This window comes from Lineus longissimus, chromosome 17 (genome assembly GCF_910592395.1).
Source record: "Lineus longissimus chromosome 17, tnLinLong1.2, whole genome shotgun sequence".
Lineage (NCBI taxonomy): Eukaryota > Metazoa > Nemertea > Pilidiophora > Heteronemertea > Lineidae > Lineus > Lineus longissimus.
Genome location: NC_088324.1, coordinates 7,822,880 through 7,944,174, shown reverse-complemented (window position 1 = coordinate 7,944,174; position 121,295 = coordinate 7,822,880). Strand labels below are relative to the sequence as shown.

General features: G+C 43.2%; 4 protein-coding genes and 1 long non-coding RNA gene across 6 annotated transcripts; 2 read left to right on the top strand and 3 right to left on the bottom strand.

The window, feature by feature from the left end:
- Positions 1 to 1,670: 1,670 nt before the first annotated feature.
- On the bottom strand, positions 1,671 to 61,876 carry LOC135501800 (hemicentin-1-like). 2 transcript variants are annotated; one of them, XM_064794119.1, is made up of 56 exons: positions 61,698 to 61,876; positions 60,780 to 60,871; positions 60,300 to 60,569; positions 58,584 to 58,708; positions 56,880 to 57,021; positions 56,076 to 56,255; positions 55,653 to 55,748; positions 55,003 to 55,275; positions 53,563 to 53,841; positions 52,608 to 52,880; positions 51,664 to 51,951; positions 50,829 to 51,101; positions 50,190 to 50,492; positions 48,313 to 48,876; positions 47,692 to 47,976; positions 45,212 to 45,499; positions 44,183 to 44,467; positions 43,599 to 43,874; positions 42,653 to 42,931; positions 41,411 to 41,695; positions 40,827 to 40,944; positions 39,602 to 39,768; positions 38,718 to 39,002; positions 37,245 to 37,517; positions 36,747 to 36,890; positions 36,233 to 36,361; positions 35,056 to 35,245; positions 33,750 to 33,832; positions 32,301 to 32,573; positions 29,987 to 30,118; positions 29,032 to 29,163; positions 28,294 to 28,481; positions 27,618 to 27,699; positions 27,019 to 27,190; positions 26,636 to 26,733; positions 25,601 to 25,771; positions 24,882 to 25,052; positions 24,135 to 24,305; positions 23,509 to 23,679; positions 23,071 to 23,241; positions 22,512 to 22,676; positions 21,619 to 21,765; positions 20,678 to 20,815; positions 20,352 to 20,507; positions 19,853 to 20,056; positions 19,146 to 19,331; positions 18,593 to 18,727; positions 17,855 to 17,974; positions 17,445 to 17,561; positions 16,802 to 16,933; positions 15,806 to 15,934; positions 12,073 to 12,195; positions 8,661 to 11,423; positions 6,369 to 6,488; positions 5,766 to 5,892; positions 1,671 to 5,454 (listed from the first exon to the last, which is right to left on the bottom strand). In XM_064794119.1, the coding sequence occupies exons 1-56, from the start codon at positions 61,787 to 61,789 to the stop codon at positions 5,067 to 5,069; spliced, it is 13,419 nt and encodes a 4,472-aa protein (XP_064650189.1). In that variant the 5' UTR covers positions 61,790 to 61,876; the 3' UTR covers positions 1,671 to 5,066. The 2 variants fall into 2 exon arrangements, with proteins under 2 accessions (XP_064650189.1, XP_064650190.1); XM_064794120.1 differs by lacking the exons at positions 8,661 to 11,423; positions 12,073 to 12,195.
- Positions 61,877 to 62,389: 513 nt separating this feature from the next.
- On the bottom strand, positions 62,390 to 85,985 carry LOC135500996 (hemicentin-1-like). The gene is made up of 8 exons (XM_064792714.1): positions 85,307 to 85,985; positions 71,304 to 71,533; positions 70,095 to 70,217; positions 65,434 to 65,605; positions 64,407 to 64,631; positions 63,480 to 63,667; positions 62,868 to 63,085; positions 62,390 to 62,519 (listed from the first exon to the last, which is right to left on the bottom strand). Exons 1-8 carry the CDS (start codon positions 85,638 to 85,640, stop codon positions 62,390 to 62,392), a joined length of 1,620 nt encoding a protein of 539 aa, XP_064648784.1. The 5' UTR covers positions 85,641 to 85,985.
- A 4,770-nt stretch (positions 85,986 to 90,755) lies between these two features.
- On the top strand, positions 90,756 to 98,027 carry LOC135501537 (uncharacterized). The gene is made up of 7 exons (XR_010449606.1): positions 90,756 to 90,934; positions 91,332 to 91,463; positions 92,451 to 92,543; positions 93,502 to 93,643; positions 94,423 to 94,575; positions 95,317 to 95,522; positions 96,447 to 98,027. It is a non-coding gene; the product is annotated as an uncharacterized LOC135501537 (long non-coding RNA).
- A 10,537-nt stretch (positions 98,028 to 108,564) lies between these two features.
- Positions 108,565 to 116,853, bottom strand: LOC135500950 (uncharacterized). The gene is made up of 11 exons (XM_064792666.1): positions 115,893 to 116,853; positions 115,123 to 115,336; positions 114,794 to 114,906; positions 114,273 to 114,306; positions 113,624 to 113,710; positions 112,784 to 112,863; positions 112,271 to 112,420; positions 111,417 to 111,600; positions 110,752 to 110,905; positions 110,531 to 110,622; positions 108,565 to 110,075 (listed from the first exon to the last, which is right to left on the bottom strand). The coding sequence occupies exons 1-11, from the start codon at positions 116,174 to 116,176 to the stop codon at positions 110,004 to 110,006; spliced, it is 1,464 nt and encodes a 487-aa protein (XP_064648736.1). The 5' UTR covers positions 116,177 to 116,853; the 3' UTR covers positions 108,565 to 110,003.
- Positions 116,706 to 120,521, top strand: LOC135500951 (calcium channel flower-like). Its single transcript, XM_064792667.1, has 5 exons — positions 116,706 to 116,835; positions 117,917 to 117,989; positions 118,276 to 118,401; positions 118,825 to 118,932; positions 119,282 to 120,521. Exons 1-5 carry the CDS (start codon positions 116,730 to 116,732, stop codon positions 119,391 to 119,393), a joined length of 525 nt encoding a protein of 174 aa, XP_064648737.1. The 5' UTR covers positions 116,706 to 116,729; the 3' UTR covers positions 119,394 to 120,521.
- Positions 120,522 to 121,295: the final 774 nt, after the last annotated feature.

Below are 121,295 nucleotides of genomic sequence, written 5' to 3'. Positions count from 1 at the left end.
ATCCCCTTGGGTTTGGTTTTTCAACTTTCAATAATCCTTTTGCAGCTTCATCTCCCTTAATAGATCAGATACAGAGGTCCGTCTAGTGCAGATGCTGCGCTACATCAAGGTACACATTCTCATGCAGTCGGGGTCTCGATCGGTTACATAACAAGTTAGTAAATGAGATTTTCGTGATACACACAATAAGCAGTATGCCCCTTCAGTACTAAGTTGTAAAGATCCATTCCACTCTGAAATAAAAATATCCTGCAGATCGCCATTTCCACAAAAAACGTGTATCCTCCAAAGAATCGTTTTGATTCTATGTGCTGGAAACGCACAGTTGAGTAAAAAAAAAAATTTTCATCTTCAACAGGTCAAGAAGTAAATCTATCCCAAACCGAATCTTAGCCAATAGGCCGAGAAGCTGAGATGGATAAGGACTGAACATCCAAATTTTTCTGCAAGCTTTCTTACTTTGTATTGTAGTTTAAGTGAATCTCTCCCATGGGTTTGATTCTCAATTTTCAATTATCTATTTGCAGCTTCATCTCCCTTAGTAGATCAGATATAGATGATTCGTATAATGGAGACCCTGCGCTAGTTACCATTACAGATTCTCGTAGTCAGATATCAATTTTGGTGATATCAAGTCATAAAGTGAGATTGGTGTTAAACTGAATAATTCTGCAGTATGGGGCAAACCCTATACTTTATATTGTTAGTGTGTATGTTCAGCTCTGAAATAAAACATTTCCTTTTCCATCAAATGTAGTATTCTGAATGATTTCATTTTCAATTGTACTGTTCATTGCAACAGATATCAAAATGTTCTCTCCTTCAACTGACCTTGGGGCCAAAAGAAGAAAACCCTACTGAATCTTAGCCAATAGGCCGAGAATGCAGCAGTCTACTCCATGTATGGTCCAACTGAATCTTAGCCAATAGGCCGAGAAGGCAGCAGACATGATTCTTAGCCAATAGGCCGAGAATGCAACAGAGATGACAAATCCATGTCCACACCAAATCTTAGCCAATAGGCCGAGACACTGAGATGGGACGGTCAATGCACACCCACCCTAACTTAAAAAATTTCTTACATTCTATTATAAGTCATGTGAAACTCCTTTGTGGTTTGTGTTCCAATCGACCAATTTTTTTCTGGCAGCTTTATCTCAGCTGAATTATTGCATAATCAAAAATTGTTCAGTGGGATAATCACCCAATGTACCAAAGAATATTCTGATACGGTCAGTTTCCAATTTTGATGACATATCAGTATTTTAAATAAGATTTTTGATATTTTAATGCATTTTGCTGTACAAGACCGACTCCTATGTTGGCTGGAACCATGTCCCAGAACCGTCTTGAGATAGCTTCAAATACGGCGGAGGCATGTAGAGTTGTAGTTGTAGACTTGTCCTTGAAAGATGGAGTATGACACAGTACTGCTCGAGTACTATCCTCCAGTGGCACTCGAGTTGTACTTGAATACAGTACTTGAGTAGCGTGGTACTTTAGAACCATACTTAAGAACAGTACTCGATTAGTACTTTAGTGCAGTACTCTAGTGGTACATTAGTAGAGTACTTAGTATGATCATCATCTGAGTTAAATCAAGAGATCCTCAGGAACCACAGGTGGCCCCAAATCACAACTCTGACGAAGAAATGAACAACACGTATATATATTTAATCCATATTACTTTTTTAATCATAATCGGCAAAGATTGGCTGCTGTAGTCGGATACTTCATATTCTGGGTTTGAGATGTGCAGTGTGAAATCAGTCGAACCCCTCTATAGTGAACATACCTGCACTGACAAAACCTGTCATTAACAAAGGGGTGTCCAGATTACAGAGGCGAGTAAGAAGGCAACTGGTCTACTGTTTAACCAGGAAGTCATTTACAGTTTGGAACCGATCTATTGACTGTTGCAAAAATACATCATTTACAGTTTGGAACCGATCGATTGACTGTTTCAGCGATACATCAATTACAGTTGGGAACCGATCTATTGACTGTTTCAGCGATACATCAATAACAGTTGGGAACCGATCTATTGACTGTTGCAAAAATACATCATTTACAGTTTGGAACCGATCTACTGACTGTTTCAACGATACATCAATTACAGTTGGGAACCGATCTATTGACTGTTTCAGTGATACATCGATTACAGTTGGGAACCGATCTATTGACTGTTTCAACGATACATCAATAACAGTTGGGAACCGATCTATTGACTGTTGCAAAAATACATCATTTACAGTTTGGAACCGATCTACTGACCGTTTCAACGATACATCAATTACAGTTGGGAACTGATCTATTGACTGTTTCAATGATACATCATTTACAGTTTGGAACCGATCTATTGACTGTTTCAACGATACATCAATAACAGTTGGGAACCGATCTATTGACTGTTTCAGTGATACATCAATAACAGTTGGGAACCGATCTATTGACTGTTTCAGTGATACATCAATTACAGTTGGGAACCGATCTATTGACTGTTTCAGTGATACATCATTTACAGTTTGGAACCGATCTACTGACTGTTTCAACAATACATCAATTACAGTTGGAACCGATCTATTGACTGTTTCAGCGATACATCAATTAAAGTTGGGAACCGATCTATTGACTGTTTCAACAGTTAGGAACCGCTCTAAGTTCATAAAATACAACACAGCTTATCTCTTGCAAACCATTCATCCTCCTCCTCATCATCATCATCATCATCATCATCATCATCATTGTGTTAACTTTGGCAACCCTTTTGGCCGGTGCTCTTTCTAATTCTAACTTACTACATGTCTGGGTGAAATAATTGAAAACAATTAGCTGCTAACAGCTAACCCGTTTGAAAGTGAAAAGATCCGGATGAGACAGTGCAATAAAACGACTAAAACAAATATCATTCATGATTAAGAAAATTAATCTGCACCTAGTATACTATATAGCACCAAACTATTTTTAACTCGCACCATTCAAATCTTCAAATTAACTGAAGTGTCTTAATTAAAGTTGATATATAAAATTGTTTATTCATGATTAAAGCAATTAATATACATCTGGTATAATACAACACCAAACATGCCAAACTAAATTTAAAGTGCATCATTCGTTCGAAGAAATTGTCAAAAACAAACTTGCAATGAAATCAAAAATACAAACACATATAAAGAGTGTTCCAAAAAGAATGTTCAACTAGATCTGAAGAAAGCGAAGTTTTAGGCATTGATTGGATCCCTTGATCATCTACAACCTAAAATATATCTTATTTCTAGGTTCTTGCTTAGTATCAGTACTGTTGGTATTAACCCTTCACTGAGCAAATTCTGATAGCTTAAACCGACTTTGATATGACGGACTGCTTTGCGTAATTTCTTTGTCAAAAATAACACTCAACAGGAGCTCTGACTATGAATTGACACAATGCCACATTGCATTTATTGAGTTGTGACATCACAGGACCACATCTACTGTCTATCAATGCATTAAAGAAATTGTCACTTAAATGCTGAGTAGCGAAGTAAAGTTTAATTCAACATTCCTTTTGAGTCACCCTGTACAACAATACAACAGCAAAAAAGGTTATCGATCCCACACTACATATTTCAGTGTTGATAGAAGCCTGTTTACTAATACAGAAAGATATTATGCAACCACTGAAGGGGTGAAAGCACACAGGACATAAGTGCACTTTTAACAAAATTTATTTGCTGACGAGAGCACAAATTGATTTGCTGACAAAAGCAAACCTTGAGTTGCTGACAAGAGCCAAACTTAAGTTGCTGAGGAGAGCAAACTTGAGTTGCTGACGAGTGCCAAACTTGAGTTGCTGACAAGAGCCAAAAATGTGGTTGCTGACAAGAGCAAAATGGGGTTGCTGACAAGAGCAAAATTTGAGTTGCTGACAGTGTCGCTGTAAACTATAAGAACCATGTATTACTAGTGTGCACTAAGCCCTTGAAATACACTAATCTAATCTAATGCATAGTTCTTAACTGTCTGTTTACACTTGTCAACTAATTCACTTATTTCCTGTGTGTTATAACCTCTTCGTTTATACATCATGATTTATAAGCGGACTAGAAACGTCTGATCATGGTTATCCAGCCATGATGAGCGATATATCTTAGATGGGGTATTATCATGCTTATATACACAACAACATCATGCCCATGTCTGTTCATTAAAGGAGTACACTGTCCGTCCGTACTTACTGGTGGTCCAGGTAAACAGAAATGCAGTTATACACAATGCCACAGTGCAGTTATTATGTGTACGATTTGGCTGAAACTTGGTATATATAATATTTGTATATCTGTCGACACTTTGGCCTTGTTAAGACCGACATTTAGTATGTATTTACCCACTTTAAAATTTTCAAATCCAATTTCAAATTTGAGATTTTTAAGGAGCAGTGTACCCCTTTAAGGTGTTCCCCTCGCATGTCACACAACACTGTCCTAGAATGATGGTTCTGCGAGTGCTACACGACGTAAAGTGCTTATGTGGAGGATGACCTTTTGACCGCGTTCAACATAATCTATGTTTCAGGTCCTATAGCCATCGTATGCATCCCGCAAACTAGAAATGTTTGTTGCCGCGACATACGATCATGCGACCGGACACGGTTTATACCGGGTGCGGTTGCGAAAGAGTTAGTAGATTAAGAAATCCTTCAAAATGGATGCATAATTCATCCCTTTTGAGACCAACTATTGTTATTGCGGAGAAAAGTTTTGGTGGCTTTGCAAATTTAATTATACTTTTTTTGGTCTCCTAGCCTATCAACAGCGCTCCTCACAAATCGTTTGCCATTAAATATCTTTATCAAAATGTACTTACAGGTAGCATTATCCACTCCATAAACTACATCGACAGGCCAACATCCATTTTAGATACAAGCACTCCATACGACCAAGTAACAATAAAGACTAGTCTTTACTCAGTCTCGACACAACTCAATTTCACACAACTTCTTCCCGTTGATGACGTCGTGATGATGACATCACACCATCTTGAACTATTTATATCCTAGTTACAACGTTTCGGTGAAAAATTCATAACTAATAAGGGAAAGCCGACACAGATATATGTAAAATGAAAGTGGTCTGATAACGAAGTCCGGTAGTTTCTTGGTGATCGAACGAGCGTGCTCGGACAGTGATAGTGTAAGTCTTTCTATGTTCCAAAGGCTCAAGCGTATAAACTATTCCCTTTCCATCCTGTATTCGAATCCCGAACGGGACCTCGTCATGATTTTCGATAATCGTAAACGTCGTGCGCGGAAGGTGGACGTCGAATTGGTTATAGGCGATTAGACGAATTAAATCCTGATATGCCGGTATGCCGTTGGGCAGCGACACCTCCTTGAAGTCGAGGATGTCGGCGTACCTCGATCCTACTGGACACTCGAAGCCAGGGGGCGCTTTGTCACATTCCAAGACGCAGAACCTGTAAAGATGATATGAAATCTGATGATCAAATAGCAATGAAAAAATTTCGATTTTCCAAACCAAACCTTTGTACGTCTAACCCTTGTTACGAATTTGAGCCTCCCCTTTCACTACAGTGCATTTTCCTTTATATGTGATGCAATTCATGCGTGAAGTACCTTACAACCAGATGAACACACTGTTATTTTGTTGGAAGACTCCAACAACACAGTTTTTCACCATTCCCACTGAGGACAGGCCTGCTCGGCAAGTTGGATGGCCTGACCAGTTCTCGACAAGTTGGGGAATGAATCATAAACTATTACTTACCCGGATACTGGGTCTCGGTCGTAATTTTTGGGGCAAGAATGATCGACACATTCAAAATCACCGCCGACATTGTTACATTTCTTATCTGGTCCGCAGTTAAAGTTTAATTCTTCACACTCGTCAATATCTGAAAGGGTTGAAAGAACATTGTCACAAAATGCGCCATTTTGCCAAAATATCTTTTTTTCAATCATGGTACTGATTTTATAGTCACAATTTTCAAAGTCGCACTTTGAATCTTCTGACAAGTTGGTGATATCACACTGTGAACAATAGTATTACTAGAGAAGAAAAAAAGATTGAGCTGCAGACCAAAACTTTGGCATTTCTTAGGATTTCTTGTTTTCGAGCTTCCTTAAAATCTGCATTGCCCAGGGCTGAGTTGTAATTGGCATTTCTAAGGATTTATTGTTTTCGAGCTTCCTTAAAATCTGCATTGCCCAGGGCTGAGTTGTAATTGGCATTTCTTAGGATTTCTTGTTTTCGAGCTTCCTTAAAATCTGCATTGCCCAGGGCCGAGTTGTAATTCATTTGATATTTTGCAAACACTTGCTAGTTGGGCAACTGCTCAAGTTTTTCAAAATTTTGAATCCCAACCCTTACCGTCGCAGTGGCGGCCATTGGCATTCAACCTGTACCCAGGCGGACATGTGCAGACGTAACTACCCCGCGTGTTTCGACACTGATGCTGACACGGATTCGGACCTTGGCATTCGTCGTAATCTGGAGAAGAGAGGACAGAAGATACATGTAGATGTGAATAATCGTTTTATTGGGGGGGGGGGGGCAGATGCATCCAGCTATAGATAAGGGAGAGGGAAATGTACAGGGCAGGTACAGGCAGCTGTCGTGAAGTAAAATGGTAGACATTGCTGAAATGAATGCAGACAATTCACTTTAAAGTATTAATTTAGCAAAGGAATTTGTTGATTTACTAGTAATGTGAAGGACAGGTGTGCCATATCTCACTAAGTATTACTGATTGTCTTACACCTGATTGACAGAGATAATGGGAAATTCATTGTTGAAGTCGACAAGGACATGCACAGATGTGAGCATTTTCAGAGGGCTGGAGGCATGCGGCGGACATTTTTATAGCAAATTCTTCATCATACACAATTCACTGGACACAAACATGAGGAAATAGACACCCGACTGACATGATAATGGGGAAATAGACTCAGCATTTCACTGGACAGGAGAATGGGGAATAAGACATACCAATTCACGGAACTTGTGAATGGGGACATAGACAAACCAATTCACTGGACAGGAGAATGGGGAATTAGACATACCAATTCACGGAACATGTGAATGGGGACATAGACAAACCAATTCACTGGACATGAGAATGGGGAATTAGACATACTAATTCACGGAACATGTGAATGGGGACATAGACAAACCAATTCACTGGACATGAGAATGGGGAATTAGACATACTAATTCACGGAACATGTGAATGGGGACATAGACAAACCAATTCACTGGACAGGAGAACGAGAAAATACACACCAATTCACTGGATATGAGAATGAGAAAATAGACACCCCAATTCACTGTATGACTATAAGAGTGGGGAAAATAGACACACCAAATCACCGGATAGCTGCAACAAGAATGGGGAAATTGACACACCTATTCACAGGGCAAGACAATGGGAAAATCATCAGTTTCCGATAGAGAGATTATAGTTATGATATGATACACCCTAAGCACAAAATCGAAAACAAAATGGAGCTGAAGATGCAGAAAGCGTTCGTGCTGTAACAAGAAATATGCAGAGAAATATACAAGCAGGGGGGACAATATTAATTCATGTTTGCAGGGGGATTCCAGAATTCTGAATTGACAGGGGGGGGGGGGGGCACATGCAGCGTAGCCTGTGCTGACAGTGCCATCAGCGCAAACATCAACAGGGAATCAGATCAGCGATAGACAGGGAGACCAGGCTTGGATCCAAGAGGAGTGTGCAAGATCCCCCCCCCTCCATTCATGAAAATCTTTGAAATTGACCATGAAATTTTGGAAAACACCAGGAATTTTGATGAGAAATGCATTGCACGCCCCCTCTCTTTCTGGCTCCTGGAGACAGCAATGTCGTATCAAGTGATACTAATTTTGACTCTGACTTTTCGAAAGATGTAAGAAAACAAAATCTCTCCGTCTGGCATTAGATAAATTAGTTTATTTCAAGGCTATGCTGTTATTGACAAGCTTTGTGCAAATCGCATGCTCGACGAGGAGACAGGACAGATCATGCAGAAGGGGTCAGGGGTCATTCTGAGGCTCAAGACCATCATGCCAAGTATAAATTCTGACCAGCGTTTTCCCTGGGGCAGACACAACCAATGTTTTTTCAAATATTATTCAAGAAGCCATGAGCATCCGAGTAGGTTTCAAAATCAAATCTATGATTGGTTCAAAATCAAAATTTTCAACATCACCAATGCACTTACTCCTAAATTTACAGAAAATAACTCCAAAAGTATTTTGTATTCCATTTCAAATTTACAGTAAGGTAAAGTGATACAATTATAGATACTACAGTGAAGAAAACATCTGGCTGTACACATAAAATGCTATAATTGTACTTGGGCTATAACTGTACCACCTTACCTTAGCTATCTCAGGACAGTATTTCAGGCCAAGCCAACTTAAAGCTGAACTGCCAGAAATTCATACACGTTTTTTTAAAGCACTGATGCTGTATGTACTGGTGCCAAGTGTGTTATACTTGACTCCTCATAAACAATCTTTGAAACAAAAATACACTAAAAAGTGTGGGCCAAAATGTTTTACAAATGATCGTTTGGCCTTATTTACTAACTAGAAGTATCTGCCCGCCATTGTCACAGACCAGGGAAAACCTGTCACGTCAGATTTATAATCTACCTAAACATCTGCCAAACTTAAACTCATATCCATCCGGACACTCGACCTCCGGCAGTTCCGCTCCCAGCATCATCCGCAGGATGCAGCGACCGTTCATGTACTTGTACCCGGGCCCGCATTTCTCATTCGACTCGTTGGAATCATCCGGAATCGGGCCGTCCTTGCCCATGCGGACGCACCGGTTCTTGATATAGGCGTAACCGTGTGGGCAAGGGTTATTAACCATCATGCATTGTCCGTCTTTAAACTCGTAACCAACCGGACACTGTTTTTTATATTTGACGCATTTCCCGTCCTTCCGTTTGAACCCTTGCCCACATTTCTTAACGCACTTCCCGCTGACCAAGTCGAAGCCGGGATCGCACTTTTTAACAATCTGAACACACGAGTCGTTCTTTAACTCGTAGCCCGCACCACAAGTTTTGATTTTAGGGACGCAGGTTCCGTCTTTTTTAACGTAACCCTCCGCGCACTTGCGGACTTCTTCCTTGAGGCATTTCCATTCCCGGAAAATATACCCCCTCGCACAAGGTGCGGGCGTCGTCACGACCTTGACCGTCAAGACGCACGTCCCGTCTAGCAACGCGAACCCCTTCCTGCACCGAGTTGGCACAAGGTCCGACGGCAAACATTTGCCATTCCTGTAAAGGAACCCTGGTTGACAGATTACAGCAGCGGGGGCGCTCTCCAAGGCCGATGTCCTCTCAACGCAGTCCCCATCCCTCATGTCATATCCCTCTGGACATTGCTCCTCTGACTTCGGTTCAAACTGTACTTTTTTTTTCTCGATTTTTCTCGATTTCTGCATCCAAAATCGAACTTTTCGCCGTCGTCCTTTCGGTGTTCTTATTGTCTTTACACGTTCTGTCGGAGAAATTTGTGTTGTCAATTTAGGAGTGTTCACCTCTGTTGTGGTTGTACTCTGTGTTGTAACACCACTGATGTCCTCTGCTTGAGTTCTTGGTGTATTCACTTTAGGAGTGTTCACCTCTGTTGTGGTTGTACTCTGTGTTGTAACACCACTGATGTCCTCTGCTTGAGTTCTTGGTGTATTCACTTTAGGAGTGTTCACCTCTGTTGTGGTTGTACTCTGTGTTTTAACACCACTGATGTCCTCTGCTTGAGTTTTTGGTGTATTCACTTTAGGAGTGTTCACCTCTGTTGTGGTTGTACTCTTTGTTGTAACACCACTGATGTCCTCTGCTTGAGTTCTTGGTGTATTCACTTTAGGAGTGTTAGCCTCATTTTCATCTGTCGTAGATTCTGGAGTTTTATGGAAGACCTCTGTTGGAGTCATTGGTGTTCCCTGTTTAGCAGTGTTTGCATCAGTCAACATTGTTTTCGTACTCAGTGTCCTAGTTGCATCGAATTCCTCTGTTGGAGTCCTTGGTGTTCTCACTTTAGTGGTGTTTTCCTTAGATTCTTTTTTTGGTGTTCTCCGCGTCCTTACTCTGTCCACGGCCTCTGTTGGAGTAATTGGTGTTTTCACTTGAGGAGTGTTTACTTCAGTAGGTTTTGTGGTTGTGATTGGTGTGGAAACTTTATCGAGGCCCTCCGTTGGAGTCATCAGTGTTCCCACTCCAGCAGTGTTTGTTTCCACTTGTTCAGTGACTGTCTTTCCCTTACTGAGGTCATCAGTTGGAGTTATTAGTGTCTTTGCTTTAGGAGTGTTTGCCTCAGTTAGTCTTGTCGTTCTCATTGGTGTACTAACACTATCAATGTCCCCTCCTGGTGTCTGCGGTGTTCCTAATTTCTCAGTGTTTTCCTCAGTTGATGCCTTCTCAATACCTTGACTTCCCCAGAGCGAATTTTCTTTAATTTTCTCTTTCGATTGTGATTCCCCTTCTTCCTCAGTGTGAATCTCGCTCTCTCTTTGACGCAGCTCACTTTCCTGTCCTCCAGCCTTCGTTACTCCCTCTCCCTGTCCCGGATCATCTGTCGTTAAATCTGTAATAATGTCTGTCGGCCTATCCTCTGAACTCTTCCCCCTAAATTTAGACACTTCTTCGCTCCGTTCCACTGCTTCTGAACTGCCCTGCCCTGACACGTCAACGGGTGGCTGTCCAAACACATCTTTGATAGATAACTTCCCAGAGCGGCTTGGTTGTGCCCTTCTGCCAAACACTTGGTTGCCAGGATAATTCTTAGTGCGACCTTGAGAACGACCTTGACCTGTTCCAAAACGACCTTGACCTTGACCTGTTCCAGAGCGACCCTGACCTCGACCTGTTCCAAAACGACCTTGACCTGTTCCAGAGCGACCTTGAGATTGACCTTGACCTGTTCCAAAGCGCCCTTGACCTGTTCCAAACCTTTGCGGCTCTTCCCCTACCTCCGATTCTTCTCCACCCGGCAAACATTTTCCCAACTGGAACCAGTATCCTCCCGGGCAGAGCACGTCCAAATCACGTCGGCTTATCTTCATGCAGCGGCCCAACCGCAATTGCTGATTCGGTGGACACCTCAGATTCGATATCCTCAGGAGCAAACTCCTCGCGACGCACCGGCCATTTTTAAACGAGTACCCCCTGGCGCAGAGAGTATGAGCGCCGTTATTGATATCCATTTTTCGGACGCAGCGCCCGTTCACCCTGTGCCGACCCGATGGGCACGTCATTATTCTCGGCGCCTGATCCATAATGAGGCTGGAGAATCTCCGCGTGCATCTTTGGGTGTTATAGTTATAGACGTATCCTCCAGGACATTTTGGTTGCGCTTCCGAGTTGACCCTGTCTACTTGCGCCGGTCCGATGAATGTCAGACCTAGGACGGAACAAAAAGGTGTTGCAGATCGTGGAAACAAATTTGTCATTTGCAGTGGTACACAAAGTCCATGCACATGTCAATAATTCCACGCTTTTGTGGGCTAAAAAGGATTCCTTTACATTGTACACACAGTACACTGGCGGATTGCCTTTTACACAATTACAAGAGTTTACAAGATCTCAAGCTAACGATTTTTACATGACGTGTGAAATTTATAGAATTGTCACTGAATAACTGTTGTTTTGCCAAAATTACTTGTTAAAAAGTTATTTGACTTTAAAACTGGACAACAGTTTTTTTAAACACCCAGTATGATTTTCTTACTTTATTGTTCAACTATAGCTGACGCATGCAATTTGCCCAAAGAAAGAATACATTCTCGAGTAACGGTTTGACTTCATATTTATTTCATTTTTGTGTTTTGCGAAAATTTCTTTCAAAAATTCTCATTTTTAATTTGCCGAAATAAGAAACTTCTTTCAGTTTTTCCAATCAAGATTATTTTTTATTGCGTTTATCAAAGTTATTCGTGAAACCGAGAAAAAAAAAATTTGGCGTTTACCATATCAGAAAAGACGACTATTCTCTGTCGCTTTCAATGGGCAAAGATAATAATGAATAAATGAATAAATGAATAGATGCTAACCCGCACAAGATTTCTTGTCGGAAAGTAGTTTTTGTCCTGGTGGACACAGGCACTCGTACGAGCCATCGAGGTTACGGCAGCGATATGCACAGGGACTTGGAGTCAACGAACACTCGTCGATGTCTGTGTGGAGTAAGAAAGTTAAACAGTGTAGAACCTCTCCTAGTGGACACCTCTATAAGGAGTACACCTTGTCTCTTGAGGACACTGATTCCGGTCTTAAATTGGTCATTTTCATTCAAGTTGACCTCTGTAATCATGACACCTCTCTATAAAGGACAGCTATTCTAAGTCCCAAGGGTGTCCTTAAATAGAGAGGTTCTAATCTAATGGACGGTAGATCCATTTTTTACCCAATTGGTTCACGTGACCCGATTTTTAGTTTGTTCAATCAAAATGGCGTCCTTACATAGAGAGGTTCTAATCTAATCTAATCTAACTGTAGATCCATTTTTTACCCAATTGGTTCACATGACCCGATTTTCAGTTTGCTCAATCAAAATGGTGTCAAGGATTCTCCTTTAATGATACTAAGCTTTCCGCTCAATAGGCCTGCCAACGGGAAACGAATTGATGAAATTAGAACAGTGAAAAAAGATGTGCAGAGCTACAGTAGACAGTGCAATACAAACCTATCTAAAAGCAGAAAGCAAGTCATCTCTCAAGTGCGATGGAACAACAGGGCAAGACTCCTCGCAGGAACCGAGCCAGATGTTTACATTCCCAAAAACGTGCAGCACACCAGCCGCCAACTCTGACTACAAGAGCAGTCCCCAGTGTGCGGACACATAAGTCAAGAGTTGGCAGCTGGCTGCTACTGGCCATCAGATATTAAACTGGTTTGATTTTGAACTCAAAGTAACGTCTGAAGCAGCCTTGTTTTCTACCGATTCAGCCAGAATTTGAGTTGGCGGCAAGGCTGTGGCCAATCAGCTGGCGTTTTGGGGTCACATGATTAGAAACTTGGACAAGGATGGGTCGAAGGGGCAGAAAAATATGCCACAGTCTGTGCAGGTGTTGGATCCTCTTGCCACCAACTCTGGCAGTGAGAGGCATTCAGGCGAACTCCTCTGGATGCCAGAGTCGGGGGCCAGAGTGCTGCAAGCTTTTAAGTTTCATCCACAAATATGGCCACAGTTTACTTGCATTTTTTCCACATTTCAATATATGGCTTTTCAAGTAAAGGTGATATATGATGATCTATTTTCTTTAATTTGCATGTCTCCTGAATGCTGATTGAAATATAACATGTGATTCCCACCTTGGAGTCAAATTGTCAAAATAAATGGGATACCAATAAACTTCCCCTCGTTCAAAACTTGGCTCAGTCCCTCTCTACAAACAACATAGAACGATGAAAGATAAAAATAAGTCATACAAAGTGTATCAAACTAAATGTGCAGTGTTGATTGAACAATGCAGTATCATGATGCAAGTTTAGTAGCAATCATCTACATGTAGCTAAAACAGACAACACTGACAATAGACAAGTTTCATTCGACTACTTAATTCAGTAGTCCTGAATTCTGTGTCAGTAGTCCTTAATTGACGACTGACACAGCATGGGACTAGGTCTTCATCTGACTCTATTTGACACAGCTGCATAATACTTCAGACTCTAATATCATTGGCAAAACTGTAACCACATGATCTCGTCGTCACAAGAGAGGTATAAGGGCGCTTATTGACATTTTCGATGTAAACAAGATTGTGGCATGAGAGCAGACAACTGCACATGAAATGTGGATTGTAGACAATATAGAGTGGATTGGGATGCTGTGGAGATGAACCACCATACAGATTATTAACCATAGACAGCAGACTATGACGTCATGGACAAGAAATATGGACGACAAATGACAACAGTGGATCATGATGCTTTGGACATGATGGACAACTAAATGATGCATCTGAGTGATATGGTTGAGCTACAGCGGGGGACCTCATACTCTCTGCGTTCAGATGGAGCCGCCCTGCTGATTGTTCCGCGCACCAAATGCAAGACATTTGGTGACCGAGCATTCTGCAGGGCTGCTACATACCTCTGGAATCAACTCCCTACGTCCATCCGCAAGGCGGATTCAGTGGTATCTTTCAAGGCCGTTCTAAAAACTCACTTATTCAGGCATGCTTTTTTCAACAGCGCCTGAGAGTCGAGGAAATTGTTTCCTCGAATCAGGCGCTATATAAATATTTTAATTGATTGATTGATAGAGAGCAAAATATGATGCTATGGACAAGAAATATGGACGGCAAACGACAACAGTGGATCATGATGCTTTGGACATGAAATATGGATGACAACTGATAGACTATAGAAATGAAATATGGATAAATGATAGACAGCAGGTCATGATGACATAGACTTGAATCATGTACGATAAAGGATATATAGTGAAACATGATGCTATGGACATAAAACATGGTTGTTTTTGGACAGATAATGGGTAAGGATGCTATGGACATGAAATATGGATGATTAAGTACATATAGTGGGTCATGATGCTATTGACATGTCAAGTAAAACATAGGCACTTTTCCTTATGTTATATTGTTTAGACTCTGCTTGCCTCTTTGTTTTTTCACACCCTTTTAGTTTTCCTTTATTATGGTATTGTATTTGCTGTTGTATTGTCTTACTCCTGGTTTACTCCAGGACTTACCATTTACTCTGTATATGCCGTACTAGTAGTTTACTCTCGTGATAGTGCCTGAGGAAGGCCCTTATTTAGGGCCGAAAATTTGAACTTTTTGTATGACTTCATCTCAATACATCGAGTAAAACATCGATATATTGATGCTATTGACATGAAATATGGATGATAAATGACAGACAGCAGAATCTGGAAGCTATGCAACGAACATGAAATATGGATGATAGATGATAGACAATGGATCACGTTGCTATGGACACAAAATATGGTTGATAAACAATAGCCAGCAGATCATGATGCTATGGATACGAAATCATTACGGACAGACAGCATTTCTATGGACTTGAAGAAAGACATTTCAAAGACAGTTTGACCACTTTGACCACTATGCCACAGCTCTCGTGAAGAAGACAGAAAAGCAGGTGCGACCAGGTTATGTTAGGATCCACCAACCTCATGTCACAGTAATTTTGATTACAGTGGAACCTCCCTTAGCGGACACCTCTCTATCAAGGACAACCTCTCTATTAAGGACACTAGTTTTGGTCCCAAAGTGGTTGTTTCCATTCAATTAGACCTCTCTAATCAGGACACCTCTCTATTAAGGACAGCACTTGTCAGTCCCGAGGGTGTCCCTAATAGAGAGGTTGCAATGTACATTCTTTGTCAGTAAACAATAAGGAGTAGCTTGATCTATGAGGTTTTGATATGCATTCACTGCTTTCATGACAATTGACATGGCCACTGCACTTCTAAATTAGCCCCAGTTACGCGAAGGGTTAAACGAACATACAACGAATACACACAGGATGACATGAAATGCACATGAATATACAGTGTCCACATGTTTTAGCATGCAGACACTGCATACTGTGCTATACAGACAGGGCCTAGATCATGTATTATATAAATGAATTAAAAGGAAAACCAAATGAACATACAACGAATACACACAGGATGACATGAAATGCACATGAATATACAGTGTCCACATGTTTTAGCATGCAGACACTGCATACTGTGCTATACAGACAGGGCCTAGATCATGTATATATAAATGAATTAAGAGGAAAACTCACCAACACAGGGCTGTCCGGCCCCACTCGAGATGTAACCAATTGGACATTTACAATGGTACGAACCGACGGTGTTGACGCAGATCTGGTTGTAGAAACACTGGTTACGTGACAATGCACATTCGTCAATATCTGTTGGGAAAGGAGACAATCTATACTGTCAAAGATAAATCAGTAGAACGCGTGTTCAAACACACGTAAACCATCCCATTTTGTACCTCCTGAGCTACGTCACACTATCCAGACCCTCAATTAACAACACATGTGCCATTCTTTGCCCTTTTCAGTTCAGTAGGACACACTGTCGATACACGTGAAACTCCCATTTTGTTCCTACCCTCCTGGGGCAATTCACCTTATGCAGACCTTCACCTACAAATACACGTGCCATTCTTGCCCCTTTTCAGTCCAGTAGGACACATAATAACAAACATGACCCAACACATTATTCAGACCTCTACTCACCAACACATGTGCCATTCTTGCCCCTTTTCAGTCCAGTAGGACACGTGTTAACACACGTGACCCAACACATTATGCAGACCTCTACTCACCAACACATGTGCCATTCTTGGCCCTTTTCAGCCCAGTAGGACACGTGTTAACACACGTGACCCAACACATTATGCAGACCTCTACTCACCAACACATGTGCCATTCTTGCCCCTTTTCAATCCAGTACGACACGTGTTAACACATGTGACCTGACACATTATGCAGACCTCTACTCACCAACACATGTGCCATTCTTGCCCCTTTTCAATCCATTAGGACACGTGTTAACACACGTGACCCGACACATTATGCAGACCTCTACTCACCAACACATGTGCCATTCTTGCCCCTTTTCAGTCCAGTACGACATGTGTTAACACACGTGATCCGACACATTATGCAGACCTCTACTCACCAACACATGTGCCATTCTTGCCCCTTTTCAGTCCAGTAGGACACGTGTTAACACACGTGAACCGACACATTATGCAGACCTCTACTCACCAACACATGTGCCATTCTTGGCCCTTTTCAGTCCATTAGGACAGGTGTCGACACACGTGAAGCCTCCCAGTGTATTCCTACACTCCTGAGCCACCTCACAGTCATGGAGACCTTGGCTGCACTCATCAATATCTGGAATTAATTCATGAGAGATGCATGAAGTTTATGGTCCAGTATAAGAAACAGGAGAAACTCCAGATGGGAGAAACCATTTTTCAGATGGGGGAGTTCAAAGGAGTGCATGTAGCGCAATGCATGAGCACTAGCTACAGGTTCCCCCCCATTGGGTAGGACTGCTTGTAGATTTCAACAACGTAAGGTTTTCTTCTCAGGACCAATAACTTTGGCCTTCTTTGCACAACCCGCACAAGATAGAAGAGAACCTGATATAACGTAAACACCAGCTCCTTCTTTAAAATACTGACCATACTAGCATTTACTGGACACTGCTCATTGCCCAGTGGCTCTTACTAGCAGTTTCTTTCTGGGTACGTAAGACCTTCCTCAAACAACACGTGTAAGATAAAAGAGTACCTAAAATAATGTCACTTTGTCACCTCTTTTAAAATTCTAACCCACCAAACATTTACTGACAACCGCTCATTGCCCAGTGACACTTATTTGCGGATATTATTATACTTACCTCGACATTCTTGTCCACCAATCAGTCGGTATCCAGCCGGACAGGAACAGCGATAGCTGCCGGCCGTGTTTGCACAGAGATGACTACAGGGTGAACCGAGCGCACACTCATCAACATCTGAAGAGAAACAAACGGCATATCTGATTACAACTTCAGTCTTGGAACTGAGAATTGCTGTCCGTTATAGAGAGGTGTCCTGATTACCGAGATCAGACTGAATGAAAATGACCAAAATCAGTGTCCAGCTTACAGAGGTGTCCGCTATAAAGAGCCTACCATGATTGTACTTCAGACTTTTTCCCGTAAAAGAATACATTTTGTCAAACTGCTTTGTTTTGGTGTGAAATCACCCAAATTTGGAGTGCCGTTTTCTCGTGGAACAGACTTTAGTATAATATTGTTGACCTTACCAACACATCTGTTTGGCGGAATGAGGCGGTAACCACGACGACAAGCACAACGATAACTTCCAATTCTGTTGAGGCACTGCTGGTCACAGACGTTAGGCTCTTCTTGACACTCGTTGATATCTGCAACATGAAACGGGGAAGATTTAGTAATCATCTTGGCAAGTTATTTACAAAACGATCCATATAAAACACTTCTTCACCTTTAGGGAAAAAAAACTCACTTTACCCCTAAGGCCAAATCAAAAAAGGGGCCAGGGTTTTTTAATTCGTGACAGCATTTCTGGGGCAGAGTAAATATGCTATTATTGTGAGAAGTAAGGTGCTTACTTCATACAGAATAAAATCTCTAGCAAAACTAGTTGCTCCTTAGCCAGGTACAATGGAACCTCCCTTAGCGGACTCCTCTCTATTAGGGATAACCTCTCTATAAAGGGCACTAGTTTTGGTACCAAATTGGTACCTCCGATTCAATTGACCTCTCTAATCAGGACACCTCTCTATTAAGGACAGCATTTGTCAGTCCTGAGAGTGTCCTTAATAGAGAGGTTCTACTGTATATTGACAATTGTGACCAGAAAATAATGCCAACTGAGCTTTACGTAAAGAATAGTTCATGATTTGCTTCCTGGGTCAGTTGACTTTGTTACCAAAAACGGACTGTCTCTCTGGCGTGCATCTCGAAGCAGAAGATGATGAAGAAGAATGAGGTCCAGGATACTGTGATACAACACCACTGACCTTGACACGACAATCCGCCAGACGTGCGCCTAAACCCGTCGCCACATTTGACGGCACACCGATAGGAGCCGGCCGTATTAATACATTCCTGGCCCTGATGGCAGCGGGCGATACGAAGGTCGCACTCGTTGATGTCTGCAGGGAACGAGGAATTCGGTTAATTAGCTAATTAAAGCTAATAGATTGATTACAAAACTAATTACATGTACATATACATATAAAGTATGGCACGGTAACTGAAGAGTCAATTAATACAATAGATACTTATGGAATCAAAGCTCATTGCGTTGCGTGTTTTTTTATTCACCTATCGAAGCAAAATTTTGAACCAGACAAAATCGAACTGGAATGTTGGGACACATGTGATTATTTCTGTGTTCAACAACAAAAGAATTAACATCAGTTTTACATCTCATCTGAAGGATAAAGCTATGTCGGGTCTCTGAGGCAAAACTGCATCAATGCTTCCAAGAGTCAAGCCCACAATCTCCTGATTATGAGCTCGGCGGACTTTGACCACTATGCCACAGCTCTCGTTAAGAATTCAACTAACCTTTGCATGTTTTCCCATCGGCGCCCAACGTCAAACCGAACGGACAAGAACACGAGAAGCTCCCCGGGGAGTTGTGGCAATAATGGCTGCACGGTCGCGGGTCACTGCGGCATTCATTGCTATCTTCGCAGTACGGGCCGTTCGTGTTGAGGTTGAAACCGTCGGGACATCGGTTGCTGGGGTCTCCTGTTTGGGAAGGAAGATCAACATCTGATGCAAAGTTTTTAAGGCAAGGGACATTTGTGGTAGCAAAAGAACTGAGAGATCACTTAGGGGTGACTATAGACAGGAGCCAGATAGGGCAGATTAAGTTAAAGAGAGTTGCTTTTAGGGGTTATCTCACAGAACATCATATTAGTATGTGTGTATGAACCTGAACGAAAGGGCCAGCCAGATTTTGGCTTATGAGACACTCTTTAGTTTCAAACTCATATCTCTAATGCCAGGTGTGAAGGCAGCTTGTAACATTTACTAGCTGACCCATTCCCAACTGGCCGAATCAGAAAAATGAACCTGATTCGTTACTATAAGCGCTATGAGCGGAGAACGCATCTCTGGATACAGCGCTATATAAATTTCATTATGTGCGTATGTATGTATGTATAAATATACTGTTTCAATAACAAAATGAAGTTTTTATTTTTCATTCTCCCGGCACTTTATGCATTTTGAGGCAAAAATCTGTAATCCAATAAGCATGGCCTTACCTCTCATAATGAAAGCCTTGAGCTGATATTCGAGCGTCTCCTTACTGACGTCATATAGTACGGTGATGTCGTCGGTCTGCAGACTCTCGACGAGGAATGGCATCTTCCCACGCGATGTGTCGTACGAGATGCTGTGGTTCCAGGCGTACGGGAGGCTGTGTCCGTTGATACGGAAGATGCGAGAGGAATAGGCGTAGATCGAACCTGCCAACGACATCGATTATTGTTTTAAATGACACTAACTCCTCAGTAATAAAAGCTAAAAAGGGGCCTAAAAAGTTACAGGCTAAAATACAAATTTAACAGAAAGCAGCTTGGCAGCCATATATCAAATGTCAGATTGCACCCAGAATCAAAATCCCCTTGGTAGGCGCAATGAAGGACTGTAAGTGATTTCTCCGATTATTTGGGTCTCAAGGGGGTCACGGACTAAAAAACTGCCAAAAAACACCCGTAGAATCACGTTTTCAACATATTTTTGTGAGAGGCAAAACTTTACCTGGTCCTGTCTGTATATATTCCTCCGTGTACGGTTCGACGGCTATTTTAGCGCTACCGGGGAAGTCCGGCACGTAACCGGTCACGATGATGTCGAGGTCAAGGTTGCCGTCCTTGCCGATTCCTTGTGCCACGTGCGTCATGCGCAAGATCTCGCCTGCAATGATGAGGTAGATTGAAGTTTGGATACTGAAAAAGTGCTTCCTCAAAATGATTACTGCCAAGTTACGTTGACACCACCGTGACAATACTTGTTAAGAATAACTGGGCCCTGAATGCAGAAAATACCGTCGGTATGCCTGCTACACAATCAATGACTTTACTCACCAGTTGCAAACTCTACTTGGACCTCTCGATCGAAATGACCCTTCGTCAACGTGAATCCATTAGCAGCGCCACCTATCTCCTTGGCAGATGTCCAATAGATTGGAGTCAATATCGACACCAAATGTTGCATCAGTGGACCTGAAGAAAAGTGACACAAAAAAATGTTCAACCTATTGATTAAGTATACATGTATATCTATTTATTGATTTTTTCTTCTTCTTCTTCTTCTGCATTCAGATTTAAAGGGATTCTACAAAGCCAAATTAACAACTCTTTTCCTGCCTGCAGTCCAACTTCAAAGATATCTCGCAGACTGCTTAGAAGTTTACAAACCCTCACGCTCCCTGCGATCAAGTACAATGGGTCTGTGTAAGGAAGTCCGCACAAACCAGGTGATAGGCTCCTCTGCATTCGCAGTGCCGGGACCAAAGCTATGGAATGAGCTGCCAAATAGTGTTCGTGGCCAGAGTACCCTGGGTCGTTTTAAAACTGCACTAAAAACTCATATTTTTAAGAAATTCTTTTGAATCCTTTTTTTAAAAAAAAAATCCCACTTGCACGTTTTCTTTAGTAATGACTTTTATTCTATCATGTATTAATGTTTTATTGTTTTATTATAAATTGTAAAGCGCTTAGAAGTTTTAACAACGTTAAGCGCTATAAAAATGTTTTTAATAAATAAATAAATAAAAGTGACCATCATATCCTCAGCTACAGAAATGCGACCATATTAACCCTTTGCTGCAGGTCTTCAGTGGTTCTCCACAGCTCCGTCCTCAGTGACTTTGGCTCCGGACAGTATCCTCAGCAAGTGCAATGTGACAAAATTGGCTCTTTAATCGCTGCAGAACTTTGGCGGTCCCCCACCTGCAGACTGATGCAAAATCGTCTCAAGTCTCGATGTAAACATCAGCATAAAGTTGTCTCTGTTTTTTACCTACCAATCGATTTTGGTATCTTGTTGATTTTCGCCGTGATGGTCGCAAACTCGTCACCAACAACCACGTCAGCGATAAGCTGTGAGATACCGAAATCACGGTCGTTTATATTTCCCAGAACACTTCCTATGGCTCGTCTGACGGTTTTGGCTGAAACGAACGAGCGAATGGATTTCATACAAGAACTTTTGTCAGCAATTGATGTCAACCGACTGATTGATGCAACTAACGCCATCTGCTGGAAGATATTGTGACAAATTTTGAAATAAAATTGAAGATTAATTCATCATAGTAGGCCTAACTAATCTGGACTGTGATATCAATAATTGATTCATCTTCTTCTGCATTTCAGATTTTTGAGATGCATGCTAGACACAGTCGGTTTCGGCAACACAGTCGGGAGTTCCACCACAGAGCACCAGAGCTTTGTGGTCAGGATGGCGTCCTATGGCCAGTCTTCCTCTCCATTCTTCATCAGGGAGCAGGTCTGAAGCCACAGAGCCCCAGAGCTTTGTGGTCAGGGTGGCGTCCTATGGCCAATCTTCCCCTCTACTCTTCATCAGGGAGCAGGTCTGAAGCCACAGAGCCCCAGAGCTTTGTGGTCAGGGTGGCGTCCTATGGCCAATCTTCCCCTCTACTCTTCATCAGGGAGCAGGTCTGAAGCCACAGAGCCCCAGAGCTTTGTGGTCAGGGTGGCATCCTATGGCGAGCATTCCTCTCTATTCTGTATCAGGGAGCAGGTCTGAAGCAAATGAGATGAGTCTGGTCTACAGCTGTGCATAGACGGTAGATCATCACCTGTTGCTTCCTATCTAGTTTGGTGATGTTGTCGGTCTGGGGACAGTTACATGATAACTTGATGTAAGGAAAGCATATCACTCCCTACACTCCCTTACCAGCACATTTTGCCTTCTGGCACTTGTTGACCTGTTTTCCATCGCCAAGGCACTGTTGACCTCCGAACTTGGGTGGCGTACACGTGCGCGATCGTTCCCGTGTCCCTTCGCCACACGTGACAGAACACGCAGACCAAAGGCCCCAATTATTCCAGAGGCTGTCAACTGAAAATAGCAAGAAGACACATCAGCCACTCACCTCTAAAGCGTAAGGTCAGAGATGGATTGGAGTGTAAAAAGGAGTGTAAAAAGGAGTGTGCAACCACCCCCTTGTGGATTGAGGGACTACAGTTAAAGAACCCCTTCAGTGCCAGGTTGATATTGAGACACTGAATCCCTTGAGGGAGGAGCCAAAATGTAGTCAAAATCCCGAGCGTAAGAAAGGGTTTTGAGGAAATTTGAGCAGCAACACAACCTTACATGGTTTAAAACTCACAACACTAACAGGAGATTCTAGGATGGACTCGAGTAATAACGAGCTACTTGATCCTGTCAATTTCATCGAATAGTTTTATATTTCAGATCTAGATGCCGGTATATTTGGGAAAGATCAACTTACCCGGACACTCATCAGGGCTGCACTGTTCGGTACTCAACGCCTCGCCGGCGCACGTCCGGCCGCCGTTCATCGCAGACGGGTCGCTACAAGTACGGAATCGCTTCCTGCTGCCTCCCCCACAGGTGGCGCTGCACTCTCCCCAGCTGCCCCAAGCGGCCCAGTTGCCGTGAACTGAAAAAGAAATTGACAAAATGAGTCAACTACGATTTGACCCTGGAGGGGGAGGTTGACCATTACATTTTTTCGGGTAAACTTAATACAATGATAATAATAACAAACTGAGTGCTGCAGCTACGGTAGTCAAATGACATCCCGCAGTCGCAATCAGTCCTTATCACTGGGGCAGATCAAAGGCTTGGAGAAAGATGGCCAACCTCACTTATCAGAATTTCATGGTCTAACTCATCAATTTTTCGGCCCTAGGCCATGTTCCCTTACCTGGGCAGTCTTCACTATTACAATAGTCTTTCTGTAGGTCCTCCCCGGGACAGAAGCGGCCGTTGATGCTGGGGGGCGGGCTGTTACATAATCGCACCCTCTGTCGGGTTCCCCCGCCGCAAGAGAAAGTGCAGGACGACCATTGCTGCCATTGGCCCCAGTTGCCGTCAGCTGAAAGACATTTCCATCATTTATTATGATAGTGAAAAGTATGATTGTCAACAGCAAGCCACTGCAGCAATACACTCAATGTGCTGATTCTAGCACTGGCCCCAATTGCCATCAGCTGCAAGAAAGACATTTTCATCATTTATTTGGATAGTGGTATATAGTTTGCAACAACAAGAGAGTGCAGCAATACACGCAGTTTGTTGAATCTAGTAACAACTGTTGACTGTTAAATTTTGAAAGAACGCTTGACTGATCAAGCAAGTTTTTCTTGCATGTGTTGGAAGTAATTAGGGGAAGGTCCCTGTCGAAAAGCAGCGAGCTAGATCCGATATTCAATATGGCCGCCAGAGCAGCCATCTTGACCCTTCAATTCCCTCCAAGAGGTGCCACAGGGCCTGTATAGGGATTATGTAAAGCAGATATAATAGAGGGAAAAGAGAATGATGCAAACTCACTTTCACAGTTCCGAACCGTACACGTCCGGCGCTCCAACTCCGATCCAGGACATTTCCTTCCACCGTGTTGGGCCTGTGGCGAGTCGCATCGCCGATGTCTCTCCTGGGTGCCCTGACCGCACGTCACGCTACAACCGCCCCACTGTGACCATGTGCCCCAGTTTCCGTCAACTAAAAAACAGAAGATAGCGTGACAACTTTTATCTATAAACTGAACTGACTGACTTCTGTTCCATTGTTCCAATTCGGCCAGGCCTTGTATGGCTGAATACCCCACAATAGGGCCTGGGTTCAATGGACGTCCGTGCGGCATGGAATAGCTGTTTGAGATCATCATAGCGTAGCGTTTAACAACGCTGGCTACCTCACTATAGGGCCCCCACGTTCAATCCCGGGGAAACCCAGAATTTTCTGTCTGGGTGAACTGGTGTTGCCTTCAAGGAACTAAAGTTAATGACTCTTCACAACAAGTTTGATACTCAAAATGAGATTGATTACAGAGGGTCTGTCGGATGAGACTAAAAGCTGTGGTCCCTTGTAGGCCTACTTGAGTGTCTATGCCAGGGCAAGTAAAAGATCCCACATAGGTGGACAGCAGCCTATAGTGGACTCCATACCTCCGGCAAATATCCAATAGTGTTGTTCATGATCATGATAAGCACAACTGCCTGGCTAAACTGTTAGCAGGACTAATTGATTCTTTCAGGTACATTTTGGCCTCGTTTCATGCAATGTCAGAAAACTCACTCGGGCACGACCGGACGTTACATATGGCTTTCTCGACCGCGGCGCCGACGCACTGCTCTCCTCCATACGCCGGAGCAGGGCTGTCACACTTCCTCGTCCGGACGCGTTCACCCTCGCCACACGTCATCGAGCACTCCTCCCAAGATCCCCACTCTCCCCACTGGCCGTCCGCTGCAATGAGGAAAGAAATCATTGAGTTATTCATTAAACTTTTCCCCCAAACGCAACTGCAAAAAGGTGGGCCTTTAGGAGGGACTTGAAAGTCTGGAGGGAATCAATGTTACGGAGCTTTTGCGGGCAGCTGGTTCCACAGTTTTGGAGCAGCTACCGCAAAGGAAAGTCCGTCAAGAGTCTGGTAATTGAACCGGGGAACCTCCAGGAACATCGCAGATCCTGATCCAAGGTTTTGGCGATCGATCCTTCTTAACTGAATCATGGATCTGAGATATCCTGGAGCCTCCCCAGTCAAGCACTTGAACACCAAGAGCAGAATCTTGGTACTGGATCCTGAGCTTGACTGGTAGCCAGTGCAGGTGAACCAGCGCAGGGGAAATATGGTCAAACTTTCCCACCAAAGACACAGCTCTTGCGGCAGAGTTGAAAACCTGTTGGATTCGGTTAGAAAACTTGGTGGGGATAGCATTTAGGAGAGCAGTACAATAGTCAAGGTGGGCGATGACGCCAGGACACATCATCACTGAAATAAACACATCGCTTACTCTGACATCCTTCTACGAAGCACGTCTGCGACTGTTTTTTCCCGCCATTGCAGTTCCTGCCGCCGTTTAGCGGCGCTGGGTTGTCACATGTCCGGGAGCGGAACTGCGTTCCCTGTCCACAGGTGACGCTACAGTCGCCCCAAGCGGACCAAGTGGAAAAGCCACCGTGCACTGAAAATGGAATGGTGAACAAACTAAAAGGCGGAGTGACATTTCACTTTATTTTTGGGACAACATCCATTCCCGCATATGTTTTATGTTTCACAAGGATTTCACATCTATTTGGCGCCGAAATTACGCTTGGAACAGTGCAAAACTGCCAACCTCATCAACGACGCTGACAACACTACGTCGCAGCTCAACACTCAACACCGCTCAACACCGCTCACCCACATGTCACAATGTCATCTATATTCATTTCTGAAGGAAGCCCCATGAAGAAAGACTCAGCCGAACTGATGAGGCCTGGAGGACCGAAATCTGGATCTTGGGAGGACGTTTTATTCGAAATCTTTGCAGTTATGACAACCAGCATTTCAATTTTTAACAAACTTAAAGGTGCTGATTAGACGTTTGAGCTTTCGAGCATCATTATCATTTGTGACCCGTTCCAGCAAAACCAGTCGCATGTCGCTCAGAGCTTGGCAGATTGAGATGGACTGTTTGTTCATTTCACTATTGTCTGCCTTTTGTGAAATCTGACAACATCAATTTCTTCTATTATCTTCTAGTGTCATCTCGGCTCATCTTATGTGCGACATGCGACTGGTTTTGCTGGAGCGGGTCACATTTAGGGATCATTGCTTGATGCTGTATACACATTTCCAGAAATGGGGCGCTGAGTGTCCGAAATAGGGATGTCATAAGGCAAAACTAGGCCTTATGGTGGCGGGACAAAGGAGATAGTCATGGTTGACCAACAGACTTGAATGCCTTTGATGATAGGCAAGGGGGAAAAATTTAGTTCCAATGCAAGCCACCAATTTCGGGAAGCATGTATAGAATAGTGTATAACATAGTATGAAATCCACAAACCTTGTACGGTGAGTTCAGCTTGGACCAAGATTGACCCTCTGCTGTTTCTCGCGATACAAACATACACTCCAGCATCCTCTAACTGCGTGGCAACAATTCTGTAAGAAATAAAAAAATACGGATGAGTATGACGGCTGTGAAGAATAAACTTAGTCGACAGGTTCAAGCCAGTCGGCTCTGAGGACTATACTGTGTCAATGGGTTTAAGGGGTGTCTCATATACATAGGCCTATTACAGGTAAAAAAACCAATTTGTACAGAGCCCTTCAACCTGCTTGAACCTGTTGACACAGTAACGGTGAGCACAGCCCAAATTAACTTTCAAATTCAATTTCAAATTTTGAATGGACAGCATAGGCCTTTAATAAGAGAATTCCTAATACCTAAGTGAGTTATTGGGCATGATGGTCAGCCGGTCCCCGCTCGATAGCCTCACGCGCCCCTTCTGCCATCTGATGGATGGTTTCGGCTCGCCGCTCGCCACGCAGTTAAAGATGGTCGTCTCCCCTTGGCCAATCAGAGTGTTCTTGGGTTCGACGCTAAAATCGGGTGGCCCTGAGGAGAGAAGATTCATATTTAAGTTGAACCATTTCTGACCTGATCACAGCGCATGACTAACAGACCACTTATTCATAGTAGAATGCCATCAATGAAGTTTGAGAACCTCAGTTGACAGATGGCGCTTCAGTTGAACAAATCTATCAGCTCTTAAAAACAGCTTTGCTTCTTTTTCAACAGACTTTCATTTTGTAATGCCAGTCATTAGAGGACAGAAAGGGTTAAAAGATTTAGATACAATAATGAATGTCTCTTCAAATTACTTGAATCATCAAGTGTTGGTGGGGATTGACAGATTTTTTTCCCATCCCGAGGTACATGTGTATGTTACAAGGGAACCACAATGCTTGAATGTACCCGATGTCTCGCAAGACTGCTTAACATAGGGGTTACACATATCAGTTATTATCATTTCAATACTTACTTTGCACAGTCAGTGTGGCTGTTCCTTCGGACGATCCGGCGTCATTGGTCACGACACACTTATATTCACCGGCATCGGAGTTCTGAAAAAATAAGAAACAAAAACGATGATACAATCATGAAGTACTTCTTTTTTTGTCGAAAAAAAAAAAAAAAAAAAAAAAAAAAGTGACAATGTGTTCGGCCAGTGTCTCACGTTCACCAGCATCCGAGTTCTGAAAAAATAAGAAACAAAAACGATGATACAATCATGAAGTACTTCTTTTTTTGTCGAAAAAAAAAAAAAAAAAAAAAAAAGTGACAATGTGTTCGGCCAGTGTCTCACGTTCACCAGCATCCGAGTTCTGAAAAAATAAGAAACAAAAACGATGATACAATCATGAAGTACTTCTTTTTTTGTAGAAAAAAAAAAAAAAAAAAAAAAAAAGTGACAATGTGTTGGGCCAGTGTCTCACGTAAGTCTCTCATCACTCCTCTTGCCAGATTTATGCTCATACATGGTTTAACCTCGTCACATGCCAATATGAACTCCGTTCGGTATCCTCCAAGGGTGTAGCTATAACCTCTGGGCAACTGGTGCTCACCAGAAATATCGCAATCGAATCTTTCAGTAGGTGAAATCACAGTGGCAGTCTTCGTCTGCCAGCATTAAAGGACAGATATTGTCATGTTCTCACCACAGAGTCGTAAATGACGAGCGATCCGTTCTGGAGTTGACTGATCCGGTTGTCCATCTGAACCGTGCGGCCGTTCTTCATCCAGATGATGGTGAGAGGAGGGTCGCCACTCACCGGGCAGTGCAGGACGACCTTCTCGGCCAAGGTCACAGCACGCGTCTCGTCCAGGTTCAAGACCCGCGGCGGTACTGTAAAGGGATGCAGATCAACCATTGAAAGATTGAACCATACAGTACTGTTAGCCTACATATGGATTGTACATTTGAGTGCTAACTGATTGCTGGGTAATGCCCGAGCCACGAACAGCTCATCGGGCCTGAGCTCATCTCAGTTTCCATTGAGAGCATTAAGGGACTAGGAGCACACCTCCCCTGGATAGGATGGTGGTCTATGCAACTTCCCCAGGCAACCCTGCCACCAATCAACTCCTGGGTGGAGAGAGGCAAGTAGGGTCAAGTGCCTTGGCTAAGGAAACAAAATGACACAGTGCTGATCCGTCCAAGTGTCGAACCTATGATCCTGGTTATTAGCTCAGCACAACGTGGATAACCCTCATTTGAAAAAAATATGACTCAGATTTGGTAGCCAAGTCTAATTGAATGACCTGACAATATCTGCCCAACATCTAAATCAGCCTTTTTATTACTTTTCTTGACCCGCATGCTCCTCCTCCTAAAATCTGTTAAACTACTAATCAAATTGGTATGGCCTGAGGTAACACCAAGTCTATTTGCCTACCTTTGACGAACACGGCAGCGATGACCTTGCCGGAGCCAGCGGGATTCATGGCCACACAGACGTAGGTTCCACCGTCCTCTTTCCTCGCATCCTCAATCTTCAGACGACTCCGACCATTGATGCTAGGGGCGGCTGGAAAATAGAAATCACACATTGAATTAACATTTTGATTGACTTCTTCTTCTTCTTCTGCGTTCAACCTGCCTAAACTATGACTTCAGTCCTGTGGCAGAGATGAAGTGGTGTGTCATTTGAGGTCATGTTGTGTTCCCCTCAGTTTTTCCTTGACATTAGCGTAAGCGGGCCAGAATTCTGTTGAAAATTCTGGCGCAGGGGACAGTCTTGTATGATGTGGACTGGTGTCTGGCATTGGCATTCTCCTGTGTGCCTTACTCCTATTCATTTTAAGTGCCCAAGTAGGCCACAGTGGCCTGTTCTAAGATTTTTATGGACTGAATCTTGGCTATTTCACTGAGGATGAGTGGTGGTCTAGAGGTTAGAGAACAACACTCCTGACTAAGGGGTCACAGGTATGAATCCCTTTCAATCCACTAGTTTGTGTTTCACAGGGAAGTGTGATAGTGTAGTGGTTGGAGTGCCAGACTCCTGACCTAGAGGTCACAGGTATGAATCCCTTTCAATCCACTAGTTTGTGTTTCACAGGGAAGTGTGATGGTGTAGTAGTCGGAGTGCCAGACTCCTGACCAAGAGGTCATGGGTATGAATTTCTTTTAATCCCCTAGTTTGTGATTCGACGTCAGAGGTGGGAGGTTAAGTGATGAGTCCCTGCTCCAATCCGAGCATTTCTGACTAGCAACCATTTATACTCCTTAATGGAGTAAGGCAAGTTACACCAAGACCTGCCATCTCACGCTAACTAGGGGTCAAACCAAATCATTCATACACTTCCACTATCCTTGCATCAGAGGAGACAATTCAGATAAGGCAAACTTACATGGTACGACTGTCCCATTCTTCTGCCAGGAGACCACGGGAATCGGGATACCTTCAGCGGCACATTCCAACTCGATGCGTCCATTGGCGTTCACCTCCTGGTCTTGTGGGATACGCGTGAACGACGGCGGAACTGAAATAAGTTGAAAAGCATGAATAATGAAACGGCCAGGGGCCATTGTGCTCACCGTATAGATATTTGATGCTTTGGAATTCATTCAGGTTAAGAAACATTGTACATGTATAGTATATAGGTCAAACCAAAGTCAGTATGACATGTGATGTATCGTTGCTTGGAGTAAGTACCATAAGAATATCATCAAAAAAAAGAAAATGGCCAGGGCCATTGTGCTCACCTCATGTGGAGGAAAGATGGATAAAGAGCATGGTATTGTGTCATGTAGTGTTAGGTTTGATGTAGGTCCAAGCAATTACAATTTCCCCAAAATGGCCAATTTACAGTACATTCGACCTCTGTGACCTTGAAAAGTAGGTCAAATCAAAGAAGACCCGGGTGACACATTGAATGGTTGTTAGAATTAGATGTACCTATGATATAAAATTGGTGCCAATCGGGCCAGTCATTACAAAGAATAATGGCATTTTGAAGAATTTAGGATTTGGCCCCCTCCCTGGAGGCCAAACGGCAAATCAGATCGCACCAAACTTCGGTACCTAAGATCACCTGACCAAGGGGTACATGTGTACCTAATTTGTGATCAATAGTCATTGCAGTTAAGAAACGTGCCATAGTTACGGCCTGACAGCGAATTTACGCCATTTGACCTCTGTGACCTTGACAAGAAGGTCAAATTAAAAACCTGTGTGACATATACTGTATGGTGGTTAGATGTACCCATGATATCAAATTGGTGGCAATCGGGCAAGAAGCTAAGGAATAATCACATTTTTAAGGTTTTTGGATTTTGCCCCCTGGTGGTCAAGTGGTGAATCATATTGGACCAAACTTCGGTCCCTGAGATCACCTGACTAAGGGGTAAATGTGTACCAAATTTGGTATCAATAGTCATTGCAGTTTAGAAACGTGCCATTGTTACATCCTAACGGCCAATTTACACCATTTGACCTCTGTGACCTTGAAAAGGAGGTCAAATCAAAAACCCGGAGGATATATGATGCACCTTTGCTAGAAGTACCTACCATATTTTTTTCAAAATTTCCCGACTACTATTAAGGGAGATATTGCATATTTTCACTTTTAACGTTTGGCCCCCTGGTGGCCAAACCATGAAACGAATCGGACCGAAACTTGGTCTCCAAGGTGTCATTACATAAGGGTACATGTGTACCAAGTTTCAACTCAATAGCTCTAACAGTTACGAAACGTGCCCTGCTAACGGACGACGGACGACGACGACGACGACGACGACGACGACGACGACGACGACGACGACGGACGACGGACGCCACGGTATGGGATAAGCTCACCTCTGCTAAGAGGTGAGCTAACAAGTCACTAATAAACGAGATATTGCACTTTTTACCTATTTTAGTTTTGGCCTCCTGGTGGCCAAGTTGAGTACCAGATCAGATCGAAATTCGGTGTCCGAAGTGACATGACATAGGGAGTCATGTGTACCAAATTTCAAGTTCATAGCTTTAGTGGTTAAGAAACGTGCCATAGTTACAATCAAGCGACCAATTTACGCCATTTGACCTCTATGACCTTGAAAAGCAGGTCAGATCAAAACTCATATGATATGTGAAGTTGAGAAGCATGAATAAAAAACGGACCAGATTATTTCTTAGGGTGTCTCATCCTAAGGCTGCGTCAACCCAGGAATGTGTACCCACAGACTGTTCGCTAGTGGGCCAGTTCCTTGTTCCATGTTTCCTTGTGATGTGTCGCACATTCTTCTTCTTCTTCTTTCGTTCACCACGTTTTAGACAGTCAGTCCGGATTTTATCATAAAGTCGGTGGTCCTGCGTAGCTGCTGGAGATCTCCGTATAACTGGTCATGGATTCGTGCTCCCTTTGGCCAGGTCTCCTTCCTCAGGTCTGCAAAACTTGAGCATCTTCCCAGTATGTGTTCAGTGGTCATGGCTCTTGGTTGCAATGTGTCGCACACAAAATGAACCTTTGCCTGGCTTTCCCTTTGGTCGTACCACGGAACACGCTGTGGTGACGATGGACACAAAACCACAAGATAAGATGTCGTGCAGACTTATCTTCCTAAGCGAGGACCAATTTTTCAGATGCTGATGCTGAGCATTATAAGAGTTCAAAGCGACACTGGCCGCCTAACATTGGCCGATTCTTTGTCGATTACTTGACGCTTGATAAATATGCCCACCTTGCACCCTAAGGATGATCTGTTCCGTGTCTCTGCCTGCCTGATTAGATGCGGAGCAGATGTAACTGCCACCATCCGATCGCTGGACGTCCGCGAACTGCAGCGAACCCGAGTCCAGGACCTTAAACCTCGGGTCATCGGGGGCGATGCGGCGTCCATCTCTGTACCAGATCACCGCCGGCGGGGGTACGCCCTTCGCCCGACAGAGTAAGTGCGCCTCATCGCCTTGGATGACGGTGAAGATGCGTTGGGCCTCCTCGATGTGGGGCGGAACTGAAATATACGATTAAGAAGGTGAATAGTGTGTACAGGGACGTGGCATATTTTTAGGTGTCTGATTCCCAATTCGGACATCATGTTTGATCTGAGAAGCTGTCACCATCACAGTGTTTGTGGGCTTAGGCAAGTCACTTTACAAATATATTGGCTTTTCCTTTGTGTGAGACATGCAATCAAGATTCATTTGGCCCGTTGCCGAGAACTTGTGTAGTCGAATTTGAAAAGATTATTTTGACCTCTTACCACAACTTAAATCTTATAATCCTTGTATTTGTCATGTGTATGTACAGTTATTTCAGAGCAAACAAAAATGAACGAGAGTTGTTATGAACTCCTCCCAGATGCATAGATGGACAAAACTAGGCCAATGACGCCAATCAGTGCCCAACTACAGCCATGATAGTGACACTACCTAGAGCCTTAAGGGTTGACCAGAAGCATCACCGTTTTGGTGAAATCCTGAAGCAATTAGAACTTCAAAATGGGTTGAATGCCAATTTTTAAGGTGGCAGTCTAGTCATTGTTTTCCAGAGAGCAGCCACCCAGGTTTTAAATGGACATTTATTTCATTTTGAAGGAGTTTTAGTTGCTTTAGGATTTTAAGTTCTAGCCAGAATGAGTACCTACGGTCAACACTGAAATTGGAGTGCTTGGTACAAACCTTGAGCCATGTACTACAGGACTGCCCACAGACACAGACTTCGCTGTAGAAGCCCACAGACGCAGACTTCGCTGTAGAAGCCCACAGACGCAGACTTCGCTGTAGGAGCCCACAGACGCAGACTTTGCTGTAGAAGCCCACAGACACAGACTTCGCTGTAGAAGCCCATAGACACAGACTTTGCTGTAGAATCCCACAGACGCAGACTTCGCTCTAGAAGCCCACAGACGCAGACTTCGCTGTAGGAGCCAACAGATGCAGACTTCGCTGTAGAAGCCCACAGATGCAGACTTCGCTGTAGAAGCCCACAGATGCATACTTCGCTGTAGAAGCCCACAGACGCAGACTTCGCTGTAGAAGCCCACAGACAACAACTCTGCCAAAATGGTTTCAATCTGCAGGATCATCTGTATGGAAACAGGGTGGAGGTGTGCAGGGGACCATCGAGTACACCCAGTAGGGGTGACTGACTAAGGAGGCTAGTGAACATGAAGAGAAGAAGTACAAACCTTGCACTGTGAGAGCGATCTCGATGGTGTCTTTCCCAGCGTTGTTCTCAGCTATACATTTATATCGACCGGTGTCTTGGGTCCTGGAATGGGAAAACAAAAAAATTTCAATTATATTGTTGATTATGAGAAGATTTTATCGACAAAAGACAATACAGTGGAACTTCCCTTAGCGGACACCTCTCTATTAAGGACACTAGTTTTGTTACCAAAGTGGTTGTTTCCATTCAATTTGACCTCTCTAATCAGGACATCTCTCTATCAAGGACAGCACTTGTCAGTCCCAAGGGTGTCCTTAATAGAGAGGTTCTACTGTATTTGCGAGCAGTTTTAAGTAAAAGATGCCTTCTTCAATATGATATTATTGATCTTATCCACACTGATCAAGACCGGGGCATCACCATCACCACGGGTGACGTCACAAGGGACATCTGAAGTCACACCAACAGGGTAGTGACGTCAAGACGTCAGGACACACCAACGATCTGTTCTGATCTGACACAACGTCAGTCACAACGGTCTTACCCTTTGGACAAGCAGCATCAAAGACCCGTTCTCATAGTCGATATGTTATTATCATTCAAATGTGATGTCATTACACTCGGGATGCGGTCTACCTCATCCCTTCGCCTATTAAACCGCAGCCACTAATGGTGAGTTTTCATGGGGTTTTAGATGTATCGGCAGCCAATGACCTCAACAAGATCAGTGTTCTTGCCAGGATTTTTTTCAAACAGGGTGCTACCCCGAGGATGCAGTCAATTTTTCGCCTTGTAAGCATGAACGTCGCACCATTTTTGTGGGAAAGGGGTGTTTCCTTGAGAAATACAGGACATACAGTGTGTTAAGATGGTTTCTAAGAGCAATTAACATGCATATTGTGGTCCTAGAACATGATCAGTATTTAAAAAAATTTATTAAAAAAAAATTTAAACAGGGCGCCCCCACCCCGGGATTTTCCATTTTTGATTAGATTTATTATAAAATCGCTGAATGTAAACCACCGCGACCGCGAAAATGTTCATGTTGTGACGTCATCAACGAAAACGACATCGAAGCGAGCCATCCGGGCGGGATTAAACCATCAATTTCTAGAAAATGTGCATTTCGATTCCAAAACCTTACCGATTTATGAGAAAGTGACATAGTCATTTGTCAAAAACAGCTAAAACATTATATGGTGAAATTTGACACAAGTTACCGAGTAGAAGAGGGTGATGCACTCGGAATCAGATTTTGATAAATCGGAGCTAATTAGCGCCGATAAACTTGAGAGTGGTTGTATTCCAAGTTAGCTTTAGCCTACCGAGTGATGGGGATGGCCAGCCAGCCAGACCGCAGGACCCGGTATCTGAAATCACTCTGCGATATCAAGTTGCCATCCTTCTCCCAGTAGACCCTGGGCGTGGGGACGCCGTTAGACCGGCAAGGTAGGATAATCTCGCGGTCCTGGATCACCGTGTAGTCCTTCTGTTGGTCCTCGATCTTCGGCGGGACTGAAACGAGATGGCAACATTCGATAAAATATTAAACGTGGGAGCTGTGTGTCTGGGCCCGGTTGTTAGAAAGCATGTTGGCTTATAACGTCACGTTGACATGGACTATGTTCTACAGCTAACTGATTAAGGGCTGACCAAATGCACCACCATTTTAGCTAGAACTTGACACCCGAAAGTAATAAGAACTCTTTCAAAACAAAGTGAATGCAAAATTGAAGGGCGGGAGTCTGTTCTTGTTTTCCAGAAAACAACCTCCCAGGTTTTAAGGGGCATTCACTTCAATTTGAAGGAGTTCTAATCGCTTTAGGTTTTAAAGTTCTAGTTAAATGGTGGTACCTATGGTTAACCCTGAAGCTGAGCACTGCCAGAATTCCCGAAATTTGGAAAAGGGGGCCAGCCCCAACCAGTACAGAGAGCACCGACGGTGCCATCTTGGAAATGAGGGTCAGGGGCTTGGAAATTTAACTGTCTAATACACATTTTCTGGGCAGCTGAGGGCTTAAGTTAGAAACAGCTACGCTTCTTGTGGAGAGGTGCCCTTAAAAATTGTGCTCTCCGACGAAAAGGAGGGGGGGCGCATCTCATGTCCCACCCCTAAATACGCCACTGGAATGAATTCGCTATAGGGGGTGCAATCACTTGTGTACCAATCGATGAAAGAACCTACCTTAAAATCCTGATTCAGCGCAATTGTAAAACAAATACTAAATGTTATTAATCAGAACTTGAATGACGATCTTTGATCTTTGATCTACTTTTAGCGGCAGGGTGTTAAAAAATGAGGCTTGAGCTCAGAATTGAACTACAATTGACTATTTGAAGACTGCCCATGCCCACAGTAGTGTTTACGATGATGATGATGATGATGATGATGATGATGATGATGATGATGATGATGATGATGATGATGATGATGATGATGATGATGATGATGATGATGATGATGATGGTGAGTCGGCAAGGCAACCTGAGAATAGAACATACCTTCTACTTCCAGCCTGACCTGCCCCAGCGCCGTACCGGCGTTATTCTGGGCGATGCAGATGTAGATTCCAGCATCACGGAGTCCCGCCTTCTGGATGACGAGGGAGCCGTCAGTCTCGACGCTGTATCCTGGAAAATTGAGAGCTAGCATCAGGGACGAGTTCTCAGCGAGTAAGAACTGTTGTTTAATCATGCAAGGCATAGGAGATAGATGACAGGTTATGTGGGGGGGGGGAAGAAAAGCCAGATGACATGCGAAAGAAAATCGTATTCTCGACCTGCACAGATTTTTTTAATGCTAGAACATGATTTTATATATATATATATAGGGAGGGAGAGCTAGAGAGTCTGATTTGATAGTCAGATTTCGTCCTCCCTGTGAAAATACATTAGCTCAGTTTGGTTGTACATTGCGTTTTTGTTAATAGAAAGTTTCATCAAGCATAAAACGTTTTGGTGTCTAGGTTGACGCAGGTGACCCAGAAAGGGTTAGACTCTGAGGGTTACAACCTACCGTTAGCGCCGTTGAGTACCGATGTTCCCTTCTGCCAGGTGATACGCGGTTTAGGCGCGCCAGACGTCTTACAGGGCAGGATGCCGCTGCTGTCGACGGCCACGGTCACCTCGTATGGACTCGGGGAGAGGATTGTTGGTGGAACTGAAGGCAAAAAACAAACGAGGTCACTGCATGTAAAATTACCAAGTTTCAAGGAACCTCCCTCAGCTCAACCTCTCTATTCAGGACACTGTATTCGCTGGGGCAATGAACAGGCCTTGTCACTGCCAGTTACAAGGCCTATATTGGTTGAACTTTCTCAGAGAGGGTCACATTTGTCAGCCAATGTGTCCAACCCTCGTGGCCAGAGCTAAGGCTCGATAAAGTTCTAAATCAAGGGCCTGGTAGCGAGATCGATGGCCCTCTACATCTACTCCCAAGTTTTCACCCTTGAAATTCCCTGCAAGAATTGAATAGCAAATACTTCGGAAGCAAAAAGAAAACAAATTGACAAACCTTGCACTTCCAACCGAACATCCCGAAATTTAGCTCCGGCTTCATTTGTGGCAGTACAGCGATAGTTCCCAGAATCCTCCAGTGTTACGCTGCTGAATTCCAACGAGCCCGACCGATGCATCCTGTAGTTGGCGCCGTTGTTCGGGATGCGTTCACCGCTCTTCTCCCACTGTATGTCGGGCTCCGGTAGGCCTAACGTCTCGCAGAGCAGGAGGGTGCGTGCGTGGAGGCTGGCCTGTACGATAGGCGGTCCATCTTCGATTGTTGGGGGAACTGGAAAAGTGACGTACAGGAATGAGGATTTGCTGATGGCCTGCGGTGTCTAAGTACCGACGGCAGCATTGGAGTTTTGCGAGGTTTATATTTTCACAGATAACGCTACTAATCTAGAACATTGACAATTTCCTTCTACATTATGAACAAAGAATCCCTCAAACTTGTTACATCCTATTTGCCAGTCAGCTCTAAACTCAAACGGTTCAATATCGTCTTCTTTTTAAAAGCGTTACCTACCCATAACACCAAGAATGAACTCCTTAGAAGCGTTACCTACCCATAACACCAAGAATGAACTCCTCAGAAGCGTTACCTACCCATAACACCAAGAATGAACTCCTTAGAACCGTTACCTACCCATAACACCAAGAATGAACTCCTTAGAAGCGTTACCTACCGATAACACCAAGAATGAACTCCTTAGAAGCGTTACCTACCCATAACACCAAGAATGAACTCCTTAGAAGTGTTACCTACCCATAACACCAAGAATGAACTCCTTAGAAGCGGTACCTACCCATAACACCAAGAATGAACTCCTTAGAAGCGGTACCTACCCATAACACCAAGAATGAACTCCTTAGAAGTGGTACCTACCCATAACACTAAGAATGAACTCCTTAGAAGCGTTACCTACCCATAACACCAAGAATGAACTCCTTAGAAGCGCCACCTACCCATAACACCAAGAATGAACTCCTTAGAAGTGTCACCTACCCATAACACCAAGAATGAACTCCTTAGAAGTGTTACCTACCCATAACACCAAGAATGAACTCCTTAGAAGCGTTACCTACCCATAACACCAAGAATGAACTCCTTAGAAGCGTTACCTACCCATAACACCAAGAATGAACTCCTAAGAAGCGTTACCTACCCATAACACCAAGAATGAACTCCTTAGAAGCGTTACCTACCCATAACACCAAGAATGAACTCCTTAGAAGCGTTACCTACCCATAACACCAAGAATGAACTCCTTAGAAGCGTTACCTACCCATAACACCAAGAATGAACTCCTTAGAAGTGTTACCTACCCATAACACTAAGAATGAACTCCTTAGAAACGTTACCTACCCATAACACCAAGAATGAACTCCTTAGAAGCGTTACCTACCCATAACACCAAGAATGAACTCCTTAGAAGCGTTACCTACCCATAACACCAAGAATGAACTCCTTAGAAGCATTACCTACCCATAACACCAAGAATGAACTCCTTAGAAGCGTTGCCGGCCTGGTTCGAAGCCACACACTTATACTGTCCGATATCGAGTAGCTGGGCGCTGATGATCTGCAGCTGGCGCCCGCCACTCAAAAAGCGCAAGTTCGGATTGGACAGAACGGTAAGCCTTTTCCCCTCCCAGTACCAGTCGATGTTGGGTGCAGGGATCCCGGAAGCTGGACACGAGATTACGGTACCCCGGTTCACAATGACGGACATTTCTTGTATCTTTTCCGAGCCGTTGATGCGAGGGGGCACTGAAAATAAAATTTGATATCGGTTGTTAGTTGGTGAAAGGTAAGGTAGGGTGGTACAATTATAGCCTCCATGCAATTACAGCCTCCATGTGCACTGATGTGTACTGCCAGCTTTAAGATAAGGTGCTGAGTAGAAAATGCTTATCCAAAAGAAAATAGAGTTTAAACAAATTTCTTTTCCGTATTATAGTTAAACATTTTATAAGGTTTGACTTGGGCCCTCATTCAACTTTTAAATCTCACATAGACAAGGAAAATGTTTCAAAAATCATAAATTTTTTTCGATAAACATATTCTATTTACCCCACAGGTTAATCTCTGCTGGCAGTGAATTGTCCACAATGCATTTTGCCTATGCATTCCAATGCATTTTGCCTATGCATTCCAACGCATTTTGCCTATGCATTCCAACGCAATTTGCCTATGCATTCCAACGCATTTTGCCTATGCATTCCAATGCATTTTGCCTATGCATTCCAATGCATTAATGTGCGTCTCTGTGCATTAGGGGGCGGATTCAGAATTGCTGGTAATGAGTACGTTCCAGACGGCCACAACTCCTCCTTTTGAAGTTTGAAACACAGTTGGAGAATACTTACCCAACACATCCAGGTTGAAATACCTCTCAACCTCGCCCGCAGGATTATGCGCCCGGCAGGCATAACGCGCCCTATCGACAACGCGACTGCTTAAAATCTTGAGGATCCTGTCGTTGTCTTGAAGCTGCATGTGAGGGTTTAGGTCCATGGTGAGTGGCAGGCCATCTCTGAAACAAGGAGGCGAACTTTTGATAAATTGCTGAGGAGCCTCATGGCCTAGTGGTTAACACTGCTGGCTTCTACGCAAAAGGGCCCGGGTTCGATCCTGGGGCCAATCTTCTCCTGGAGGAGGCTCATGCCTAGTGGTTAACACTGCTGGCTACCATGCAATAGGGCCCGGGTTAGATCCTGGGGACAATCTTCACCTGGAGGAGGTTCATGCCTAGTGGTTAACACTGCTGGCTACCATGCAAGAGGGCCCGGGTTTGATCCTGGGGACAATCTTCTCCTGAAGGAGGTTCATGCCTAGGGGTTAACACTGCTGGCTACCACACAATAGGGACCGGGTTAGATCCTGGGGAAAATCTTCTCCTGGAGGAAGCTCATGCCTAGTGGTTAACACTGCTGGCTACCGCGCAATAGGACATGGGTTAGATCCTGGGGACAGTCTTCTCCTGGAGGAGGTTCATGCCTAGTGGTTAACACTGCTGGCTACCAGGCAGTAGGGTCCGGGTTTGATCCTGGGGACAATCTTCTCCTGGCGGAGGTTCATGCCTAGTGGTTAACACTGCTGGCTACCACGCAATAGGGCCCGGGTTAGATCATGGGGAAATCTTCTCCTGGAGGAGGTTCATGCCTAGTGGTTAACACTGCTGGCTACCATGCAACAGGGACTGGGTTCAATCCGGGGGGAACCCAGGGTTGTCTTTCTGGATGAACCGGCGTGGCCTTCAAGGAAATAAACTTCCTGGCCCTTCGAATGAGACTTAAAACCGAGGTTCCTTGTGTCTGGTGTCTATGCCAGGGTAGGTCAAAGACCACAGCAAGTGAGAAACATGAGTAGCTTGCGTGGACTCTACCTCTGGCCAAAGACAGAGTCAGTAGGCCTAACCAATTGGTGCCAATCCATAGTGGCACGCAAAAACACTCATCCTGCCTTGGAGGAGGAATACTCTCTGGAGAATATCACCTCCAAGTGCAGACTTGACATGATGACATCAACAAATGAAAAAAATTGTCCCTTTTTTGTTCTCGGATCAAAATCTGAAGCACTCTATTTTTTTACCTGAACCAGAGGACAGTCGGTGGTGGTGTGCCTATGGCCGGGCAGACGATGGCCACAGAGTGGCCCTTGATGACACTCAGGCTCAACGTCTCGCCACTTCCGTTGAATTTTGGCGGAACTGGAAAAAAAGTTTTCATGTGAATAACAAAATGAAACGGGCACCTTTTCAGGAAATTTGTGCCGCTCCTACTTGAACAAGTAGACTATCGGGGCAGTGCATTGCGTCATCCTAATTGGATATCCTAAGGGTGAGGGATGAGGCCGTCCACTGCGTCTGGAGTGTATGTACAAGGGGTTCATCGCATCATTGAATCCGAAAAAGTACTGTCAAATTTGTTTTCCAACGACGAGGAAAGTTACTTGACAATATTGCCCTTATTGCTTCATGTTTCACAAAGTTTGCCTGCATATGATGCATCACTTGCCCACAACTTAAGTGCTGGGTAGCACGCACCACAGATGTCAATTGTGATCTGGACTGTAGTACTCGAAATGACAACAAATATCACTCAAAATGAAATGAAATTTACGCAAGGATAATACGACCAACAACTTTTGAAGGGAAACAGCCAATCCTAACTTACTCAAAACTTCCAACTTGAAAGTCCTGCTAAGCTGGCCCGCCACGTTCGTCGCCAAACACGTGTAATCCCCAGCATCAGACACCTGCGCCTTTACCACGTGAATCTGGCGCCCGTTATTCAACAGTTTCAAGTTCGGATACGGAAAGTCGAAGAGCGGTTGGCCATTCTTGGACCAGAGGAACGACGGCTGTGGGATGCTGGTCACGGGGCAGTCGATGTAAACGCTGCGGTTTTGAATGACGAATGGATTCAGGTCCAGCAGACGGTCATCAATCTGCGGCGGGACTGAAATAGACATGGTTACAAGATGTGAAATAGGTGGACTTTACACTACTGCACACTACTGCTTTTTAATCAGTAAAGTGCCCGGGAAATGGGTGATTTTTGTTGCTGTGATTTTCAATCTTGATTGCAGGCAACAAAATTCACTTGTTTGTGGAAGTTTACGCGACAAGACTGAGTGATTTTAGCGACCTGCCATAACATGCGTTGATGAAATCAGCCCTGTATGCCAAAGACAATAAACTTATTCTGTGCAAATTAGAACAGTTGAGTGGTAAGCTGTTATCAGTAAAAGTGTCAGTGACCAGAACTCTTGCTTTGGTGAGGCTCATGATAAGATGATAAATATCGGTTTTTACCTCACACAGATTGTGAGTTATTTTTTTGATTGCAGCTAAACTTAAGCATCTGGACAGACTCTAGTAGTTAAAGCTATGGTGATGTTTGAGAAGGGTGGAGCTTTCTGCCATGACAACTGTATTGGACAGAATACTTAAAGTGATACAGCGATGTGATTTACAACTTTGCGGAAATACGTCTGTTTTTAATTGTTGATCACAAATGTAAAGCTCAAATTTTCCATTTTTGATTAGATTTATTATAAAATCGCCGATTGTAAACCACCGCGACCGCGAAAATGTTCATGTTGTGACGTCATCAACGAAAATGTCGTCGGCGTAGCGCAATTTCAACGGCATCGAAGCGAGTCGTCCGGGCGGTATTAAACCATCAATTTCTACAAAATGTGCATTTCGATTCGAAAACCTTACCGATTTATGAGAAAGTGACGTAGTCATTTGTCAAAACCAGCTAAAACATTATATGGTGAAATTGACACGAGTTACCCTTTAATTGTGTATCAGAACAGACCTTTCCTCCAAAGGAAATGAACACCAATTTGCACCAATACAACAACAGATCTATATGATACAGCAAACTTAAAATGCTCAGACTACTCACCAAGAACTTCCAAACCAAACGTCCTCCTCAATTCTCCAGCATCATTGGCTGCAATACACGTGTAACGCCCCGTGTCGATCACAGCGGCATGCAGAATCTCAACCTGGCGCCCAGCGGAGAGAACCTTTAGACCCTTCTTCTCCACAAGTCTGACGCCGTCCTTCAACCATTTGATAGTCGGGGGCGGGGTGCCGGAAACCGGACATTCCAGGATGACGGTACGGTTGCTTATGACCCTAGGGTTGTCCACCAAGTTCGCCTCGTCAATTGTTGGTGGAACTGGAACGAATCGGATTAGAAACGCATAAATAAACATTGTTGGTTTTTTGTTGACACCAGAGGAATAACATCCTGACTCTCTCAAAGTAAAATTTAGCAATCTTAAGACCTTGGGGGGTCCAGATTGAGGAATAATGGCACTGGTTGACGCACAGGCCCTCCTCCCTCACACTGCAAGTCTGCACCCTCATTGTCATGCAGACAGAGTGAAGCTGTTGGCCAAGTCAAATTTGAAATGGAGGCCCAGGACTGGGGGGATTCCTATATTTTTTGCAAATGATCCCAGTTTGGAGCACCCCTGTGAGTTTGCGGCACTTTTCTTCAATTAGACCTCAGTGATCAGGACACCTCTCTGCTAAGGAAATGATCTATCAGACCAAGGGTGTCCTTAGTAGAGAGTTTCCAATGAACTTACTCTCGCCAGGGGAGGAGTATGTCGTGCACTTTTTTCTTCAATTGACCTCAGTAATCAGGACGCCTCTCAATCAAGGACGGGATCTATCAGTCCCAATGGTGTCCTTAATAGAGAGGTTCCACTGTACCTAATCATGCCAGCTGAGGAGTATGTTGTAAGACCCTACCAGTGAGATTACAGCAATCCCTGACCTTGGGGGGCATCTTGTTTCTTTGCACTGAAATCCAGCACCATAAATTCATCAAAACTTACCTATGACCTCGACGTTGAAATCCTTGGAGGCCTGCCCAGCAGCATTCGAAGCCACACAGGTATATCGATTACTATCCACCACCATTGTGCTGATTATCTCAAGTTGGCGTCCTTGGGCAAGGATTTTAAAGCGCTGACTCTCCACGATGGGGTTCCTGTTCACCATCCACGTGATGTTCGGGAATGGGATGCCCGACGCCGGACAGTTTAGGATCATCGTGCGACCTTTGATGACCTGCGGGTTGGTGTCGATGTGGCCATCGATAGAGGGCGGCACTGAAAACATAACGAAGGAAAAACAATAATGATATGTGCTTTTTATAATGTGGGGCTGCCACGGACCAAGTCCTAGCTCAAAGGTCACCACATTCATGATATCTTTTGACGTGAGTTGATGCGTTTGATATTCCTTGATCCTGTCCTTGATTTTGCCGCAAACGTAATTTTATTGATGCTGTCTCTCCATGGCCTAGTCGACATTGAGAGTTTCAAGGGCCTTGTTGATAACTTTTCATAAAGTTTCATGAAAATTTTTTTTAAATAATGGTCAATTCACACAAAAGTAACTCATTTTAGCAGTTTACCTATAATATCCATATCAAAATCGATATCGCTAGTGCCAGCTTTATTTGTAGCAATACAGGTATAGCGGGCGCTATCTGTTACCGCCGCTCGCGTTATCTTGATCTCTTTACCGCCGTTCAACACCCGGATGTGCGGCTTCCCGGATGCCAGTAATGGGATTCCGTTCCTTAGCCACGTGATATCTGGCGGTGGGGTGCCGTACGCCGGACATTGGAGAGTGATGGAACGGTTCACAACGATTTGTGGCGAGCGGTCGAGGTTGGTGTCGTCGATGCGTGGGGGAACTGAAACAAGAGATGAAATTGAAACTGGGTTTGCAGCAGCAAAATACAGTGGAACCTCTCTTAGTGGACACCTCTCTAATAAGGACAACCTCTCTAATAAGGACACCCTCACTAATAAGGACACCTCTCTAATAAGGACAACCTCTCTAATAAGGACAGTAGTTTTGGTCTATCAGGTTTCCAGCATCAAAACACAATGGAACCTCTCTTAGGTGACACCTCTCTAATAAGGACACCCTCTCTAATAAGGACAATGGTTTTGGTAACAAATCGATTGTTTCCATGCAATTCGACCTCTCTAATCAGGACACTGCCCAATATGAAAGTACTTGTCAGTACCAACAGGGTGTCCTTAACAGAGAGATTCTATATAGCAAGTGGCCGGTGTTGGCCTGTACTATTTAAAGCTGGTCACACACTCATGTACTCTGTTCTAATGTCAAGCTTCAGACAACAGTGATTTTTCGGACACAAAGACAAAACTGCTGCCCCAAATGCAAAAAGTGAATGGCCTTGGGGCAAGAAAAGACAGGGATGGAAGATGTGTGTTCCTAACTACTGTCAAAATAATATTCTCATGAGAAATCCACACACCAAGTTTCAACTTTCTAGACGCAATAATGAGCAAACGTGCCACCATCGTTGACGGCACCAGGTGAGGCCGTTATTGGACACCGGGTGCAGGACAAAACGTGTTGACAAGAGCTCACCCACGTGAGCTAAAAAATCACACAAGTTTCTTACCTAACACATTCAAATGATACATCTGCTCAGCCGTTCCGGCCGGATTCGTTGCCCTGCAGACGTAGCGCCCACTATCGTCAACCTGCACATTATTGATCATCAATTCCCGGCCGCCTCGTTTTAATTTGAAATGTTGCTGGACCTTTGGGTCGATTTCGCGGCCGTCGTGGAACCAACTGATTTCCGGTGCGGGGATTCCGGTTGCCGGACACTGGATTATGACGGAGCGGTTGACAATGACCTCCATATCGAGTAGGCTGATCTGGCTGACATCGATGCGAGGTGGAACTTCAAAAGAAGATCCAATATGTTATCAGAGGTAGAGCATTACACCAACGAGCGACTTTTATTGCTGCAAAAACCACTCACGTAAACTATCTACATGTAATTACCTTGAAAACCCCTAGATCATAAACTACCTAATTACCATGAAAACCCCTAGATCATAAACTACCTAATTACCATGAAAACCCCTAGATCATAAACTACCTAAATACCTTGAAAACCCACAGATCATAAACTACCTAATGACCTTGAAAACCCATAGATCATAAACTACCTAATGACCTTGAAAACCCATAGATCATAAACTACCTAATTACCTTGAAAACCCCTAGATCATAAACTACCTAATTACCTTGAAAACCCCTAGATCATAAACTACCTAATTACCTTGAAAACCCCTAGATCATAAACTACCTAATTACCATGAAAACCCCTAGATCATAAACTACCTAAATACCTTGAAAACCCACAGATCATAAACTACCTAATGACCTTGAAAACCCATAGATCATAAACTACCTAATTACCTTGAAAACCCATAGATCATAAACTACTTAAATCCTTCGAAAACCCAGTTACTGCATACTACCATAATGTCTTGCAACCCACATACCGCAAACTACCCGAAAACACATTGATCATAAACAACCCAAATTGCTTCAAAACCCACTTACTTCTAACTACCACAATGTTGCAAAAAACACATACTATAAACTACCCAAATGTCTCAAAAACCCATTTACTATAAATTACTTAAATGACTTGAACCGCACACCTCATACCTTGAAAACCCTTTGATAATAAACTACCAAAACCCATTTAATACAAATGAACTACCGAAATGTCTCAAAAACCAACTTACTATAAATTACTCAAATGTCTTGAACTGCACACCTCATACCTTGAAAACCCTTTGATAATAAACTACCAAAACCCATTTGATCTATATCATAATACTATAAGGCGGCTCACTAAAGTGCCATTTGGGGGTCGTGTTTCGTCTCGAAATTTTGCACGTTTGCAGGTGATATGTTATCCTGATGCAACGTCATGTTTATTTTCGGAAATTTACTTCAGCGGAGCAGTAATGAGGGATTTTTAATCGGACACGGTCAATTCTCCTTATCACTCACGGAAGCCAAGCCATTGCTGTTCAGTTATGCAGGGGATTAATGAATCACCTGCACTCCCTGTGGGGTGACTAACACTACCTGTTGAACGGCTGGCTGTAGGGGGATGATTGGAACAGCCTGTACACGTGTTGACCTGCTGAACCAAGGTTAATGTTATTTTCAATCCACGATTGTAGGTCACCTGATCTTCGAGATTTCGCGGGAAAGAAATTGTAAACAAACACATGTGTGCAGTTCAAATGTAAACAAAAATGTATTTTGATACTTTTGGTTGCTGGACTTGGGTTTTCCCGCAGTAAGAAGCTGGGGTCAAATTGATGGTCTATCGTATATTGGTACTGTATTAGCCAGAGCTAGCCCTTGATTATGAAGGGATTTTCAAATTAAGGTTACAATGGTATGTTTATGTGCTCACCACAGCTATCAAAACTTGATGTATCTGAAGAGGCACTCTGAATTTGGCATGGCCTTATCAAGGACCTGCTCACGGTGCTGAACTTCTAGCTTGCCTGTCGACTAAGTGCCTTGCCCGAGATCATGCTACATGTAGGAGGAGCACGCATTTTAAAGTTTTAGTAGTGATAGTGCAATTGGTCCGAGCCATTTGGAGGCCGACATGTGAAGGCCTATCTGGGTTCTCCTTCATCTCCGTATAAAAAGGGGCATATTGCTGACTAAGGAACGAGGTATATTCACATTGCCTCATCATCTCATTCGGACCAATTGATTTACTTTTATATGCACGCATACAGCACGCCACAGGGTCCGAGTCTGTGGACAAATGGTTGGTTCAATTTGTCTCTTCGATATTGCTCCTTTGATATTGCATTATATTTTCATTGCAATTCAATCTATTCAAGGTATAGCCCATTTGAACCTGCCTGCGCCACGGGTACAATGCTAGTACAAATAAATTACCCAAATGTCTCAAAAACCCACTTACTATAAATTACTCAAATGTCTTGAACCGCACACCTCATACCTTGAAAACCCTTTGATAATAAACTACCAAAACCCACTTAATACAAATGAACTACCCAAATGTCTCAAAAACCCACTTACCATAAACTTGTAAATCAAAATCTAACGCGTCTTCGCCAGCTTTATTTACAACTTTACAAGTGAATATAGCCGCGTCAGAAACTTTAGAATTGACGATCCTGAGTTGGCGTCCTCCGGCCAATAGCGACAGGTTAGGATGCGATCGGACGTTGAGAAGCTGGTTGTCGCGATACCAGATGATGTCCGGTGGCGGTACGCCGGTTGCCGGGCAACTGATGACAACAGATCTGTCAACGATGACACTTGGGTTGAGGTCAAGGCCATTACGAGTAATCTTTGGAGGAACTGAAAAGAAAAAGAAATAACTCATTATAATATGAATATATTTCAAAATCGTTGAGGCTTCAGGTCAGCATGTCACATGACTGATGTATTAAACAAACCTGAGGTCAGTTTGCCACCTATTCAATTTTCATATCAAAGAAAATCAGGGATGAAATATATAGAGGCCAACTACCAAGAATGTATATCAGTCAATTCAAAGTCCTTTTACTGATAACACACAGCTCATATCTCAGCAGCTATTTTTTGCACAGAAAGATTACCTCACTTGTATCTCATAAGCTTTTGTCCTGATGGAATAATGACCTAATTACATTAAATTTAGGAATAAGTACTTGCCCAAAATGTTCAAGTCGAAATATTTCTCCGACTGTCCTGCGACATTCACCGCCCGACAGCTATATCTTGCCGAATCCCGCACCTTGGCAAATGACACCTTCAATTTGTAGCCGTTTTCCAAAATTTCAATCCTTGGGTCACTCGTATTTAACGGCAGAGAATCTCGATACCACTTCACTTCCGGTAGTGGTACGCCGAAAACCGTACAATCCAACTCGATAGAATCATTCGAGATAACGGACGGCCTTTTCACGCCCGTCGAATCTCGGATGTTCGGCGGGACTAAAACGTCAACTGAGTAGTTCTTGCCGGATGTACCCGCGACGCTTTCCGCGAGGCAGGTGTAAAATCCGGTGTGCGTGACCTCAGATTCGATGATCTCGATTCTACGACCTTGGGAAAAGATTCGGACGTTGGGGTCAAGGAGGTCGATGCGGACGCCATCTCTTATCCACGTGATCTTCGGCGGGGGTTTTCCCCGGACGCGGCAGTCTAAGACGATTGGTCGCTTGACGATGACGGTGAAAGTGTCGAGGCGGTTGTTATCGTCAATTCTTGGCGGAACTGAAATGAAGGGGAGTTGGTACTATGCGTGAATGCGAGATTAGATTTGAGTAATGTATGTAAGTAATGACGTAACGTAAGAAGAAACGTATGTCTTTCTTGTATGTAATATCTGAATACGAGAAAGACATCGTGCTATCATTGACATCATCACCCAGCTAGCCGGAAAGCACCAGGTAACGATCAACCATCAATGCACAGGTCACTGCCAAGGAGCTGGAGACCTGAGTGCATCTCATGAGCTTCAGACCTGCTCCCTGATGAAGAATTGAGAGGAATACTTGCCATAGGACACCACCCTGACCACAAAGCTCTGGGGCTCTGTGGCTTCAGACCTGCTCCCTGATGAAGAATAGAGAGGAATGCTGGCCAAAGGACACAACCCTGACCACAAAGCTCTGGGGCTCTGTGGCTTCAGACTTGCTCCCTTATGAAGAATAGAGAGGAATCCTGGCCAAAGGACACCACCCTGACCACAAAGCTCTGGGGCTCTGTGGCTTCAGACCTGCTCCCTTATGAAGAATAGAGAGGAATGCTGGCCAAAGGACACCACCCTGACCACAAAGCTCTGAGGCTCTGTGGCTTCAGACCTGCTCCCTGATGAAGAATAGAGAGGAATGCTCGCCAAAGGACACCACCCTGACCACAAAGCTCTGGGGCTCAGTGGCTTCAGACCTGCTCCCTGATGAAGAATAGAGAGGAATACTGGCCAAAGGACACCACCCTGACTACAAAGCTCTGGGGCTCAGTGGCTTCAGACCTGCTCCCTTACGAAGAATAGAGAGGAATACTGGCCAAAGGACACCACCCTGACCACAAAGCTCTGGGGCTCTGTGGCTTCAGACCTGCTCCCTGATGAAGAATAGAGAGGAATGCTGGCCAAAGGACACCACCCTGACCACAAAGCTCTGGGGCTCTGTGGCTTCAGACCTGCTCCCTGATGAAGAATAGAGAGGAATACTGGCCAAAGGACACCACCCTGACCACAAAGCTCTGGGGCTCTGTGGTGGAACTCTCGGGGACAGCCGACTTCGTTATGGAAAACGGACTGACTGTCTAGTGTGCGTCTCGAAAATGTGAGCTGGGATCAATATCAAATGTGGTGTGTTTTTTTTTAATTTCAAAATTTATACATCTGTATATTCTTGCTGTCCTTAAAAGAGGGGTGTCCTGCTTAGAGAGGTGTCCGCTAAAGGAGGTCTACTGTACTATCATAGTTTTAAACTGTGCCACAGATACTCAAAACTATGTGTTCCTGATTTGTCAAATCTTTGATGCCGAGGATAAGATCTAAAATATCTAGAAGAACTTACTCAGAACTTCCAAGTCAAAGTTTTTCTCCGTCTCTCCAGCAATATTCCTAGCAATACATGTAAATCGCCCCGCGTCCGTCAGCTGAGCTCGAGGAATCGTAATATTACGTCCATCCGGCGTTATCCTGACGAGTTCATTCGTGACGTAATTAACCGGGCGGCCATCTTTGAACCAGGTGATCTGCGGCGGTGGGATGGCACTGACAGGACATGACATCGTGATCGTATTGTTGACGATGACCGTCGGCCGTTCTGGAATCCTGGGGTCGACGCCGTCGACGGAGTCGTTGAACTTTGGTGGTACTGAAAGAAACAAGAACTTCTAAACTTCTAAACTAAAACTTTAACATGGACATCCACGCCTTAACTTTTGTCAAGACTGTTGCCATTTTCAGGTGGAGGTTAAAAACACATCTGTTCAGACACTGGTTTTAAACCGCACTAGCGCAATCATTGATTTTGCGGTATAAATGTTGATTTTATTCATTCATTCATTCAATCATCTCAAACCAATCATAGTCAACACTGTCGTGATAAATTCACAACTTTATATTGTGTGGTAATGCCAAAATTTGACCTCGTTTGACAGACGCCTTAACCAATAGTCCATCAGGATCAGCCTAAAAAACTCGTCCTCACCAAAGACTTTAAACTCAATCACGTAACGCGTCTGGCCTGCGATATTAGTCGCCACGCACACATAGACGCCTGCATCCTTCGCCTTGGCGGATGAGAACTCCAGCGTGCCATCGCCCAACATCTTCACCTCCTTATCCGGTATTAGCGGCTTGCCGTCCTTGAACCAGGAGATGGTAGGAGGAGGCACACCGGATGCCGGACACGGCAGGTGGGCCTTCTTGTCTTCGATAATGCTAGTGTTGTTCTGTAGAGTGTTGGGAATTCGAGGCTTTTCTGCAAATCAAAGAAAATGTTGTGACGCACGACACACACAAAATGAATTTTTCTTTGGCTTATTGGAAGTTCCCATTAGTCGTACCAGGGAACATGCTATGGAGACGATGGAAATAACGCCACAAGTTCAGAAGTCCACAAGAGAAGATCGGCAGACTAATATAAAAATGATACTATCCAGAATATTATCTGAACAATGAAAAACTCAACCAAAGGCCTCCCGAAAGAGGTGGGTCTTCAGAAGAACCTTGAAGAGTTCTGGTCACGATCCCAGTCACTCGGGTAGAGCATTCCAGAGTCGTGGGGCAGCGAAAGAGAAAGCCCGGTAACCGTATGATGGGACAACCGGCTTTGGCCTACATACCCGCAGGCTCACACACCCCAGAGATCTCAGGCCTTTTTCACGAGTCGCCAATGCATTTTCCGTCTGAGGTAGGGACTGCACCCTGCATTTTTAAAGCTGTGCCTATTCCTGCCCTGCCTTTTAAGATTTCGAGCTAAAAACAATATAGAACTTTCCCGATAGGGATAACTTCTTCACAAATTGAAAAAATCTACACACCATGAATAATCAATTTGATATCTCTCGTGGCGAGGCCAGCAGGATTCTCCGCAATACAAGTATAGGTGGCAGTGTGTGCTGGTGTGGCGCGATGGATGTACAAGCCGCCGTTATCCTGCAGGATGAAGTCGATGTTGTTGGGATCGAACGGGTTGATGTCGACTCGGTTCTTCTGCCATCGTATCTTTGGCGGAGGATCGCCAGCGACGAAACATTCTAGAATAACGGGCTTCCCACCGACCACAATCTTCTGATCCGTAGTGCCGGTACTGTTAATTCTCGGAGGGACTAAAGTAAACGAGATGTTTCTTAAAGGCAGGTTTATCATTCGAAATTCAAAAAGTGAGGCGAGATCTGGATTTTAGGGCTTTTGCGTGTGTTGTGTTGAATTTACAGTAGAACCTCTCTATTAAGGACCCCCTCTGGAATGACAAGTGCTGTCCTTAATAGAGTGGTGTCCTGATTAGAGAGGTCAAATTGAATGGAAACAACCAATTTGGGACCAAAACTAGTGTCCTTAATAGAGAGGTTGTCCTTAATAGAGAGGTGTCCACTAAGAGAGGTTCTACTGTAATCTGCCTGGCGACAGTGTTCAACTGCAAGTTAGTCCGCTCTTAGCTTCTTGTGGGCGCCAAAGATATGTTTGAAGCAAACAGTAATGCAGCAGTAGGTCGGTTTAGCAATTCTGTCTGCTTTGGCAGCAAAAGATCTTCTGAATGGGAGCTTTTTGGCTGCCAAGTTGACGATAATCAGCACCCTATTCCAGCCGAAACAAGGACACAGATATGTATACCCAGATCGGTTGAGTGACTCCCAGGGAATATGATCTAGAAGACATATTTTGTCATGTGTTACTGGCCCATTTATGAAATTCACCTTTTTACAAAGTATTCAGCGATGGGTTCAACGGAATATGACAAACACGAGAATTTGAATACGCCTACCTTGGACACCGACTGAGACAACCTTGCTCGCATTACCGGCCACATTTGATGCAAAACATTCGTAGAGTCCGACATCTCCGATTTCAGCGCTCTCAATCTCTAACGAGTTATCGGGCAGAATGGTACGATGCTCGTCACCGGGCCGAATAACGACGCCATCTTTTTTCCACGTAATGGCGGCAATCGGCACGCTGTTGACGATGCACGGGACGATGAGGGGAGACTCGATCACAACGATGTATTCATCTTGGTCGCGGATTATTGTCGGACGAACTGAAATAGAACGCGATTAAAATCACTTGTGTGCCTGTCCAAAACTTATCGCTTGCTTTCCTCCTCGGCACTTTTGAGCAGACCAATTCATGGGCTGATCATTTAGTACATATGCAAAGAAGGAGAGTGTCAGATGGTAAAATTTGCAGGTGATCTGTGTGAGCTGTGATTAAGACCGAAAATAGTGTGTGTTACAATTACATCTGTATATTCTTGCCACTTTGAGCTATTCAGCCTTGGGAAGGTTATAACACTGTGATTTAATACATGTATGTAAGTTAAAGGGGGACTATAGACAGGAGCAGCGGGATGAAGTAGGCCATTGACTAATATGCAAAGTGAGGGCACTGGGTCATGTTAGATTCAGCACTGGACACATTCATTGTACAGGCGTCAATAGTTTTGACGTACTGTGAGATGTGAGAGACCCCTATTGAAGACATTATGTAACTTTATCTTGCCTACCTAGCAGCTGCCTATAGTGTCCCTTTAAATAAAGAATCGTATTAAACTCAACCATCAAACTTAGTGAAAACTGGATTTACTCGCAATGAGCTCACTGCTGCAATAATTATCGCAGGTTTCAGCAAATAGATTTGTGGGGTACCTAAGAGCGACGAAAGTAGTAAGATGAATATAATTGCCTATACATGTATTATCATAATGTCGGCAAGACACTCACCATGAACAATTAGAGTCATCGATTTGGTCGTAATTCCGGCCACGTTGAGAGCGGTACAGGCATACATGGCTGTATCCTGCGGGTCGGCGCTGAAGATATTCAAACTGCCGTCCTCGCCAATGAGGTAGTGGGGGTCCGTCACAGGTATTCTGTTGCCATCCTTGGTCCACTGGAGCAGCGGCCGGGGGTCGCCGGTGACCTTGCACGGCAGGGTGATGGGGTTGCCTTGGATGACGATGTAGTCTCCGTTGGCGTCGTGTCCCTCGATAGATGGCGGCACTGAAAGCGACAAGAGACTTATATAATGAGTCTCTGTTATAGAGCACCCCTAGCAGAAGGGCTGTCGGAGTGGCCCAGTGGAAACATCAGTGCCTCTCACCTCTGAGGTCCCGGGTTTGATTCCTGGTCAGTCCCGGTACACTCATGTGATAGAGAGGGCAACTCTCTTCGACAGCATAGGTTCCTCCGGGTCTCCGGTTTCCTCCTGCTTACATTACTATCGTCCAATATTATTTATAGAGCAAGTAATGGCCTCGTTGACGCTCAGTTCTCAACTCAATATGTTCAAGCAGAAGGACACCCTCTCCACCGAGAACACAGATTTTGATTCTGAATTGGACATTTGTGACCCGCTCTACCAAAACTAGGCGCTTGTCGCATCTGAACTTGACAGGTTGATACGGACTTGTTGTTCATTTCCCTATTGTAGACCTTTTGTGAAATGTGACCAAATCAGTCACAAAAGGTCTACAATAGGGAAATGAACAACAAGCCGTATCAACCTGTCGAGTTCAGATGCGACAAGCGCCTAGTTTTGGTAGAGCGAGTCACATTTCTAGTATGGATTTAGCTACACCTTATCCTGAGTCTTGAATCAGATGTTATCACCATCACATGGAAGGGTTGACCATAGGTAACGCCATTTTGGCTAGACCTCCAAATCCTAAAGCAATTCGAACACCTTCAAAACGTAGCGAATGCTCGTTTCAAGGGCGGAAGTCTGTTCTTTGTTTTCCAGAGAACAGCCTCCGGGGTTTTAATTGAGCATTCAATTCATTTGGAAAGCGTTCTAATCGCTTTAGGATTTTGAGGTCTAGCAAAATGGCGGTACCTATGGTCAACCCGTAAAACTTGACTTGCCAAACTCAGAAATGCAGCGCCACTCGCGGACAAAGATAGAACAACTCGACATTTTTTTCACCGGTTTTCGCTGCGCATGCGTACCAGCCATCCGGAAACTAATAATGGCGACTGGTACGCATGCGCAGCCCAGCCATCCGGAAACTAATAATGGCGGCTGGTACGCATGCGCAGCGAAAACCAGTGAAAAAAATGTCGAGTTGTTCTATCTTTGTCCGCGAGTGGCGCTGCATTTCTGAGTTTGGCAAGTCAAGTATTGGATGCTGTCACCACCTAGAACTGATTACAAACTACACATACCCTGGACGCTGACTCTCATCGTATGCGTTGCATTCCCGCCAACGTTACTTGCCAAACATGTGTAGTCCCCAGCATCCTCCGGCTGCACCTTCTGTATCCGCAAGTTACCAAAGTCATCGATATCATAAGTAGCGCCATCTTTCAAGACGTCTTGATTCTTTATCCACATGAGCGTCGGCTGCGGATTGCCCTCGGTTACGGTGCAGGAGAGGTGGACCTCGTGGCCGATCGGAATATCGATGGTGTTGGTGTAGGCCGTAATCTTTGGCACAACTGGATAAAAATTCAAACAATTTCGATTTTAGCGTATAAAAAGATTTACACCGAACCCTGGACCACCATAATTACAAACGTCATTCCCTATAACCCCTTCGCTGCGGCAGCCATATTTTGGTAAGCGCCACCTTGTGCTGACAATTGATACCAATAATGAAGTGTCGCCCCCTATGTTATTAGCATGAAACTAACTATATTCGACAGCGTTTGGCGTGTCAAGCGATGGTGCAACAAAGTGCTGGTGAATTAATGTTCGAGATGGACATAACGCACACTGCACGTCGCAAGCACAATGTGGAACCATGCACATGACTTGTAATGCACGTCACCTGCTGCAAAAGGATTAAATGTATGTAAGATCTGTCTGAACTTACCTATGCCAGTTATGGAGAGCTGCGCGGTGACCTGTTTCTCACCGAGTTCGTTCCTGGCCTTACAGATGTACAGACCCTCATCCTTCAGAAGGGCCTCTGGAAAAGGAGACACAGTTAAAATACAGTAGAACCTCTCTTAGTGGACACCTCTCTATTAAGGACAACCTCTCTATTAAGGGCACTAGTTTTGGTCCCAAATTGGTTGTTTCCATTCAATTTGATCTCTCTAATCAGGACACCTCTCTATTAAGGAGGAGCACTTGTCAGTCCCGAGGGTGTCCTTAATAGAGGGGTTCTACTTTACAGAATTCTGTAAACAGCAAAATTCATGGTGAAGAGTTACACCATCAAGAGTTACACCAAAGATGCAATCTTAGAAATGAGGACAGCCGGATTACTTCGTCGTTTACAGCTTTGACTTACTTTGCACGAACAGGCTTCCATCCGGTAGTTGAGTAAACCGGTCGTCCTCGACCGGTTTGTTATTATTATGCGTCCAGAGAATCTGCGGTGGTGGGTCGCCTGTGATGCCACACGGCAGCGTTCCATTGGCATGGATGTCGATTCCAACACTGTAGAAAGGTACACCACTGCGGGGCGCCACTAAAGGGGAAAAAATTGTGAATCCAATGATAAGTATGAGGACAGATGTGGAAAGATAAGTTTGGATCATATTTTGAACTGTAGTACAATTTAGTATTATGAAATGTACTATGATGTATAATGAAATGTACTTCGATGCCTTATGAAATGAACTATGATGCATTATGAAATGTATTACGATGCATAATGAAATGTACTTCGATGCATTATGAAATGTACTTCAATGCATTATGAAATGTACTTCGATGCATTATGAATGAACTACGATGCATTATGAAATGAACTACGATGCATTATGAAATGAACTACGATGCATTATGAAATGTACCACGATGCTTAATGAAATGTACTTCGATGCCTTATGAAATGTACTACGATGCCTTATGAAATGTACTACAATGAATTATGAACTGTTGTACGATGGATTATGAACTGTAGTACGATGTTGTATTATGAAATGTACTACAACAATTTTACTGATAACAGTTACTTGCTCAATGCCTCATATTTGCACAGAGTGATTTGTTGACAAGCAGATATCAGTTTATTGCACATGCATGTACATAATCTTTGTCTTATTTCATGAAGACTTCCTTTGGGCCAGAAACGGAATGAAAAACTTACACCCTATCTCGAGATCAATGGTCGCAGAATCTTCCCCAGCCTCATTGGTAGCCACACAGGTATAGCTTCCAGCATCCTGGTCCTGGACGACGAGGATGTACAGTTCACTGTCAAATGCCTGGATGAATGACAGGTCGGCCAACTGGAAGGGAAATAAGAACAGATCTTTTAGGTGTGGTCAGTTTGGTAGCCAGCATTCTGGTACTGGACAAAAGGATGATAAGAATTTCCAAGATGGCCGCCTGGAGTCCAGAAAAAAGGTCATATCGCGAAAAAGAAAACTCATTCTGGGCATATTGCCCAAAGCTACCATCACACCAAGTTTTAGCAATCTAGCCCTATCGGTGACGAAACGTGCTCCGCTAACGGACAACGACTGACGACGACGACGGACAACGGACGACGAACGCCACGGTATCATATAAGCTCCCCAGAGGTGAGCTAATAATCTGATTGATGCTAAAGCGAAATATCAATATCAGTCCTAATAAACCATTTATTCTTCCAAATATCACGAAATGTCAACTTGATCATGTTCTCAAAATATCAAGATTTTTTGAAAATTTTTTTGCTTTTGCTTTAACATCTATCAGATTATGTATCTATCATCAATATCCCGCATTTTCAGCGTTATATCACGCACAGTTTGCGGATGCAGACCACTTTAAAAATACCTTGTACCCAGTTCTTACAGGCTTTTCATTCCTATACATTCATGCTCATGGATGGTCATATAGGCCCTGGATCCAAGGCCCCTTTTTGAATTTTGCAAAAATTTACCAAATGTTTGAAAAACCATGAAGCAGTTGGAATTTTGAGCTGATTTTCGCATGCAGCATCTTAGGACATCAACAACTACATTGGCAGTGTTTAATTGGTTCTGACATGTCTAGATATCAATTATAATTCATCAAATGTTTGAAAAGCCATGAAACGGTTTGAATTTTGAGAGGTGGTTCTTAAAAGAGAGTTGTTTGCGGAGGGATGTTCCAATGAATTTCTGGTATTACTTGCATGCAGCTTATGCATTACGGTGTACACAGCAAACAGGGAGTAGAGGGTATGTTAATTGTGACTGGGACTGTATGCCCTTATAATTGAAGATTTATTGGAAGATCTGCCAAATAGTCCTTAATATGAAAAAGATCTTCTGTCTTCTTTGGCGTTTTCTCTGCATTTGGCGGAGTTATTCTAGGGAATATTCCTCCACCAAGGCAGGATCAGCATTTTGCATGCCACTTCAGTTAGACAAGGATATTCGGAGCCTCATGGCCTAGTGGTTTACACTGCTGGCCACCACGCAATAGGGCCCGGGTTCGATCCCGGGGAGAACCCAGGATTGTATGTCTGGATGAACCGGCGTGGCTTTCAAGGAACTAAAATTCCTGGCTCTTCACAGTCCTTCGAATGAGACTCAAAACCGAGGTTCCTTGTACCTGGTGTCTATGCCAGGGCAAGCTAAGACCCCACCAAGTGAGAAACATGAGTAGCTTGCGCGGACTCTTATCTCTCTCGCCAAAGTCGGCCCACTAGGCCAATAAACCCATGGAGGTATTAACCCAATTGGCGCCTAACCGTAGTGGCACGCAGGACACGCTCATCCCGCCTTGGAGGAGCATTACTCCTAGGAGAATGACCCCTCCAAGTGTAAAGCGAACGCTGAAGAAGAAGAAGAAGAAGAAGAAGACATGGATGATATCTTACCTTCTGTTCTCCCTTGAACCATGTAATCTTGGGTCGTGGGATACCCATCGCTTCACAGACCAGCGTGGCCGTGTCTCCCCTGGCAAACAGCCTACGTGGCCTAACCGGCTTCACCTTCGGAGCCTCTGAAAAGGATGATCTTGTCAATCCTCAATAGGAATCTGAATGTACAATAGAACCTCTCTATCAAGGACATCCTCAGGACTGATCAGTGCTGTCCTTAAAGGGACAATATAGGCAGCAGCTAGGCAGGCCAGATAAGTTACACAAAGCTGCTAATAGGGGTCTCTCACATCTCACAGTCAGTCGAAATGATTCACACTTGTGCGAGGGATATATTTAGTGCTGAGTCTGACATGACCAAGGGCCCTTACTGTGTATACTAGTCACTTGAAGATGGCCAAATTAGCCCCTCTCCTCCTACCTTCAGTCCCCCTTTAAGAAGTGTCCTGATTAGAAAGGTCGAATTGAATTGGGAGTAAACTATTTGGAACCAAAACTTGTGTCCTTGATAGAAAGGTTCTACATCACAGATTTCGAAAAAATGTCCACATCTATCATCGACTCAAAATTGTAGACTGGTGCCGGTTTTGTTTGACTTCTGCATATCCAGCTTTGGTCACCGGCAACACGTGAAAGTGAAAAAATTTAATAAATTTAAGGTATGTGAAGCAGCAAAGTACAAATTCATTTGAGTTACAGTCTACAGGAATCTGGAAAATAAGATTACTTTACCATTTCTTTGACGGCCCATCAAAAACTCTATAACAGATTACATCCATGGATCAATGATGGGCCCAATGGTAGATCTGACCATCTCCGTCATCAATTCTAAAATACCTTGGTACCGTAAAGTCAACTTTTAAATGGAAAATGCATAAGCCTCGTTCTGAGAGTGGAGTGTTTTGGACATGCAACCAAGATGCTCTACCAAAGTTCCCTCGGGTTGCACTAAAATGTGGAAACCATGCACACAGCTCACTTCAGAAGTTTGAGGCTCTCAAACACTGCTTCAAACACAAATCAGCCAAGGAAGCATCAACCACCCTAATTTTTTTAATGAGCACTACACATATTTGCTGAGAAAAACGCTCCAAAAAGCCCATTTGCGCAGATTTTAGCATCACTTGGGCGAGCCGATGCGGACTTCCTATGCACGCTGCCGTAACATAATGTAAACAACGGCGCTACCGGCGCTCCGGGCAGGCGATGGATGGAATTTGCCAAATTCGCACATATTCAAGTTATTTTCGTGGCCTATCTTTTTAAGTTTGAGGTATTTTAGAATAGAAATTGAACCCTCGGCTTCGGACCTTGGTTGAGTTACCAAGACACTCTCGGGTGGAGCTAAAATTTCGTCCAAAATTCGCTGAGCCGAGGGTTTGGACTGTATTTTAGCTCCACCCTCGAGTGTCTTGGTAACTCAACCAAGGTCCTCCGCCTCGGGTTCAATTCCTTAATCCATGGATGGAACCACATGGATGGTTCTATGATACAAAGATGCCCTATGGATGGAACATTGATGATTAATCCCTGTCACAGGTCCATGCATGGACAATTTTGCCTGTGCAGGACGTGATACACCATTTTCAAGTGCTTTCCATTGCAGTAGTGTATTTCAGTGAGAGTCCTCAAAGGAGAATTTCCTTGGACATGGTTGACGTCGCGTCTTGCGTGATGGGGGGATATTCTGTTGCTAGCACAACCAAAACTCACCCATATAGTTCAAGATGGCCACCTTGGTGTCATCTCCTGCAGGATTTGACGCCAGACACTCGTACTGCCCCGCGTCCTCTCGATTCAGATCCTTGAGAATGATGACTCCGGGCTGCGGGAACATGATCTTCTTGCCCTCGACGAGGCCCTGGCCGTCGCGGAACCAATTAAAACGCGGAGTCGGGAAACCGGTCGACGTACAAGTGAAGTTGACGGAATCACCGACCACAAAACTACGGGTCTGTGGTGTGACGAGGGCAACAGGGTGTCCTGAAAGAAATCAAGAAATACCATTAGATTTCTATCCCTTGGGATCAGATGCAGCAACAATTACTAAAGACTAGTAAATTTTTACCCACCAGGTGCTAGCATTGTTCGAATTTGGTGTACCGCGTGCGCAAGATAGGACATCAGACATCCCTGAGTAGAGAAAAATGTTGCGTCTATACATGTCGGCTGGCGGGAAAGGGTTAAACTTACTGTTGACCATAACATAGACCGACTCCTCGTTGAAGCCACCCTCATTTGTAGCCCGGCAGAGATAACGACCCTCATCAGTGTCGTCGATATCTCTGAAATAAACATTGGAGGTTTTGCAACGTTCTGCGTAGAAATTTTCCTAGAGTAAATAGTAGTCTGCAGGTTTTTATACATACATTGGAACCTCCCTTAGTGGACACCTCCCTATTAGGGACAACCTCTCTATCAAGGACACTAGTTTTGGTCCCAAATTGGTTGTTTCCAATCAATATGACCTCACTAGTCAGGACACCTCTATATTAAAGACAGCACTTGTCAGTCCCGAGGGTGCCTTATTAGAGAGGTTCTACTGTACCTTGTACTTCTTGTTCTTTTATTTAAGGGATTGATACCAAACTAGAGGTAAACTAGTTGTCTCGCCGAACACTGTGAGTGTCGAGCTAAAGATGGGTGAAATAACTGCTCCACCTGAGCTGTGTTAGGTGAGGCAAAAAATACCGACAGTGAGGTGTCAAGTTCTATTCTAAAACACCGCAAACTTAACAATGAAGTGTGATTACGACTGCTTTTTTAACGCTTCCATATTTTGCACCAATCAAAGCAGTTATGGTTGCCTACATCACTGCTGCTATCAAAACGAGGCTCAGTGGGTGCATACTGTATTACACACTGCTAACAGTGGTTCATTGTAATCAAGGTGTTTTAGAATTTCAGGACCACATAGGTGGATTCGGCCGACAGGAGCAAGATATTCCTGGAATCGGTTAGGCCTACAGTAGGAGGAGTAAACAGTCTCTGAAGTGGGTTCGGCTTATACCAGGATGAGCTGGCTGTCGCTGAAATGTTTTTGCAATGACTACAGAAAAAAAATGCACAGACAAAGAAATGTTACTTCTGACCGTCACTGTATAGACTTACTTGACAATAACCGATCCATTCGTAAACAACTGATGTTTGTCGTCGGTTGTGATCGCCACCTTCTCGCCGTTTCTAAATCGGTACCAGGTCATGTTGTAATCGACAGAACTGTAGGCAACAATACACGTCAGTAACGCGCTGTGCCCGGGCGTCGCCGAGATGTTGTACGGCGCGATGATGCTCGGTGGTGGCTCTGAAAGAATTGTGTAAAAAATATTTCGGTGAACAAGCAAAATGTGCATGCTTTTAATCTCATTTCTTAAAGGGATAAGAAGGGTATGAAATATGTTGGTTTTTTTATATAAAGCAGGATGACAAATTCTTCAAACAGTCTCCTCGATAGATCACTGAACTGCAATAGACATCGAAAGTAACTGTTGCCCGACATGAAATTTGCAAATCGTGTCCAAAACCGCCTTCCAACATTCCTTGCTATCAACCAACTCCAACTAGTAGCGCTGAGCTTTAGTTCGACGCTATACATATGGTGGCACATAGTGGCCAGTAGGCACATTAACCTCCTGGCCACCTAAATCTTATGCCCAAACTGTCCCTTTAAAACAGGATTTATGAAATTCCACATTGTTACTCTGGTTGGGTTGACATCAACAAAACCTTATCACTAATTGTCTCAAAAATGCACAGGGGGCACAGGACTTTTAATTGTAATTAAGGGCGGGTCATAAATAACATCACTTGCCTTTGATATCCAGGAATGTCTGTGCGATAGCCGATCCTGCAGCATTTGATGCGTTGCACATATAAACACCCTCAGAGAAAATACTGGCGGATTCCACGCGGTACTGGACCGTTCGCGACTCGCTGAAAATGAAGAAAGAACACGCTACAGTTTCCTTCTCCTTGGCCTGACTGAGACCTTCTTCCTATAATGGTCAGGCTTAGACGCAACGGACGTGCGTTGTCCACTAGAAACATTTCTACTGATAACGGCTAATAGCTCAGGAACTCTTATTTGCATGGGGCACAGATCATCTGTCAATTGTGCATTGTCCACTAGAAAACATTTCTACTGATAACGGCTAGTAGCTCAGAAACTTTTATTTGCATGGGGCACGGATCAGCTGTCGTTTATGATTTCGTACTTTGAGATGCACCTTAAATTGACCTACAGCTTCTGTCGCTGAACTCGTAGGTTCTTTCAAATCTCACCTGAAGTAAAGCTGCTGTCCAACAGCGGCGCCATCTTTAGACCACTGTACGGAATACGGTACTAAACTGTCGACCTGACACAGGAGCGTTGCCTTGGTGTCGTAGAAACCGTATGTCGTCTCGGGCATCTGGACTTCTGGTGCGCCAGGGATGATAACCGTGATGGCGGTAGGGGCTGTTCTCCAGAATTGGTAACCTTTGCTGTCAATGCCCTCAACCTGAGAGAAATAAACGATAAATTCAGTTGAGGGATAAGGAACGTGCCATTCTTGTTCAGGGCTCAATCACTGAGCTAACCGCTGTAATCCATGGGCAAAATCAAACACCTGTCAATCGTTGCAACATTTCAGGGCAGAGTAAAAATGCTTTTCTCATGATGAATTAGGCGATCACATCACATATTGAAAAGAAAGTTCCCCCCCAAATAGTTGCACGTTGACCGGATATACTTTACTCCAAAAAATATCCCATCAAGCTCCGGTGGATAGAAATAATGCAGGCAGACCCACCCTGCAATTTGGGCAAAATACAATGGAATTAGTTAGAGTGGCCTACGACAAGCCCCATCAGGAGCCTCGACTGGTAACAGTAAAGGAAAACTGTTCCACGTACCTTCACATAGAAGAACTCCTTATTTGGAGGGACAAATCCCGACACGTTGTAAAGTGACGGGTGGTTGGTGTCGAGGACGAGAGGGACCTCGACTAGACGCTGGCCGTACAAATTGAGGAGCTCCAGTTTGGTCATCCTGCCAGGGGGTACCAGATCCGTGGCGTTCAACAAGATATATGTTGGTATTCCTGGAAATATTGCAAAAGGGTCAATGTGACGTGCATCTCTTTTTCGCTGCTCACTATTTTTACGGTAATGCAGACTGTTTCTATAACCAGTTGATGGATACCCACAGCTGTTTCTATAACCAGTTGATGGATACCCACAGCTGTTTCTATAGCCAGTTGATGGATATCCACAGCTGTTTCTATAGTCAGTTGATGGATACCCACAGCTGTTTCTATAGCCAGTTGATTACCCACAGCTGTTTCTATAGCCAGTTGATGGATACCCACAGCTGTTTCTATAGCCAGTTGATGGATACCCACAGCTGTTTCTATAGCCAGTTGAAGGAGAAGCTCAGCTGTATTAATAGCCAGTTGATGGATAAGCTCAGCTGTATCTATAGCCAGTTGATGGATAAGCACAGCTGTTTCTATAGCCAGTTGATGGATAAGCACAACTGTTTCTATAGCCAGTTGATGGATAAGCTCAGGTGTTTCTATAGCCAGTTGATGGATAAGCTCAGCTGTTTCTTTAGCCAATTGATGGATAAGCACAGCTGAAAGAGCATCAACAAAAGTATCTTCAGCAAGAATTGGTGATTGCTGCAACCGGCAATCAAAATCAAACTCAACAATAACCAGTTAACCCTGCAGACAAGCACATTTTTATCGCTCATCACAGCAACAATCATTGCTCAAATCCAGGGCGCTTTACAGCACTCCGCAGCAGAACAAACAAGCCATGCAACAAAACTAAACCCACCCTGCACAGGTCTGTGGCTCGTCGTTTTCATATTCAGTGTCGGCGTTCTTGAGAATCCGTGCACAAAATCGAGTGAGCTCAGCCCGGTGACTCGGAGCGTGTGGGCACTCTCGCTCTTGACGATCAGTTTCCACATCCCGGGCATCGGGTTCTTGATGCCCACAATCTGCGCCTTCTTGATCTTGAGGAGTTTGTTCAGGCCGTTTAGTTCGTTGACCTCTTCGCCTGAAATTGAAAGTGGAAAGCGCTTAATACGAGTACGATACGTAAATGTAAGTGCTCAAATGTCAATTCTTATATAGCGCTTATATGATGAACAACTTCATCGAAGCGCTTTGCATTTATTACCAAGTCTAAGCTGAAACCTTTCAGTAGAACTCAGATGAGCTGCTCAATCAGCGCTACAACCTGAGCATTTCTTCTTCTTCTTCTTCAGCGTTCGCTCTGCACTTGGAGGGATCATTCTCCTAGGAGTAATCCTCCAAGGCGGGATGAGCGTATCCTGCGTGCCACTACGGTTAGGCGCCAATTGGGTTTATTGGCCTAGTGGTCAGACTTTGGCGAGAGAGATAGAGTCCACACAAGCTACTCATGTTTCTCACTTGGTGGGGTCTTAGCTTGCCCTGGCATAGACACCAGGTACAAGGAACCTCGGTTTTGAGTCTCATTCGAAGGACTATGAAGAGCCAGGAATTTTAGTTCCGTGAAAGCCACGCCGGTTCATCCAGATATACGATCCTGGGTTCTCCCCGGGATCGAACCCGGGCCCTATTGAGTGGTGGCCAGCAGTGAAAACCACTAGGCCATGAGGCTCCTATAAGCATTTCTGAAAGGTCCCATTTCTAGACCTGGGCGGAGTTAGGCTTATGTCAGGCAAAGAGTCCTGCTTACAGTCTCCCGCCCGTAGCAACAATCACACCATGGACCTCATAACGGCTAATCAGAGATCTGAGCTACTACACCACCGACAGACTCTGATCCCACACATGACTTAGTCTGTAGCCCCCTTCGTCTTGATTCATCTTACCTGCCGGATTAATGAGTTTGATATAAGGCCTCTCTCCGCTGACGGATACCGTCAACTCCTTTAGCGCGTCGTCAACCGGTAGATCATACTTCTGGACATCGCCCTCATCTCGATCGGTCGACAAGAGATTCACTTTCCGAGATTGCACCGCCACTCTCACAAAATTCAAAACCTGCAAAGAGAATTATGAATTTCGATTTGTTCTTAAAGATAGTTCTGGCATGGCCGACTTACCTCGACCCTAGGACAATTTGCAGTGGCGGATCCAGGAGCCGCAAGGGGGAGGAGGGCGTGCACTGCATTTCTCATCAATTCTGCTGGTGTGTTCTGAAATTCCATGGTCAATTTCAAAGATGTTTCATGAAGTAGAGAGGCCCTTTGCCCCCTTGTTTCATAATTTTGTTTCCTGGGGAATACTTTGGCCCCAGTACCAATAAATAATGTACCTTAGGCCTGGGCATCATTATAGAATGGGCTTCTGCCATCATGCCAGTGACAGCACTTCTGGGACAGAAGATAGTACACCAGACTCCCCACAGTGTCGCCGCCAGTACCACCACTGAGGCTGATAGCAGCAGTTCACATACACTACCTCTGATACCTGTTCAAACGACATCAAGGTGGTTTTGGACTGCTTGTATTTCAGATTCATGGCTGGATTCTTTTAGGAAAGGTCACGGTCGTATCGGAAGCAATTTCTGAATAAAAAACCAACACTTCACACACCCCTGTCGTCCCTTTAAAGGGACAATATAGGTAGCAGCTAGGCAGGCGAGATAAAGTTACACAAAGCTGCCAATAGGGGTCTCTCACACCTCACAGTACGTCGAAATGATTCCCGCTTGTACGAGGAATATATTCAGTACCGAGTCTGACATGACCCAGGACCCTTACTGTGTATATTAGTCAACTGAAGATGGCCAAATTAGCCCCTCTGCTCCTGCCTATAGTCCCCCTTTAAACACAAGGTAGACTCACACCCCAGGTTCAAAATGGACTATGCTGCTTCCATAACACTTTCTATTTCGTTGTAAGAAGGCCTAATATTTCATATCATGACCAGGACGTGAGCCTTGAGATTAGATATATCACACTAATTGATTATATCCTGGAGTTACATAATTACTCTAGTTTCACTGATATAAGACCGGTTGATTAATTTCTACTGACAAGAAACATAGACCTGAAAGAGTTCCAATTGCTTTAGGATTTCAAATTCTAGCCAAAATGGTGGTGTCTTGGGTCAATCCTTAAAGGGACAATACAGGCAGCAGCTAGTCAGGCAAGATAAAGTTACACAAAGTTGCCAATAGGGGTCTCTCACATCTCACAGTATGACGAAACGATTTGCGTTTGTACACACAATGTATTTAGTGCTGAATCTGACATGACCTAGGCCCCTTACTCATGTTACTGTGTATATTAGTCACCTGAAGATGGCAAAATCAGCCTCTCAGCTCCTGCCTACAGTCCCCCTTTAACTCAGCTAGCAGCAAATGTTTGAGTGAATGAATCCCTGCTCCAAATATCGTCTACAATATTCGACGCTATCTCGTCGGGCTTATCGTATTCTTGCTGCCATTCACACCTTGTTCTTAATATCCGGTATCCGTCCAGGTGCCCGACTTACAATCATAACACGTGTATCACAGAAACAATACAAGATACTTTATCGGCAAGAATTATTAAAGACTTAACTCTCTATTTATTCTTGCCATCGGCTAGACTGGAGATTGTGAAAAATGCGAGAAGATTCGGTTTTAGAGAAGCACGGGGGGGGGGGGAGAAAGGTGAGTGCCTGTCGCTGAACTTGTTACGGTTGCGACACCAAAACTGCTGCTACCAAAACGAGACGCAATGCACAACACACTGAAGACAATACTGTGTTAATACAACCAATTTGTGTTAAGAATACCCTTCGATGAACATCGCTTTTGACTGTACTGTCATCTTGACACTAATCCAAGATGGCACCTACATAACCAGGGTGGCCATTTTGAATTTTTTTAGACTGCCTTGCCTGATCAATCAACAATGTTATAACAGGTTCTGGTGCGAGCAGTAGTAAACTTGCAATGATAAAAACCATCAGCATCGCCATCATCATAACCGACACGCTTCCAGTCCAAGCAAATTCACGTTTTTCTGCTCACCTGCGGATGGCGTAATTAGAAAAAGTGCATACACCATGCTGGCACTGTTTCCCAAGCAGAAGCTTACAAAGTTTTGCCAACAAACCTAGATTGTTAGCTGCTTATATTTCATTTGCTTTAAAGTGGAAATATATACCAAAGAATGTGCTGAGCCAGGGCTGTGCATCCCAATCCTAAAGTTTGGTTAAAAGTTGGGGTTTATCATCTGATATCAACTACAGTAAAAGAGACATTGGACTTCACACGTTAAACCCGGCCTGTCCAGAAACCTTTCAGTAGAACTCAGATGAACTGTTCATTCAGTGCTACAACCTGAGTATTTCTGACCGGTACCCATTTTTACACCTGGGTGGAGAGAAGCAAGTCCGACAAAGAGACACGCCGACTGGGGTTGGAACCAGGGCCATCTTGACCATGAGCTGAGAATCCAAGCCACTAGTTCACAGTTAGTTTAGAAGAAGAGGTCCCTGGATAGAGTATCATGCCTACTGCGAAATCCCAACCAAGACCCTCTTGGTCACTTGCCGATTGTCTGAGCCACTAGTCCACTGTGGCTTCTTAAGAGTGAGTTTAGACAAAGAGGTCCCTGTCTACAGTCTCATGCCGACTGTTGGGTTCTAACCAGGGATCTTTTGACCACTTGCTGATAATACAAGCCACTTTGCCTACAGCAGCTTCTGAAGGGTTAGTTCAGACAAAGAGGTCCCTGCCTAGAGTCTCATAGTTCAAACGAGGGATCTCATGACCACTAGCCGAAAGTCTGAGCCAGTAGTCCACAGCAGCTTCTGAAGGGTTCGTTCAGACAAAGAGTTCCTTTCCTAGGCTCTCATTCCGACTGTGAGATTCTAACCAGGGACCTTCTGACCACTTGCCAATAGTACACGCCACTTGTCAATAGCAGCTTCTGCAGGGGTAGTTCAGACAAAGAGTTCCTTTGCTAGAGGCTCATGCCGACTGCGGGCTTCGAACCAGGGCCCTCTTGGCCACTAGCCGAAAGCTCCAGCAGCCCGTAGTCCAGAGTGACTTCTGAAAGGTTAGAGGAATGTATGGACTTCAGTCTCAGCTGTGTGTAGTATTCTTACCGGCAATGATACCCACACGTGGCTCAAGGTGCAATAATAACGCCTCTTCAGCATTTTTCTCTGACAGCCGGCTGCTGTTTTGCCATGGTGTTGTTTCAACAATTCCGGTTGCACCTGAGTTTTGTGTTGCTTTTTATTGATGCGCTAGGTAACACGATAGTAACAAATTGTCTACAAACATCTACTGAAGTGTTTTAAAGCAAATTTTCCGGCTCAAAAAGCATTTTTTGCAACCCTATATCTTCATGGGTTAACTCAATGTCTTTGTTTTGACGTATTTTTTCCCCGAGTGACGTGAGAATGTGTTTAAATGGCTATAGATCTGAAGAAAACAAGATACCTTTTTTAACCTCCTTGCAGTTTGTAAGAGAGCTAACGAGACGTCTACTCATGTTCCAAAGCTGTGGCATCCTTGCGTACCAGGGTAATTCTTTTTTGCTCATTGACTCTAAAGCTCATAGCAGACAGGCAATTTCTATTGTACTAGCCTTTACATGTAGATAATTATCACATTGCAACCAAAATTACTTGTTCACAGGAGTCATATGCTACAGGAATACCCTTTTAAAGTAAGTAGATGCATTGGAGACATTCCGCATTTTCTCCCGGCAACATACCTACAGGGAATCAACGTTGGATATCGATCACCGCAACAGTGAATATTGCAAACGAAAGGGTTAGTGTTTCCTGTCCACTGGTACATACAGAACTATTTCACTCATGATAAATAATAAATTACACGTAAAATAACACCCTTGCCTCTGAAAACTGACCAATGTTCAAAAGCGCCTGCTCAAAAAGTCGCACATTGAAGTGTCGTTGGAAGAGGAATGTCTTGAGTAAGATTTTGAAACAGTCAATATTATTGGCAGTTCTTATGCATATCGCCTTGAACCTAGCTGGTGTGTACGGCATCACTTAAGAGCAGAAACGTGCCTGCTCAAAAAGTCGCACATTGAAGTGTCGTTGGAAGAGGAATGTCTTGAGTAAGATTTTGAAACAGTCAATATTATTGTCAGTTCTTATGCATATCGCCTTGAACCTAGCTGGTGTGTACGGCATCACTTAAGAGCAGAAACGTGCCTGCTCAAAAAGTCGCACATTGAAGTGTCGTTAGAAGAGGAATGTCTTGAGTAAGATTTTGAAACAGTCAATATTATTGGCAGTTCTTATGCATATCGCCTTGAACCTAGCTGGTGTGTACGGCATCACTTAAGAGCAGAAACGTGCCTGCTCAAAAAGTCGCACATTGAAGTGTCGTTAGAAGAGGAATGTCTTGAGTAAGATTTTGAAACAGTCAATATTATTGGCAGTTCTTGGCATATCGCCTTGAACCCAGCTGGTGTGTACAGCATAACTTAAGAGCAGAGATATGCCGGGGGCAAGCCCTTTTAGTGGCAGGACCTTGAAAGAGTATTTCACTCACCTGATTGACCTGTGACTTCTGCAGTAAGAAGACTTGTCCGGAGCTGGTGGAGGCAATCTGCTCGTACGCTTTGAAACCGTCGTGAGATGTGTTACCGCAGTCTCCCGTCATCACAAATACAACCTGCAGGTAATGATTTAGAAGTAAGATCGTTTTAAAGGGGTACGCCGTTGGTAATTACTTGTGGTCCAGTTAAATAGAAATCCACCAATACACAACAGTTATTATGAATACGCATTTGTTGAAAATTGGCATTTATAGTACTTGTGTATCTGTCTTCTCAAAGGCAATGCTGAAAATTATATTCAGTATGTATTTTCGCAGTTGAAAGTATTCAAATTCAATTACAAATTCAACATTTTTAACGAACGGCAGGCCTTTAAGCACGGGGAAGTGTCCCTTATTTGGAACCCTGAAGGTAACACAACTTATACGGCGTACCCATGGACAGTCGGTGTAAACCTCTCTTGGACAGATTCTGGTTGGATGCCTCTTTTAAAGTCATTTAATTCATTGTTTCTTGTGTCTTAGACTATGCAACAACTTTGAGGGCGCTTGGCTAAAACACGCTTTGGTTGGATGGAGAGCAGGCTCTCTAGGTGGCGTCAAATTTAAATGTTATCCTCCAAAAGCTTGCACTTCTGGTCACACCGACACATAACGTTGAACGCCCCTGAGGGTCAATAGACTACTTATTAGGATGTAGATTAATGTCAATGGCGGTCAAAGCCTTAATGAGTTTTAAAGTATGTCAAACAAAATTGGCAAAAAACTAACGAACACAGGAGAAACCCAATGTGTCCTCAGGTCGGTGCAATGTACACAGCATTGTGTCCTCAGGTCGGTGCAATGTACACAGCATTGTGTCCTCAGGTCGGTGCAATGTACACAGCATTGTGTCCTCAGGTCGGTGAAATGCACACAGACTGTCAATTTTGATGCTTTGAATCATGGGACTGCAAACTCATTCACTACGGGTCAGTGCCTGGTATTTTAGTACTTGAGAGCACGGAATCCCATAACTCAAAGCGCCAAAGCCAAGTTCTGTCACCAAATCAACCGTCACTGGCAGGCTATGTTCACAAGGCACACTGGCCGTTTTCAGCTACAAATGTGTATAGATGATGATGATGATGATGAACATGATGATGATGATGATGATGATGATGATGATTATGATGATGATGATGATTTTGACATGAACCTCACCTGACTCTGTTTGTTTTGGATAAGGCTGAGCACTGATTCCGTGAGCATGTAATCCTTCGCCCGAGCATCCGTAAACACGTAAATAAACGAGTTGGGCAGCGACTGCTGGAGGGCTAATCTGATGGCACCGATGGACATTTCTGGGCAGTCGCCACCGCCCTGGACGTAGAGATCTCGCAACTCTTGCTGGAATTCAATGGGGTCTGTTGTGACTGTCACTGGACCAATCTCTGAAGAGAGACAAGGAGAGAAATATTTGAAAAGCTGATTGATGATCAAATCCAGGTTGGCTTGATACTGGACCACATGTCAATGGGCCTTTGGATTTTAACGGTGTCAGTGGCTGCCGAAAATCGGTCAGTTTGGTCACTTCCTGTCATTTTTCAACCAAAAAATAAAATAAAGCTTTCTTTTTTCTGATGATTCAGCAGGCCCAGGTCTTGGGGAAGCTATTGCAAAAATATCTTATTTAGCCATCTCTAACAGATTTTTCCCCTGGGAGTCTGAAAAGAGGGTGTTGGGGGTGAAAATCTAGCATTGAAAGTGTTAGCTTGCTACTCCTTCTTAACAATTTGCCTAGTCAAAAGTCATAGATCTTCCTCTCCAGCAGCGGAAAGCAGAAAAAGAAACACAAGCAGGAAATTGTGTCATTTTTTCACACAGAAATGTGTAAAATGGAGGCAACATCATATAAATAACTTCAGCAGAAAAAATCAAATAGCTGACTCATTGCTAGTGCTACTCAGATGGCTAGGTCGTTCATCACATGGAAGCATAGCAAATCCAGGAAGCAACACGTTTGAGTGTAGCAATTAAGCAGATTCAAAGAATCGTGCTTTTAAATATTTTAATGATAACAGTAAGGCTGTTATCATCCAACTGTTTTATTCTGTTCACTGAGACTTGAAAAAAGAAAACAGAAAGGGCTGTTATTATCGAATTGTTTTATTCTGTTCATTGAGACTTGAAAGGGCTGTTATCATCGGATTGTTTTATTCTGTTCACTGAGACTTGAAAGGGCTGTTATCATCCAACTGTTTTATTCTGTTCACTGAGACTTGAAAAAAGAAAACAGAAAGGGCTGTTATTATCGAATTGTTTTATCCTGTTCATTGAGACTTGAAAGGGCTGTTATCATCGGATTGTTTTATTCTGTTCACTGAGACTTGAAAGGGCTGTTATCATCGGATTGTTTAATTCTGTTCACTGAGACTTGAAAGGGCTGTTATCATCGGATTGTTTTATTCTGTTCACTGAGACTTGAAAGGGCTGTTATCATCGGATTGTTTAATTCTGTTCACTGTGACTTGAAAGGGCTGTTATCATCCAACTGTTTTATTCTGTTCACTGAGACTTGAAAGGGCTGTTATCATCGGATTGTTTTATTCTGTTCACTGAGACTTGAAAGGGCTGTTATCATCGGATTGTTTAATTCTGTTCACTGAGACTTGAAAGGGCTGTTATCATCGGATTGTTTTATTCTGTTCACTGAGACTTGAAAGGGCTGTTATCATCGGATTGTTTAATTCTGTTCACTGTGACTTGAAAGGGCTGTTATCATCGGATTGTTTTATTCTGTTCACTGAGACTTGAAAGGGCTGTTATTATCGAATTGTTTTATTCTGTTCACTGAGACTTGAAAGGGCTGTTATCATCCAACTGTTTTATTCTGTTCACTGAGACTTGAAAAAAGAAAACAGAAAGGGCTGTTATCATCAGATTGATGATGACAATGACAGACGATAAGGACATGGCGACATAAGCTCACCCATATGAGCTAAAGATAGCAACGTCATGCTATGTAATGCATACATGTACCACTACAAGGTACGAATGAGGAAGAACAATACTTGGTCATAATTTGTCCCAATTCAAAACATCAACGATACACTCGCACCATGATTTCAGGTTGGAGAGTGTCTCTGGAAGCAACAAGTTGTCTTTTCCCATATTCCATAACCCCTGGGCAGAAACATCACAGATGTTCAAAGTTGATACATTGGGTGATATGAATAAAGACTAGCAAATGCTTTTATCTGAAACTCCATGTACATTACACTAGGCCTTTCTGTACAAAATTAAAGTAAAAGCATTTGCTAGTCTTTATTCATATCACCCATTATCTCACCAAGGCGGGAGGTATTACAGGTCAATTATTGTTTTCAACTTGAAACCACAGCGATACAAATGCAGCAATGTCAAAATAGAAGCAACAAGTTGTTCTAGATTTTCAGCCCATATTCCATGACCCCTGAGCATAAGGGTCACTGGCGATCGATGTTTGTACATTACCTCGGCCAGACGCCAGGAATTACCACCCCCGGAGTCCACCTGGTGTTTACAACAGATGAACAAATCAGCTGAGAATCGGAATTCTACTGAAAACATGCCAGTAAACTTTGGTTAAAACTTAAATTGAGACTTGAGCGGTTGAAAACTGGATATTCCTATCTGTTAACTACATGTATTCTACTGGTATGTCTTCACCAACTTCCTTGAGTGTTGAGTTGTAAGCTTAATGGTTTTCAGTCGGGTAAGGAACCCAAAGCAGCGAGTTGTAGCAAAAAGGGGCAACTTTGCCATGCCATTTAAACTAGTGCCTTTCTGGGATTCTGACCGCACTATCACTACAACCGGTGTCATTTCTGAAAATGAATTTCTGAAAAGGAGAGAATGCCAAGTGAAAGAGACAATGGAGTTGACAGACACTGACAGAGAGTCGTCCAGTCTTCTGTAGCAAATGAAGAGTGAGTGAGTGGTATGTAAAACTGTGAATCAAACAATGGCAGCAAATGTCAACATCCAACGGGTCAAGATGGCACAAGGTGTCACTTGAGGGCTGGTACGATTACCTGCTGACCCTCATCTGACCACGGGGGGACATTAAGCCGCTTCCGGCATAAATACCCAGGGACGGAGAATCATGTTCAGAAGATGAAAGCTACAACTACCTGACCTTGGGGTACATGTGTACAAAGTTTGAAGTCAATCCCACCATTACTTTATCTCATGGACTCAACTAAAAACCATTACCAGTAGATGTTCGTTTTGTTTGAATTTGACATCAATAATGAAATGTCAAAATACCTTGTGGAAGCGGTTCCTTGAGGAAAAAAACTACCACGTGGGTGTATGCAGCCTGATTTACTCCAGAACTTGTTTATCATTTACCTCTAGTAGTAGACTTTGTACAGGTTAATAGTTTTACCTTGGTGTTTTACGTGTCTACACAGATGTTTAAAGGCTAGACCACTTGGTTAAATTCTTCAAAGGTTACAGAATACATGTATATAAATACGTTTCCATGCGGATGCTGAAAAGTACAAGAGTTTTAAAGAGTTTTTTTAGGATGTATGCTTTAGTCTCTCTTTAATGGGCGCAGAACATATGCAAGAGGTTAATATGCAGTTATTTTGAGTGATGACAGCAAGCCCACTTTGATAATTATGGTCCAAATGACATCAGTTATATAAATATATCAATCACTTACATCTATGTGTAGGCGTAACGACTTTCATTTTTATGAAAAAATTAAAAAATTTTGAAATATACAAACTTGGACCTGTTCTCTTCATGGTGCAATTATTGGCATCAATGAGGAATTCATAACAATGCTGTATTTTGTATTGAGTTTAAAATACCAGAACATGATAATGAAAATGATAAAGGGGCCCCTACATCGTTAGTACTTTGTATTTACTTGTGGCACAAGAAAGTAGAAATGCATGCCATAGTGCAGTTAGTATGCATGCCAGTTTGCTGAAACTTGGTAATCACAGTATTCGTACTGGCAATGTTGATATTTACATGCAGTACATATTAACGCTTCAAACTCAATGACAAATTAACTTTTTTCACGAATAACATAGACCTGTAACATAAAGCACACCGTAGACAAGCAAATTTTATTGCACAGACGTCATAGAAAAGATTGCTAGTCAATGGGTTTGATATTGTCAGGTCTTGCTGGACCATGAATTTGCAGTGTACTGCGTTTACATAGTATTACATCCAACAATGCACAGCATAGCACATGGGGAGATGGGAGTGTCAAAAACCTGGGAAAAAAATACAAAACTTGAGTTTTGCATTGTGTTTGCTGCAAGTGGTGACTACTTGCGTGATTATCTTGCCGGCTACAGCATGGTTTTTCAACGCCAGTGTGCTTTCTCTTTAACTGCGTTTGATTGTGTCATTCTGACACAAGCGTTCTCTCATAGGCAAAGAAGTTTGAAAATAAAAAGTGATAATTTTATCTCAAAACATCGCTGACCCCAATTGATACCCAGCATCAAGTTGGCGCAAAAAAGTCACTACACTTACCATTATCAGTAGAAGTTATCAGACAAGTCTCACGCGATAAGATCGGCTCAAGTGCCCGGGTCGCTCGAGCCTAGACGCTGAGTGGGAGAGGATAAGAGTGGCGATATTTCTTGCAAAAAATGTATCTCATTCATGCAGAAAGCCGACGCAGAGATGTGAGCTTCCATGTTGCAATATAAGAGTATTACATTTTCCAAGCCAAGCGAAACTGAGGTACCATCTGCAACAACATTTCTTCTATTTCAGGATACGCATCTGTGAAGACAAACTCAAGAATAACCAAATCGAAAGGAAGAACATTTCCAACTCCAAACCCACAGCCTCCGCTCACAAAAATGCCTCAAAGAATCACCTTCCAAACCAAGGACCAATTTTGGGGAAAGTTAAAATCTGTAAAGGAAAGAGCTAACTCAGATCTGAAAAGAAGACACACTCGATTGCTATTGTAACCATCTCTAAACAAAGACCGAATGATAACTCTAAACAAAGACCAATCATTGAACCAAAGACCAGACTAACTCCTAACAAAGACCACCAGACCAAAGACCACATACAGAGAGCAGACTCACTCTAAACAAAGATCACATACAGAGAGCAGACTCACTCTAAACAAAGACCACATACAGAGAGCAGACTCACTCTGAACAAAGACCACATACAGAGAGCAGACTCACTCTGAACAAAGACCACATACAGAGAGCAGACTCACTCTAAACAAAGACCACATACAGAGAGCAGACTCACTCTGAACAAAGATCACATACAGAGAGCAGACTCACTCTAAACAAAGACCACATACAGAGATCAGACTAACTCTAAACAAAGACCACATACAGAGAGCAGACTCACTCTGAACAAAGACCACATACAGAGATCAGACTAACTCTAAACAAAGACCACATACAGAGAGCAGACTCACTCTGAACAAAGACCACATACAGAGATCAGACTCACTCTAAACAAAGACCATCAAACCAAAGACCACATACAGAGAGCAGACTCACTCTAAACAAAGACCATCAAACCAAAGACCACATACAGAGAGCAGACTCACTCTAAACAAAGACCACATACAGAGATCAGACTCACTCTAAACAAAGACCATCAAACCAAAGACCACATACAGAGAGCAGACTCACTCTAAACAAAGACCACATACAGAGAGCAGACTCACTCTAAACAAAGACCACATACAGAGAGCAGACTCACTCTAAACAAAGACCAATCACCAAGCTAAAGACCACTCAACAAGACCACACTAACTCTAAACAAAGACCAATCATCCAACCAAAGACCAATCCATCATATGGAGTTGGTCTTTGGAAAATGGGTCTCAGCTTGGTCTTTGGTTAGGTGACGGGGCCTTTGTTATCTGTAAACCTCCATCATAAAAGTTTTAGGCAAGAGAGTTACAGGATCGTTTTTATGATGTCAGCCCCATTTTCTCATACGATTGTGATGTTGCAAGTCTTGGGCTTTTGTAGGCCTAGTGCACTATCTTCCTCTGCTTTAGTCTATAGGCCTTCTACATCCTTGTCATATCTTGCACATCTCATTATAAAAAGTACATAGATTGCAGGAACTAATTAAGAAACCTAATTAAGGCATCATTAAGTGTAACATCCTGTTTTAGTATCTTTGAACGTGGGCTAAGAGACCGGGTCATCTATACTAAGCTCATAATAAGAATCACATCCTAAAAGGAAGTCCTACTATTCAGTCTTAAGGGGACAGTTCCTTTACAACATGTATATGCCCATTGTCTACGAGTCATGATACATCACGCCCAATATGGACCGAGACAGTATCTCACATAAGACACCCACTTGCGACTGTGACTCTGACCATTGATTTTGAATTTTAACAATCGTCCTAGGCCTTTTAACTTGAATTAGCTGCATAGACAGGAAACCGGAATGGAATTTAACACCAATAGTATCCAGAATTTTTTTGTTCAAAGTTGATGATATCGAAATATTGAAATAGAGCCAAGGATAATATCCTCCTTATTGCATTGGGCATTCTTTTTACTTTGCAGAATTTTTAGTACAGTAGAACCTCTCTATTAAGGACACCCTCGGGACTGACAAGTACTGTCCTTAATAGAGAGGTGTCCTGATTAGCGAGGTAAAATTGAATGGAAACAATCAATTAGGGACCAAAACTAGTATCCTCAATAGAGAGGTGTCTGCTAAGGGAGGTTCCACTGTATAGTGAAGACTAAAAGTAATGTGTGACGATGCAATTGTTTTGGCGCCAACCACTTGTCATCTGCATCAATATCGGGGTCAGTTTCTTAATTCAAATAATTGAATAATTTATGATAAAATGAACCAAGAAAGTAATGCGCGGGGTCATCGTAAAGGGAATTTAAGCAGAAATGAAAATATATATACATGTAGATAATGAAAAAAATTGCCTTTTCCAAATTGACACTTATTCCTTCGTATTGTGCAGATTACTATCAATCAAATGTCCTTGCCCAAGCAAAAATGACACTTATTTCTTCAAAAACCAAGTAAGATGAGAAGAAAGAAGAAGAAGAAGAAAGATGAATTCTTTTGCCCACCAAAAATACCATTCATTTAAAGGGGGACTATAGGCAGGAGGAGAGAGGCTAATTTGGCCATCTTCAAGTGACTAGTACACACAGTAAGGGCCCTTGGTCATGTCAGACTCAGCACGAAATATATTCCTCGTACAAGCGTGAATCATTTCGACGTACTGTGGGATGTGAGAGACCCCTATTGGCAACTTTGTGTAACTTTATCTTGCCTGCCTAGCTGCTGCCTATATTGTCCCTTTAATACTTGATATATAAGAAGCGGTCAGTGTAAACATGAAATGTTGGCCAAAACCTTGGCTCTGCCTAAGTTTTGGTAAACAGCTGGCTCCACCCTCGCAGTTAAGGTTAGACAACCAATACCTCCAGCGATGTATCAATTCCTTAAGCCTAATTTCAAAAGACGATGAGTGTATACTCTACACGTTCCGAGAAGCCAGCACCGTAAAACTTGTGTTTACGGTTTCAAAAAAAATCGTTATAAACGCATTGAGCTAAACAGGATGTTAGGTGAATGAGGAAATGTGCTGAGGGGACATCAATATCATAATTATGACGATGAACGCAGAACAAGTTTGTTTTTTCGCAACTGTGTGGTGGAGAAAATTACGATAGGCAGGCCCACACAAAAATCCAAACCTGCCTTGTTGGGTTTTTTGTTTAAAAATATTAGTTTATCATCCCTCGCTGCATCAATTTCCTGCCCGTTCCAATTTTTTTTAAATTTTCAAATTTTCAAAAGTCTAAATTCTGCCACTTTTGGATCCAAAAAGCACTTTTGACTTGGCACAAAATAGAAAGGAATGGGAGCCATTTTTGACTTCTGATTCAGAGAGTAGTGCCAACTCGGCTAAATATTTCATACAAGCCGTACAAATTGCAAAGTTTTTTGACAACGCGTAAAAGAACTGAGGAATCTTTTCATTTCTTGCTGGTGGGGTTGCTGCTCGCCGCAGGTGCGTGTTAGTTTTGCTATCGGACACCTAGAAAGATTCGGCCTGACTCACCGAATTAATTTTTTTGGTTCATACCGTAATGTAGATCATTATGTAGATGGTGCAGTTAGGTACAAGTTTGTTAATTAACTCCAACTACTATGCTCATTTACTCTTTCCGGTCTGATACCCAGGAACTGACCAAGATGATTTGTGACTCAAAGGGGTACGCCGTCCGTATTTAGTGGTGGTCCACAAAAATAGAAATGCAGTCATACACAATGCCGTAGTGCAGTTATTACGCTTATGGATTTGCTCAAACTTTGCGTTGATAGTATTTGAATATCTGTCTACACAACGGCAATGTTGAAATTTATATTCGGTATGTATTTACACAATTTTTCAAATTCAATTTTAATTTTAAATATTTAACCAACGGAGTATCCCTTTAACATGTTTAAGGATTTAAACTGAGATATGGACTTCGGAAAAAAATCACTCCGAAAAGTTTTAAGCAGAGAAATTCCTGTCCAAGATAGGCTAAAAGCATTTGAAGGAGCAACTTATTTGCTGTATCACATGGCCATTAGTGTTCTCTAACCACCTCTAGGCATGGCTGAAGTTACTCAGGAAGTCAATAAATCACCCCTAAAAAGAATTTCAACAAAACATTTTTCACTTTTCCCCTTTTTCTCCCATTTCCCGAATGCCACATGTGGATTCTTAGCCAGAGCCAGCCACATACAGAAGCAATGCAAATATACAGATAAGAATACGACTGCATTGGAATATTTTTGAAGCAGCTGCCAATTTGTTACTAATTGACCAATTAGCAACCAACGAAACTCATTATCATAGTTCTGCTAATTATCTTCATGGAAAGAAATGATGTGCATCAAAACAAGATCCAGAATCTTCCGCCAATTACGTACCCAGCAACCTAAATATATCAAGTTGCAAAGGAGGAGGCACGGCACCAGGATACCCTCAGTGCCATTTCAGAGGAGAAATGGGGAGTACCAGTCCCAATGTCCCATTGTGGGAAAGACCCCATCCCCAATCCTGACAACAATTTCGGCAAATCCCAATGCACATTTTTGCTCCCCTCGAAATGACAAGACGATGGGAATAAATGGGGGTACATGCCATGACGTCCAATTATGAGAAAGACCCCACCCCAATTTCGACTGGCACTTTTGGCAAAGTAAATTCCAATGCAGGAGGAGAGGGGCTAATTTGGCCATCTTCAAGTGACTAGTGTACACAGTAACGGCCCTTGGTCATGTCAGCCTTTGCGCTAAATATATCGTACAAGCGTGAATCATTTCGACCTACTATGATTTTTGATTATGTGATGAGATCACCTAATTCAGCATGATAAAGGCATTTCCCCCTGCCCCCTGAAAGCTTGTCATGAGACACAGCTTCTTGGATTTGGCCCACGACCTAGTACTGATATAATGGACATTGGGCTATGTGCTTAAGTCAGTCTTAAGATGCAGTTTTAAAAACAGTGGGCATGATATCAAATAAAATCGTACATGGCACTCAAAGTACACAAAGCTCACAAACATACTATCTTTATCAATGTTTACGTAATAAATATCATATTAACGCAAAAATATTCCCCTGTGATTAAAATTTTAGGACATGTCCTTCAATTGTTTGGTCAGGCTTTATCAAATTAATCCAAAACTTACATTCTGAAATTACCAAGTCCATTGTTAGATAAGTAATCCATCGGACAGTGTAGACAGAATTACACATGAAATGCCTTGTCTTACATTTATAACAAATTCAGCGCAACAATACAACAACAAAGCTAAAACTGAACTTCTCTTCACTAAACTGCTGTAACAGTTCCGTCAAAGCTCACAGGAAAGTTGCTATTTCACGAAAAGGAAGAGTACAAACATATTCAAAAGAATTACCACCCTGGTCGGTCAACCAGTCGCTCAGCCGAAAGATCTGAGCTCTGCGGTCTCACGCTTTCTGAGGGGGGAGAAAAACAGCTGCAGAGCGATCTAAGGACCAGATGACACTCGGACAGACCCTTGATTAGGACATCAAGACACTGAATCAAACTATTCACCACTATTACTGTACTGACCAAAAGTAACCGATGTTGCCAAGCAAAATACAACTAAAAGAAAGCCTGTTCATTACTCAGCCACTTCACCTCTGTCCTTTTACTTTTGACCATCACTGTTTCTGAATGCTGCAATATTTTTATTATTCGATTAGATTAGACCTTGCACTGATACTGCACTACTGTTCCATCGCAATCACTTGCAAAGTTGGACATCGCAGGAGATGTTACTTTTGACCTGGACTGTATCTGAATGCTGCTGCAATATTTTTTTATTCATCTTGGATTGTGTGTTTAGATGTCTAGACCACAAGGAATCCATACTCAAGTGGAAACAGTCATCCACTTGCCCAACAAAAATACATCAGAGAGACTTAAGCATCAAATCTGCATATAAAATGATGTTATTACTACATTTTTAAAGTGGTTACCTGACTGAGTTGCCAATTTTTCGAGTTGCAGATTATTCATGGCCAAGTTACAAACTGTGAATTTACTGAGAAAATCTACTCTTGCAATAACTATTTCAGGTCCACTGTAAACATAAGTTGGTCCAAGTTGACCAATTTAGAGTGGTCACATACATCCGATTACATAGTTGGTCATCTGACCAATTCAGTTCTCGACAATCCGACTCTTGACTCATCAACAAGACAATTAATCCAGTTGAGTTGAATAATGAATATACAGTAGAACCTCCCTTAGCGGACACCTCTCTATTAAGGACATCCTCTCTATTAAGGACCCACGTTTTGGTCCCAAACTGGGTGTTTCCATTCAATTTGACCTCTCTAATCAGGACACCTCTCTATTGAGGACAGCACTTGAAGACAGTCCGAAGGGTGTCCTTAATAGAGAGGTTCTACTGTATATACAAACTCTGTCGACTGAATTAAACAATAACCGACCCAGAGCTCTGTAACATCTTGAGCTCTGGGTTCATAAGTGGCCACCAACATCTGGGCCATTTACCCGCTGCGCACACACATTACCAGTTACATTAATCTTCCATATGATGAAGGAAGTTAACTTAACGGAAGAAGAAGAAGAAGAAGAAGAAGTTAGGCCACCAGCTTTTGATCAACCTTATTGGTCAAATGACCAATGTTTAACTAACCTACACTGTGATCATCCTCTAACATTTGGGATAGCATCTTGACCCTCAACTTTTGAACTCCGATAGTGGGTTGAAGCCAGGGCGCCAGTTGAGAGCCCAAGCCACCACACCAAGTGTTTTGTACAAGATAGCCAACACACACGGGCACAAACACCCTTCGAACACTGAGTGATTGATTAGCAAATAGTACACATCGCATAAAAATCATCTGAGGTTTTGATTACAAATAAATATCTTACAAAACGATTAAACAGCCAAGGGGTGTTGCTCTCCTGGCGCCAAACCTCACAGGTTTCATTAGCAGTTATTAGCCTCCTTCGGTTAGTCGAGGCTAAGATGAGATATGAAGTGATAATTATGGAGCCAATATTTAGATGCATCACCGGTTTAATAAAGCGATAACTTGCTGGAACTGACAAGGAATACAGTGTTACTGTTTACCTGTTTGCTATGATGGGTTAGTTGTACTCTTATATTACTTGTCCTGGATGAAACCTATTTTAAAGTTGGGGAGCTCATAGCCTCTCACGATTTAAAAACACCGCTGGCTACCACACGCAATGGGCCCAGGTTTGACCCATGGAGAGTCTAGACAAACTAGCGTGACTTTCAAGGAACTAAAACTCTTGGCTCGATTTGAAAGGGCCTTAAAGTCGTAAATCCTTGTATCTTTACTAGTATCTATGCCAGGGCAAGGAGAAGGCTCCACCAAGTGAGAAATATGAGTTAAGTAGAACATCCCGTGACCATTATTTTCACTTTGGCGCCGAAAGTGTTAAGTTTATTTCAAAAATCATTTCATCAAATTGACATTGCTCAACAGGCCAACTAGACCACTGCAAGGGTTAAAGGGGTATGCCGTTGGTCCAGGAAAATAGAACTGCAGTCATATTACATAATGCCATAGTGCGGCTAACATGCATGCAAATTTGCTGCAACTTGGTATGCATAGTACTTGTTTACTGTCTACACAACAGCAATGTTGAGACTTATATTCAGTATGCATGAACGCAAGTGGAAATTTTCAAATTCAATTTCAAATTTTTAACTTTTAACAAACCGCGTTGACCTTTAACACCGATATATAATGTACAAGAATACCTCATTACATGACAAAGACTACAAGTACAATCACTCAGACTGATTGTTCGAGCGTAAAAAACGTCTGATAGTTATTTAATAAGTGTCATTGCCGCCTACTTATGAATAAGAAAGTCAGATACCTTCTTTTATTCAACCAAGTCAGGTCAGTGAAAGATATGAAGCTGTAATGATAATTTGATGCAGCATATATTGCTGTATAAAGCGCTCTATTGAATTTTTTAAAGGAGTACCACGCTTAAATGTGCGCACTATTATTATGCGCTGCACCGGGAAATAATATTTTAGACTAACCCACGTAATGGAAAAAAACAGTTCGATATTTCTCGCAAACGTCTTGATTCTCCAGCCATGCAGCCATGATTTTTAAAGGGACAATATAGGCAGCAGCTAGGCAGGCAAGATAAAGTTACACGAAGTCGCCAATAGGGGTCTCTTATATCTCACAGTACGTCGAAATGATTCCCGCTTGTACGAGGAATAGTGCTGAATCTGACATGACCCAGGGCCCTTACTGTCTATATTAGTCACCTGGAGATGGCCAAATTAGCCCCTCTGCTCCTGCCTATAGTCCCCCTTTAAGTCAGGGGGAACCGATGGAGCGTGATGACCCCCTAGGTGACACAGCTTTCCCTAATTCTCATCTGATAAAAGCATCCTTGTCTGGCTGACAAGCAATCAAATCTGCTAGGTGGTTTTTAAACCACCTAACAAATAAACTTTTCTGATCCGTTCAAATTTTGTTTTCATACCTTACGGAAAAGGATTTTCTCAAATTCCCGCCTTCAAAGTAATATTACGGAAAAGGATTTTCCGTAAGGTATGAAAACAAAATTTGAACGGATCAGAAAAGTTTATTTGTTACCTAATCAAATAATAGACGATATACAGTGGAACCCCCCTTAGTAGACACCTCTCTACTAAGGACAACCTCTCTATTAAGGACACTAGTTTTGGTCCCAAATATGTTGTTTCCATTCCATTTGACCTCTCTAATCAGAACACCTCTCTATTAAGGACAGCACTTGTCAGACCAGAGGGGGTCCTTAATAGAGAGGTTCTACTGTAGTTGATATCTCTAATTTTCCTTTAATAGCTCCTGCCTATAGTCTCCCTTTAAAGTCTGGCGGATGCCAGCGCTAGCCAAGGAATAGAAGGAATGGTATCCAAATGATAGGAGACTAGATTGTGACTATGTCCTCAAGTTGTGACAATGCCATTAACCACCTTGGGTGTCCATGGGTTTTGCAAAATATCCTTCCCATTTTACCACTTTGTAAAAAAACATTCTGTGAGAGATCTTAAATGCGCACACAGACTGATGAAGTAAGGGCATTCTTTTGATGGAGGAATTCATAATTTGAAAGAGACGATTGCACCAGTCCATGGGACGGACCCCTGTGCCATGACGTAGAGCTACGTCGTTGGGCACCGAACATTTGGTCATTAAAGACGTAAATCTACGTCGACGGGCCCCTAAGATGTTAAAGTGTGTGATAAAGACACTAGTATTGGGCGACTTATTTTTCAGAGTGTTGGTCTAAACTTTTGGATGTAAAGGCCTAGTTAAGAATAGCAATTTCTTCATAGGGTCTTCTTCAGAAATCTATTACAAATTGTGTAACCTGGTAATATATATGTATCATTAGTGTCTTCCCGGCAATTAATCTCATCCACTACTCCTCAGCTGGCAAGGGTGTGACAATGTCCTCAGTAACTATATTTAATGATTGTGACATTATGTGGCAAAAAGCGAGCCACATCAATTACATAAGCAGTTCAGGTTGACCTTTAATAATGACAGGATGTAAGAGGCAGAAACACAGGATTAAAAGGGTTAACAGGATGTAGGAATTTCTTTAGTTTTGAACCTACCTGGGTCGTGAAATGGGACTAGCACATAATTATATAGTGGTTTCTCCCGACGGGCCAAAGTGGTCGCAAGAATCCTCGCAGCTCCTTCTATCACTTGAACCAAATCGTCATACATGGACCCTGTTATGTCAAAAACAAAGGCAAGGGAGGCGGACCCCTGGGGAATGTCCTTCAGCGCACGGACAGGATCAAATTGGCTGATTACTCGGCCTAATTTTCGTTCAGAACCCTGCGCCGTAGTCACTTGCGTTATACAAAGTATTAAAAAAACCACGAAACATAAGCGTTTGCTATCCGTTTCCATGGCGACCATAGAGACACCGCCCGGCCGCATGTCTGAAGTCTGAGGTTAGAAATCCGTAAAAATGTATCACAAAAACACAATTTTTTGAAAATGAACGCCTCCAAACTGTTACAAAATCCTATGAATCATGATGTGTGATAAAATGTCGCCGGAAGATATCCACCGGATAAGTAAAGAAACTTGCAAGAGAACTAAAGGGAATTACATCTTTTTCCAAACGACTTCACTCTACTTGTTCTCAAACCTTCTGAATCAAATTCTCGAGATGAAAAAAGTATCCGGTTATTTTAAAATTGAGATTCCTTCACCGCACGTGGTGGGCAGGAATTCCAAAGTGAAATTAAAACAATGGTATGTTCCGACTAATAGCGCAACCAATTTTATAGCATGTGAAATTAACACGAAGGTAGGACGCATTTGCTAAGCCCGACCCTAGCGCTATTGCCTGTTGGTTCAAATTTCACGTACTAGCTTGGAGTTATCATTGCGGAGCTTAGCATAGGTCGGCCCATATCTCTTGAGGGGAGATAGGTAGAGCACGCAGAACAAAGTTCAAGTAGCAGGCAAGCAGGATACGCAGACGATATTTCTTAAAGGGGCTACCTAAGATCCGTTGTTGTTTTTTATTCGCATTCGATGGCTGTCGTGATAGCGATGTTATGTAAACTGAAAGTTAGCAGGTCTACAGTAATTTTGGCCACATGAGGGATTTTGAACTGATGAAGTAATTACCCACCCATCACAATCGAGACTTTGTTGAAACATTTACTTTGTCAGTATCCTCTGTCCCACCTTGGGAATAATATCGTGGTGGACCCCGTCCTACGTCCCACCATATCTTCTGTCCTTTTTCAGGTGTTGATGCTCAAACAATTCTGTGCGGGAAACATTGTTCCCCGGCGTCATACAGTACTATTCAGAAAAATAACATCTCCGTCCACCCAATGTGCACTCAATCATCTTTGCGCATGTGCATTCTGACCCAATGCCGTGAGATTCCCGAGGCGTTCCATATCGACCGTTCATACTTCCAAGGCCAATCCACTATGTCCGGAGTGTAGCTTTATATGCGGTGGTTTAGACAAAGGTTTTGTCGGTTTTGTCTTAGGAGCTGCAAAACTGTGGCAAGTTTATATACACCAGCCTGGGACCGCCTTGTGGGACAGCAGTCACATGAACATAAGTTGCTTTAAAAAAGCATCCCCTGCGGAAGGAAGTGCAAACGTCCACATATTCATCTTCTTCCTGCAGTCTTTGATGTGATAGTCAGATAATGACATTTGTCTCAAGTTGATTCTTCCTTGGGAGACATGGATGACTCTGGAATACTTGCATTACAAGGACTTGTACTCGTATACTTACTGATGCTATACCACCTAACGCAATGCGACAGATCATGAATACTGCAGAAGTTATAACTAACTCATCCCCATAACCAGCTGGCGGAGGTTCTGGCGAACATATCTGTCTCTAAACTGTCCAGCAAAGTTTCCAGCAGAAACAGTTGTCATTCTTGATCAGTCCAGAAGACATTCCTTGTGCCATATCAAAAAATATTAAAGATATCGAGACACGGCCCCTGGCCCTGGCTATACGAGATCAAGGAAATTAGCACCAATATCAAACTCACGTTTTTTTAATTCCGGGACCAGGCGTAAAATCTATCTTACTATAAGCTTATAAAACGCGGAGAACCTTGAAGCCATCAACGCGCGAACTCCAGATTTTGCCCATCCTAAACTCCACATCCTAAGGAATCGCTCCTCCGACCCTGCACTCAAATGCTCTGATTGGGGGCACTTGTTTTTGCGCTTTTTTTCGGCCAATACGGAGGAAATGTTAGAAATGGCTCAGGTGTTTGTTACACTCCGGACGCAGTGGACCAGCTTTACGCTGTCGCCCGGAGGACGATCAGGATGACGAAATGGACAGCATGGGAGTCTCGGCCGGAGATTCCTTGTTACACTCCGGACGCAGTGGACCGGCTTCACGCTGTCGCCCGAAGGACGATCAGGATGACGAAATGGGCAGAATAGGAGTCTAGGCCGGAAATGCCTTGTTTCCTCAGAACTGTGTCTCTCATGTTGACTTAAGGAGAAGAACTGGGCGGGCTCGGAGAGAATTAATCAAGAACGAGCGCCATTCGTAGCAAACGCTGTCAAATTTTTGAATGGACAAGGCTTAAGGCCTGTCATAAAAGACATTGTCACAACCAACTATTCGTCCCGCTATTCATTGATGAATGACGGTGAAAGACGCTCTCAAATTTTTTTTCGGAATATCCTGAATTCGGAAAGGTGACAGAGAAAAATCAACAGGGAAAGAAATTTGATTTAGGGTCTAAGTAATACACCGGATTTTTTTAATTGCCGCCGAAAAATTGCTCCGCATGTTCGCCCCATCCGCCTGATGATACAATCTCCTGGGCGACGGGCCAAATGTCCAACTTATATGCACCCGCTGAAATTGTCACATAGTCCGTAGGTCGATTGAGACAGGCTTGGCAACGATGTTTTTATTGATCACCATTGACAACGCTTGGAGAATGCTGATGGCTACACATCACTAATAGATTTTAAGCCATTTTCCTTTTAACGTTTTCGCCCATAACTTTTTTCTAAAAATTAATCTCAACTGGACATAATCTTTCCTTGGCTCAGAGAACTAACCTGTGTGATTTTTGTCATATCCTGACCACAATAATTTCAGGGTTTGGGGGTTGAAGTTTTTTTTGGGGGGGTCAAATGGTAAAATTTGACCTGGGGTGACCCCAGAATTGATGTATGAACGCAATGTGTAAATCGGCCATATTTTGGCGTATAGTGATTTGCACCAAACTTCACCAATTATTAGAATCAGCCATTTGAAAAAATCACTAAACAATAAAAAACGATTTTTCAAATAAGTAGCGGTTGTTATTCAATTGTCGAAATGACGTTATAGTTTTTTTAAGTACTATTTTCGTGTGCGATTCGCTCTGATTGGTCCAATTAGTGGTGCGGAGCTTGATGATAATGACGTAATCCATCTAATCAGACGATCGTCTGACTCCAGGACGGCGGCATTCTGATTCATGTTTCGAAACGTCTCCGTTTAATTCTCTGATTTTACCTCTATTTCGTCAATAAAGACAACTTTTGGATGGTAAGTTCATATTTTAGGTATCTAAGCTCATCCATATTCCGATGTTTTTGCGTTTCTTGCCTTATCGGGCCAAAAATAAAGGAATTTTGTGCGGTTGGCAAAAATTTTGACGGTGGCGTTCAGGCCGCACGTGCGCGCCGCACGTGCGCGCCGCACGTGGCGGCGAATTTTTTTATAAAAAAACATACGATTCTATGTTCTATGATACTCACCAAAGTGCCGGAGCCAAGCATTCTTGTTCTGTGTGTAATTCTGCATCTGATGAACTGTAGTACGTGGAGAGTTTTGCCATTTTTGATGGTGAAAATCATGTTGAAACTGACCAGTCCAATGCGATAGCTTCCATTTTGCATGCACTGCGAAGCACGTAGCACGTGTTTGCTGTGTGCATGAACAACATGCATTGGGATTGACTGTATGGATTTCGTGGGAACGAAGCCTAGCACTTTAGCAGGAAAGAATGGGGAAAAAGAACAGATTCTAGCGGGTGGGGGACTGCAGTCATTTTTTTCTCTTCAGGTTTGAGATGAAAAAGTGTGTTCTAACCCGCGTTTCTATCTAGCATATCTATGGTCCAGTTACATAACATGAAGAAGTGTTCTCTAGTTGAGGGATAGATATGGAGAAGCTTCTGGATGTTGTACTTTGATTTCAGCATTCGCTCTGGACTAGGAGGGTTTATTCTCCAGAAAGTAGGCCTATTCCATCTTCCTTCAATCAAAGGGAGATGCTGGATGTTTTTGTCAATTGTGCCCCACCAATTGGGTTTATCATCCTAGTAACTCCATCTTTGGCCATCTGGCTTCTTGATGTGATTGGTCAGATACATTACACCTTATAACTTTGAAGTTTGATGTCGAAAATGACAAAAAATAGTTTCTGAACAAAAAACGGGAGCTGACACTTAATCTCATTGTGTTTTCATAATGTCACGAAATTCTGCCAAGTTATATATAATGAGAACTGTACTACTTTTCCAGGCTATGCTGTAGACCATGATCTGGTCCATGTATAGTTGACCAGAGGGACGCGTAATGACCTTACAGAGCGGGAGCCGTAAGATTGGGCCAAGTGATGACGTAGTAACCAAGGACAGCGCCAAAGGGAGACGTAAGAATGACAGAGTGAGGACAGTAGATACATCTACCACCATTCTGACAGCAGATTTACGCAAAGGTACGGCTATCTTGGGAGCACCGTTTGCAGACTTGATGCAAATGACCTGAGCGGAAGAACGAAGCTCATGCTGGCTTGAGAGGTGTGCCGAAGAATCTCTGTGGGATCAAGCCCGGGCCTTATTGCGTGGTAGCCAGCAGGGTTAATCAGTTGATGAGAATGGTACAATGTGTTTACAATTGGTCAACTTAAACTTTACCTCAGTATTTGAATTTAAGCCAATGAATGACAAGGACAAGGGGAAGAAACTAGAACCTGAAGTCTTTACAAAATGCCTTGGTAGCTGGGCGTCTTATCAGATATGCTACCTTGATTAGATATTGAGAAGATGTACCTTTCAGCATGATATCAAAGAAACTTACGTTCAGTAATGGCCTACAAATTACTTGCATGACAATTCTAAATGCTTCAAGATCTTTTTCAGCCTGTTTCAAGATCAGGGGCGTGGCTGTCACCGAGGTTGTCCAAGAGAGACCCGATGCTATATTACTGTTGAAAAAGACAAAGCGGTTTCGTTTGGCATCAAGCTAAGTATTGACTGACGAACTGTCAAAAAGCTGTGACTTATTTCTTGCCTGTTTGCGAAACAGTAATGCCAGTCATTGGACATGTGATAGTGACAACTTAATTGCCAACACATGAACAAATATTTGTTGTTGGGCCAAGGACAACGTGAAGTTGGCACCATATTGGATTTATAGACCGACTGTACAAACTTGGCAACATCAAAATAAGCCAGTGACAGTGAGGACGAGTCTGTGACAGGATGCCTAGCCACATATCTTCAATGTAGCTGCCTCTGCTATAATGATAATAAAAGGATGAATGCCAGCAGGATGACCAAGTGACAGAAACTTTCATGTGTAATAGCCTTAAAAATTTATGATCGTCCTAATGCTTTTAGCCTTCTGCTTCAGCATGGTTTTAAGACTGGAGGACAGGGATGTCACAGAGGTCTGGAAAACTATTGCTAACTAGGATGCACTCGCATCTGAACACCTGCTGTGAGTAGGGCTGGGGACTCGCCAAGAAATATATTTTTTCTTTCCGGTCATGTTGCCAGTGCCACAAAGAACAGAACTGAAGCTGGTTTCAATTTAAATATGAACTTGAATTATCAGAGGCTGTCCAAGAGGGCCTCTGCACCCTACAGTGAAATGACGAAGCAGTTTGGTTTGACCTGGGAAATATCCACTGACTAGGTAGGTGCAACAGGGGACCAATATAGTAGGTAGGTCCAACATAACATGATAGAGGGCACTGATAATTAGATGCCCAATTTGCCTCTGTGGCAAGTTTGTTGTTTCGTGAGAATTACACTGCGCTGTAAAGCATGCATTTTGAAATGATTCCTTTCGTGTTAAAATTTCAGGCATTCTAATAGTTTGAGTTATTTTTCAGCCTGCACGGTTTTAAGGAAGATGAGATGGAGAGATACAACATACATGAAGAAACATGTGTCCGTTACATAAAGGTCTGTGTGTGTAACCTAAAGAGGGATTCAGTTAACTTTTGAAGGAGCAAATATTTCGGGTAAGAAAATGGTTCTTCATTCCATCACCTAGTCCAAAAGCTGTCAAAAGCGTTGAAGTTTCTTGCCCTTCAGTCAGGCAAAGAAGTATGCAGTCTCATACAGCGTGAAGTAAAATTCATGTCTCTGAACCTGGCTGACATAAGTCGTACTTCCACCTATCAAATCCCCGTGTCTTTTGCGCTTACACCTATGAATTGCCGTGTCTAAATAGACCCGTGTGTCAAATCCCCGTGTCTATTAGCCCCATCGAGCTCGATGGGGCTAATCGGGGGCTAATTTAGACCCGTGTTCAACACGGGTTTTTCGATAGGTGGAATCTGAATAGACACGGCAATTGCAAGTTCTAAGATCCGGCGACAGATGGCGCTGTGTAGTTGCCTCGGTATTGCGCATGCAAAATTCCCATCCAACATGAAAGAAACACAGGAGAGTTCCCTACCAACAGCGCGCCTGTCGCCGGGGCTATTAACCATTATCTAACACCACTGATAGGTGTAAGTGCGCCCCGGGTTTTTTGACACACGGCGAAGACACAGGTCTTGAAAAAACACAGGGTTTTATGATAGGTGGAACTACGACTATAGATTACAACTTGATTCCTGCCGAAATAATGAACAAAAATCGGCTCAACATCAAATCACCTCTGACAGCGGACTCGGCTGATTATCTGGAGATGGTGTTTAGTATTTCATCACATTGATACACATCCAAGGCATCTTGTGATGAAGAACAGCAGGAGTTCCCTGTGTGGACTGAAGGTACTGACCACTATTCACAGAGTCTGAGCAAACGTGATGGGTGTCTGTATTGCATTTCAGACCAGTGATCTGCTTATAGCACTTGTTTCTAAAACAGCTTCGTATTTGCCTATTGTCTTCATATTTGGCAGATGATTATCTAGGTGTGGAAAAGCCAGGGGACCGTTCCGCATCATTGTTTATTTTGTTTAGAAGAAAATTCTATCAATGAAAATTGGTCCTGTCCAGCTCCATCTGATGGCACAGACTGGAAAAGACAACAGCTACCACACCTTCGTCCTCCTTAGTAATCAGCCCAAGATCAGTCAATGAGAATTTCAGGTCAGTCCGATTATCACCAGTTCAGAGGGCGATTACCTGATAGTTATGTTGCATTTCATCAAACGGTTAACTCTTTCACATCCTTTGTAAATTAGTGTCGCTTGGTAGCGTTCAGGGTCTTTTTGTCGAACAGGCACATCTGCATACCAGTAATTATGTGCAAACATCATTTTTGCTTTAAAGCAATATCCTTGCTACACTCCTAAAGCAGTGGCTGTCTTCAGGTCTTTTCTGCCTTACGGGCAAATCTGCATACCGGTAATTATATGCAGACTTAAGTTTTGCTTTGAAGCAATATCAGTGCTACACTTGTGAAGCAGTGGCAGTGTTCAGGTCTTGTCTGCCTCGCTGACATATCTGCGTACCAGTAGTAATGTGCAGACAGACTCCCTGCTAGCCTTTTGGTTCACTGTAGGGGAGTAGCGCAGTGTCCGTCTTGTCTGTATCCTGTTTCCAACAGCAGTGGCATGTTTTTTAAAGCTATTGACTTGAAACTTTGTACACAGGACCCCCAGGTCTAGTGACCTCTGACAATGAATTTGACCGATACATGTAGAATGTTTTTTAACCAGGATGAACTCCTAACCATCAAATATCTACACGGAGAGCTCAATTCCTTGAGGCTTATAGGCGTGGATCCACCCTGATAAATGAAAATCTTTGAAATTGAACGTGAAATTTTGGAACACAGCTGTAAATTTGAAGAGAAGACAGTGCATGCCCCCTCCTTTTCCATCTCCTGGATTTGCCTCTTGCTCACTGAAGACTAGTCACCAACCACCACCTACCCAAGATGTACGCCCCCTCCCCCCTCCCTCCATGATCTGCCTCCACTATGGAGCACCGTGGCAAACTGTGGTCAGGGTGTCTTGATTCTTCAGCAATGAGCCTGAAGTCTGGGATGTAACAAGATAAGCCCTTGTAGTCAATGTACATTATTCCGTCTTTGTGATTTCAGTATTGAAACAACCAACTGTGGTGTGGTCTGAAAGGACAGATGCTGAGGAAGCTTTGCCCATAGGAAGGTCCCAGCCAAGGTAGTGGCAACTAAGCCAAGAAATACTTAGGGAATCGCTTTCTGGAAATACCAGAATTTCCAGGTGAGTACCTGTGGTTGTCATGATGGAGCAGTTTTATTCAATTTACAAGTACAGTAGAACCTCCCTTAGCAGACACCTCTCTATGAAGGACAACCTCTCTATTAAGGACACTAGTTTTGGTCCCAAATTGATTGTTTCCATTCAATATTGACCTCTCTAATCAGGACACCTCTCTATTAAGGACAGCATTTGTCAGTCCCGAGGGTGTCCTTATTAGAGAGGTTCTACTGTACATGTAATCTAAAACTTGGCTGTCCTGATTCCGTTTGTTGAGGAAGACAAGTCCATTTTCACACAGTTGTACATGAGCCAAGAGGGGACTAGACAAGGCCCTTTCTTTGGCAGTTCTCTGCCTCCTCTTCAAGATCTTTGCGGACTTGAAGACAAATATAGCGGACACTCCATGTTTTTACATGCATCTCTCAATTTCATCTTTCTTAAAACCATGCACCCACAGCCTCCTGATTATGAGCCAAGTTCTCTTATTATGTCACTGGTCTCACTGACTTCCAAGACCAATATATGTAGTTGAATGCACGGCCTGCTGATAATTAGCCAAGTCTTTCACTATGCCACTGGTCTCCCGGATTTCCAAGACAAATAGTCGAAAACATACGGGCTTGCTTTAGTAGCCACATCCTCTTACCTCTCTGCAACTGGGCTCCCTGACTTTCAAGACTAAGAGTCAAATGCACAGCCTCCTGATTATTAGCCCAGTACTCTACTATGCCTCTCATTTCCATGTCTTTGGAAGAGTTTTGACATCCCTCTTTTTGCAGATCAATACATGAAAAGCAGCATGAGCTTTGGAGGAAGGAAGTGTCTCAGATGGATTTTCGGCCTCCCGTTTTCCAAAACATTTGATGGAATGTGAAGGTGCAGAAGATTTGCAAGAGGTGGAATGGAACACTGCTGTCTCAGGGAATCTAAAGGTTAGAGAAAGAATTTTATGGGATGTAAAATTGTACCAAGGTATTTTGTATTCTTTCAACAATTTGCCGAGCTTAGCACGGCGACGGGTTTTGTTATGGACATATGAAGTGATAATGGTCTCCCATGAGTTCTTCATTGGACATATAAAGTGATATTTTCTTGAGCCTGTGATGACATGCTCTCCTTTTTAATCAATCTGAGTCTAACAAGAAGATTTGCCGTAAGTTTTATGAGCAGTACGGCATAAGTTATGTGAATAAGAAATGTACTGCCATATCAGCAGACAAAATCTTGATTCCTGCCGAGATAATGAACAAGTCTGCTAATCAGCGGATCACCTCCGACAGCCAACCCTGGAGATGGCAGTGAGTGCTTCATCTCATTGGTACATCTGTCCAAGATGTCTTGTGTTGAAAAACAGCAAGAGATGATGGTGTATCAACTAGTGTAGGTTGGCCAAAATTAGACACAAGACACTGGATGACGACAACAATGACAGTTGTGAACATTATATTCTGGTGGATCTATGTAACTAATTGTTTACTGACCTAATTGTGAGGAGAGGTGATGGCTGTCAGTGTTGCACTTTACACAAATGATTAATGCCAGCGGCAGCTGATGTCAATTGTTTCTAACACAGCTTTGTATTGGCCAAGTGTCTTCACCGTTGGAAGATGAATAACTACCTGTGTGGATTTATTCTGAATAAAACCTTAAAAGATAACTGTGGTCCTTTCCAGTGCCTCCACCTGATGATCCAGACTGGACAATTGTACATGTCCTACTGGTAAACAAGCTAAGAACAGTCCACATCCTGAGGGTTGGAGCGGCATCGGTCATACCACCACCAATGTCTCAATGGAATTGGTTGACCGCATTCTGACTGGAGATAAGGATGAAGGAATCTACGATGTCATTACAAGAACAAGCAATCTAAGGATACAAGGTTGGTGTACAATGTGAACCAGTGTGTATATAAATTATACATGACTATAATGATGGCAACATCCTGGCGGAAAATATTCCAGAGTAAACTACAACCACCAAAAGATGTCCTGATGCTATTGACTTCAAGGTAGCAGAGCGGTTGTTATGTGGGTCTATTAGGACACCCATAGTGCTGTCCTGAATAGAGAGGTGTCCTGATTAGAGGTCAAACTGAATGGAAGCAACCAATTTGGGACAAAAACTTGTGTCCTTAATAGAGGTGTGTCTGCTAAGGGGGGTTCCAGTGTACATCAAATCAGGTGATTGCCAAAGCAAACTTGGGGAGTACCCCGCTTTAACTGCAGCTATCATCCTTGTGATGACATTGTTGCACAGAAAGATAGTTTGTGGTGTTTGAATATAATTTCCTGTTGTCAAAACTTGCTCGTTTGAGGACTAAGTCACAACCAGAGAGCTAAGTGATTCAAGCATTTGGTCTAACACAGTGATATCTTGTGATATGAGGTCTTGTAAAAGTCATGAATGAAGGACATGGATAAATCGAGGCCAGAAACCAGTAGTTTGGTTATTTTGAGCGAAGCTGTGGTTTCTCTTTGTTCGCACTTACCAGGTTGCTCCAGGTGAAAAGATCTGGTGCAAAAAATAACATCTTCAGCGACATTCTAATGGAATACACATTGCCCTTACCAGGCACTTGCTGGAAGTGAAACCACTGTCAATGGGCTATTGCTTATGAGAGCATTTTCGAGGCGTACCACATACAGCAATGCTGTTGGTACCAAGAACTCCTGATTTTCACCCAAATTTGTGAGTAAGAAGAGGCACTTTTTGGTGTTTTTTACTAGAACAGTCAAGTCTGTCTTACTTTAAAGATGTTGTCAAAATCTAGAGCTAAAAAGATGAAAACCATTGTCATTTTCAGCACCTCCTCTAGAAAACGAGGTAATTGAAGCTGCTGGAGGACCATGACATGACTTCCTCGACGTAAACAAGCTGGGCATGGACAAGGATCACATCAGCCAAGAGTTACAAGTCTAAATTTCTGTGGATTTCAACAACTGTGGATTTCATTGGGATCGGCTCATCACGATAGGACCCCTACCATTCTTACTGGAAAAGGCATCATCTATGGTTGATGATTGAGGGTGTCTACAGTTTCTTTGCTTGAACCAGTGGGAGCCAGAAAATTCAAGGTGTGGTCACAGTGGATAGCATAATCCCAATAGATGTCCAGAACTGGAATTTGATGAAATCGTTTGTCTCACTTTGCAATGTCCTCCATGGCTCATAATGGACCATTTCATTGTTATATGTCTTTTAGTGACTCTCGTTGGTTGACCAGTAATTATGTGCAGACTTAAATTTTGCTTTGAAGCAATATCACTGCTACACTTGTGAAGCAGTGGCAGTGTTCAGGTCTTGCCTGCCTCGATGACAAATCTGCATACCAGTAATTATGTGCAGACTTGGCTCTTTTTTTTGGAGCAGTACAGTTGCAAGATAAAACCTGTTTGTAATTTTATAAATCAGTTGCTCATTAAGGGCTTACGAAGGTTTTGATGCCTTGCTGGCTTATCTGCATACCAGTAAATATGTGCAGATTCATTTCTTGCTTTGAAGCAATATCGTTGCTACACTCCTAAAGCAGTGACAATGTCCAGGTCTGTTCTGCCTCGCAGGCAAATCTGCATACCAGTAATTAGAGATTGTAGGACTGGGTCCATTGAATGTAACAAAAATAATCGATGCCTATTTACAAATGAAATGAAGAGTCTGCATTTTGATGCAACTCCATATAACTGTCAGGTGATTTCGCTCTGAACTTGTGACACTCTGATCGAACGGTTAATTCTTTCACATCTTTTGTAAACTAGTGTTGCTTGTTACATGTTGCATTCAATGGCTCATTTGAGGATAGTTTCTGTGATTCTACTTGACCATGAGCAGGCCCATTTTGACCTATAACTGTGTAGTTTGTGCTCTGTAGTATGTGATTTGAAAAGTTGTAAATCTGGTTATTGGAGTAAAGAGTGTACAATGGAATATCCACGGGATACACTAATCTGAGAGCCAAGAGCCAAGACTCCGTTAAAGAGCCAATTAAGTGCCACCAGATGAGCCACAAGCCAAAGAAAAGGAATAGGCTTGAATGAATATAATTATTATCTTTGGGAATCCTAAGCCTACAGGTACTCTACTTGATAAAAAATGGATTTATTTTGTAACCGTTTATGACGTCGTAAGACATCGCCGGCTGGATAGCGGTATTGTTAACAGTCTACCATGCCAAGATTTTTGATCATACTGTTGTACATTGAGTCTGCACTTCACACCCTGCTTACTCACACGTGTTTGTCATTCCTGCCGTATCATGTAGCCTTGTGCAAATAGTGCAATCAAAATTGTTTTAAAAAGGCATATTGCTCAAATTTGTGAATTCTTAATTGAAATTTGCCAATTCAAGCAATGAGATAGCGTAGTGATACACTATCACTAGGGCCTATCGGTACTCTGCATATCTGTACTGTAAAAAAACGGTGCTCGCGGCTCTTGGCTCTCCGATTAGGGTGTCCCAATAACCACACCTGGTATTTTATAAGTTACTGTAGCTTAGCTCAGTGGAGTTATCACTTTTAAAAACCTATGCGATTTGCCGCACTGAAGGTCCCTCCAGAGATTGTTGGACTGGGTCCATTGAATGTGACAAAAATATCCAACACCTATTTACAAATGAAGTGAGGGGTGAGCCTTTTGGTGTAACTCCATATAACTGTCTGGTGATTTCGCTCTGGGCTTGTGACATTCTGATCGGTCTGAAATAATCATTACCGCCCATCCCTCAATTTGAGGCCTGTGTCCCGATGGTGGCGTTGAATGGCAAAATCAAAGGGGCATGACGGCGGTTAAACCTGTTGCGAATGGGCAGCATCATTACCAGTTCTGAGATCTGGTGTGGTGTAGGATATCTGGTTACCATTGCACACATCTCCTGAATCTGCGGTGGGTTGGTACCCCACGCTACGTAGGGGGAGGTTGCTGGGTAAGACTTGCTCCACGTGAATGGGTAGTACCTGAAAGATGAGAAGTTGCGAATGGACGCCCTGTGAATATGTCCTTCGACCAGCCAGTGCTAACCCGGTCACTGTCTCCAGGTCACCATGCCTCGGTCAATGAGCGGACGAAGAACCCAATGGCTCCGTCAGGAGTACATCGTCAACTTCAGCCCGTAGTCAAACCGGTGCACGCACAAATATCTTGGCTGAGAGTGGGGGACGTACTTGCTTCTCATCGGGGTAATACAGTACCACTGTATACAATGACCCCATTTTAGTTGGATTTTACTGAGGAGTGGACGATAATGAGAATTTCAGGCCAGTCCGATTGTCACCAGTTCAGAGGGCGATTACCTGATAGTTATGTGGCATTCCGTCAAACGGTGAACTCTTTCACATCCTTTGTAAATTAGTGTTGCTTGTTACATGTTGCATTCAATGGCTCATTTGAGGATAGTTTCTGTGATTCTACTTGACCATGAGCAGGCCCATTTTGACCTATAACTGTGTAGTTTGTGCTCTGTAGTATGTGATTTGAAAAGTTGTAAATCTGGTTATTGGAGTAAAGATTGTACAATGGAATATCCACGGGATACCCTAATCTGAGAGCCAAGAGCCAAGACTCCGTTAAAAAGCCAATTAAGTGCCACCAGATGAGCCACAAGCCAAAGAAAAGGAATAGGCTTGAATGAATATAACTATTATCTTTGGGAATCCTAAGCCTACAGGTACCCTACTTGATAAAAAATGGATTTATTTTGTAACCGTTTATGACGTCGTAAGACATCGCCGGCTGGATAGCGGTATTGTTAACAGTCTACCATGCCAAGATTTTTTATCATACTGTTGTTACGCCGTCTATACAATACGGCGGGTACAGTGTACATTGAGTCTGCACTTCACACCCTGCTAACTCACACGTGTTTGTCATTCCTGCCGTATCATGTAGCCTTGTGCAAATAGTGCAATCAAAATTGTTTTAAAAAGGCATATTGCTCAAATTTGTGAATTCTTAATTGAAATTTGCCACTTCAAGCAATGAGATAGCGTAGTGATACACTATCACTAGGGCCTACCGGTACTCTGCATATCTGTACTGTAAAAAAACGGTGCTCGCGGCTCTTGGCTCTCCGATTGGGATGTCCCAATGACCACACCTGGTATTCTATAAGTTACTGTAGCTTAGCTCAGTGGAGTGACCTTTTTGTTTTCACTTTTAAAAACCTATGCGATTTGCCGCACTGAAGGTACCTCCAGAGATTGTTGGACTGGGTCCATTGAATGTGACAAAAATACCCAACACCTATTTACAAATGAAGTGAGGGGTGAGCCTTTTGGTGTAACTCCATATAACTGTCTGGTGATTTCGCTCTGGGCTTGTGACATTCTGATCGGTCTGAAATAATCATTAAAGCCCATCCCTCAATTTGAGGCCTGTGTCCCGATGGTGGCGTTGAATGGCAAAATCAAAGGGGCATGACGGCGGTTAAACCTGTTGCGAATGGGCAGCATCATTACCAGTTCTGAGATCTGGTGTGGTGTAGGATATCTGGTTACCATTGCACACATCTCCTGAATCTGCGGTGGGTTGGTACCCCACGCTACGTAGGGGGAGGTTGCTGGGTAAGACTTGGTCCACGTGAATGGGTAGTACCTGAAAGATGAGAAGTTGCGAATGGACGCCCTGTGAATATGTCCTTCGACCAGCCAGTGCTAACCCGGTCACTGTCTCCAGGTCACCATGCCTCGGTCAATGAGCGGGCGAAGAACCCAATGGCTCCGTCAGGAGTACATCGTCAACTTCAGCCCGTAGTCAAACCGGTACGCACAAATATCTTGGTTGAGAGTGGGGGACATACTTGAAATTGCTTCTCATCGGGGTAATACAGTACAACTGTATACAACGACCCCATTTTATTTGGATTTTTATTGAGGAGTGGACGATAATGAGAATTTCAGGCCAGTCCGATTGTCACCAGTTCAGAGGGAGATTACCTGATAGTTATGTGGCATTCCATCAAACGGTTAACTCTTTCACATCCTTTGTAAATTAGTGTTGCTTGTTACATGTCGCATTCAATGGCTCATTTGAGGATAGTTTCTGTGATTCTACTTGACCATGAGCAGGCCCATTTTGACCTATAACTGTGTAGTTTGTGCTCTGTAGTATGTGATTTGAAAAGTTGTAAATCTGGTTATTGGAGTAAAGATTGTACAATGAAATAGCCACGGGATACCCTAATCTGAGAGCCAAGAGCCAAGACTCCGTTAAAGAGCCAATTAAGTGCCACCAGATGAGCCACAAGCCAAAGAAAAGGAATAGGCTTGAATGAATATAATTATTATCTTTGGGAATCCTAAGCCTACAGGTACTCTACTTGATAAAAAATGGATTTATTTTGTAACCGTTTATGACGTCGTAAGACATCGCCGGCTGGATAGCGGTATTGTTAACAGTCTACCATGCCAAGATTTTTGATCATACTGTTGTACATTGAGTCTGCACTTCACACCCTGCTTACTCACACGTGTTTGTCATTCCTGCCGTATCATGTAGCCTTGTGCAAATAGTGCAATCAAAATTGTTTTAAAAAGGCATATTGCTCAAATTTGTGAATTCTTAATTGAAATTTGCCAATTCAAGCAATGAGATAGCGTAGTGATACACTATCACTAGGGCCTATCGGTACTCTGCATATCTGTACTGTAAAAAAACGGTGCTCGCGGCTCTTGGCTCTCCGATTAGGGTGTCCCAATAACCACACCTGGTATTTTATAAGTTACTGTAGCTTAGCTCAGTGGAGTTATCACTTTTAAAAACCTATGCGATTTGCCGCACTGAAGGTCCCTCCAGAGATTGTTGGACTGGGTCCATTGAATGTGACAAAAATATCCAACACCTATTTACAAATGAAATGAGGGGTGAGCCTTTTGGTGTAACTCCATATAACTGTCTGGTGATTTCGCTCTGGGCTTGTGACATTCTGATCGGTCTGAAATAATCATTACCGCCCATCCCTCAATTTGAGGCCTGTGTCCCGATGGTGGCGTTGAATGGCAAAATCAAAGGGGCATGACGGCGGTTAAACCTGTTGCGAATGGGCAGCATCATTACCAGTTCTGAGATCTGGTGTGGTGTAGGATATCTGGTTACCATTGCACACATCTCCTGAATCTGCGGTGGGTTGGTACCCCACGCTACGTAGGGGGAGGTTGCTGGGTAAGACTTGGTCCACGTGAATGGGTAGTACCTGAAAGATGAGAAGTTGCGAATGGACGCCCTGTGAATATGTCCTTCGACCAGCCAGTGCTAACCCGGTCACTGTCTCCAGGTCACCATGCCTCGGTCAATGAGCGGACGAAGAACCCAATGGCTCCGTCAGGAGTACATCGTCAACTTCAGCCCGTAGTCAAACCGGTGCACGCACAAATATCTTGGCTGAGAGTGGGGGACGTACTTGCTTCTCATCGGGGTAATACAGTACCACTGTATACAATGACCCCATTTTAGTTGGATTTTACTGAGGAGTGGACGATAATGAGAATTTCAGGCCAGTCCGATTGTCACCAGTTCAGAGGGCGATTACCTGATAGTTATGTGGCATTCCGTCAAACGGTGAACTCTTTCACATCCTTTGTAAATTAGTGTTGCTTGTTACATGTTGCATTCAATGGCTCATTTGAGGATAGTTTCTGTGATTCTACTTGACCATGAGCAGGCCCATTTTGACCTATAACTGTGTAGTTTGTGCTCTGTAGTATGTGATTTGAAAAGTTGTAAATCTGGTTATTGGAGTAAAGATTGTACAATGGAATATCCACGGGATACCCTAATCTGAGAGCCAAGAGCCAAGACTCCGTTAAAAAGCCAATTAAGTGCCACCAGATGAGCCACAAGCCAAAGAAAAGGAATAGGCTTGAATGAATATAACTATTATCTTTGGGAATCCTAAGCCTACAGGTACCCTACTTGATAAAAAATGGATTTATTTTGTAACCGTTTATGACGTCGTAAGACATCGCCGGCTGGATAGCGGTATTGTTAACAGTCTACCATGCCAAGATTTTTTATCATACTGTTGTTACGCCGTCTATACAATACGGCGGGTACAGTGTACATTGAGTCTGCACTTCACACCCTGCTTACTCACACGTGTTTGTCATTCCTGCCGTATCATGTAGCCTTGTGCAAATAGTGCAATCAAAATTGTTTTAAAAAGGCATATTGCTCAAATTTGTGAATTCTTAATTGAAATTTGCCAATTCAAGCAATGAGATAGCGTAGTGATACACTATCACTAGGGCCTACCGGTACTCTGCATATCTGTACTGTAAAAAAACGGTGCTCGCGGCTCTTGGCTCTCAGATTAGGGTGTCCCAATAACCACTCCTGGTATTTTATAAGTTACTGTAGCTTAGCTCAGTGGAGTTATCACTTTTAAAAACCTATGCGATTTGCCGCACTGAAGGTCCCTCCAGAGATTGTTGGACTGGGTCCATTGAATGTGACAAAAATATCCAACACCTATTCACAAATGAAGTGAGGGGTGAGCCTTTTGGTGTAACTCCATATAACTGTCTGGTGATTTCGCTCTGGGCTTGTGACATTCTGATCGGTCTGAAATAATCATTACCGCCCATCCCTCAATTTGAGGCCTGTGTCCCGATGGTGGCGTTGAATGGCAAAATCAAAGGGGCATGACGGCGGTTAAACCTGTTGCGAATGGGCAGCATCATTACCAGTTCTGAGATCTGGTGTGGTGTAGGATATCTGGTTACCATTGCACACATCTCCTGAATCTGCGGTGGGTTGGTACCCCACGCTACGTAGGGGGAGGTTGCTGGGTAAGACTTGGTCCACGTGAATGGGTAGTACCTGAAAGATGAGAAGTTGCGAATGGACGCCCTGTGAATATGTCCTTCGACCAGCCAGTGCTAACCCGGTCACTGTCTCCAGGTCACCATGCCTCGGTCAATGAGCGGGCGAAGAACCCAATGGCTCCGTCAGGAGTACATCGTCAACTTCAGCCCGTAGTCAAACCGGTGCACGCACAAATATCTTGGCTGAGAGTGGGGGACGTACTTGCTTCTCATCGGGGTAATACAGTACCACTGTATACAATGACCCCATTTTAGTTGGATTTTACTGAGGAGTGGACGATAATGAGAATTTCAGGCCAGTCCGATTGTCACCAGTTCAGAGGGCGATTACCTGATAGTTATGTGGCATTCCGTCAAACGGTGAACTCTTTCACATCCTTTGTAAATTAGTGTTGCTTGTTACATGTTGCATTCAATGGCTCATTTGAGGATAGTTTCTGTGATTCTACTTGACCATGAGCAGGCCCATTTTGACCTATAACTGTGTAGTTTGTGCTCTGTAGTATGTGATTTGAAAAGTTGTAAATCTGGTTATTGGAGTAAAGATTGTACAATGGAATATCCACGGGATACCCTAATCTGAGAGCCAAGAGCCAAGACTCCGTTAAAGAGCCAATTAAGTGCCACCAGATGAGCCACAAGCCAAAGAAAAGGAATAGGCTTGAATGAATATAATTATTATCTTTGGGAATCCTAAGCCTACAGGTACCCTACTTGACAAAAAATGGATTTATTTTGTAACCGTTTATGACGTCGTAAGACATCGCCGGCTGGATAGCGGTATTGTTAACAGTCTACCATGCCAAGATTTTTTATCATACTGTTGTTACGCCGTCTATACAATACGGCGGGTACAGTGTACATTGAGTCTGCACTTCACACCCTGCGTACTCACACATGTTTGTCATTCCTGCCATTTCATGTAGCCTTGTGCAAATAGTGCAATCAAAATTGTTTTAAAAAGGCATATTGCTCAAATTTGTGAATTCTTAATTGAAATTTGCCAATTCAAGCAATGAGATAGCGTAGTGATACACTATCACTAGGGCCTACCGGTACTCTGCATATCTGTACTGTAAAAAAACGGTGCTCGCGGCTCTTGGCTCTCAGATTAGGGTGTCCCAATAACCACACCTGGTATTTTATAAGTTACTGTAGCTTATCACTTTTAAAAACCTATGCGATTTGCCGCACTGAAGGTCCCTCCAGAGATTGTTGGACTGGGTCCATTGAATGTGACAAAAATATCCAACACCTATTTACAAATGAAGTGAGGGGTCAGCCTTTTGGTGTAACTCCATATAACTGTCTGGTGATTTCGCTCTGGGCTTGTGACATTCTGATCGGTCTGAAATAATCATTACCGCCCATCCCTCAATTTGAGGCCTGTGTCCCGATGGTGGCGTTGAATGGCAAAATCAAAGGGGCATGACGGCGGTTAAACCTGTTGCGAATGGGCAGCATCATTACCAGTTCTGAGATCTGGTGTGGTGTAGGATATCTGGTTACCATTGCACACATCTCCTGAATCTGCGGTGGGTTGGTACCCCACGCTACGTAGGGGGAGGTTGCTGGGTAAGACTTGGTCCACGTGAATGGGTAGTACCTGAAAGATGAGAAGTTGCGAATGGACGCCCTGTGAATATGTCCTTCGACCAGCCAGTGCTAACCCGGTCACTGTCTCCAGGTCACCATGCCTCGGTCAATGAGCGGGCGAAGAACCCAATGGCTCCGTCAGGAGTACATCGTCAACTTCAGCCCGTAGTCAAACCGATGCAAGCACAAATATCTTGGCTGAGAGTGGGGGACGTACTTGCTTCTCATCGGGGTAATACAGTACCACTGTATACAATGACCCCATTTTAGTTGGATTTTACTGAGGAGTGGACGATAATGAGAATTTCAGGCCAGTCCGATTGTCACCAGTTCAGAGGGCGATTACCTGATAGTTATGTGGCATTCCGTCAAACGGTGAACTCTTTCACATCCTTTGTAAATTAGTGTTGCTTGTTACATGTTGCATTCAATGGCTCATTTGAGGATAGTTTCTGTGATTCTACTTGACCATGAGCAGGCCCATTTTGACCTATAACTGTGTAGTTTGTGCTCTGTAGTATGTGATTTGAATATAATTATTTTTGGGAATTGCCGGCTGGATAGCGGTATTGTTAACAGTCTTACCATGCCAAGATTTTTTATCATACTGTTGTTACGCCGTCTATACAATACGGCGGGTACAGTGTACATTGAGTCTGCACTTCACATACTGCGTACTCACACGTGTTTGTCATTCCTGCCTTATCATGTAGCCTTGTGCAAATAGTGCAATCAAAATTGTTTTAAAAAGGCTTATTGCTAAATTTTGTGAATTCTTAATTGAAATCTGCCAATTCAGGCAATGAGATAGCGTAGTGATACTCTATCACTAGGGCCTACCGGTACTCTGCATATCTGTACTGTAAAAAAAACTGTGCTCGCAGCTCTTAGCTCTTGGCCTTTAGATTAGGGTGTCCCAATAACCACACCTGGTATTCTAAAAGTCACTGTAGCTTAGCTCAATGGAGTGACCTACAGTATTTGTTTTCACTTTTAAAAACCTATGCGATTTGCCGCACTGAAGGCCCCTCCAGAGATTGTTAGACTGGGTCCATTAAATGAAACAAAAATATCCAACACCTATTTACAAATGAAGTGAGGGGTCAGCCCTTTGGTGTAACTCCATATAACTGTCTGGTGATTTCGTTCTGAACTTGTGACACTCTGATCAGTCTGAAATTATCATGACCGTCCATCCCTCAGTTTGCAGCCCGATGGCGGAGAAATGGCGAAGTCAAAGGGGCATGATGGTAGTTAAACCTATTGCGAAAGGACAGTCGGGTGGAGTCCTGATGCTCCGTGTTGTTGGTCTTTGACTGGAGATCATAATCACTCGGGGTAGTTCTGTACTCCTTTTTTACCATGAGCAGGCCCATTCAGGCCTACAACCTGTCAATAATGTTGTAAATTTCAATTAAGAATAAAATTGTAAACTATGCAAGTGTCATTTTGTTTGCTTTAGTGTTTATGGCGTTGTATTGTTAGATAAGAGCTGCAGAAGAAACTAAGTAAATAAGCAGAAGAAATGTTTTGTAGGGACTGGTCTCTGCATCTGTGTCTGAGTAAACTAGTACTGCTCTAAAAAAACTGCATTCTAAGAATCTATTAATTAGATGTCCTTGTATACCTGAAAATTATGCATAGGTGTCTTTAAATTTCACCTAGGGTGGCATGATGGAGACAATGTCACAACCTATAATGGACACTAATAAATCTGATTCAGATTCGTTTTGGGGTGCGACTGAAAATATATGCACAGAGTATGCCATGATGAAAATGTCACAACTGATGATTATGGCCTAGCTGCCAGACAATATTTATCCAAGGTGAAATTTAATCTTGACCCCCCCCCCCAGAATGTACTACATACTAAATAAGTAGCCCTCTGTTCGCCATGCTGCAAACAGGTTGATAGGGACAATGTCACAACCTATGGTAAGCCCATGCTCAAGCTGGTGTTGAGTAGGTTGAAGGGAAGTGAGGCCCTCAGTCCCCTCTAATACAGTAGAAGAGCTAGTAAATCCATTTGCTTGGAGTGCTTAATTCTAATTATTAGCTTCAGATGCCCCATTTACACTCCAGACGCAATGGACAGGCCTTGTCTTATTGCCTCATACAAAGAGGAAGGACAATCAGGATGGCGAAAGGGACTGTATTGGAGTCCTTAGCCTTGTTTGGCTCTGGAGTGGCAAGTACAGTAATGAATTGGGGAACAAAAATAAAGGAGTACAATAGAACCGCTCCATCTTGGGTCTGACAAGTGCTGTCCTCGAGGTGTCCTGATTAAAGAGGGCAAATCTTATGGAAACTACACCTTTGGGACTAAAACTACTACTGTTCTTAATAGAGAGGTGTTTGCGGAGGTAGGTTCCACTGTCAAAAAGTCATACTGCAATTGCTTGGAGGTAGGCGTAGGTTCCAGTCCATCATCACAACCATCATCAAAAGGTTTAAAATCTTTGTCCAAGACATGAAGAAAATGAATAGTAATGGTAGGTCTGCTGAGGTTATTTGCAAGACTAGTACACGCAAATACAGCTAATGGGCCCCACCCTATGTCTTATATCATTGGTAATACCAAAAAAGCTTTAAAAAACATAATCCATTTCATAGGAAAATGACTTAGGCGACAGTGGTGCTATCTACCGGTAGAAAGTGGAACTGAGAGTTTTGGACGAAGATTTCAGTTCCATTTTCTGCCGCGACACAGCGCCACTGTCGCCTAAGCCAATTTGACACTGTAGGTTCTGCAATTGATTGGTTTTCATGCCTATGGAAGGCAATCGGTATCAAACTAAGGGAATTTGATAGAACTAATGACTTGCTTTAGTTGTTAAAACAGGTTCAGCACAGCCACAAGCCATCTTCCCACACAAACGACAGTCGATATGATTCTCTGATGGGATCAACGACAGTGGACGAGAGTTTCACCAGTTGCAGGATCAGGGGCTTGTTCGGTGTAACCCTCTGTTGACCTTGTCAATTACTTCATATAGGAGGCCTTCCTTATACCCACTGATTAAATATAGGTGCAGTCACTGATCTTCAAACCTTTAGTTTAACAACATAAGTATTTTCAATCAAATTACACCTACATTCAATTTGAACAAGAAGCTGTAGTCAAAGATCGAGGGTAAATTTTCCGAGGCCTAGCCTCTTTTGCAAAGGTGGGAAGAAATTTAAGGAAACAATTACTATACATGAGGTAGGTTATTACAGTCCTAATCACAATTGACATCTGTCCTGCTTCGTGTCAATGATGCGCAACGTATGCAGGAGTTACGCGCCAATGATCACCAGCGACGCGCTTATGTTTCGCGTCAGTTCCGCGCGACCTATTGGCTGGGTAGCACGTCAATGACGAACCACTGACCAACTATGTCGCACCACTGACGCGATTTACAGGATGCCAATTGAGATTTGGACTGTATTTGCTATTCCTATCATTATCATATAATAATGAAATATATCTTCAAATCATAACAGAATTAACAACGATCAGTACAAATAATCCATAAAGAACTATTCATTCTTTAAGCGAAATGAAACAAAGCTACAAATAAAAACAAAATTTTTTTTTTTTCTTCAAAATTTTTAACAATGGCACTACGAAGGCATCACACTGGTAATTATCTCTTCTGAAGATTAAAGGGTTTAACGGGACTATATAGGCATCTGCTAGGTAGGCAAGATAAATAGTTACACAAAGTTGCCAATAGGGGTCTCTCACATTGAACAGAACGTCCGAACTATTCACGCTTGTACGAGGGACACTAGTATATCTAGTGCTGAATCAAGCCTGAGTTAATGCCCTTACTTTGCATATTAGTCGGCGGAAGATGGCCAATGTAACCCCCTCCCCCTGCCCGTAGTCCCCATTAAATCCACCGTGGTACACTGTGTTTTCATATGAGAATACCACACTATAATTATATCTTTGAAATATTATTATAAATCTAAGTTATCTTTGAAATATTATAACAATTCAAATACATCTTAGAAATATTATAGAATTTTAACAATAATCAACGTAAATAATCATAAGTACTTTGTTGTTTGAATAGCAAACCCAAATGATATTTTCTAGTTTGCCAAAAAATCTTTAAAAAAACTTTTTTTAGAAAACTTCGTCAATTGCAAAAATAAATTGGCATGAGTGTTCAGGTTCACAGTACATTTGAGAAATGATAAGTGATTTCGATAGCACCTTTTTTCCCAGATGGTCGTTAGCAACTGTGGGTTGAATCAGTAACCAGATCACACACGACATACCATCCGACAGCTCCGGGGAACCAATTTGAACATTTAACACTTTCACTGGCAAATTCTCTGGTAAAAATGACAATTTTTACCATCTTGAAAATCCCGCACAAGTGAAGCAGTAAGTCTCTGTTTCAAATCTTCCAACTCATCATCGGAAAGAACAGGGTTAAAACGTCACCTGTACAACAATCGGCCTTGAAAGGGTTAAAAGGAGAATCAGCTGTTGATAGGCCAGAATATGTGAGGAGAACACAGAAAGCATTAGGATGCATATTGATATCACTCTTACATAAAGCATCCCACAAACTAGCGATTTTTGTAACAGCAACCTGCAATCATGACCCAAAGGCAACTAAAATCTTTTATTTGTGGTGGTTACCGAATGGCCAGCAACGATAAGCGATTGCTGTGACCTGCATTCAATATCAAAACCAGTTTCTGCAGAGGTGCAATCTTTTTATTGCTCATCATGGCAATAATTGTTGCTGGTCGCAGCAATAAAATCACTCATCTGCTGGCACTTTAGTTGTCACTTGATACAGTAGAATCTTTCTATTAAGGACACCCTCAGGACTGACAAGTGCTGCCCTTAATAGAGAGGTGTCCGCTAATGGAGGTTCCACTGTAGAAACTTTTGCAGACTTCAGATTTGATTAGATAATCGGACAAAAATTATCAGTCCTCCATCATCCGAGAAGTGCGAATTTCCTCTTCTCGCCATCGTTCTTTTCGTTATTTCCAGTCGTTTCTAGGAAGCCCTGGAAAACAAACACATCCAGTGAATACAGGGTGGTCCAGTAAATAGGGAGGGGGGGGGGGCAGTAAACACAGGGCCTGAGAAGACTTGCTAAGCTGTGAGAGAGAGCCGGGGCCCAAGCCTCGTTGGACATTTGTCACCAAAGCAGAACGGGATAACAAATCATTGGCCCAGTCTCCACAGAAATCAATCGGGGGTTTCAAGGAGCAGCTGGACGGCGCTCACCTGAACTCGATCAGTAGGGGAACCAAGCAGTGACTCAGCCGGGAGTCGAACCCACGACCTCCTGATCATGAGGCCGACCCTCTTCCACTCTCTGCCCCATATCTCTGTCTCAACAATGGAATACCCTAGCGACAATCAGCACAACCTAGCGGCAGCAATAGCTCTGCCAATACCCATTGCTCAGCAAAAAGATACCAGTCCTGAGACGAGCAGGATTTATTCAGGACATACCTTGATAGCTGTTCCAACACTGGCCAAGTCCAGCAGGAACGTGTCATGGCCGTAGATGGAGTTCAATTCGTAATACGTCACGGCGTCGTTTCCTGAATAGAAATCAGAGAAATAGCTGAATGAGAAATTCATGGATATGTCGACTTTTTTTACCTAGTTCTTCGAATCCGGTGTCAACAACGTCATCAAATGGCGGATTAGCACTTAAGTTTGGATCTTACCGGCCTCTATGAGCATTTTAGCTAACTTTCGCTGCTGCTGTACAGGGATGAGGACATCAGTCTGTACGCCTATCACCATGGTGGGACTAACGATTCTTGCCAGACTCTCCTTCATCGTGGAGAAACCATCTGCGAGGTCGTAGAGGTCCATTGCCTGGGAAGAGAGCGCTTAGCATCAGGAAACGGAGTCAGTGTGGAGAAGATGAATATTCCCAGCAGTTAACTAGAGGTAGTATTTTCATCTGGCCTATCACCACACACGTCACCGAGCCAGTTGGATGTCGTGTCATAGTTTTCACAATTCTTTTATTAACATTACGAACAGCCAAAAACCAACCTCCAAAATGGTAATCTCCGCTACAGAGAATGTCAACACTGGCCTGGTGCAGCATCAAAAATGCAGTTGCTTCTACTGCTCACATCTGGATGAGTGATGATAAGTGATGAATAAAAAGCTAAAATCACAAGAAACAGTAACCCATAGGTCACATCCAGCCAAAGGGCAAAATGAGGCCACACCATGGTATCATGCGACAAGCAACATCAAAATAATACACTGTCGAGGTCACGTTACGTCGATCATGAATCGATGCGTTCACTTGCTGTGAAACAACAGTGCAGATACAAGTTGTGTCAATCCAAAATAACAAAGATGCTGGACTCACCTTCGATATATACAGTAAAGAATTCGGATCGAAATTAACTGAGGATATTTCTCCCTGGTAGTCGAGGTAGCTCTCGATCAGGAAGTTTGGACAGAGGTTTGGCTGCTCATAGTCTTCCATCATCTTTCGCCCGAAGCGCTGGTCCCATTCCGGGCCACTGCGATACGACACAAATGCTATTTCCCTTAAAAATAAACCATCAGATGTTAAGTTCTGTGACTGGTATCAACAGATATGTACAGGGTGTCTTTCAAAAGCGGTCATCACAAAAATTTGGCCAACACCAAGCTTTTAAACGTAAATGCTAATTTTGAAGAAATGTGATATAACATATACTGTAGAACTTGCAATAAGCGAGCGCCGTGAGAAATCGGAATAGGCCTAGGTCTTTATTTATACATGGTCAAGGCGAATAACAAAATAAGGCCATTGCGACGTAAAAATCCTATTTGAAAGGGCTTTGGTGAAGTATTTCACCTACATGTATAATGATGAATAGAAACTCAAAGTATATTTCTAACATCAAATCTATTTATCTGAGGGGAGGATGCATTGCTCTTGTGGGAAATAATATTAAAAGTTTTCGGCAAAATCGATCATTCCGTCCGACACTGCTTTTGCAAGGCTCTATTCAAAAAGTACTTGCGAGATTCTCCGAAATCATGGAAAGTGTCCTCAAGGAATGGTTTTGCCTTGAACTGAAGTCCCTGTCGCTTAAAATCTCATTTAAACTGATGTTTAAAACAAGAATGTGCAAGAAAGTTTGAAAGAATTAACACACGAGCAAGGATGCAATCTGCCAGGGGATAATTACATCCGGATAGTGCTGATACGGAGAAATTGTTCCACTGTACCTTGCTAATTTCAATCCAAGCCGCGGGAAGGGGCCGTCGTAGTAGTAACCTCGATTCCATAACGGATCAGCCATGATGGTCCGCCGCTGCAGGTAGCGGAGAGCGATGGAAGATGGATGGGTCGCCGCACAACTCGATATAGATATTGTTCTGGAAGGAAATGCAGCAACACTGAAGCGGCCTGCAAAGGACAGTCTAAATCGCTGCTATCTGTGATTAAATCGCACGCGACGATAATCGCTTGTTTGCAGTGGTCATCGCAGGTGCTTGCGACAATGATCAGTCGCTGCAGCAACCAGCAATCAATAGATCAAACCCAGAAATTACCGGTTTTATCAGTTGATGAGAGATCTTTTTCTCACACATTGCAGGAACCGGTGGTTTCAAAAGCTAGTCCAGTTGCTCAACAAAAAATTATCTTATTGCATACTTTCTCTCTGATATTATTCATTGTGAACACAGCAACTTCCCATTCTCTTCAGAAGAATATTATTTAAGATGACGGCGACATACCTTGATACTCTTTCTGGATACATGGCGGCGATGGCGAGTGAACACATGCCCCCTAGTGAGGCCCCTACACTCCCATGGAGCTGGAAAGGAGAGATGAGAGAATGGAATGTCAGGGAGAGTAAGTGAACACATGCCCCCCAGTGAGGCCCCTACACTTCCACGGAGCTGGAACAGAGAGATGAGAGAATGGATAAATGTCAGGGAGAGTAAGTGAACACATGCCCCCCAGTGAGGCCCCTACACTTCCACGGAGCTGGAACAGAGAGATGAGAGAATGGATAAATATCAGGGAGAGTGAGTGAACACATGCCCCCCAGGGAGGCCCCTACACTTCCATGAAGCTGGAACAGAGAGATGAGAGAATGGATAAATGTCAGAATGAGTGAGTGAACACATGCCCCCTAGTGAGGCCCCTACACTCCCATGAAGCTGGAACAGAGAGATGAGAGAATGGATAAATGTCAGGGAGAGTGAGTGAACACATGCCCCCCAGCGAGGCCCCTACACTTCCACGGAGCTGGAACAACGAGATGAGAGAATGGATAAATGTCAGGGAGAGTGAGTGAACACATGCCCCCCAGTGAGGCCCCTACACTTCCACGGAGCTGGAACAGAGAGATGAGAGAATGGATAAATGTCAGGGAGAGTGAGTGAACACATGCCCCCCAGTGAGGACCCTACACTTCCATGGAGCTGGAAAGGAGAGATGAGAGAATGGATAAATGTCAGGGATAGTGAGTGAAAACACCCGTTCTATTTGAATCCAGCACGTTGGCACATGACGGGGTGTACGTCACCCACAGTGAAAGGGTTTTAAAAATCAAGGGTTCTAAAACCTACCTTTTCGACTCCGAGGTGTTCGAGTAATAGCACCTGAGCATTAATTAGGTCATCGACCGATAGCATCGGGAAGGTGGTCGCATATGGCTGGAAGAGACAAGTGACAGAGTCGGAATGATTATCAAGTTTCTAAGGGAGCATGTCGAAATTGTCATGGGAAAAAACACTGTTTTTTCTGGCATATCTGGGGGAGAGGGGTTGACGAACTTTGCATCATGTGTTCATCTCTTTTATTCTTTGACACATTTTTGGACTTTTTTGCTTCACGTTCGTTCCAAAGTTTTGTGGTTATGATCAACTTATTCTCTAGGTCCAGAACTGTAATATATATAATCCGTTTGAGAATACTCTTAACAGTAATTTCAATAAAATCTTGTTTTCGATGGTGTTTAGTTTTCGCAAATTTCGCTGGTTGCAGAAAATGTCTGGGACACAAACATTTTCGGTTTACAGTATATCGAATTTTCGCGATGCTAAAATTGGGCAAATTTGTTCACTTTCACTTGGCGATATAGACTTGATGTTGCATTTGCTGCAGAAATTTAATGGATAATGTGACAATCTCAAAAACTCTGAACACCGAGGAGGAAGATGAAGACACAGAACTGTCAAATATTCCGGTAGGTTGGAAGTGTACTTATGTTCTTACCTTTTTTGTCATAGGATTTATGCTGGACGGCCCACTGGAATAAACAAAGGTCAAATTGACATTGCAGACCAAAACTTACAAATTCTAGAAACTACCTTCTCGCCGTCCTCTAGCAAACAGGGCCTACAACACGACTTCTCCTCACGCGTAAGTATCGAGTGAAATGGCCCGATATTGTCAGGATGCCTTCTCAACGAAGTTCATCTGCTTGAAATGTACCCGCGTTAAAGACAAGGTTTATAGTCCGATATCAACTACGCTGTAGGTTATCATCTAACGATACACTTTAACCCCTGGCTGTCCTGAAACCTTCCAGAAGACCTCAGATGAGCTGCTCAGTCAGCCGGACTCCAGATGGTTCGAGTGAAGGAGTCCAAAGCTGGCCATACATATTTCTAACCCGATGAAAATAGAAGATTTCAAACATTTCATTTGAACAGATTTTCCACAGTTATTCACTGAAGTAAACTAAAAATGTCAGACAGAATTTTTTTTCTCGAAACTTGCCCCTCGACACTTACGTCGAACCAAAGCAGCCTCCAATATGGTTGGCACATATCACAAAGAATTTAGATGTGTCGATCGGACGTCCTTCACCAACAAATTTCTCCCACCAACCTTCCTTGGGATTATCCTGCAGAAAAAGAGAAATACATGTATAGAAGATTTTGTCGCCACAATAATTATTAATAGATGTCATAGCCCATCAATGTGTTTGCTTTAACCCTTTTGCTGCGGCAGCCCTTTTTTCAGCAGGCGCCTTGTGATGACCATCGCAAACAAGCGATTTTTTGTGGTGTGCGATCATGATCGCAGCGATATAAATCGCTCGTTTGCTCTAGTATTTTACCTTGTGGCTAGTCACATGCGAGTGTGCAGAGAGCCCCGTCCATATCAGAACGGCATTGTCTTTCATCTCGTTGAGTTCGCCCCACGTTTCGTACGCCATCTTGAATTCCGGTAGGATGCCATTGCTGTACTTGAAATGGAACGGTTGGTTGTGGTGAAACATCTTGTATCCTGAGACTATCTTCTCATACAGTGGTTCGGGGCCTACTGAGGGGCTAGTAAAAAAGAATGACAAAGAGTAAATAGCATTCCGCGACGTTACTATTCATAGCTCACAAGGTCATTTGAATAAGATATTCATGACGTTTTAGTCACGTGACAGTCGGACATCGACACTTATTTCTACGCATATGAGCTTATTTCAACGTCAATTATCTTTGACCCTGCATTGTTTTTAGCATGAATGATACCATAGAGTCAGAGAGAGAAATATTCAGAACAATTATGTAGTATTTCCAACACTCGGACATGTGCCAGATTGAATCTAACTGCCCTAGTTAGAAAGCCTGAATCCATTACGAAATCGCATGTTTGTCCGATATTGCCTGTTATTCAGCGATGGGGAAATAGAGGGCAGCAGCTGCAGTGACGTCATCTTCGCAGAATGCTATTAGAGACGGAGTCACAATTCACTACTGTTACCGTCCAGCCAAATGCTAAATTATACACTACGCCCAAGTTCGCACGTTCGCGCTTGCGATGTCAACTATTGCCGTCATCGTCAAGGCTTTTTGATTTTGGTTCCTTTTGGCTCAGACTAGGCCTACTCACCTTTTCCTGAGGCAAGGAAAGTCGGTCTCTAGTCCCTTGAATGTGTCGCGTCCATCAGGGACTTTGACCTCGTCAAGGGTAATCGGTGCAGAGCATGCCGCCGATGAACCGCCAACCGCTCCTGCTTCTGGATCAGATGCGGAGAGAGGAGGGCCTACCCTGCCACTGGAATCCGAGTGGGAAAAGTTGACCAATATTCGTGGGGTTCCTGGGCTCAATTCCTTCCAAACTTGGGTAAACTTTGAGATACAAAGTCTCTGAATACACCTTTGAGTGGGAATCATGATGACAAAGTGTTACATTGGCAATATATTGACAACAAATTTGGTCATGCTGGTTATGTTGTTACTTTCTTATCAGCTGGCTTGATTCTATGGGGCGCTATTTGCAACAAAATTATGGGCAAAAAAACTTTGCAATGGCGAAATTCGGTACCCTTGGATAATAAAGTCCTACCTAATATTGTTATGAGTGTTGAAGATTTCTAGTTTGAGATACATAACCCTTAGATATTGATAGGGGATATACAACTGGTCACACCACCCAGGTGACTCAGCACTCTGCTGGGGGGGGGGGGCAGTTCCCAAGTGATGGTCTGATATATATTGTCCATTGATTTGAATTAAATGTCAAACCTCCCCGATTGCCAAGCTTGAGCAATATTCGCAAAGCATTTTTTTGAAGCACACTGTAAGTTATTTGTCTATTCGACGATTAATTTACAATCGGCACTGCATATAAAATTGCTTCCGGGTTTGAAAACGAGGCCGCCACATCAAATCCTATCTCGCCTGTACATTGCTGTACATTTGAAAGAAAATACATGTAAAGGAAGTGATGGGCCAAACAACAAGCCTTCAAAATCAACAGAATGCCAACCACCCTGAGGTGTCTTGGTGGCTAAGGTTCGGGGCAAGAGCCTTAGGAACAATTTCTTCTCTGCGTTAGTACTTTTTCTTGCTTTTGATTGAAGAAATAACCAGTTTTTTTCAGAAGTGACATCTGGTCATCATCATCATCAAACACGGATGACGGAGACACAGACTGAGACATCACTTGGTCATCAGTCATCAACATCTGCCTGAGCTCTTTTCATTCTTGTCATCATCAACTTCAGGACTTTATATCGCGTCATTTCACATTCTCGTAGTAATCATTGTTATCAATACGGCACTTAAGAACTTCGGTTCTGGTTACAACGGTCACGGTGGTATACACCTTTCCACAAATGGGGCGCTGAGTGTCCGAAATAGTGATGTCATAAGGGGAAACTAAGCCTTATGGTGGAGGGACAAAGGAGATAGTCATGGTTGACCAACACACTTGAATGCCTTTAATGACGGACAAGGGGAAAAAGTTAGTTCCAATGCAAGCCACCAATTTCGGGAAGCATGTATAGGCCTAGCCCTAGGGTTTGCGCATAACTGACCAATGATTGAGTTTAAATTAAAAACCTGTAAAAAGCCTACTCACCAAGGTCTAGTGTTTTTGTCGGGGTAATGTCGTAAACTCTTCTTGATGTAGGCTATCTGCGCGAGTTACACTGGCTCCCAGTGTCTGCTCGGATTGAATTCAAAATCCTTCTGCAGGTATTCAAATGTCTGAGACAATCTGCGCCAACGTACCTCCAGGAACTTCTTTGCACCAAGGAGGTTACACGAACAACAAGATCTGGTTCAACGGTTCTTTGTGAAAAACGAACGAAAACGAACTTTGGGGACCGTAGCTTCGCTGCATGTGGGCCACGGCTATGGAACAAACTCCCCAAGCGCATACAAGATTGCCAAAACACTGACACTTTCAAGGCACAACTAAAAACGCACTTATTTACAAGATCACACGGAGAGGGAGCGCCTTGAGCACAGACCAAATCCATGGAAAAGCGCTATACAAAAACTTCATTATCATTATCATTATCATTATCATCTGTCAAAGTGTTTGAATTTGTCCTTCAGCTGGCAAACTGACACAATCTAGAAATGCACATTGGGGGACTAACATATTCTGTATTTTCTTGTTTCCAGTTGCCATGGCATTGGGCGTCTGGGCTTGTGTAACCTTTACACCAAAATGTATAGCTGCAGGAATGTTACAAATGTAAGGACACGTACGTGTAGATGGTGCGACGTTCTAATTTTGGTGAGGGCGTTGCCGGGACCCATAGAATTAACTTACAGTGGCATGTTACCAGAGGACTTGAGTGGATTTATCTCAGCAGCCTAATTCTCTTTGTTTTATACAAAATATTATTCTTGTAAACAAGGTGTGCCAGCCTGAATAAGAAATTGTTTGACGCTAACAACATTATAGACCAAATCTTAAAGACCATGTCCCCCACCCATTCATCCGCCTGTTTCTAAACTTTTCATCTATTTTCTTTCAGTGTGGCTGGATTCGTAGTTTGTTTATTCGAGGCGCCATGTTGCTGTCAGTTTTTAGACTTTATACAGAACATCAGTGAATTTGCGGATAAGCGGCCATATTGGAACAAAGCTATTTTGTACTGCGCGTAAGTATGGGTATTACCCCTTGAAAAATTTGATGTAGAGACGCCATCGCCATTTGAATATCCATTAGGTCATTCTGAGGAAATCGGGGGGGGTTAATGTTCACTTATCTGGCCCTCGTGGCCTTATTTCCCATCAAAACAGGGACAAAGAGAATTAAGTAAGTAAGTCTCCGGCCCTTACACAAACCCCCCCGAGACATTCCCCTCCTTGGCTAAGGTTGGACAGAACCAGCTATCGAATTGGGAGAGCATCTTTTTTAGCTGTGGGTTCTACAACATGGAAGCTATTACTGGAAGGGATGCTTGAGTAGCATGTCTGCTTTGGCAAAATGACAGGAGAGGTTAAAACTAAAATTGAGCATGACAAAACTTTTAACGTCTGCTACCTAGTAATTATCAAGCATGACTATCTCTTTCTTTTAGGTTGGCAATTATTCCTGTAGCCTTGTGTCCCGAGTTGACAACACTTTTTGGAGCGGGTAGTATCTTTGTGTCAGGAGCACTATACGGCCTCATGGCCTTAGGAAAAAAGTAAGTAGGCCCTGCACGGGTCGACGTGTAAGAGAAAATTTGGTGCGAGCATTGTATGGATTTCGCGACTTAAACTAATGCACAAGCAACACTCATAATCAGTTGGCTTATACCGTGCCAAAAACCTACGCCCCGAAACCCCTGAATTCACCAGGTTTGACACATGAAAAATATTTTTTCTGTGTCCCTTAACCTATTACTTTACGATACTTTCAAAAGGCTTTAAGTTCTTTTGTCACACTGGGTAAATGTGTCATTGGTTGTTGGTCAAGAAATTAAATTGGTGTGGCCTGAACAAAAAGTGTCAAAAGTAAATTCAAATTCTAACAGGAAGTCGCCTTTTTTTCAGAGCCGACCGGGATACGATGATGTCGCGGGTCTCCACGCAGGACGACGACGACATGAAGCTTACGTTAGTAGAAAACCAGGAAAGCGAAACGACGCTCAATATGCAAAAATGATCACGCCGAAACTCGACTTTTAAAAATGACGATTTTATCACCAACGTTGCATTTTAGGAACCGAGTTGTGATAGTCTTTGGCCTTTGTCAGGCAAGGCCACAAAAACATATCTTCTCACTGGTGCCAAGTTTGTCATTGGAAAGATTGCATAACATTTATGTCTCCCACTCGGACTTCAACTTTTAGACGAAATTACAATAGAATCACTCTATCTAAAGGACACCGAGCTTCCGAGTCATTCCCATGTGTTCTGATGAAACTGAGTAGCTGCATGATTGGTGTTTTACAAAATTTAAATTTGACTGACTGTTGCTTGCGATAAAAGAAGTTTGATGTATTTATTGCGTATGGGGGTGACAATGATTTCTTGTCTGCGTTGCGCTCTTATTTGGCTGTGAATATTTGTTTATTTGAAGCCCGTCTAACACGGGATGATTTCTTTTCAGAAGATAAGATAAGAATTTACGTCATGTTGGTTGAAAAATATATATCGTCTATTACACAAAACACAGGCCCTTTAAGCCTAGTTAGCGGGATTATCGGGCTAAACAATAGGATAAGCCATATATCCCATTGTTTAACCCAATAATCCCGCAAACTCGGCTTCAGGGGCCTGTGCACAAAACAATTTGGTTTCCAACGTTGATTTATCTCTTGTGTTGGACGGGCATTAGAGAGGTTCAAATTTTGATCCCAGAATGAGAACATAGTGATTTCTTTCCCTGGTTAACTTCCAAAATCAAGTTGATTGTTTTGTATCATTATTTCTAGGCATTCCAGACATGAAAAAAAAAAGAAGTTTGATTGCATTTCTGACTGCTGACAGAGCGATATCCATTGTCAAAATGTCACCTCGGTCCGGTATCAAAATCCTAACCGCTCAAATATTCATGATCATACCCCTCTTGTATTACATGTAGGTCACCAAGGTGTACTTTTATGTACATGTGTAGTAGTGTTCGAAAACAAGGGTTCTCCCTGCCTATCAATGGGGTCTGGCATTCGGCAGAGGTGTCCACTTTACGTACATGTAGGCATCTGGTTTAAAATATCTTTCTCTATTTGTTATGTTGTTATAAGTCTCTGTAAATATAATCATTTTATTTAATAAAACTGATAATACTCAATGTTGATGTTTTTTTTGTTTACATTTGCAGTGAAAAATCTGTGTAAACCTGGTAGAAACTCTTCACTGTACACAACTACATTGAAATTTGTCAGTTTTGCACGATAATAATGACACCAATACAAGTTGGTTATACCTCTGGAAGGGGTATCTCTTGTAGGCTATAGAGCCTTTTTCCAGCCTTGCCCACTACACTAAAATAGGTGACTGAATATCGCTATCTGGGGGAACAGTGGTTAAAGCATCGGGGTTGTCTTTGTGTCCTCGAGCAAGGCACTTTACCCTACTTGCTCCTCTCCACCTAGGAGTAATTCGGTACCTAGCTGGCAGAGATGGGGCACTATTAATGTTAGTCCTGCTTGGACTTGTAATACTCCCAGAGAGTAGAGCTTGATTCCCGAATCTACAGACCAATAGCTCGGGGGTAATAATGTTAGGCGCTTTGAGCAACTGAAACCAGTTGGATTTAGCGCTATATAAGTTGCATGATTATCAACATTTGACTGGTTCCCAGACGCATCATATCAAGGAAATTATGCCCCAGCAGATGACAGGACCAATCCTAAACTGATGATGGTAAACTAGCCCCCCCCCATGGACGGCGGAACATCCCGGCAGTTGTGAGGACCAACACCACGGGATGGTGGAACATACTCTCAGATACAGGGACCAACACTCAGGGACCGTTGAATACCCTAGCAGATGCAAGGCTACCAGCTGATCAGGGAGAGCGGCACACACTGGAAGAGGCCAGGGCCGACCGAGGGAAAGTGGC

Bases quoted from the DNA above. Each gene is read 5' to 3' on its own strand.
- LOC135501800 (XM_064794119.1), bottom strand. From the start codon at position 61,789: ATGACCTGGTACCGATTTAGAAACGGCGAGAAGGTGGCGATCACAACC. The intron at 52,881-53,562 runs GTGAGTGTCTTG...GTTCTATTTCAG, and splicing joins GATGACTCTAATTGTTCATG to TTCGTCCGACAATAATCCGC. The intron at 6,489-8,660 runs GTAGATTATAAA...TCTCTTCTCCAG, and splicing joins TAAGTTTGGCAGATGTTTAG to ATTACGACGAATGCCAAGGT.
- LOC135500996 (XM_064792714.1), bottom strand. From the start codon at position 85,640: ATGCGGCCGGGCGGTGTCTCTATGGTCGCCATGGAAACGGATAGCAAA. The intron at 63,668-64,406 runs GTGGGTTTAGTT...CAATATTTCCAG, and splicing joins GAGCCACAGACCTGTGCAGG to GAATACCAACATATATCTTG. The intron at 62,520-62,867 runs GTGAGATTTGAA...CTTCATTTTCAG, and splicing joins GGACAGCAGCTTTACTTCAG to CGAGTCGCGAACGGTCCAGT.
- LOC135500950 (XM_064792666.1), bottom strand. From the start codon at position 116,176: ATGATTCCCACTCAAAGGTGTATTCAGAGACTTTGTATCTCAAAGTTT. The intron at 110,906-111,416 runs GTGAGTCCAGCA...CTCTCTTCCCAG, and splicing joins CTTTACTGTATATATCGAAG to GCAATGGACCTCTACGACCT. The intron at 110,076-110,530 runs GTATGTCCTGAA...TTTGTTTTCCAG, and splicing joins GTGTTGGAACAGCTATCAAG to GGCTTCCTAGAAACGACTGG.
- LOC135500951 (XM_064792667.1), top strand. From the start codon at position 116,730: ATGGGCCAAACAACAAGCCTTCAAAATCAACAGAATGCCAACCACCCT. The intron at 116,836-117,916 runs GTTAGTACTTTT...TCTTGTTTCCAG, and splicing joins AGGAACAATTTCTTCTCTGC to TTGCCATGGCATTGGGCGTC. The intron at 117,990-118,275 runs GTAAGGACACGT...ATTTTCTTTCAG, and splicing joins GCTGCAGGAATGTTACAAAT to TGTGGCTGGATTCGTAGTTT.